The sequence below is a fragment of the Balaenoptera physalus genome, assembly GCF_965194825.1.
Source record: "Balaenoptera physalus genome assembly, chromosome: 8".
Taxonomy (NCBI): domain Eukaryota; kingdom Metazoa; phylum Chordata; class Mammalia; order Artiodactyla; family Balaenopteridae; genus Balaenoptera; species Balaenoptera physalus.
The window spans coordinates 56,644,634-56,788,812 of record NC_138887.1 but is presented as its reverse complement, the minus strand read 5'-3'; the positions used below and the strand labels follow the sequence as shown (position 1 = coordinate 56,788,812).

Genomic DNA, 144,179 nt, shown 5'->3' with positions numbered 1-144,179 from the left:
GGACCAAAAAGGATGGAGCTACATTTCTTTAGGACACTGTCTTCTTCGACATTTTCTTCCCAGCACCTAGAACAATGCCTGGCACATATAAAGGGTTTGATATATATTTTTGAATGAACTAATTAACCATAAAAGTTAGAAAACAAGTCCAAAGAAAACATATTCTCCTGCTAAGTTATTTAGACTACAGGGAGATTTCTTACAGAGAATCTCACCCAATGAAGTAACAACTGATTCCTCCATTTGAACAACTATTACTTCCAAATTCTATTTATGATCAATATAACTTGTCAAAATTCACAGGTAAAAATATTTGTTTTCTATGATTTGTTTTAAATAAAATCAGATACTTTTCTTTAAGGAGGACACATTGTTAGGAAAAGTTTTTTTGTAAACTCAGCTAGTAAAATAATACTTTACTTCCTAAAGAGACCCTTCTTAAGAGAAGAGGGACGGACCAGCAACAAAAGTAAAACATTTCTCAAAGTAGATATGGATGTTGAGATGTTACAAGGGTTACTTGAGCAGTTATTTTGATTTCTTTAGCTTTGGCATATATGCCAGGAGAGTACACTTTACTTATTTTAAGTAAAATTAAAATTAAATTAAAACCAAGGTTAATACTATTAGCTATAACCTGTTTAGATTATTTAGAAGTTTGGATCATAGACATGCTTCAATTCAAAATAATTATTAAAAGCACTAAATCTTTTTCTGGGTGGTGAAAGTTAGGTGAACAATAATTAGATTAGAGCAACAGGAAAACAAGAGGACAGACCATCACCAATACCACCTGTAACTTTCCTCGGTCTAAGCAATTCAGAATACAACTTTATTTTACTTATAATTCCAGCTTGAGTCAAAGCATCTTCTACCCCAAGCTTCAATGCTCTTCAATATCTAATTTCACAGTTTTCTTAACACGTATCTCATGTTATTTATTATAGTCAGGGCCATCCCAACACCTTTGTCTATCCTTGCTACCTTTTAAATGATTTATCTGGCAAACCATCAATCACAAATCATGAAGCATATTTTAGTCCAAGTAAGATCAGTTAAGAAAGAAAACAAGGCTTGTGTGCCCTAATTGGAAACATTACTCACATCAATAAGTGATAAATGCTTGTTCTGGGAAAGATTTTTCCCTCAGATCTGTCTGTAATGTATAATATGGACAAGATTAAAATCTCCAATCACCTTCTAACTTGAGGCCATAAAGATATTGATAAAAACCACCCAAAGTTTTGTGAAAAGTTTCAAAAACTCAAATTAACGTGCAGAAGATTGCTTTTATTAGCAAAAAAGCAACAATACGTACTTTATTTATGACTTACTCTCTGGTTAAAACCAGAGCTGACAAACAACTTAAAAAAAATAAAATGCCCAATCAACATATACAAATGTATTGCTGTGTTACAAAAGCCTTAATAAATCTGCTAACTTGGCTTTACTCTGAATGACATGTGCTGGAAGTTTTCAATCATCTCTTATTTGATACTTAAACTATTCAAAGAACTTGTACTGATAATATTATAAAATATATAATTCAGGATTTATTAACATTATATATAGTATTTTCTATGTCTTATGGAGCATACCTTAAATATATCCTAGTAAACATATTCTCAAAATAGGAAAGGTCCTAATGTTTCTTTCATAAAATTTTAATTTAAAGGACACAGAGCAGCTCGGGCGGCGGGAGGAGCGGCAGCGGCCAGGCAGCCCAGTTTCGCGAAGGCTCTCGGCGCGCCGCGGCCCGCAGGCACCCGGCACGCGCCCGCCCCGCCGCCACGATGCCCAAGAGGAAGGTCAGCTCCGCCGAGGGGGCGGCGAAGTAGGAGCCCAGGAGGAGATCGGCGAGGTTGTCAGCTAAACCCGCTCCTGCAAAAGTGGAAACGAAGCCAAAAAAGGCGGCAGGAAAGGATAAATCTTCCGACAAAAAAGTGCAAACAAAAGGGAAAAGGGGAGCAAAGGGAAAACAGGCTGAAGTGCCTAACCAAGAGACTAAAGAAGACTTACCTGCAGAAAATGGAGAAACTAAAAATGAGGAGAGCCCAGCTTCTGATGAAGCAGGAGAGAAAGCCAAGTCTGATTAATATCACACACCTGGTCCTATCAGTGGTCCCTGTTTCCCTTCTTGTACAATCCAGAGGAATATTTTTATCAACTATTTTGTAAATGCAAGTTTTTTAGTAGCTCTAGAAACATTTTTAAAAAGGAAGGAATCCCACCTCATCCCATTTTTTAAGTGTAAATGCTTTTTTTTAAGAGGTGAAATCATTTGCTGGTTGTTTATTTTTTGGTACAACCAGAAAATAGTGGGATATTGAATATAGGAGGCTTTGATTGTCTTGGGTGTCAGCTTAACATTCCACAGATGGAGGGTAGCTTTTATATCCTATAATACAAAGCATACTAAATGGCAGTTTGGAGTCAGTTGTGCATTTAATGTCTTAAACACTTTAAATTATTTCTCTTCCCACGTTGTTTTTGGTAGAATTGTTTCCTAAAGCAAACCACTCACCCCTTGATCTTGGCTCTCCTGGGCAGAATTTTGTGCACTCTGTAACAACTTTGGTCGTGGTAGTCCAGTTCTTCTAGTAACTGTTAATGTGCTGTGAACGATTGACAATTTGAGTATGTAGTGTATATGATATTAAATTGTGAATTAGTGGGACTTACGATGTAACAGCATATCAATATTTGAAGATATTGGTACTTGATATCCTGCGAAGGAAAATTTGCCCCCAAATTTTAAGCTGGAAAGTCACTGGAATAACTGTTCAGAAAGGAATCACAACTACATGATTTTTTAGGTTTTTGGTACGTATGTTGAGAATTGTGTACAAATTGAAATGTCTGTGTACTGATCCTCAAAACCACCAATAAAATCTCAATTATGAAAGAAAAAAAAAAAAAGACACAGATGTGCTCACTTACTCCATGAGGTCAATTTCACTACCACCACCACTTTACCCAGGTGAAGTTCATTTTCACGTTACAGGTCATTTATTATAACTGCAGCGCTGTCACAGGGATGGTTCACACAAATAATTTAACTTAGGTAAACACCATTTTCCAGTAATGATAGGACAAAACAAACTTTAGGAGCATTTATGAACAGAGTGACATCTTATTCTCAGTACACATTTGCCGAACGATCTCTGTTGTTTGCAAATGAATTAACGATGGCTTGAAAAATCATTACAGCCATCTGCTTTGATGGTAAGGAAGAACTGCCGTGATCATTTTATTATAGGAGCAGAGACTAGGTACTATTGTAGCGTATTTTTAGCATCATTTACCTTAAATTTCCCATGCTATCTCAAAAGTTACCAGGAGTATCCATCCTCTCACTGAGGCTCCTTGTAAATCCATTTACTGAGAAACCTCTTTGCATAGGTAACTGTGCAGTTTTTTAGAGATGTTGAACATGGGAAATATCTATTTTTTCCTCCAGTAAAACTGATCATTATGGCTTTTTCAGTATGTTTTAATCCCTCAAGTAAAAAACTGATGAAATTTAAATCAGCTTAACAAATTAGTTCCTCTGATTGTTTTTGAATATAAATGTGCGTTTGTTCAATATATTTCCCTGTTTAAACAATTTATGTGAATGTTATTTTCAATGCTACCAGAATTTGAATAGCAATCTTTCTCACTTGCTTAAAAAGTATCTATCTTTACTTTCCTATCAATCTTTGATTCGGGAACATGTCTGTAATGTAACTTTCAGTATTTGCTTGTATTTGGAAGGTATAAAAAGGGAGGAAGAGGGGAAAGAAAGTTCACTAGTGTTTATCTTTGACGGAAAATTCCCAATAATCACAGAGCTTAAATAATATTTGATACGTAATATTAAGATGCATGCTTTACCATAAAAATATCATTTTTCTTCTCTTACGGATGGTGGTGGTACAGAGATGACTGTAAAGGAGGACTTGTTCGTTTTTAAGTGCATTGAATTTAGTTGAATTTCAAGAGCTAAGTATATGTTGAACATATATGGAAGAATGGATGGATGGATGGATATATGGATGGATGGATGGATAGAAAGATACATTTAAATGTATTCTATCTAAAGCTAAGTTAAAAGCTAAGAGAGAAAACAAAATCTGCCTATGTACTAAAAAGCAGTCCTCTTTAAACTCAGAAGAGCATCTTTTCTTATCTGGGTTTGCAGCTCACAAGGGAACAAACATATAGTTTTAAGCCATCAGATTAGCTGATTCAAAGTTCTGAATCTGTGGAGTGAGAAATATGCTAAATATATCTTCACTAAAACTGCATACAGAATTGTCTTTACCAATAGGATATAAAAAGGGATAAGCAGGTAGATTTCACACAAGTTTCTCATAATTCTAAATAAAAGTAGCCAAATAGCAGTTACACTTTAGACAGTGAATATAAATGCATATATACTTTACAACTTAGGTTTGTGTATTCAAAATGAAATTTCACAATCTGGTAACTGAGTTTGTTTTTATATTATTGAGAAAAACAGCATTACACTCTAGTGGAGGTTTAAGTCAGTGAAGCCAAGGGCTGGCCATAGGCTGCTAGTAAATACTGGCCACTTCCTCTGGCTGGGCAAGCAATCTGACAGAGAACAAGACAGAGGACCCCTGTCTTTTTGCCACTTAATCTTGAAACTAACACCCCATCACTTCTGTGATATTCTTTAGAAGCAAGTCACTAGGTTCCTGTCCACACTCAAAGGAAGGGAATTACAGAAGGGAGTAAAGATCAGGAAATGGGGATCACCGCCTACTACAGCTCCTTAAACCATGTCAGCCCCTTCTCCATTGCTTTATTCCAGGGTATTGCTCTGCTCTGAATTTCAATAATTTATTTTAAATTCAAACCTGATGACAATTAGCTTACCCATAGGTAAGCCATACTTTCCTTCTTCCCATAGATCTTAGAAAAAAGATCTGTTCTTGCACCGACCCTACAGGGTTACTGAAAATGTTAACCATGATAATGAATACCTAACACCTTCCAGAGCACCTATCATATATAGTAGCCCTTATTGGGCCATCTTTATCACCAACATTGTTGCTCGGTGTTAGTTCCTAAACCTCTACTCTGGATCCCATTTCTGCAAGTTCTTACACCATTAAACACTCTCCTGCCTACTTCAACACCAGTAACAGACAATTTCAAGTCACTACCATTTTATTTATTTATTTATTTGTTTACATTGCAAATATTCCTTCCCATATCCTTCATCTTTAGCAGCAACTGCCTTATCTATCTTCAAAGTCAAGTTTCTTAAAGAATAACAGGAACTGCTGAATGTACTTTCTGACTGCGCTGCAGTCTAGTTCCCCAGGCCCACTATGATTCTCTGCTAAAGACTGACAGGGATCTTCCAACTGCCTAAACCAATGACTCTCAAAATGTGGTACCTCGATCAACAGCATCAGTGCCAACTGGGATCTTGTTGGAAATGCACATTTTGGGGCCCTTCCACAGACCTACTAAAAATCTGGGGCTGAGACCCAATAATCTCTGTTTTAACAAGCCCATTAGGCCATTCTGATGCCTGCTAACGTTTGAGAACCATTGGCTTAGACTACCATAAAAGAACCACTGGCCTAAACTAATGGACTCTCTTCAGTTTTTATCTAACTTTCTTTCTGCAGCATTTAAAATAGACTCCTTTAAAGAAGATGTGGTACATATATACAATGGAATATTACTCAGCCATAAAAAAGAACGAAATAGGGGCTTCCCTGGTGGCGCAGTGGTTGAGAATCTGCCTGCCAATGCAGGGGACGCGGGTTCGAGCCCTGGTCTGGGAAGATCCCACATGCCGCGGAGCAACTAGGCCCATGAGCCACAACTACTGAGCCTGCGCGTCTGGAGCCTGTGCTCCACAACAAGAGAGGCCGTGACAGTGAGAGGCCCGCTCACCGTGATGAAGAGTGGCCCCCGCTTGCCACAACTAGAGAAAGCCCTCGCACAGAAATGAAGACCCAACACAGCCAAAAATAAATAAATAAATAAATAAATAAATAAATGAGGAAAAAAAAGAACGAAATAATATCATTTGCAGTGACATGGATGAACCTAGAGATTGTCATACTGAGTGAAGTAAGTCAGACACAGAAAGACAAATATCATATGATATCGCTTATATGTGGAATCTTAAAAAATGGTACAAATGAACCTATTCACAAAACAGAAAGAGAGTCACAGATGTAGAAAACAAACTTACGGTCAGCAAGGGGGAAAGGGGGGAGGGATAAATTGGGAGACTGGGATTGACATATACACACTACTATATATAAAATAGATAACTAATAAGAACCTACTGTATAGCACAAGGAACTCTACTCAGTACTCTGTAATGACCTATATGGGAACAGAAACTAAAAAAGTGGATATATGTGTAACTGATACACTTTGCTGTACAGCAGAAACATAACATTGTAAATCAACTATACTCCAGTAAAAATTAATTTTCAAAAATAAATTAAATTAAAAAAATAAAAGACTTTGAAAGTCTCATCACAAACATTCATTCATTCTCCTCTCCACACATTGTCTTCTCTTTCGCAGAAACATTCTCTTCTCCTAAACATTTTCTCTTTCTTCCTCTGATAATTCATTCTTAGTGTTCTTTTTGCACTTGCCTCGCCCCACCTGTCCCTAGCAGGATGGACTGCTCCTCAGTCTTCCTCTTGTATCATGATACATGTTTTCCCTAGTTAACTGTGTCCATCCCATTAATTTATACATGGAGCTGCTAACACATATCAAACTCATATCCCCTGCCCAGACAAATCCCTCGGGTACAGACTTGTATTTCCAACGTCCTAATCAAGGTCGTTAAATGTATGTCCTCCGTAAGTTCCAAATCAACATGTCCAAGACTGAAATTACCGTTTCCCCTCCCCCAGTCTCCAAATCTGTTCCTCCTATATTCTTTATCATAATAAAATGTAACATGATTTTCAGAGTCATTACATTGAGAAAACTGGCGTTCAACCCACGGAGCACCCTCTCCCCGTACTTTCATAGAGTCAATCAGGACTTCCTTCAGATTATGTCTCCTCTTTCATGAGACTCCCTCTCGGGATCTTTACTGCCATTCCTGGAACTGGCGGGTTTCTTATTTTATCCTTTAAAAAAGTTTCTCTTCTTTTATAAACATATTTTTATGAAATATAACTATATTTTCCAACACAAACAAACAGAAAAAAACAGTGAGATCAGTGCTGTTGTTTTAAATGTTTATGAATCTCTTTCATGTCTGGCTTACTAAAATATAACTGGATTCTCGTATCTGCTCCTGCATTCAACCTGATATAATATGTTGTACTGACTGAAGTAAATGAAGAAAACCCCGCTTCATATTATTATATAATCGAACAGATGGAGAAGTATTTTAATAACTTTTGCATGTAATTGTGAATATTCCTCTTTGATGTCATAGTAAACTCACCAAGTAGCAGTTTCTTAAAGAACAGTTGCAGTGTGGTATCTGTGGTATCTGAAATCATATCAATAAACTTTCTGTAATGTGTTACATTAAAATCCATTGGTTTATCATGCATTTTGAATGTATCTGTTATCACGTAACATCATGCATTGGCTGTTCGGAAAATCGTAATTTATTGAATTATGCAGATCTTCCAACTATTGACCCCGTTTATCACATAATATTCAAAAAATCACATTCATTAATATCACCATTAATCTCATCAGAAAAATCTCTAGTACTAGAATGTAATGGATATGTTTCCCAGAATTCTAATTATCTCTTGAACACTTAAATTTTTTCACTGACATCAAACATTGTCAGCTGTCTTCCTTGAAGTGATAAGCTCACTTTTTTCATTTTCAAAAAAACGTGTCTACCATCCAAGTCTGAATGGCCACAGTTTTGTCTATGCACCATTCTTTCAAGTGCTCCTGAAAAAGATGGCTAGTTCAGCTTGCACCTGAAACAATCACCCAAGGGCTTTTGAAATAACTGTCCTACCTTAATATTTAGTAGACGTTCTTTGAGTACTTCTCATCTTTTCATACAAAATATTAAATAGACATGAACTCAAACCCTGAGATTGAATAAGATTAATATTTCCATGGCTTGCCCCCCTCGGTGAATGAATGGTGGTAAGGAACGCAATGACTGCTAGTACCATTTGGTGCACCATTTGTGCTAAGATACCAGAAGTTTTGTCCACCATTGCTTTTGTACCATGAATGCAACTGTCAACACAATGAAAATAAGTAAATAACTTCCTACTACTATTATTACAGGATTTTAACCTTGCAAACTCCTTAAAAAGATCTCAGGGACCACCCCAATCACCCTAAGGACACCCCAGACAATGCTTTGAGAACAGCTAATCTAAGCATTCTGCCTCCAGGGCCATGCCCCTAATTTTACACTCACTATCCGCCTCATCTGGAGAGTTATTACAGTAGAGGTCCCAGTTAAATGGTCTCTGAGGTCACAATGCTGAGATTTGAATCTGACTGTGCTATTAGCTGTGTAATTCTAAACTATAAATGTTACCTATAATTATTATTCCAGATAAAGAAATTACAGCTGAGGAAGTTGATAAACTAGGATTTAAATCCAGGTTTGCCAGCTGCTGCCTACATTTAAAATCTTACATCCTTTACGTGCCCTTCAGGACTCCCCATAATCAGGTTCTTGTCTCTAGTCCCCCTCTCTGCCTTCCTCTGGTCTCACTCTACTCCCAGACAGCCAAACCCCAGGAGCCCCAGCACTAAACTGCTTGCAGTCTTGACATTTACAAACATATCGGAAGATGTATTTCACATGTATTGACCTATGAATACTCTCTTGGTGGTCTTTCCATCTCTATTACTAATCCCAGTACTGAGGGCCTACATACTTTTATAAGAACATTAGTGCATTTTACTCCACTTAAATGTTTACATAACTGGTTTCCCTTTCTTGTGGGCAGGCATCTTCGTACAGTGGAATGGGTGAAATAATAATTGTTTTTATAACTTTCAAAGACTTCAAAACACAATGTAGGTTTAATTTAGAAGATATAAAAGAAGGGGATTTATTGCAAAGCACTCTCATAAATATGTTGGCTTTCAAAGGAAATTATGAGAAATTTTCTTGCAAAGGGCTGGAAATTTCCTCTTATCTAGAGATCAGTAAGTAAGTAGTCTTAAATGAAATCTGGCTTAATTACGGTATCTAAAGCTGGCAAAGAGTAAACTAAATTATCATGTATAAAGGAAAAATGTGCTGATGTAGAAGGGGTGGGGAGGTGGAGGGAGGCCTTAATTGAAGGACTAAACTTGTCAAGAACCCATGATGGATATCCTGGAACTGTAAGGGATATACTGTAACATGCGAACAGCGTTTTCTTTGGTTGGTAGAATATGCATCCATGATTTTATCCTCATATTTTTCTTTTTTCCCAAATTTTCTACATTGGAAAGATGACAAATTTATAATTTGAAAAAAATGTTATTTTGAAAACTATGTGAGGAAAAAACAATACAGAGTTGCCCAATCACAGTAGATAAAAGTGCAGTTCAGAAAAAAGAAAATAAAGGTCCAGAAAGGTTACCTGTTTAATCACAGAGCAGCAAAAACTATTTTGTGGAACACCAAAGACAGGAAGGGACATTCAATGACATTTAACATTAACTCTTACCAATCTTCACACACACACACACGCACACACACGCACACACACACGTTTTCAAGCACCCCCAATAATATTCCTTGAGATATTTGATCAAGGCTTGTATGTCACAACCACATCTGGTCTCTGTTAATATTTACTGCAAAATGATCCATGAAGTTGAGGGTAGAAAAAGTTAAAACATATTTATACCTGGATTTTCCCATTAATAACGAGAAAGGGTTACTACTGCATCTATTGTATAGGGTTGCTGAAAAGGGCATACGACTTAATTCACAAAAAGCACCTAAAATAGTTCGGAAGTTCCTTGACCAATAAATGGTAGCACTTATTGTTATGACTATTATTGCTGTTGTTGTCATTGGTTTTTTAATTTGATACAAGCCGAGTTTTACCTGTATTTACAGAATGGGACAACAGTGATAACCACAGAAATACACATATCTTGGATGTTCATATTCAAAAATGTTCACTGATGGGTTTCACAATCAAAATTTTGGAGATCACTGACATACAGAAAAAAAGACCCAACTAAATCTCACCTCAACCCAGAGTTTGCCTAAATTCAGCCAAGGTGACCTGCTGTTTCTATATCCATGTAAATGGAATTTCTCCTGCCTGGAATTCTCCTCCACCTCCTCTTATCCGCTTAGTAAATTCTTCAATCCTCAAGTTAACCAACTGTGAACCGTCCCATTCCTATTCTCCTTTACTTCCCGCTTCGTTTTTCTCCTTGCAATTTTTCTCTTGCTATATACATGTCTGTTTTATGACTCCTATCTTGTACTGTAATTGATTATGAATTTGTTTTTCCTACTTGATTATCAACCCCCTGAGGATAAAAGTCGTCTTAGCGAACTTCATCTCTCTGGTGACTAACACAAAGCTGGCAGTCAACAACTACCTGTGAAATAAACATTGAATGATCTCCCTCTCTATGTTGATGTAGGGATGGGTCAATTTCTTTCCCTATTGAGTGGTACAGGAGAAACAAAACACACAAGAAAAATCTAGAAAGGGTAAATATTTATATATATTTAATGTGTATTTATATTATACTTTATGTATTATATAGAAAATAGTTATATACGTATATTATATATTTACTTACTCTTTAGATTTTTTCGTATTTTGTTTTGTGATATATACGTGCATCTCTCACAGATCGCTTTTTCTTGGATTGTTAAAATCTGGTCAGAGGTTGATTCTGCGATATACATCTCCTTGGAGGTGAAGAACTCAGTTTTCCTTCACTTCTGTCTGCCTTTGACGTTTGATCAATACGCTCAAACTGCTAACCTGGAGAAGGTTCCTAGAAGAGCACCCTGTGGGAGAAGGGACTCACTGTCGAGCCATAAGAAAACCTCAGTTTGTATGTTCGCTCTGCCACTTGGGAACAGGATAACTTTGCGCAAGGTACGTAAGCTGTTCTGTCTGTCCATCATTTTATCAGTAAGTTTAAATTGTAAAGTTTAATTCATGGATTGCTTTTTTTGTTTTTAATAGAATGTAAACTCCTAGACACTATCTGGCATAGGTGGGTTTCCACATACATGGTAGATATCACTACTGACACCCATGTAACACAATCACTCTCTCCTTCTAAAATGGGGCTGGTACTTTAAAATTATTTTTTAATGTTAGATGATTGCCTCATTTCTTTAATATAGTAAGCTCTTTGATGACAGACTCAATCTCTTCCTCTTCTTTACCATCTCTTCAATGCTAAGCCTGGGGCAGAGTGCTTGCTGAAATCGGTATTTGTTTCTTGAATTGAACTGAACTGGTGGTAAGATTTCCCTCCAGTTTTGGTTATTTTCAGTGTGTGCTAATGAAATAGATGATCCAAATACACGGTTCATGTGCCCTTGTTCAGTCTGCCAGGCTCTGCTCACCAGCCAATTTTCAGCTGCAAGCCCACATTTTTTTTTATTCTGGGAAGTTATAAAAATAACAATTCTGCCATCACTTTTAATTCACAAAGTGACTCCTGCTTTCTAATTCCTTTCATTTCTCCTTTATAGGCCTGCCAAAAGCCTTGGCCTTTGCTGGCCTTACATATTTAATCAGAGTTACCAATGCTGATGATTTTTACAGGGAATTAAGTTTGATTTGTTTTGAAACATTTATTTATTCCATATGGCATTTAAAGCGACTGAATTACTTTTGGTTTTGAAATGAGGTTGTGTGAACTAGATTCGAATTTTCTTAAAAAAAAGAAAAAATAAAAAACACAACCAAAAGCCCGGGAGTAATTTTGTTTAAAAAAATCCTGTGTAAAAGGAATTAACATACAACTGAGAGATCAGATCAGATCAGATCAGATCTGGCAAAATCACAAGATAATTGGCTGAAGCTAAGTCTTTAACATCAATTTCCTCAATCTCAGGCCAAGACTTGGTTCCACACTGTAGTAGACCCTGGGTTTTTTCCTCCCTACACGCACCAGGCCAGTGCCATGCTGCAGTACTCTGGTTTGGCTAGCATTGGCAGCGACACCCTGTCTCAGCTCAGGAAATGAGCAGAGAGGGCTAAGTGGCCTCATCCGTTCCATGAAACACCGTCACTCTTGCACAGGTTCAGGGTAGTCAGGGGTCCAGGCCTAAGCCTCAGCATCGGGCACAGTGATTGGTGGTTGGGTCAGAGGTAGGGATGTGACCTAATTCTGTCCAATTAGTAAAGCCTACTCCTTTTTTTCAATAGTTGAGTAAAGATAAATTACTCCAGATCCTGTGGTTAGAGATATACATCCCAACACTTCTGCAGCCATTTTCCTATCATGACTAAACAAACAAACAAGAAACCACCTGAGAAAATTAGAGAAATACAGTCATCAAAAAAGAAATACTGTGCATCAAACATTGCCTAAGTCCTAACTTGGATGTGAACCAAAATATACAAAATATTGCCTTTATAGTTTAAGTCAATATGAGTTGTAGCTTTTTTGCATTCAACCACAAAAGAAAATCCTGATATATAAGCAAAGATGCAGAAAAGCAAGTGTATAATTAGTAAATCCTTGTGCTCGGGTTCTTCTGCTGGGGCAAGTAGAACATGGTATGTATTATTTCACACATTCCCTTACTGAAGTAAGATTGCCCTTCAGCCCTTAACCATGCTCAGGAGGAAAAGATTGTGCTGGGAAGACCACTGCTTCCAATGTATGTTACAAAGTTAGTGCTAATGTGCATTTTAAACCAGCTAAGTGCACCACTGCCGTTTCCCTTCTCTGGTGGTTAGAGGTGTGAGTCATGCTTCCTGTTAAGCCCAGGGATGGTGCCTCTGTTTGAGGTTTTATTATTTGGTAACAAAATGGAAAGCACAGGGGGAGCTGTGTCAGTGAGCTGAAAGCAATCAACATTTACTAGGCTTACACACATGAGAAACGCAAATATGTTTCATTTGCAGGGATATGGGTTGGTGGCTTGACTCAAACAGCTCATATCCCCAGGAAAAAGGAAGTTTAACCACTGGCTTATTCCCTGACTAAATCTTGAGGCATTTAGAACCACAAATTAGAAAATTAAAACCAAAATGTGTTCTGCCTTTCTAAAATCAAAGAGCTAAGCTCTTACTTTAAAGGCTGGTAAATCCCACCACCTTGGCCCATTTCACTTGATTCTTACCCACTGGTTTCCTTTTATGGCCTCCTGCCAGCTCTCTAAGGCAGAGCTATGGAATCCTGACTCTCAGCTATGGAACCAGAGACTGGGTTGCAGTTGGGCTTGAGAGGGCACCAGAAGCTTCCAGTGATAGTTAACTGCTGAATTTCTTGGGATAACCTTGGACTGTCTGGAAAAAAATATTAATCTGAAAACTCACAGCCTTCACAGTTGGTGTAAAAAGTGTGAATTATAAAGTTAAAGGTAGTTTTATTCCCGTAGAGATGATAGCACCAAAAAAGGTAGAGAAGAGGTGCTATCTATGTCATTCAGTATACAAGGTTCTCAGCAAACAGGAGTTGATAGTGAAGATACATTCACTTTAGGAAAGCAAGAAAAATAACAGTTCTTTGAATTCATCTTATATAGGCCTAATTTCATTCCACACACCAGGACAGTCGGGAATTTTTAAGAAAATTGCAACAATCTCTGAGAATTGTTAAGTTGAAATTCTTGATATGAAAAAATAATCCAGAGAACAAAGGTTGTTAATGATTCATTTAAAAAATGAACCATTTGCGAGAGCACAGAAATAAACACATGCAGGTACGGTCAGCTTATGCCTGATAAAGGAGCCAAGAAAACTCACTGGAGAAAAGACAGTCTTTCAATAAACGGCGCTGGGAAAAGTGGATATTCATTTGTAAAAGAATGAAACTAGACCCCTATCTTATACCACTCACGAAACTAACTTGAAATGAATTAAAGACCTAAATGTAAGACCTGAAACCATAAAACTTCTAGAAGAAAACATAGAAAAAAAGCTCTTTGACACAGATATTGGCAATGATTTTTTGGATATGACCTAAAGCACAAGCAACAAAATCAAAAATAAACAAGTGGGACTACATCAAACTAAAAACCTTCTGCACAGCAAAAGAAACAATCAACAAAATGAAAAGACAGTCTACGGAATGGGAAAAAATATTTGCAAACCATATATCCGATAAGGGGTTAATATACAAAAGAACTCATATAACTCAATAGCAAAAAAGCAAACAACCCAATTAAAAAATCGGTAAAGGACCTGAATAGACATTTTTCCAAAGAAGATATACAGATGGCCAACAGGTACACGAAAAGGTGTTCAACCTCACTAATTGTAAGGAAATGCAAATCAAAACCACAATGAGATATCACTTCATACCTGTTAGAATGGCTATCATCAAACAGACAAGAGATAACATGTTGGTAAGGATGTGGAGAAAAGGGAACGTTTGCGCACTGTTGGTAGGATTATAAATTTGTACAGCCACTATGGAATACAGTTTGGAGGTTCCTTAAAAAATTAAAAATACAACTAAGATATAATCCCGGCAATCCCACTCCTGGGTATATATCCAAAGAATTAAAATCAGTATATGGAAGAGATATGTGCACCCCCATGTTCATAGCACCATTATTTACAATAGCCAAGATATGGAAACAACCTAAGTGTACAGTGACATATGAATGGATAAAGAAGATGTGGTACATATATACAATGGAATATTATTCAGCCATAAAAAAGGAAATCCTGCCATTTGCAACAACATGGAAGGAGCTTGAGGGCATTACATTAAATAAGTCAGACAGAGAAAGATAAATATTGTATGATCTCACCTATAAGTGGCATCTAAAAAAAACAAAACCTTACAGTAAAAGAAATCAGATTTGTGATTACCAGGACTGGGTGCGGGGGAAGAGGGGAAGCTGAATGCAGGTCGTCAAAAGGTATAAACTTCCAGTTATAAGATAAATAAGTACTAAGAATGTAATGTACAACACGATGACTATAGTTAACACTGATGTGTAGTAAGTGTGAAAACTGTGAAGAAAGTAAATCCTAAAGAGTTCTTACTTCACGGAAAAAAAACATTTTTTTCTTTTTTTTTTTTTTATATCTATATGAGATGATGGATGTTAACTAAACTTATTGTGGAAATCATTTCACAATATATGTAAGTCAAATCATCATGCTGTACACTTTAAATTTATATAGTGCTGTATGCCAATTATATCTCAATCAAACTGGGAAAAAATGAATGATATGGAAAAATGGGATGGAGAAGTACATAACTAACTTTGAGAACCTACAACATATAAGTCACTTGACAAACTCCAGTATATTTAATGCTCACAATTTAAAAAAGAAAAATCAAAGTTTCTACTAATAAGAATTCCAGAGATGAAGCCATGTTAATCTGTGCTTCTACAATGATCCTGAGGTAAGCTAATAAATGTTGGGAAGAGTTGAAAGCAATACGTATTAATATCTTTCATTAATTCATTCCATAACTATTTAATGAATACTAATATAATTGCAAAATATATAGAGCTATGGGGCTACAAAAGTGAATAAAATAAAATGGAAATTTCTGTCTTCAAAAAGGTCATCACCTAGCAGAAGAAAGGCATGGAGCTGTGTGCTCCTCTTTAGTATTTGGGATGCAAACTGTATCCCAGGTGTCAAGTTTGGAATCTGATTCTATTCCATTTAAAACTGGTAAATTAGCCTATTTATGCTTCATAGACACCGGCAGAAGACAAGAGACTCCTGGTTTAGAAACCAAGGACTTTATTAATCATACATGACACAGCAAGCAGCATGAGCGTCGACATGATTGTGTCGATTCCTACTGCCCCACACCCAAGTCCCGGGGGCCGGGGGGGATGCAGAGGGCTCAGATAGATATCTGCACACTCAGTAGATCGTGTTATAGCAGAGGAACAGTGAACTAGAGAATCTATTACTTTCATAGTAAGCAATAAGCAAGCCTGCTGCTCATCAAAGAGGGAGGCTTTACCTAATCTGTTAAAGCTGCTCTCTGTGAACACAACCCTGAGAAACAGCAGTCAGGGTCTTGCATTCTTGGTATACCAACAAGACATGCAGGAGTGCAAGGACTCTCACAACACCAGGCAAGATCCAGAGTTCAACACCATAAATGCCATGTGTTGGTCAAAGCAGGAAATCCAATCTCTCTCCCTTCAACAAAAGCTACTTTCTGCATTCTAAACGTGAAAGGTTGCAACACAGAAAATCATTGGGAGGATTGGGAGCTAAGGTCAGGGAAACTGCTGTCCTCAATCTCAACCTAAAGCACCGAAGTAGATGGTTCTCAACAACTCTGCAGGAAGCTGATAAAATTCTCAAGAATCTCCCAAATGCTTCCACTCAATATCTCAACTGCTACAGACTGAATTGTGTCCCCTCCCAAATTCACATATTGAAGACTTAACAAACCCAATGTGATGGTATTTGGAGGCGGGGCCTTTGGGAGGTAATTAGGTCTAGATGAAGCTGTGAAGGTGGGGCTCTCGTGATGGGATTAGTGCCCTGATACGAAGAGGAAGGGAGACAGAGCTTACTGTCTACCATGCTCTACAACTCAGACCCACCCCACCCCCCAACACCCACTCCCACTCCACCACCACTGCCACGTGAGGACGCTGTGAAAAGGCTGCTGTCTGCAAGACAGAAGAAATCTTTCACCAGAACCTGATCGTGCTGACTTCTGATCTTGGACTTCCCAGTCTCTAGAACTGTGAGAAATAAATTTCTATTGGTTAAGCCATGTCATCTATGGTATTTTGTTCTAGTAGTCCAAGAATTCTAAGACATCAACCTAGAGCAGCAAGGTGAATCGTGTCTGTCCACAGGTGTGGCTGCTTTTGCCTAAGAAAAACAATAGCTACTCCTATTCACATTTCAAATTGCATGCAAGGGATTCATGTGGAGAAACTCTAACCCAGGGACACGCAGTGAAGTAAATTCTGTGAAATATAGTTCCAGCCTCTTCTCTGTGATAAAGAGAGTAGTAATGATGCTGAGTGTATTAGAAATAATCAACCAAACTGGATTATTAAACTAACAAGCCAATTATGTAAGTGCCACATGGATATTATGAACTAAGTAATGAGTTTGACAGTGATATAGGAGATAAATGTAGTCCTGAACCACCCCAGAGTTGGGGTAAGCTATGACCACCTAGAGCAGAGGACACAATTCAAACTATGATTGACACCACTCACTAGGTTCTTCTCAGAGAAGGACAGCTTCCTGGGAAAAACTGGAGACTTTGCTGCAACCACAAAGATGGGAGAATCTTCCAGAGGACTCCCAGAAATATCAAGGGGCCAAGAGAGGATGAAGATTTCCAGAAATTGTGGGTCCTCTGTTATCAGGTGGTAGCAAGCATCAAAATAGTCTTTCAAAAATAAAACAATCAAGTTATATTTAATAATAGACTTAATGAACTGTATTTCCCAAAGAATAAAATAAAATGGAGTAAGGATATTCCTGTGGATGATGGGGAATTACATTGAAACAATGGTTTGGATGGATTCAGAGAGGCCACTGAAGGCTACGAAAGATGAACTTTGGTCTGTAGGCAGGTAGGGAACAAGTGAAGATTTCTGAACAGAGGAATGATATGAACAAGGTAGTGTGCAAAATGGGTTGAAGAGTAGACAAACCTGAGGCAGAAAATAAGATAAAAATTAGGCCGTTGTATTATTTAAACTGATGATAATCAAATGTCACTATGTATCACTACAGTGATAGCCCTGAGGGATTCCTGGTCAACATTGTGAAGAAAGAATCAAAATAACCTAGTGACTTGGAAAGAATCTTTTCTTTAAAACCTGAGAATGTCCTTCACCTAATCTTAGAGACCTGTATTCACTGAAACCAGTCCAGTGCCTTTTATAGCCACCTCATTGATCTTCAATTTTAAATCCTCTCAACCATGATCTTGGCTTCATTTTTAAGAGGATTCATCTTTAAACACAAGTTGGAAACAGAATAGGCATTTAGCGCTTCTGTCTTCTCACTCATGTTATCTCTGCCTGAATCCTGAGCCTATTCTTGATCTTCTCTAGATCTGAATAGGATTGATAAATTCTTTTGCATCTCCCCTAATATTTTTTTTCTCAAATTACATTTGTTCATCTATTCGTTCTTTAGAGAGTGGCTACTATATGCCAGATACTGTACCAGATGTCAGATATATAAATATTAGTAAGGTGTAGCCATGCCCTCAAGGGGCTCACGTTCTACAGCTAGGCACACAAGTATGCTGCATAACATAATACACAATATTTTTAAAGTGTACCATTGGCACAAAGGAGAGATTAGTGACATGGGCTAAGGGATAGGCAGTTTGCAAAGGCTTCTTAACACAGGAAGTTTTTCTTAAACCGTACCTTAAGGATTGGTCAGGTAGACAAGATCAAAGGAAGGGAAATCCAAGCAGCTACAAGGCAAAGAGAAAAAAAGGACCATGGCTTTGGATGTAAAGCATTTATCTGCACATCTGATACTTCACACGCTTCTTGCATACACCACTCTAATTTTCAGAAGTAGGTTGACCATTTTCAAATTAACTGCAGTAAAAAAAAAACCTACATGTTTTTGAATGAATCTATATTTTTATGAATTGTTTAAAACACCTACATATTAGGATGTGTCTATTACTTGGAACCACATGGAAACACAGTAAATTTGTTTGAGTCTGTTGCAGAGGACGGGCACCCTGATGCTGTATTCCATTACTGGGAAAAGTGAGAGTTCAGCTGAGATGCGAGAGGCAACAATAATAGACTATTTCAATAGAGAGCAATTTTAGCTATTTTTTATCAGGCAATTTATGGTTGTAGATCTAAACTACAGCTCTAGTGTATTTTCTTCTTTGGATGCCATTTACAGAATGCTACATTTGGATGTCATTTTAACTTTGAGAAGTTTACATTAAATCCAATCTGCACTTACTTAGCTTTGGTCTTTAGTTGTTTGTGATTACCTCTTCCCAGGTCACCATCACCAAGCCACCAAGTTTAAACCACCTTGTTAATCACGAACTCACTTATCTGTATAGATTTACTCTGGTTTTACACATCCCTGCTTTCATTCTTCATGGATGTCCTGTTAAAATCAGATGTCATCAGACATCTCACTTTTCAACTTTTTTTTTTTTTTTTTTTTTTTGCTCTCTTCCTCCTTAGAAAGTTGTTTTATTTGGAGTCTCTTGTCCCTCTTCATTGTATTATATTTTGGATTCTCTATTCATGGCATCGTAACATCTTTTTCCTGCGAGTTTCTCCATCTGTATCACAGTATTAGTTTGTTAGGGCTGCCATAAGAAAGTGCCACAAACTGGGTGGCTTAAAACAAAAGAAATTTATTGTCTCACACTTGTGAAGGCCAGAAGTCCAAGATCAAGGTGCTGGCAGGATCGAGTTTCATGTTTTCTCTGAAACCTATAGGGGAATACTTCCTTGCCTTTTCTAGCTTCTCTTGGTTTGCTAGTAATCTTTGGCGCTCCCTGGCTTGCAGCTGTATAAATAAAATCTCTGCCTTCTTTGTCACATAGGGTTCTCCTGGTGTGTCTCTCTCTTTCCACAGCTGTCTTCTTATAAGGACACCAGGCATATCAGATCAGGGGCCCACCCAACTCCAGTATGACCTAACTTAATAAATTACATCTGCCACAACCCTAAATCCAAATAAAGTCACATGCTATAGTTAAGACTTCAACACATCTGTTTTTAAGAGACACAATTCAAACTCATAACAATTACTGATATTGAGAAACAATCACAGTGACGCTCACCAGTAGGGGCTTTGGAATGAAAAAGCTCTGGTTTCAAAACCTTGCCCTACCACTAACTGTGACCTGAGTCAATTTATTTAATCTTCCTAAAAAGACTTAGTTTTCATGTATAAAGTAGGATTAATGGCAATACCTTGGTAGTTTTTGAGGATTAGATAAAATATCAATACATTAAGGTGATTAGCTCAGTACCTGGCTAGGAATAATGACAATGCCTTGGAAGTTTTTGAGGATTAGATAAAATATCAATACATTAAGGTGATTAGCTCAGTACCTGGCTTACAACAAATGCATATAAGTAAATGGCACATAGTAAATATTAGCAATTGATATTATCTTAAAGTATATCAACTATTTCTAAATATATTCAGTTATCCCTATTGTGAATACTATAAAGGGTAAAATAGTAAGGAAGGGCAAAGGAGTCACCAGCTTTAGCCTAAACTGTGTCATCTGTTGGAGTTCAGATATTCTGATAATACCTGTAAAAAGGATGAAGAGGAACTAGAAAGAGAACTATTTGCATGGGGAACTGGGAAGTCTCCAGGGCGTGAACTCATTCCAAGGAAAAAGAGAGCTTTCAAGGACCAACTTGATTACCTACAAGATGTTTGTTTTCAGAAGGGAAAAGTGATTCTCATGTCAGGCTGTCACTGGCCCACCACCATGGATTTCCATCTGGGTCCTAACGGAGAGACAGGACTCCAAGTTTAAAACAAAAGGACAATTTCAGTGAAAACTTTAAAACTGTGGAGCACAATGTGTATTTTTTTGGCATGCCTCTAACAAATTTTAAAGCAAAATGGTGCCACCCTATTCTAAACTGTTACAAATAGCTGTGAAACTTTGGAACTTTGAGGACCTTTGTAATGCCCGGTGGTCACAAATGTATATAGTAAAGGGTCAGCATGGATGACAGAAACTGTAATAATCCCTGGAAGACACCAATAGGGAAGCAATACAATAGCACAGATGGAGTGAAAATCAGGAGCAGTGGTGCTTGTAATGCTTAACATATTTAGTCGGTCCTAGCAACCACCCTAGTAGAGAAGGATTATTATTATACCCATTTTATACACGAGGAAAACTCAAAGTTGAAGAGTGGCAACATCTAGTCCAGGACTACAAGGTTAGTAGTCAGAAGAAAAAGTATTTTAACCCAAGCAGTCAAATTTCCAGAGCTGAGAATCCTCTAAAACATAAGTTAAGTTTGGAGGTTCCTCAAAAAACTAAAAATAGAATTGCCTTATGATCCCGCAATCCCACTCCTGGGCATATATCCAGAGAAAACTCTAATTCGAAAAGAAACATACACCCCAATGTTCACAGCAGCACTATTTACAATAGCCAAGACATGGAAACAACCTAAATGCCCATCGACAGATGAATGGATAAAGAAGATGTGGTACATATATACAATGGAATATTACTCAGTCATAAAAAAGAACAAAATAATGCCATTTGCAGCAACATGGATGGACCCAGAGATTGTCATACGGAGTGAAGTAAGTCAGACAGAGAAAGACAAATACCATATGATATCACTTATATGGGGAATCTAAAATATGACACAAATGAAATTTTATGAAACAGAAACAGACTCACAGACATAGAGAACAGACTTGTGGTTGCCAAGGGGGTGGTGGGAGAGGGTTGGATTATGAGTTTGGAACTAGCAGATGCAAACTATTATATATGGAATGGATAAACAACAAGGTCCTACTGTATAGCACAGGGAACTATAGTCAATATTCTGTGATAAACCATAATGGCAAAGAATATTAAACAAGAATGTATATATAGTATAACTGAATTGCTTTGCTGTACAGCAGAAATTAACAACACTGTAAATCAACTATATTTCAATTAAAAAAATACGTAGGCCAAAAAATGCATTTTAAGCATCCTTTAGTGCAGAGGTCAGAGATCTTTTTCTGTAAAAGGTGAAATAGTATTTTCAGCCTTGGGGGCTTAATGATCTCTGTTGCAACTATTTAACTTGGCCATTGTACTGAAAAAGCAACCGTAGACAATATGTATACAATGGCCATGGCTATGTCCCAATAAACGCTTATTTCCAAATACAGAAGTCAGCCAGATTTGGCCCACAGGCCACAGTTTGCTGACCCCTGCCTCCTTTTAACTGCTGTGGCAAATGATTTGTTCAGTCATGAGAACACGCATATAGAAACAGCATTTAAGCCTACATCACCTCTTCTCCTCCTTTACCCTTAACCCCTTTAAAACTGTTAGATGTGAGTAATCAGCACTGATTAGTTTCACTTAGTGAGAATAGTCCCCTTCGGTAACAGAGCTAGAAACAGACCCTTGATGTGAATTTTCCATAATAAATCATTAATCTTTGCACCTCTCTTGCTGCACCTGTTCATCGCCTAGATGCTGCTTACTTAGATTTTTACACTCCTCTTTTTCTACACCTGTACGAGCCCATCTCCTCTTTTCCTTTTATTTCTCAGCTAGCTTTTACTTATGTTTCTGAAATTTCACTTGGTTTCTGAAGAACTTTTATTATTTCCTTCAAATCTCTGACTTTTTTCCACTTGCTAGCTGGGATTGCAACACATTTACTTACAGCATTTGCGTCTCTGGACACCATGTAAATTCTATGAGCACTTCAAATGATGAGAGGATTAGCAGTGGGTGGGCAACCTCCCTCTTAAAATTCAAGGTTATTCAAAGGTTTAACTATGTTAATACAGCCTAAAAACACTGAGAAAGAGATACAGGATGAAACAAAAAGCATCTAAAGCGAAGGTAAACTTACCACATTCCTTAAGGAGAGGGTTTATTACAGCTGAAACGAACAGAACTACCAATACATCCACCACTTCCTTTCTAAGAAAAAAACCAAAATCGAGAAACTTGGAGAAATTAACCAATCTGGTTATGTAGTTTACTGCAAAGCTGACTCAAATTCAAGACCAGCCACAGGTGTTTCTACCCATGTAAGACCTGAACGGGTGGAAAGAGAAAGAACATTTCTAAAATGTTTTGCCTTCTATAAATCTAACCTATTGCATCATTATTCCTGGTTCTAATCCCTCAGGCAAAATGACAGGGGCTTCTTCCCTCATCTACAAATATAAGGGCCAGAGTTGCTTACATCTTTAAAGAAAGTTCAGTTTTAAATAATCTCAAGTCAAGCAACCTTCTCTTCTTCCTTGCTGACTTCCACCTGCAAAAAATTTCGGGGCCAGCTAAATCTGTCAGTCTTTCTACCTATGATGTGACATGAGTTTTCCTAAAGCACAATTCTGAAAGTGCTGCTGGGCTGCCCGCTCCAGAAATACTGGAGGCTTCTCACTGTCTCCTCAGACGACAAGTATTTCCTGATCTTCAAATTTTGCTATTTTTTCCCCCTGTGTCTACTACCAAAACAAACCAAAAAAATCTCTCTCTCATTATTCTGGTCAAAACCCTTGTGTTAGTTTGCCAGGGCTGCCGTAACAAAGTGCCACAGACTGGGGGACCTAAACGATGGTAAAATATTGTCTCACAGTGTTCTGGAGGCTAAAAGTCCGAAATCAAGCTTAGCAAATTTCTAGGAGTCTATTTGAAAGGGCTGGTTTCCTTCTGAGGGCAGGGAGGGAGAATCTGTTCGAGTCTCTCCCATAGCTCCTGGTGGTTCGCTGACAACCTTTAGCCTTCCTTGGCAACATAAATCCAACCTTCACATGGCGTTCTCCCTGTGTCTCTGTGTCCAAATTTTCCCTTTTTATAAGGACACAAATCAGATTAGGACCCACCTTAATGACCTCATCTGAACTCGGCTACTTCTGCAAAAACCCTGTTTCCAAGTAACATCACGTTGTGAAGTACTGGGAGTTAGGACTTAAAGACATGAATTTGGGGGTAGGGGGCAAAGTTAAACTCCTAACCACCCGATTTGTGTTTCCAGGCCTATGCAAAAGCAATCTCTCTCATTAAACATTCCCCTGACTCCAGGCTCAGGGAGTATTTTCCCCTGCTGAGTCCCTCAGTGACAATTCCCTCTCCCTACTTCATGACAAGATTCTTGAAATCAGGGATTGTATTTTTCTTAGTTTGCTATTTTATCCCCGAAGTCTATCATGCTGTGTAACATGTAGTAGACCTCCCCAAAATGCTTACTGAATTGAAAAGGTTTCTCCCCTTAAGGGGGGGGCAGGGATTTTTCTGCGGTTGGGAGCCAGGCAAGGGCTCACCAGCTTCCAGTCACATTTACACCATCGTACTGAGAGACAGCATAATACTGTGGTTAAGAGGTTGGACGAGGCTCAAATACCGCTTTTGTCACTTACGTATGTATGTAACCTGATGTTTCGTAATTTCTCACAAATTTCTCTCAAATGGCATTTATAAAGCATGACCTATAGCCCATACCTTGAAGAATCTGACTGAAAGTTGATTAAGATAACACGTGCAACGTTCTCAACAATGGTAGCTAATAATACTATGGTACAGGATGGCTTCAAGCTTAAAAGTGCTAACACGATTCTGCAAGACTTGTTAGAAGTTCTGTGGGTTTTTCTCCCAAAACACTTAAGAAGTTTTATTGAAAACAATAAAATACAGAAACACCATATTCTCATTTTAAAGTAAAACAGCATCTTCCACAACTTTCCTAGTACTCCACCATTCTTATCACTATTAAAAAACAAAACCAAATTCCAGATCCAAAATAATTAATGAACCTGCTGATAAACATTTTTCTCATGGGTCTAGCCTCCACTCCACTTATTTTGTAAATTTTACATTTGCACCTTTTCAAGAATGAGTAGCAATTTTTATTTGATTAATATCTGTGAGAACTGGACTTAACTTTCTGCATGTTAATTAAAAAACAAAACAAGGGCTTCCCTGGTGGTGCAGTGGTTAAGAATCCTTCTGCCAATACAGGGGACACGGGTTCGAGCCCTGGTCCGGGAAGATCCCACGTGCTGCGGAGGAACTAAGTGCATGCGCCACAACTACTGAAGCCCACGTGCCTAGAGCCCGTGCTCCGCAACAAGAGAAGCCACCCAATGAGAAGCCCGGGCACCGCAACGAAGAGTAGCCCCCGCTTGCAGCAACTAGAGAAAGCCCGCGCACAGCACCAAAGACCCAGTGCAGCCAAAAATAAATAAATAAATTTATTAAAACAAAACAAAACCACACACACCCTAATCAAACTCAGAGAAAATACACATTTGTTCATTAAAGCTCACCTGCTTTAATTTTTTCTCTTCACACATTAGCATAGTAAGCCAATGTTTGATCCATGCTGCAAAAGCTGTACAAAATGACAAGACCTGTTAATTCCCTCGGGAAACCTTAAGGCAAAAGCAAAAGCCTCACTCTACCAAAGAAAAACAAAGCAGAGGCATGGGGACTATGAAGATGGCTCAGATGCGTAGGCACCACAAGGATGAAGACAATTTTTTTTTTTTTTTGGCTGCGTTGGGTCTTTGTTGCTGCATGGGGGCTTTTCTCTAGTTGCGGCGAGCGGGGGCTACTCTCCGTTGCTGTGCGCGGGCTTCCCATTGGGTGGCTTCTCTTGTTGCAGAGCACGGACTCTAGTCATGCGGGCTCAGTAGTTGTGGCTCGTGGGCTCTAGAGCGCAGGCTCAGTAGTTGTGGCGCACAGGCTTAGTTGCTCCGCGGCATGTGGGATCTTCCCAGACCAGGGCTCGAACCCCTGTCCCCTGCATTGGCAGGCGGATTCTTAACCACTGCGCCACCAGGGAAGCCCCGGATGAAGACAATTTTTGTACAAACATATGCAAGATAAAGTTTAAAAAGGAGCATCGAACATCCGGTTTCCTGCAGAAATAATGATCATGTCAGATAAAATGACTCCTGAAACAAGTTCTGCTTGGATCTTAATTAACAGAATCTTGTTAGTTCTCTCCTACATATACCCGTGGTATCAGAGCCTTGTTTCAGAGCCCTTCTTTCCTCCTGTTCACTGTACAGACCTGGATCCCAGGCCTGCCCAACAATCCCTATAGAAGACAGTGTTAGTGTGTTTGGGTCTTTCTTCGAAAAGCGGTCACCTCTCCTGCACCTGAACACTGGGACTAACTCCAAATTCCAGGCAGTCACTTCATATTTTTGAACTGTAGCAGAACAAACTTTTTAGCATGGAGATTTCTTTAAGGCTACAAACTTTACAAGTTGGTCCCATTAACAATGACCTAGAGGCAGGAGTTCTTTAAACGGCATGAATCAAACACTTAAGATTTGCTAGAAGTTTTTAAAGAATTTAGCGTAGCTAAAGATCACAGAGAGGCCTCCATACACACATAGAAAAACCTTCTGAGCCAGATTCATGGAGAGGTTAAAAAAAAAAAAAAAAGGGATACCTTGCATGACATTAAGGAAACAGTAGTCACTACTGCTCAAGGAGAAGAGACAGCGACTGTACAGAAGTAAGCTCCAGAGCCTACCTTTGACTTTTTAGTCCTGCCACACAATTATCCAGAGGAGATGTTTTCAAATATCAAGGGCAATACACATAGAGTTACCATCATCACTCACTCTTCAAAGCAGTGACCTTTACTTTGGGCTAGTTTCTTTGGCAAGGAAGTTTGGCATGAAACTACTAAAGTAACATTAAACAGCAAAACTCTATTCTTGCAACTCAGCTCTCTTAATGGCAATGGAACAAAACACCTAACTTCGGGCTCCGAGGTAAAACTTCTTACAATAACCCACCTGAGATTCCCAGGCAGCATATTTATCAAAACAAGTTAAAGTCACCTTCTGAGTAATTGCTGTGGAGGTGTTTCAGCACAGCAGACAGGCACATTTTCCGTGGGTTGAGCGATTGTTCACTCAGTTCTAGTAACAAGTGCATCTTGATTCTGGGGCCTTGAAACATGACAGCTTGTAGAAAGACTATTAAAATCGCTTTGCTAACAAAGAAAAATCAATTGTTCTCCACAAGGAGGTGCCCTCAGGCACAATCAATATACAATAGCACGAGGCTGGGCTGTAAAGCCTGGGAACAAACAGATTGAAGCTTTTGATTAGGTAAAAGTAAAAAGAGTAGCCGTTTTTCATCTCTCTGATGGACTAAGAGAGATAAACATGTATTTTGCTGCAAGTTGCATTTGGTTTTCCTTCATGCTAAAGGACAACATGCTAAAGGACAGTTTTTTTCTTTCGAGTGTAATCCTTTCTAAAGTATCATTTTACCTGTGTTCAGTTCAAAGTATGTGGGAGAGAGCCAGAGTTGATAAGGGACCTACTTATGAGACTAGTTGAAGAATCAAAATGGAGAGACACATGGGAGCCGTGACACCATCAACTGTTAAGTGCTCTGGTTGAAAAGTATACAGTATTTGTGATTTCTCTGCTAAATGTAAGAGATATATGAGTGGAGATGTGGGTGAGGTCGGTACTTTTTGTGCATTTTTCTACCAACAAATCAATAATCATCTGTCATTTACAGACATATGTTTCAAGAGTAGAAAAGTGGCATTTTCATGGCATTTACAACCTCCATGTATTTTCATAAAGCTTTACCTGTGTGCCAATAATCTTTGAAGCAGGTACAAAATTCAAAATAAAACTCAATTCAGGCTGTTCAGATGTGTAAAAGGCACACTCTCAGTAACAAAACTTTATGCTGAGAACATGAAATGCTTTTTTACTCAAAGGAATGTTATAGTTGAATAGTGCAGACAAAACCCATTGAACAACTGTCAGTAACTTTTCAGACTTAGCTAGAATGTGTATACATTAACAAATTTGAAATTCAATGTCAAAAAATATTAAATGGTCTTGATTTTATACAATCAGCAACATACATAATTCAGTTTTTCATGGAAAATTAACTATATGAATTGACTGAGCGTAAAACAAAAAGATATTTTGTAATTTACATGGTATTGGGAAGTACACATAAATTAGGAGGTAATTTTTGTTCCACGTAGATCAGCTAGTAAGTATCGTTCAGTAAAACTTCCAGCCTCATGAGTTTGAGTTTAACCAGATTAATCTTGTCCCTGTATGGATGTTTTGGCCATGGAGAAGTCAGGTAGATTGCCCAACAGAACGCAATGTGGTTCGCAGTCTATGTATCCAAAATAAAGATCTGGAAGTTTGACAGTTAGTGTTAGGAACTGCGGCCAAAATTCTAAGACAGAAGAGTGCTGTAGAGTCAAAAACCAGGAAAGGTCTATGAGATTGTTTGCTCTAACAGCCGCCTACATACTACTGCCAACTTTTCAACTGAAATGAATTAGACATAGCTGTAAGTTATCCCCGATCTGCATCTCCAGAAAAGGGCTACGTTCATCTCTGATCAGACACCGTCATTGTCAATATGTTTTACTCAGTGAATTCTAAAGGGAGTTTATCAGGCAGATGAAACTGATAAAAGAGGGAAGCATAAAAGTGAAGAAAAGGTATTTGAAAGAGCAATGTATTTGGAAATCCATAAGCAAACTTAAATAGTTATTGACAGTATAAAAGAAATACAATGTTTTAAGTTTAAAACATATACTGTTCTAAGGTCATTATATTGTCTGGAAAATAGTAAAGGTATTCATTTATATTTGACTTTAATCAGTCAAAAAAGTGTGTTGTAATCTCTAGGGCGGATGTTAATACGTCAAGGAATGTTGTAACAGTAAAAATAGTACAAGAATGTATAACTAACAAGCTAATGGGTATGGAATTTAACAATTAAATACAAACAAAAGAAGACTTAGAGAAAACAAGGTACATAGGACAGATAGAAGAAATAGAAAACAAATAGGATGGTAGATTTAAACACCAATATATAAGTAAAAACATTAAATGTAAATGAACTAAAATTACAAGATGAAGATTTAAATACTTGAAAACAACTAAACTCAAATAAATGCTGCTTGTAAGAGATACTTTAAATTTTAAAATTCAGAAAAGTTAAAAATAAAAGAATGATAAAAGAATTATAGAGTAACATAAAAGGAAGTTTTTAAAACTACACTAGTATTAAACAAAGCAGACTCTAAGGAAAGATACATTATTACAGATCAAAGATACATTTCACAATGATAAAAGGGTAAAACCACTATAAAACTAGAATTCTAAATATGTACACACATATTAGCATAGCCTCAAAATAGTGAAAAATTTCACAGTTCTATAAGAAGAAACAGTCAATTTCACACTTATATTGAAAGACTTTAAAACAACTCTCTCAGTGACTGATAGGACAAGCAGATAAATCAGTAAGGATAAAAGACTTGAACAACGTAATTAACCAATTTGACATAATTGACAAATACAGAATATCCAAACCAACAACTACATACTGTAAACTAGTTTAAGCTAAAACTAAAGGGAATCTGTTGATTTATTATAATTTATTATAACTAGGAAGTCCGTGCTTGGATCTTCAGGTTTCAGGCATCACTGAACCAGGGACTGAAAATACATTATGGATGTTTCTGCATTTTTTTTCCTAGCTCAGTTCTGCTTAATTTTACATGTTTGATCTCATTATTTCCTGCTGCAAATAAGCTGTCTTTTTGGGGCCTAGTAACATTGACCCAAGCAATTCTAAATCTTTATTATTCTAGCATTGAAATTCCAAAGGCAAGAGACAGTCATCCATAGTACTACTTGCTCAAAAAATATGGAGAGTACACTGATTGACCTGGATTTGGTCTCATGCTAATCCCTGAATTAAACACTGAGGGCTGGAAGATGGGTTAAGTATCTAGTTCTGTAGCAGCCCCATTAAAATTCCATGGAGCAGAAGAGGAGTTTGCCAATTAAACATGTTTCATGTGACTGGATAAGAAGTTCTAAACTTCCATCTTCCAGTACTGTGACCCCAAAGACAGTCTTTGATGCTGGATCATAATAGAAAAGTTATAAGAAAAGTTATGATTGGTCCATTTTGAGTTACAAATTCATCCTTGAATAACTAAAGCCATCCTTTAATAACTTCAGGGAATAGAAAGTATTCTTATTTTCTCCTCTTTCAACTTTTTATTTGGAAATAACTTCAAATTTCCATAAAGGTTACAGTAACATTATAATTAACTCCTTTATTTCCTTCACCCAAATTTACTAACTTTTAACATTTGGTCACATTTTAAAATTTATCACAATGTTCATAATGTGTGTGTGCACGCTTATGTTTCTAAGCCATCTCAAAGTATGTTACAAACTTCATGGCCTTCACCCTTCTCAGCACTCATGTTCTAAGTACAAGGACATTCTTTTATACATTATAGCATAATTATCAAAATCAGGAAATGTAATGTCAATAAAATTCTATTACATAATATATAGCCCATATTCAAATTTGATCAATCATCTCAATGTATTTAACCACTTTCCAATGTTGGATATTTAGGTTCCTCTTTTCTATCCAAACTAATTTTGATCCTATACTTTCTGAACCCCTGTATACCATGGTAGATTATCTACCTTCTGTGTCTCCTTTGTCTTGTTGCCTTCTGCTATTTTCTTCTCTCGTTCCTTCTCTGTGTTGCGTCTTTTGAGATCCATACATACAGCTGGTGTTTCCTTCTGTCTCCTGCTATATATAGCTACACCACTGTGTTTATCCCCTTTTGATGTCAACAGCTATGCCTAGGTCTGCATGTACTTTGGGATTCTATGGTTCTATGGCCATATTATTCACTACAAGAAAAAAATTTTTTTCTTCAGAAAGAAAAAGGAGACGATGTTCCTAGGTCTTTACCAATGTTCCTCCTAAGCCCAGAGTATATTTACATCTCCCTGTAGCTAATCAATTACTCTAATATTCAATAAACTACCCTGAACTTCCAGTCACTTATCTTAACTGAAAAAATTTCATTGATTTGTTTTTGCATGGTTACTTTTTATTCAGGAATATGGCTTTATTTTCTCAAAAATGACCTTGACACAGATTTCCTGCTGGTTGATTAAAACTTCAGCAAAAGTTAAAATAATGCTACAACAGCATATCCTGTGATCCAGTGCTTTCACTCCTAAGAAATTTACAACAACAACAACAAAACTCTAAGATAAAAATACGAAGATAAATCTATCTAAAATTTATAACTATACAAAAACCCCCTAGAAGCAACTAAGTGTCCAAATTTGAAAACTGGTTAAATAAATCATAGAACACCTATACATAACTTTAAAAGGTCACAATGTACAGTTATACTCAAGAACACAGAAAGTCATCCAGGTCAATAAATCAGGTTATAAACTGATTATTCTAGAATTATTCCCAGGTTTAGTAGCAAATGTTGAGATTAGATAGAATTCTTACTCTGGAGACAAAAGGAAAACAGAGCCAGAAGCAAAAACTAAAAATGTTCTTGAGGGAAACTGTAGACAAAATACCTGAAACCCAAAAGAGTTTTCTGGGCCAAAATCAGTCTTAATACAGTGTCTTCCATATATACTAATACCCACCAGTAACACTGTACATTTATAAGAAGAGCTCCCTCAAGACCACTTGACTGTCAGATTCAGAGCATCCCCATATTCAGCCTCTGTGCCTGTCACGGAAGGACTCAATCCAGTACCTTACAGAGCTCAGCGGGAGAGCCAGACTCTCTCAGCAGTGTGTACAGTTTGTATTCCTCTTCTCTAACCCATCACTCTCTTAAGCATGTTAGCCCTCTGGCCTAAGTATAGTGGCGAAACAAAAAATATCAATATAACACAACCATTCCTTTCCCTTCCTCCAACCCGTAGGCAAGGTTGGGATATTTCTTATGCCAGAACCAAAATGACTGGGTTCTCCTGAAGCAGGAAACAGTGGACACATTATAGGCTCTGCAAGTCAGGTCTGACACACCCAGTCAACACAGTCCGGGATAATTTCGCACGTGATCTTTATGGCTTTTATCTTCTGCTTCTAGAGGACAGACACAGAGGACAGTGCCCTACTGTGTCACATGCAGGGGTAAAGATCGGCTCTAGACTTCCCAGCTCATTAATATCCCTGGTCATGTTCATGTCTGTGCACATAAGATATTTGGAATTCCATTGCCCCACTGTCCCTGCTGTGTTTATCAAATTAGCAATAGGACACAATTATTCAATGTTTGCTTACTATTTTATTAAAATACATGTCACACAAGGTCAAATTTAAACAACTTATTATTTCAATTAGTTATGAGACACTAATACAAAATACACATAGAATAAGCAAGGAGATACAGTTGGAGGGTGAGTTGTAGAAGACTTTCCAGAGTAAATGCTTACAGGGTGAGGTGTGGGACCAGTGCAGGGAAACAAAGGGCCTGTGAGAGGATAATTGTTGGGTTCGGTTTGGGACACAATACATTTGTGAGTCTTGTGGAATACCCAGATGTCCAGCAGGAAATCTGAAATTGGGATTTGGAGCTGGGGTTAAGAATTAGATTTTTAGAATACGTCAAAATAAGTGGTGATAGGAACCACAGGCTTCAAAGAGATAATCCAGGGAGAATCCATAAAGTGAGACTAGAAAAAGGCCAAGGACGGCCAGCAGAGCAAGAAGAACACACACAGGGGACTGACAAGAGTGACTAAAAAGGCAGGACAGAGCAATATCGGGAAGTCTCTTAAAGACAGAAAAAGCGGCCAAGTGTTACTAAAAGGTTTTATTTGTCTCTAAGTCCCCCACAGATCAACCTAGAACTCAAATTTCTCTTAAGTATTTTCATGATAACCCACCCTCTCCGTGCACAGGAGAAACTGCCCCTTCTGATCAGAAGCATCTAGTGCTCGATAAGAAGGTTCCTTCCGGTTTTCCTTGGTGCAGTCTAGCTATGTGTGTTGACTCTGGCTGTACTCAACTTTCAGGTCCTGTTAAGATCCTTCCTGACGCACTGGCTCCTGCTCACCTTGATGACGGGCCTTGGCCAGATACTCCTTTTGCTTTGCTCCATTCCTTGTCCAGCCCCCATCCACTCCTGTTCATGCTGCGATGCTACCAGACCAGAGTCTACCTCTTACCTGGTTTCTATTGGCATCAAAAGTTTTCAGCTACCCTGTTTCTCAGTGCCAATTATTCTAATAGGCCTAAGTGATGGATGCCTGAACTATATAGGGCTATTTTTGCTCTTTTAACTTTCTGATTTCAATCTTTCACTCTTTAGGACCTATAAAAGGAAGCATCGGTTACAGAAGCCAGGTTGATTCACTAGCCTAAATACATATACGTGTGTGTGTGTGTGTATGTGTGTGTGTGTGTGTGTGTATATATATATATATATACATATATATATATACATATATATATATATATTCAACTACATTCAAAGACACTCTACTCAATAATGCTTTAAAGGCCATCTTCCTCAAGCTGGAAGCCCCAAAACCTCAACCCTGGAATTCCTTTTTTTTATTAGGATGAGTTGATGGATCATGATAGGTAGAGAATAAAGACATACATGCAAACTCCAATCTTCAGGCTCACACAGTATTCTGCAATGAATGCCAAAACTGAATAATTGTTCAAACAGACCTGTTCCTGTAGTCTCTTCTATAATTTATAAATGAGCCACAATGCTACTACTGAGCTGCAATTTGGGGCAGAATTTCAAAGACCCTCCAACCAACTTGTTTCAGGTGCGGGTATTATGCCGGCCTCCTTAGAATCATTGGCAATGTATTTAAAAGCAGTCTCTCCACACCAGGGTACCACTGTTCTTATCCAGACCAAGCCTGCGCTCAGAACCTTCCCACACACCCTTTCTTTCTTGGTTTATTCCTTTCCATCGTTTAGAATGTCAGATTTTAAGCTTCTTGAGAACAGATGTGAAGATGATAGCTTTGTATTCTCCACAATTTCCTTGTGCTTTTAACATGGAAAGCAGACACTACTGTTGGGTAGGGGAAAGGGAGGAGCATAAACCCAGGGTCCTTCCCTTAGGCTCTTCCCAGAGGAAGTCACAATTTCTAGAAAATGAGGCTCCAGGGTCTAATTATGATCCTCATCCATCTCTTGCCGTAACTAATTGCATTCTAATTGATGAGCTTGTCTCCACTCCAGAGCCCCCAATATACCCTTCACACATCTACAAAAGAACATTTTTTTAAACAAAAATATCACTCTTCATACTTATGCTTAATAGACTTTGATGGCTCACCTTGGCCAAAAGCTGAGTTTCTAAAACTTGCTTTATATTAAGAATCAGTTGAGCCATTTTATTTTATGAATTAAATTACATACAGTAAAATTGAATTTTTTCTACTGGTTTGCAATCCTATGAATTTTATGCAATTCTATGCCTGCATGTTGCGGTAGGCAGAATAGTGGATCCCCATATTTACAGGCCGCATGAACCCATTATCTTTTTTTTTTCTGGTTTTAGTTTTTTGTTTTTGTTTTTTTTTTTCAATTTTTATTGGAGTATAGTTGCTTTACAATATTGTGTTAGTTTCTACTGTACAGCATAGTGAATCAGCTGTACATAAACATATATCCCCTCTTTTTCGGATTTCCTTCCCATTTAGGTCACCACAGAGCACTGAGTTCCCTGTGCTGTACAGTAGGTTCTCATTAGTTATCTACTTTATACATAGTATCAGTAGTGTACATGTCAATCCCAATCTCCCAATTCATCCGACCCCCCCTTCACCCCTGGTATCTACACGTTTGTTCTCTATGTCTGTGTCTCTATTTCTGTTTGAACCCCTTATCTTTCCACAGAAGAATTTCAAGCTCTAGTTTCAGCCTCTCCCAATAACCTCAACCCCAGGCACACTTCCTCATATCCTGTATCCCACATAAGTGAGGTTGGGGGATCACTTATAGTAGAATCACATGGGATTAGGATTCCTGGGCCCTATCCCAGGCCTACTGAATCTGAAACTCAGGAATCTTTATTTTAAAACAAAACCCCAAGTGATTCCAATGTGAAAGAACCCAGCTGGGTGGGTTGTTGATCTACTGGAGAGCAGATCAAAGCATGGAGTGGTGGTGGGGATGATATTCGTAAGGGTTGTGCGTGCATCAGAATCACCTTGGAAGTTTTATCAGAACGAGCATGTCTCCTGCTTTTTTCTGTTGTGTCATGGGGAGTTGGGGGATGGGGATGCATAGCTTAAGAAAGGTTCCCAGAAGATTCTGACAATCCCAGATTTTCTCTCTCTCTCTCCTCAGTTGCCAGTCTCTATTATCTACCTGAAATTATCCACCAAATTTATGTGCTTGGGCCCTACATCATTTCATCTATAGAGATGTCTCCATATCCACATTCAAGCAAGATGTACTGCTCGCATAACTGTACTCAGATACTTATTAGATATTTGTAATACGAAATTTCACACATTGAATTACAGACAGTGATCACTGTGTCTTTCTTGCCTCTGACACTGACCTCCTCAAGAGAAGCTGTGTCTTCTTTATTTTTGTCATTTTCAGAGCTTATTCAATAAATATATGTTGAAGTAATTAAGAATTACTTGTTTTATAAACACAACAATACACATATCACAGTAACAGGAGTAAGGGAGTCAGTGAGACAAGTTCTGGTGTGGTAATTTTGACCCTCTCATCTCTAGAAAACTCTGCATGGCCAGATGCAAAGCAGTTCTGTTCCATGTTTCCCTAAAATTTTTACTATGAATATCGGTGTAGCAACCATCACCTTGTTTAAAGGTGTCATTTCCACTATGGGAAATTTTATGATGAATTCCAACGTTATTTTCCTTGAAATTCAAAAAGAATATTAAGAGCCAAAGACAGTTTGTTTACTCATATTAAATGCCCCTCCCAGCAGAAAAGTTGTATATCCGCATTCTCTGGAACTCAAGCATGGGCAAGTGACACTCTTCGGCCAATGAGTATGAACAGAAGTGCTAGTGTAACTTCAGAGCAGAAGCTGGTTACCATGTTATTTTTCCCTATGCCATATCAACCATCAATGTTCTGCCTTAAAACTGCACCATCAAAACCAAGTCTGAGACAGGACTGCAGCTGACCTATGGTGGATATGTAGACAGAAAAATAAACTTTGTTTTTGTAAGCCACTTAGCACAAGCTAATATATCCTGACTGATACAAGGTTCTTGTGACACCAACCCTTGAATTCCCCAAGCAGGTATGACAATAAACCTAAATATGGAAACCTTAATTAATGAGCTTGCTATGGTGAGTGTGCTTAAAACTTTTTTGAACTTTTCTGGGGTAGAGGGTGACATTAGGGGAACTTAGAAATGTGTGTGTGTAAGGGTTTGACTGTTATCGTTGCTGGAGGACCTACTGGCATGTAGTGTCTGGGGGTTGCAGATGCCATACATCCTATAATGCACAGGAGTCTTGCTCAAGAATTGTCTGGCCCAAATGCCCACTGTTCTGGTTGAGAAACAGGGTAGCACACAAACCACTTAAAAACATGCAGGTTAATCATACCAAAAGAGAGAGAGAGGGAGAGAGAGAGAAAGAAAGGGGGGGGGAGAGAGAAAGAGAGAGAGAGGGAGGGAGAGAGGGAGGGAGGAAAAAGAAAAGAAAGAAGGAAGGAAAGAAAGAGAAAGAGGGAAGGAGGGAGGGAGGGTGGAAGGGAGGAAAGAAAGAAAGAATTAAAGAAAGAAAGGAAGGAAGGAAGGAAGAAAGAGAGGGGGAGGGAGGGAGAAAGAAAGGAAGGAAAGGAGGGAGGGAGGGAGGAAGGAAAGAAGGGAGAAAGGGAGATAGGGAGAAGAAGGGAGGGAAGGAAGGAGGGGAGGGAGGGAGGAAGGAAGGAGGGGAGGGAGGAAGGAAGGGAGGGAGGAAGGAAGGGACATGCAGATCCAATAGTTATGGTCATAATGGATACATGAAAAATGTGTATTGGAATTTGAATTTTTATTCAAATAAGTTATTGAATCTCTCAGTTTGTCAAGAAAATTCTTAAGTTCTTGGCAAACCCTTGTTCAGAAAGCCATTGCATTTCTCTACAGTAATCAAAACAGCATGCTATTGGCACAAAAACAGACATATGGATCAATGTAAAAGAATAGAGAGCCCAGAAATACACCCACACACCTACGGTCAATTAAACTTCAACAAAAGAGACAAGAATATACAATGTAGAGAAAACACTGTCTTCAGCAAGTGGTGTTGAGAAAGTTGGACAGCCGCATGTAAATCAATAAAGTTAGAACACTCCCTCTCACCATACACAAAAATTAACTCAAAATGGCTTAAAGACTTATAAGACATGACACCATAATAAGATATGACACCATATAACTCCTAGAAGACAACATAGGCAAAACATACTCTGACATAAATCATACCAATGTTTTCTTAGGTCAGTCTCCCAAGGCAATAGAAATAAAAAAAAACTTTTTTAGCATCTTTATTGGAATATAATTGCTTTACAATGTTGTGTTTCTGCTGTTCTGTGAAGTGAATCAGCTACACGTATACATATATCCCCATATCCCTTCCCTCTTGCGTCTCCCTCCCACCCTCCCTATCCCACCCTTCTAGGTGGTCACAAAGCACAGAGCTGATCTCCCTGTGCTATGCAGCTGCTTCCCACTATTTTACATTTGGTAGTGTATATATGTCCATGCCACTCTGTCACTTTGTCCCAGCTTACCCTTCCCCCTCCCTGTGTCCTCAAGTCCATTCTCTACGTCTGCATCTTTATTCCTGTCCTGCCCCTAGGTTCTTCAGAACCATTTATTTTTTTAGATTCCATATATATGTATTAGCATATGGTATTTATTTTTCTCTTTCTGACTTACTTCACTCTGTATGACAGACTCTAGGTCCATCCACCTCACTACAAATAACTCAATTTCGTTTCTTTTTATGGCTGAGTAATATTCCATTGTATATATGTGCCACATCTTCTTTATCCATTCATCTGTCGATGGACACTTAGGTTGCTTCCATGTCCTGGTTATTGTAAATAGAGCTGCAATGAACACTGTGGTACATGACTCTTTTCGAATTATGGTTTTCTCAGGGTATATGCCCAGTAGTGGGATTGCTGGGTCGTATGGTAGTTCTATTTTTAGTTTTGTAAGGAACCTCCATACTGTTCTCCATAGTGGCTATATCAATTTACATTCCCACCAACAGTGCAAGAGGGTTCCCTTTTCTCCACACCCTCTTCAGCATTTATTGTTTGTAGATTTTTTGGTGATGGCCATTCTGACCCGTGTGAGGTGATACCTCATTGTAGTTTCGATTTGCAAGAAACAAAAATTAAAATAAACAAATGGGACCTAACCAAACTTACAAGCTTTTGCACAGCAAAGGAAACCATACACAAAACGAAAAGACAAACTACAAAATGGGAAAAATATTTGCAAATGATGAGACTGACAAGGACTTAATTTCCAAAATGTACAAACAACTCATACAACTCAACAACAAAAAAACAAACAACCCAATCGAAAAATGGGCAGATCTAAACAGACATTTCTCCAAAGAAATACAAATGGACAATAGGCACATGAAAAAATGGTCAACATCACTAATTATTAGAGAAATGCAAATCAAAACTACCTCACACCAGTCAGAATGGCCATCATTAAAAAGTCTACAAACAATAAAAGCTGGAGAGAGTGTGGAGAAAAGGGAACCCTCTTGCACTGTTGGTGGGAATGTAAATTGATACAGTCACTATGGAGAATAGTATGGAGGTTCCTTAGAAAACTAAAAATAGAGCTACCATGTGACCCAGCAATCCCACTCTTGTGCATATATCCAGACAAAACTCTAATCCAAAAAGATACATGAACCCCTGTGTTCATAGCAGCACTATTCACAATAGCCAAGACATGGAAACAACCTAAATGTCAGTCGGCAGATGAATGGATAAAGAAGATGTGGTACATATATACAATGGAATACTACTCAGCTATAAAAAAAAGAAGGAAATAATGCCATTTGTAGCAACATGGGTGCAACTAGAGATTATTACACTAAGTGAAGTAAGTCAGAAGGACAAATACCATATGATATCACTTATATGTGGAATCTAAAATATAACACAAATGAACCTATCTGTGAAACAGAAACAGAATCAAGGACATAAAGAACAGGCTTGTGATTGTCAAGGGGGAGGGGGTTTGGGAAGGGATGGAGTGGGAGGTTGGGATCAGCAGATGTAAACTATTATATAGTGAATGGATAAATAACAAGGTCCTACTATATAGCACAGAAAACAATATTCAGTATCCTATGATAAACCGTAATGGAAAAGAATATGAAAAAAAGAATGTATGTATATTTATATATGTATAACTGAATCACTCTGCTATACAGCAGAAGTTAACACAACATTGTAAATCAACTATACTTCAACAAAACAAGTTGATAACCAAAAAGAAAGCCATTGAATTTCTAACTTTTTGGCATATTCAAGTCAATTATTTAATCAAAGGGTGAAATTTGAAGACTTTCTCAGATATATAGTGTCTCCCCTTCTCAAGATTTTAATTTTTTATTAATGTGGTTATAAATTTATTCTGTTTTTTCAACTGTTTTCTTGCTCTTTAGAAAATACTGATTCTCTTTCGCTACTCACCTTAACAGATATTATACATCTGCAGATTAACTGTGTAATTCCTTTTCCTTTTACCAATACTACACACATTTTGGTCTTTCACTGTGAGACTATCCTGCCACTTCATAATCATTTTTTGTTGCTATGCTCTGATTTCCCTCTGTACCTTTTTGTTATTCTGGAAAAGGATGTTTCCAAAGGGAATAAACTCAGTCTTCCAGAAGGGACTTTAGCATTATATTAGAAACTGATGAATCTTTTTCAAACTCATCTAATAGATCAAACATTCTGCTACATCTCTTGGGTGATATCTGACATTGTAAACTCACATGCAAGTTACTGTTTCCTGTCGCCTCCAGCATTTCTGCTGAATGTTTTTCTCCTTTCCAAGCGACTCTTGCGCTATGCATTTGACTTACACATCTCTCAGCTGTGCCAGGACACCAGCTGTAATTTTACTGGTCTCACTGCTTTTAGCAGCACCTCCCAATTTAGCTATCAACTGCGAATTTCATTGGAATGCTTCTACTCCTTCCTATTTACTTAATTAGGTATCCTTTTAACTTGCACCTTGAGGGCGGTATCTAACGTGAAGTCCACACACGGTGGCAAGATTTAAGTCTCCTGAACGCTAAAAAGTCGGGCAACCGAGAGAGCTTGTATTATCTTCTTCATTGATCTTTTAGCATAAGGCCAGGCAGACTTATACTAAAGTACAGTATGACTTACCCTACGTGAGAATATGGATGATGTAAAAAACTGGCTCATCTTGAGACACAGAAAAGGGATCAAATAATAGCATCACGACAAAACCTTGGAGCATTAAGTGAATTAAATGATCCAGTGATATAAATAACTATTTTTAAAGGCATCAAAAACGTTTGAGGCTAAGTCTATTTTCTCCTTCCCCCAAATCTGGACTGACTGTACATACGACCTGAAATCCTGGGGTGCATTCTGAATCCTTTATTCCATTTCTTTTTATCAAGGCTGACAAAGCTGTATGAATGTTAATATGGACTGAATAAATCCTGTGATCGCTGTAGTACCTATAATGATGTGTTCCCAGGCTGCCATATCATGGTAGATTATGACTTCTTTCTCTTTGCAATCCTTCATTTAATTTCTATTCCTTACCTCAGTGTTAATATTCCTGACTCTTTGAATTCATTTCAGAGTTCATGAGACGCTGTATCAAATGTTTTGCTAAAATCCAAATGTATTACATCTCCCACTTTGCATTCATCCACTAATCTTGTAATTCAATAAAAAAAGCAATCAGGTTTGTTTGGCATGATTTGTTCTGTGTAAACCCAGGCTGCTTATTGCTCAATGGTGCTTAAATTATAAGTAGTGCTCAACGCAGATTTCCTCATCTAACTTCTCATTTTAGCCTAGAAAAGTTTATAGTGTTTTTGTTCATAGATTTTTCTCCTAGCACATAGCAAGTTTCTAGGTCTTAAAAACCAGAGAACAGAAACAACATACTAATATTTTTAGGGTACCACTTTTTCTTCTTTTGCTTTCGTATTACTTATTTTTCCCATTTATCATCCCTACAGTTTCGGTTTTTTTTTCTTTTTTTTGCCTGCACCTTGCAGCATGTGGGATCTTAAGTTCCCGACCAGGGACCGAACCTGCACCTCCTGCATTGGAAGCACAGAGTCTTAACCACTGGATCGCCAGGGAAGTCCCCCTACAATTTCTTATTAGATTTTCATTTTATTATGTGAGTAATCCCTTTACTTCTATTCTCCTATAACATTTTTTTAAGGAAAAGTGTTCACTGGTAGAGGGACAAGAGGACGATGAAAATAAAATTTATTGAACATCTTCACTGAAAATAAAGGGCAATGCCTTGGTTATATTTATGCAATATTTTTATCCACATTAGTCATGTAATATAAAAAAGATACAGTTGTAATTTCTCTCTTAAGCTTAAAGCTCACATGTAATGGATAATAATTTCATTTTAATGGATTCTTTCACTTTCGCTTGACCATAACTTGCTACGGGTTGAATTGTGTTCTCCCCCAAAAAGAAACGTGAAGTCCTAACTGCAACAGGTCTGAAAGTGACCTTACTTGTAGATGAGGTTGCTACCGAGCCAGGTTCGTCTTACCTGTCAAGTCAAAGCGCTGATACACCGAGGTTTGCAGAGAAGAGAGGGTTTACTCGCAAGGCAGTCCAGCGAGGAGCAGGAGAACGAATCCCAAAGCCGCCTTCCGCCTTCCCTGAAGGCAAGGGGCTCAGGGTGCCGATGGGATAACAAATAAGAAAGCAGGGCGGTTTGAGGCCTGGGGAGCATGGGGAAAGGTGATTGGAGGAAGGTGTGTGGTTCTGCGCAGGCGTAACTAAGCTACCGGCCTCTGCCAGTTCAGGTCACCGAGAGGACGCTAGCGCATGCCCAGTTGGAGGGTTGGCGGTCCTAACCAGTCTTCGATTCAGATTGATTTAGAGGCAGCTGACACCAAGTTCCTAGAAAACAACTCAGGCAAACAACTTATCGTTTAGGCTACCTGCGGCCTGGAGGGCATGCACATCTTAAAATGGCCTTGATTAGTAAAGGCAGGTGAAATGGATTTAACCATGGTTTCAGGGTCTTTACAGAGGTAAGTTAAAGTGAGGTCATTAGGGTGAGCCCTAACCCAATATGACCAGTATCCTGAAAAGGAGAAAGTGAACACAGAGGCAGATGCAGGGGAAAGACGATATGAAGAGAAATGGGAAAAAGAAGAACAGCTAGAAGCCAAGGAGAGGGACCTGCAACAGATTGAGCCCCATAGAAGATACCAACCCTGCCAAAACCTTGATTTTGGAGGTCTAGCCTCAGAACTTGAGATAATACATTTCTGCTGTTCAAACCACCCTGTTGGTGCTACTTTGTTAGGGCAGCCCCAGTGAACTAATATAGTACCTATCCTTTATGCATATTGGTTTGTTCTCATCGTTATTCCTCTTAGATTATACTCTTCTAGAACTTGGTAAATACGTCCATAGTTCTCTAAGCGTGGGTTAGATTCACGTGGGTTAGTCTTATGTAGTTTGAGGGTGGGGATCGCTTTTATAAATCTACTACATCTTCCACAGAGTCTACTTATGGGGTGGGGTAACTTAATTTGGATGCAGTAAGCACACAATCAACTGATTTTATAGCAATGTTTAAGACCAATTTGTAGAAGATTCACAATTGGGGATTTTTGAGGGATGAAATCAATGGATTTCCCAACATGGAACAAATTGAAATGAATAATCCAAAATCTGTCCTAATATGAGTGGATTAATACTCACTCAATGAATAAATTAGTGAGCAATGTATTTCTCCTTTGAGATCTAAATTATCCAAATATTTATTTTCATATTTCTCCTTGTTTTGGAAAACTGCCTCAGGATTTCTACATGATCACAAATTTTTATGAAAATAACTAAACAGTAAATTCTAGGGAAGAATTCTTTTTTCGGTTGATTGTTTCATAACTTTTTAAAAAGATTTATTTATTTTTGGCTGCATCGGGTCTTAGTTGCGGTGCACGGGCTCTTCATTGTGGTGCGTGGGCTTCTCTCTAGTTGTGGCCCGAGGATTTTCTCTTCTCTAGTTGTGGTGCGCAGGCTCCAGGGCACGTGGGCTCTGTAGTTTGCAGCACGTGGGCTCTCGTTGAGGTGTGTGAGTTGTGGTGCATGAGCTTAGTTGCCCCGCAGCATGTGGGATCTAAGTTTTCTGACCAGAGATCGAACCTGGTCCCCTGCATTGTAAGGTGGCTTCTTTACCACCGGACCACCAGGGAAGTCCTTCATAATTTTCGTGATGGTGAGTTTCAAAGGTTGGCATGTGAAATAATTAAAATGGCAATTTTATGGGTTATTTGTTACACCTGCAAAGCAAGCTCTTCATGAAACAAACAAAAATCAACAAACAAATTTGGAATGTTATCACATTTGGGCCTGGTATTATATATCTGAGGAAAAAATAAATAACAGACGCTTATCTCTTCAGATGCTGTGCTTTCAATAATAAACCAAAATTTACTCTATAAGTGAATGATTATAAACAAGTCACCTTGTGATTAAGCACCATATTTCAGGGGACAGATTTTGAAAGGGATATATGAGATTTGAAAAGTCACAGAAAAATATTCAATTTCTGTTTTAATTTAGCAAGTTCTTAGTGTTTGGTGAGGGGGTGGTGGCGTGATGCCCAATGTATCTTGTTAACCTGATTTCACATTAATTCAGTACTTTTATTAAATCTCACATGTTTCTGTTTGGGAATTTTTTCCTAAAAAAAAAGTTACCTGAAATTATCACTGTATTAAAGAGCATAGCTTCAGTATGTTTGTGTCTTTATGATATGTTAATCAAATCTGTCCATTCAAACTAAAGAAACAAGAGTGCAAAAGATCAGTTCTCTGTTTGATGTAGTTTGTTTTAAGGTTCTGGGCTGTTTTTATTTGTTAACACAGATGTAAATAACTGAGTTATTGTCAAAACATCCAGTAAGCTCCTTATCTAAATGAACTTTTTTTCCCTGCAATCATTGGGACTTTGTAGAAATAGTGTTTGTACATAAAGTTCTTTTTTTTTCTTTAATAACGCTATTAAACTACAGTATGAAATCAAGGCCAACCTATTAATAAAGGACCTACAAGTAATGTGAATTATTAGAAAGCATAAGGTTGCATTTTTTACATTTCTAATTCTAATATATAACAAAGTATCTCCTATAGTATTTTTTTAAAATACTTTAAGAATAAAATAATCTAAATGGATTGGAAATACTAGTGGTGATGGTTGCACAACACTGAGAATGTAATTAATGCCACTGAAGCGGACACTTAAAAATGGTTAAAATGGCAAGTTTTATGTTACATATATTTTACTACAACTTTTTAAATAAAAAAAATTTAAAGAATTTAATATTTTAAAATATCAAGTAAAATATTTCTCAAGTATTAAAAGTAGGAGAGCATTTTGCAGTTTAAGATGTAATGTCGGGACTTCCCTGGTGGTCCAGTGGTAAAGAATCCGCCTTCCAATGCAGGGGGACGCAGGTTCGATCCCTGGTCGGGGAACTAAGATCCCACATGCCGTGGGCCAACTAAGCCCATGCCACAACTACTGAGCTCACGCCTCAGCGAGAGAGCCCACATGCTGCAGACTACAGAGCCCACATGCCCTGGAGCCAGCACACCACAGCTAGAGAGAAGCCTGCACGCCACAACAAAAGATCCCACGTGCCGCAGCTAAGACCCGACACAGCCAAAAAAATAAATAATAAATAAAAATTTTTAAAAATGTAATGCCACATGCATTATCTTATTTTCTCCCCATCTTTTTGTACCATATTTGTCTTCTGTCAATTAAATTTTCTATAGGACAAACAGTTTTACTGGCTGTTCAGAAAATTTAAACGTACATAAGATGTCATAGTCCCCTCTAAAACAATGTGATAGTTTTTAAAAATTAAGATTTCTTTGGAAAATAGTTGCTGTGATTTCAGTTCTACTTTCTACGTTAAAAATTCATTTGTTGCTTCTTCTGAGTCACGTGACTTCAAATCTACCATGCTTTAAAAGTTTTCTGGGCAATCTATTACTTTCAGAAGTCATGTCTAATAGCGCAAGTCATGGGGGCAGTGTTTACAACATTCTGAAGAAGTTGATCTGTCTCTCTGGGGATCATTAAGCTGTATCCTTCTCCAGTGGAAAAACCAAAGTGGTACTTCAATCATTTTGATTTCTAAATGCTTAAAGACTCAAAAAAAAATTCATGTCATGATATTGCTATTGTTTAAGTAGTACTTGATTTCTTTTTCAGATTTTTCTATAAAGACTAATCAAAGATGTTTAAAGAAATACATTTTAAATAAGACTGTGTTTCAGCAACATGTGAGTCACTGTTACATACTTTTTTTTTTTTTAGTAGCTAAGTTTTATTTTCTGCAGTAATAAACATTGAAGCATCCCACTTCTCAAGCTGCAGGGAAACAAAACAAGTGAACCAAGAGATACCAAGGGCCAGTAGAGGCAAAAAATTAAACCCAAATAACAAAGTGGCAATTACTCTAAGTTTGAATTCCCTCTGCCTTGCCTAGTAGGGGACACAAGGTTAGGCCTCAGCCCCCTTTTTCTCCGCCTAGCCTTTGGGGAGGCGAGGGCCCAAAGCGCCGAATATTCCGAATCACCAGGGAAAGCTGATCCAGGAAGGAGTTGATGGAAATCAGGAAGAGGACAAGGTCTTCAGCAGTCCATCTAATAGCCAGGGCACTGCCATTCACTGTATATTCCTTATGAATCACGCCTTGGTGGCATTAGGCATCTGGGATCAGAGATCTGCGGGGCATGTCTGCCCCCACCCCCGGGGCGGGCGGGTCGGAAAGGCACTGAGTGTGAACACCAGCAGTCCACTTCCAGGCCCTACAGCCGCGGGTGCTGCATCTCCACCACATCCTAGGGCACGTGGTGCCTGCTCACCCTTGGGACCAGCAGCAGCTGCTTCCATCACTGCTCCTCTGCCAGGCCCACGCCGGCCTTCTGGGCCCCGGTGACCACCCTCGCCTCCAGGGCTACCTGAACTACTCTGGCGATCAGGAGTTCCAGAGGTTCGCTGGCCAACGCCGCCCCCTGCCCCTACAGGGCTGTCCCCTGGGGCGTGCACGGCCGCCGCGTCCCTCTCAGAGCAGAGGAGAGACTTACATACATTTTTAAGTTACTTAAAATTTAAATCAAGAAAGCAGCTAGGTCCAGGTTAAAAAAAAAAAAAAAAAAAAAACAGCGTTTATGAATTTGCCTGTGATCACATGACATTTTGAACACAATGACATTCTGGTTTTGTCTTTAGCCTCAGCTTCTCCGCAAAGCCAATCAGTGATGGAAGCAGTAACATCTGTCAAGCATGCACGCTGGCTGGCACATGGGAGTCACTGAAATAATTTAGATAGTTCCTTTCCCCAGATTTCTTCCTGATATAGTTGCTGAACAGATTAAGTGAAACAATGTATTTAAAGAGATTAGAACACAGTACTAGAAAAATAGTTATCAGGTGTCCTGGGACCTAAATTACCAGAAAAAGAATAACACGTGGGAAGTGACAGGAGGGCAAAACACTACTCAAGTACACTGGTCATAAATTAAGTGATTAAAATGATTCAAAGCAAGTCAACAACTTAGATGATATTTATCAGTTTTACATGTGCCACCTCCCAGAGTGATCACAATAGTGCAATATTTTCAGTTTCTGGGCTTTTATTTTAAATTTTGAGCATATTTATTTGCTATAATCACATAAACTTCATGGAATGTTTTCTCAAACCATAAGTATAATTTTAATACATCCAAGTGAATTAAAAATTTCTTCTCCATAGAAACATAATTTTAGGATGGAACTAAGTAAGAATATTGGAGTCTATATGCAAAAAGAAAAAGAAAAAAAACAACCCTATCTTACATATGAGTTTATAAACCACAGCTATTCTATGTATACTTTTAATGGAACATTCGAAAACCGTCAATATTTTTCAGTAAAGGCATCCACTACTCTGATCAAACTCTCCTCTTAAACTGTATTTTTCCATAAAAATTTTTTTTAATAAATAAATCTTTCTAAAGGAGTCTCATATATTAAAAAAAAGAAAAAAGAAAAAAAGCTAAGTCCTAAAAGTATGTACTAGTTGAGTTCTGAGTAAATTGAGCCAAATTCTTCAGTATCATGTGCAACACTGATATCTTATGGAAACTTGGCTTTTACGTAATTCTTATCACAATTGCTCAATATGTTCGTTTGCCTTCTTTAACTTCCTTCTATTATTTTTACCCATCTTTATTTTTTTCTTACAATTCTATTTTTCCCCTTCCTCATATCAAACTGCAACTGGAAAATAGCTCACTCATTTATTTTCAAATTTCAGTTTTTCTCTTTTAAGATACCAAGTAAGAAACATTCAAATGGTCTTCCCCTCTGTAATGTTTTGTCATTATAGGCTCTGAAAATGCTGCCTGATAGAACATTCATTTTAGAAGCACCTATGATCTGGCCAAATGCTAAAACATCTGGTAATAGATTTCTTTCCTTGTCACATAAACATAAGTTGACTCATATTTTAAAATTGCTCCTTTGAGTAACAAACATATTCTATATATCATTCTTTCTTAAACAGTAATAACTTGTAGATGTTAAGGTTGTATAGTAACAACTCATACTAGCACCAAAAGAAATTTATATTAAAAAAAATAATCTGACTTGGATAACATAATTAACTATGCTATAACTCTGTAATTATCACACTATTTCTTTCTCTCATTACATAATTTTTACATGTGGGGGAATTAAATAATCTAAAAGCTCTATGTGATTATCAGATGCTTTAGTGGAGTAGGTGAACTTTAACACAGAATGCTTTCATTACCTTTTATGCAGAGTAAAGTGAGACCATCTCAATGGTAAACAAAAATGTTCTTCAGTAATTTCTCACCCTAGATCCATCAATAGAACATTTTTGTCCATACGTAAGTCAATCGGTATTTTTAATACACAGTGTCTTCATGTGTGTGGTAAGCTGAATAACAGCCACCCCTTTTCCTCCATTCCCCTTACCTGTGTCCTGATCCCTGTGAATGATAACTTACCTGGCAAAAGGGACGTCAAAGATGTGATTAAGTTAAAGATCTTGAGATGGGGAGATTATCCTGGGTTATCTGGGTAGACCCTAAATGTAATCACAGATATCCTTATAAGAGATAGGCCGAGGAAGATTTGACTACAGTAGAGGAAAAAGAGATGTGACCACAGAAGCAGAGATTGGAGTGAGGAAGCCAGGAGCCAGGAGACAGAAATGACAATAGCTTCTAAAAGTAGAAGGATAGGATTCTTCCCTCCAGAAGGAACCAGCCCTACAGACACCTTGATTTTAGCCCCTTTAGACTCATTTTGGACTTCTGATCTCTAGAACTAAAAGAGGATAAATCTGTGTTGCTTTAAGTTATTAAATGTGTGGTAATTTGTTATAGCATCTACAGGAAACTGATAAAAATCTATAAAAAGGAGTCTCAATTAAGTGACCCCCAAGAACTTTCTATAATTTGAGAAAACTGCTCTGCACTGTCAGCTGTGTGAATTTTTATTTTTAAGCATTTTTATAGGCATAACTTAAAGAAAATCATCTTTCATTAGTTATTGGAGAGGTGACATTCTTTGTTGTAATTAGTCTGTTGGGTATTAGCATCAAAAGGCAGCAAACATGAGGGGAGATAATTCTTTTAGTTTCCTTTACCAAGTTGAAGGAAGATGTTATGTTGTTGATTTCTATGTTTGAATAGCCAATTCAATTAGAAATTCAAAACACAAGAATCTTGCAGAAATCAGCTGCCAGATTTATTAATCTATCTGAAAATAAAAATACAACCAAACAAAAAGTAGAATAAGAACAGAACCCCCCCAAAAAAAATTTAGATACATTTCCCAAGAGTTTATAATGCAATGTCTTGAACCCTTCTGTATGAGAAATATACTTAATGTTGGCCAATTACTTACTTCATTCAGTGAGTTACTACCGTAAACAGCAAAATATATAATTTGTCCTTAAATATTATATAATCAATACCAATTCTTCCTTGATTCCTTAAAATAACTCATAGCCCAATTCTTTCTCACTGTCAAACTAGAACTAGAATTTTTAAAAGAATAAAAGAGAAAGAGAGAAAAAAAAGAATACTCAATATAATTTTCATTTAGATCATATTTTAAGGACCCACTTTCAAATTTCTCCAAATGTGTCAATTCTCTTTCCAGTAAAACTTTAGCTGAATATTTTAAAATCTGTTTTTATTCTAAGTGCTGTCAATGGCCACATGAGCAAAGTGGGGGAAAAAAGTTCTGATTTTTAAGGCATATTTATTAGCCCATAATGGGCCTAATGCTATATAATATAAATGTAGAACAAGCATTGAAATCACAGGTTACATAGATATGTTGAAATTAGAATTTTTTTTTTTTTTGTAGGATTAAATGTGAGTAGTATTGATTATGGTATGTGGGTTTCCCAATAACTGTTCAATTTAAAGACATGAGCTGTGATCCACGTCATGCTGGAAAATGGGTAGACAGGAGATCATCTTTCAACAATTTTTCCTGTGTTCATCATGAAAAGCTTTTATAAGTCGATTTTGGCTTTGTGTTTAGGAGTTGTTTAAAATTTTGCTATTGACTCTTTAAAAATTTTTGTTCCTCTGGGATACTGATGGATTGAACAAAAATTCGTGTTTCTTTCTTGAATCATTTTAGCAAGCTCTTCAGAGATACTGTAACACCATTTACTTATGGTTTCGTTATACCCTGCTTTCAGTATTTTCTCCAAATGCAAAACAAAACCAAAACAAAAACCTTTGAAACTTTAAATCTTTAAATCTTCTTTCAAACAATCCAATCACATTTACTCGAGTGTCCAAAACAAGATGATGGATAGTACCAGTGCCAGCACTATGTCATACAGCAACTTCCTCATATTCTTTGACAGTTTGTAAATAATTTTCCATTTCACCAAAAGTTACAGAAGTTTCCACAGTTTCCCTTAGCAAGCTGAAGCTTACTCTTCATTTTGTCAATGTGCATAAAAGCTGCTTATAGCATAGCATGGCATAAGCTATTTTTTAAGCAATAAATGGTTTGAGTCATCTATTTTGTCCTGAAATACTATCTGTAGTTAACTGCATTGCTTATAAATGGTCATAGTAAATTCAGCATGAAAGAGAATATTACAGAAAAGACAGCAGCAGAAGCATTAGCATTATCTAATATTTATATATGTTTCAACATAACACAGCAGTAAAAGGTTTAAATGCATATCAATGGGTACCATGTCTAAAAATTACTATAGTACCTATTTAGTGTATTGGATATTTTTCTTAAGGAGTGCTTGCTGTATCTAGAACAGCATATTATGTGATTTAGTACAGTTAATTTTTATTGATTAAATAATGTTTTTATGTACTGAAGGAAGCAAAAGGAGACAAGATATTTTTTGCTTCATTGTGATCCCAGATTTAACATTTAAATGAAGATCTCAAAGGACCATGAAAACTATCATTATTTAACTGAAATGAGCTTCAAAATACTTTAACAACAGTATGATTTGTACCTAAAGAGCAAGGTGGCACCAGATACGTATACTGCTACTGGCCTGTGACTCAGTTTGGAGCCAGAGTCCAAAATTGTGCCCCTCATTTACAGTCATGGTGATTACTCAACTTCAGAGAGAATTACCCATTTTATGGTTATCCTCTATGAGTCATATATAAAGCAAAACAAAACAAAAAGCAGCAAATGCAATCTCTAGATACCTTTTTACAAGAGGTGCAAAAACAGTCATTTCTAACAATTAAACTGCCTTTTACAGTAGTTTTTTTTTGTACACCTTGCAGAGACTCAGAAATGATAGGGGAAAATGCCCAAGGCAAATAGTCTCCAAGTGGATATTTACACAATGTGAATTAACTGTGTACTATAGACACCCAGAGGAAATGAACATTTTCTAGGTTGTTATGAAATCAAATCAACATGATATAGCTTCATCATACTTAAAACCTGTAGGACCCCATCCCAAGCCTAAGTAAAAAGTAATCCCCCAATCCCCCCTCCCATTCACCCATTACCTTCCTGTTACACAGAATAAATGTTTAGATTACTCCCACCCACCCTCAAATAAAGTGCACAGTCCATGGCAGACCATAGAATAATGCAACAGGAAAAGCCCCTTTTTGTGTATTATTATTTAAAAATAAAATACAAACAACAAAAATCAGACAAAGATTTAAGAGAATGCGGAGATTCTCTGCATCTTGCAAAAGAGGAGAAGCGCGAGAAGGCCCTTGACTGTCACTTGTGTTAATACACGTAGCCTTCGTTATAGGGGTGAGGGTTGCAGCAGCCCCCTTCTGGCATATAGGCCATGCTCTCGTCAAAGTGGGACAGAGGCACCGTGTCCTCTTCGTTGATATGACGCTCCATGTCTGTCTTCAGCAGTGGGCGCTGATTATCTGGAAAGGCCATGGAGAAGAGGGCTTCTGGATCACATACAAATTTGTAGACGTATCTCTCTCCAGCCACCTAAGGGAAACATGGAAGAGAAATCCCATCCTTATGTGCAGTGCCGGATGGTAATTAGACTCAGTGTGGTGAGCATTTCGCAAGAGATACAAATATCCAATCGTTGTGTTGTACACCTGAAACTAATGTGAGGTTGTTACGTCAACTACATCTCAGCTTAAAAAAAAACCAACAACTCATCTTCACCATCCCAGACTGGAAGGGAAGAGAAAGAAATAAACAAAAACATGATTTAATACTCCAGAAAGGATGAATAACAAAAGAAGAAGCAATTAAGTATTAACAGATAGAAAAATAATCCTCACTTTGTGGGATAAACTACGGTTAAATCGAGGGAAATGCAAAATGTTGATCTTGAGTAATAATTACATTCATTCCAGATATATTCTAGAAAGCTTAGCAGTTTGCTAGTTTTCATGTAAGTGTAAACTTACATTGCTATTTGGGGAAAAAAAAAAATCAATGATTTCATGCAGGCATCTTCACATTACAATTTTTTCCCCTCTGTTTGAAAAGGTAATATCTATAGTACTTATAAAATAACCAGGCCTTTAAAGTGTAGTGCCTCCCTCCTAACATTATATTTCTGAAACTGTAGAAAAACTAAACTTCCAAACCTTAGAAGAAAAATGTATTGTGTTCCTAATAAGACTAGACTAGTGATTCACTGATTCGCAGGGTGAACTGTTCTTTTTTTTATTTATTTATTTTTCTTTTGCACTGTATATTCTCACCTGAAAAAAAAGAAACATAGCCTCATTTAAATGAAAGATGGATCAAGAGGGCAGCATTATCCTGGGTACATCACTTTTAAAAATGAAAGCAAGATGCCTTAGACAGAAGTTAAGGATGTATATAAAGTGTCAAATTGAAGTAAGAGGTGTAAAAAAGTGAAAGGCATTTAAAATACACAATGCATAGGGAGGAAATGAAAAAAAGAAATGTGACAGCTGCCTGAAATAAAGGAGAAGTGGCCTAATTTGTAGGAAATAACATGTCCCAAACTTAAATTTTGAAGAGTAATGCTTCTCTAGGAAATTATAAACAATTGAGTGGAACAAATACGGCCCTGCCGCTGCTGCCATTAATAGACAATGCTGAGCTTCTCAAAAACCCAGGGGGGTTGGGCGGGGCGGGAGTGGATGAATACAGTTCTTTGTATTAAGTTTGGCAGTAACTTTTTGTGTCTATGTAGAGTTCAGTAATTTTAGAAAGGTGAAAATTACTCAACTCCTCTGCTACTTGCTGTGTGACGTGGGGATATGGTGAGTTCATAGTTTATAAACTATCTGTGCATGTTTGGGAAGAAAAAAAAAAAATTACCAAAGAGCACTGCTGTTCTGGACTCAGATTTAGAATGTTTTTTTGCCCTGGATTTTTTTTACCCTGTAAGAGGAATCAATTTAGAGAATTCAAATACTCTGAATATCCTTAGGCTTGAAAATAGCCAAGACTTAAGTTTTTATGAATTTGGACATGTTTCTTAAACTGCCCCCAGTTCCCCTTTTTTTTGTGAAATGGAGTCAGGAATGGCTTCTTGGAAAGCCTGTTGCAAGACTAAGATGGAAGTCTCTAGCACAGGGCATGGCAAACAGAGGAGTCTGGCATAAATTTATTCACTTTAGTCCTTTATAAAAAGGAAATTAAGTTCCTAAAGGTGAAATGGTGAAACTGCCATAAAAGTAAAAATAGACCATATCAGAAACAAAGCTTAACTATACTAAATCCTCGTTTCCCTTTTTTCTTTGCTCAAAGCACTTTGAGAATAAAAATAAAATAAATGGCCTGCATACCTCAGAGCATTTAATAACCTGCTTTGTTTTGTCTGCAGCCGCTGAGAAGGAGGCATTTGCTTTAGGATACTGGAAGATTTTTTGTACAACCTGTTGCTATTGGTTATAATTAGAAATGATTCGATAAATCACTGTGGGGAATTAAAATGTATAATACGCAATCAAGATTATAAAACCTCTTAAAGACTCTGCCTTGACTCACTGTTTTATTTTCCTTACAGTAAACATATTTAGGGCTACTACTATAATTATTGGACTATGTTAAATGCCACAAAGTTTAGAACAAGGGCTGATAACCAACCAAGGGACAGAACGTCTTCTGTTATTCAGTTACAATATGGAAAATGCTATACATTCAGTATACACAAATTGCAATGCTTAGATAGATAAAACATGAATTTTGAAAGACTAGCTATTTAAATTATGTGTTAACTTTTAAAATTTCAGAAGCAATACAGGGATATTGGAAGAAAATTTTAAATTACAGATTAAGCCAAAAGAAATAATAATCTGATTATATCAACCAGAAATAACCAATGCTTAAATGTTTGTATATACTTTTCCCATCATTTCTAAATTTTGAAATTCATACATGTACTGTCTATAAGGTATAATGATCACTACTTCATTTCTTATTTCTTTCATGACTACTAAAATAATCAGGGTTTCTTTGATGTTTAGATCCACTTGGGTTTTATTTTATTCTCTAATCTTTCCATTTAATTTTCTTTTACATACACCACATACACACAGAGTTTTAAGTTCATGAACAACCGTGGTCAGATAAACATTTTCCCCATACATTAAAATATATAATTCTACATCAGAGTTTTTTTTTTTTTTTTAAAGAACTGCATAATTTTCCTCTGAATGACTATACTAGAACTTACTTAACCATTATGTTAACAGGTAAAGATAAGAAGGCAGGACATTCTAAAAAGAGTGAAGCAATGAGAGAGTCACAGGTGTGTCAGAGAGTAGCAAGTAGACCGGCTCAACACGTGGAAGGAAGAATAAGTATGTATGTGTGTAAAAATTGTCAAAAGTCTTGATTGTTGTGCTAGTTATAAGTAGACTTCAACTTTTGCATTTTTCACCTCTAAACGACCTGTTTTTCCTTATATCATATGCAATACCCCAAAAGGCCTGTGAAGTACAACATTTTGCTCTCCTATATTAGCTGACAAATAAATAGTTGCTAATAGTTTCCTTTGGCAATTACAGCCTAATAGAAAAAACGTGAGGAGCCATAACATTTTTCTTTGTTTTTTCAACATCTATGCTGTCATTTGATTATTTGATAGCATCTTGCCTTATTAATTTATTAAAGTAAGAGGTAAGTAAATAGGATATGTGATAACTGGATAAATAAACAGGAACATGGAAGTGATGGTATCAGTAATAAGCGTAAGTTTGAACACCTTTGAGAATATTTAAGACCAGACATGTCATCCTGCAGATACCCCCTCAAACACTGTGTCTAAAACCTGAGGTATGATTAGACATTTTATGATACTTTTTAGATCTCTGTGACTGCTCCATTTAGTAAGGGACTTAACTGGTCAAGACACACAAGCTAAATATGCCTTGGCTTCGGGGTGTGAGATGCATTCACAGCTACCATTTGTTGAAGACTTTTGTGCCAGGTACAATGCAAGTGTCTCAAGTACATTATTTCATTTAATAATCACAGCAGCTACACGAGGTAAGAATACCACTGCTTAGTAGCAGAAGAATCTGTTCAAAAAAGGTGACCTAATGAGAAGATAGCATGCAAACCAAAATCATGACTGCATTTTGTGTAACACTGCCCAGGGGACCTGCAGAGCACCTATTGTGCCATCCCACTTGATGTGCCCAATTAGGAAGATGGTGATGAAAATGAAAAGAATGGGATGTATCTGAAAGGGGTTGGCTGCAAATGGGAGTGGTGGATGAGAGAAAGGGAGGAATTAAAAAAGACTCCAGGGTTGAGATGGAGAAGATAGAGCAGATAGGAACTGGTTTTACATTCTGAAGGTGAGATTCAGGGAAATAGGAAGCAATTAAGAATCTAATTCAGCCTTATCTTTTAAGGATCTTCGAAGTTCTAACTTCCAGGCTGGCCAACTCCAGAGCACAGATTCCCTTTGGTCTAGAAAACTCAGTGATGCCGTTTCCCTGTCTTCTAGTAAGTTTCATGGGCCAACTGGTCTAGTTTTTCTTGGCAGAACCATGGTGACATAAAACTATGCCACAATCTGTAATATTCGTCTGTGTCCCCCCAAATGAACCAAGGACGCATAATAAAACTATAATGTAATATTCACGATGAATAAATCCTAAACGTTGTTCACAGTCAAGACTATTAGACTGAATATGCATGCAAGGCTGAAGGATGTAACAATAACAAATACCCAAATGTTTTATCTTTATTTATTCATTTATTCATTACCTTCTTCAAAAATTTTATATTTTGTTCTAGGTGTAATTCATTTGTTTTATCTCACACCTTTTAAAAAAGCTACCTGGAAATATTAAGAGACACTCATTTGAAATAAAATAAATTTAACTTCATTATACCAATGAAATAAGATCAAATACTTATTTTTAACCCATGGTTTAAGATGTTAAGCTGTCAAGTAATGAAATCAGCCAAGAAAAAATGTTTTTCAGAATGAGAACAAGCAATGTTCTGAATGTTTTAAGAATCAGAACAAGAGGGAAAAGGTAACAATTCAGTTACTATTCAAAATTATATACTTGTGGAGAATGTAGCAAAATATCAACAACTTCTGGGGATATATGCTTGCCATATTAGTACCAAAACAACATTTTTTCTACCAAACACAGGAAAGTGGGGACTTCCAGAAAGTCTACTACTTTGTGTATGATATTATTACACATTTGTCTATAATGCCCATGAATTTATAAACAGAAAGGCTTGTAATAGCAAAACCAACAGCTAAGCATACGTTAAAGTGGGCGAAAACCTTGCTTCAGCAGTGTAATGATACGTGGCTTTAAAGTATGACATGCAGATAAATGTGCAACATTTCAGTGAATTTTAATGCTGTATTAGCTGCTCACCTTTTGCATGATTCCTTTCTCATAATAATAGCGGAGTGAACGGCTAAGTTTATCATAGTTCATAGCTGGCCTGTTTTTCTGAATGCCCCAACGCCGGGCCACCTGCCACCAAAACAGAATTACATTGTAGTGTTAAGTATTAACGTATCAACATATCTCATAAAAATTAGTTAATTCATTAATTACTTCCAAACACTCTAAAACACATCCAAATCAAAAACATAAGTAAAGACACAAAAGCTATCATGATCTGCATATCCTGTGTCCTGGTTTGCTTTTTAAACCAGGCCTTCAGTGATCATTCTGAAGCATCACAATAGAATTCTTTGTCACTACTGTTTTAGATACAAAATTAAATGGAAATAAGGGCATGTATTTACAATGGTAATGGACAGGCTGCAATTCACCAAAATGAGGCATGCTTCGCATTCTGAGGTACCCTGTCTGTTTTTTCCTTCTTATTTTTTCTTTTCAGATAAAAACTATAGATCAAGAGCAGCTTCGCGATCTCTTTGTAAAGGTGTTTTTGAGGTTATGATAAGCCAAAGGAAAACAGATATCCTGCATGACACTGAATAAAAGAGTGAACAAGTGGCACAGTGTGTACAGCAGAGGAAACAGTATACAAGTTAGTAAGCTGAACTGCAAATAATTTTTATTGCCTAAAGCAGCATCAGAATAAAATTGTAGCCAATACTACACTGGGGAATTAAGCATTCATTTAAAGAACAGTAATCAGAGGCTAAAAATAAGAAGGTCACCATGTATATGAGTCCACAGACGAAAATCTCTAAAGCAGAATATCCACTTTTGTTGTTTAGTGAACAATCTCCGAGCTTTTTATAATGTGGCTTTGGAGGAGCAACTTTTCTGGCAAAGAGGGAGAATTCTTCAACAGAGCTTCAGCAAAACTTCCTTCCTCAACATATCTGTATCCCCTACCTCACCACTACCCTGGCTAGCTGTAGCATTATCCAGAACAGGGTGGCCTGCTTCTGTGACCCCAGCTGAAGTCACCTTCGCATTAGTTTCCACTTTTGCTTCATCTGAGCAGAAATTGCAGCTGCCATGCATACCTAGGTAACCCTGAGAGAGCATTTTTAAATAGGGTTAGAGTTTTCCTTCATGTTCACAGAATTCCAAGTTGTTGCTACGTGTAATATACTAAAACAGAATGCTTTGCAAAGAGATCATTCTGTCTCTCTCTACTTCATTAGCAATAACCTTTCTCCAGGGTTTTATTTTTTTCTTCTCTTTTAAAAACACTGATCCTTGCTATTTTCTCTCTCACTAATTTCTACTTCCTGAATGAAGATACAATGTAATTTAGTCACATATATCAGTATAATTTTTTAAGAGCAGAGAGATGTAACCTCACAGCGACATGACTATATATCAAAACAGAGAGTCACTGTGACAGGTACATCTTAATGTTCCAAAGATAAACTTCATTTTAATGTAAATGTTCTAAGCAATAGCAAAATGGACGGATGGCAATAAGAAGTGAAAGCAATAATTTCTAAATAAAATGTCTTTTAAAAAGCTAACAATGGACATCAGTGAACCTTTAATAGACATGACAACTGAACAGCCTGTGAACCTGGAGGGGATGTGAAAATAAATTATTAGTATCTCCTTAAATTGAACAACAATTTCTGAACACTTATGCATTTGTAAATGATACTTTTCTAGAGGCTCACCAGGAGGCACCTAGAAAGTAAAATACCTGCAACAAACTTCAAGACAACACAGTGGAAGCCTTTGGGAGAGAAAGATGTTTTTTTAATACCATAAGCAGAGTTTGACTTTTAGGATGCCAGTTAATTCTCAGCACCATGGGTATCAGTAGACATTTTAAAACAATCAAATTTATTCTTAGAGCTGTTTCAATATCACATTCATTACAAAGTTGAGGGAAATGGGACATACTCATATGCCTGGGATATGCAGACAAGTTGTGCAAGATGAAGGAATAAGATACAGAAATCTGTTGTACAACACTGTTCCTATAGTTAATGATACTGGATTGAATGCGTAAAAATTTGATAAGAAGATAGATCCCATGTTGTGTTCCTATCATGATAAAAATTTTTTAAAAGATTGAAACTTAAAATTAACAGGTAACATAAATAATTTCCAGGATAGGTTAGACCATCCAACAACTAAAAAAGTCCATTCAGCCCTCACATATGACCCATCAATCACCGCTATATCCAGCGCCACTGAAGGCCAAGGTACCAAATGTAAAACAGATAGCTAGTGGGAAGCAGCTGCATAGCACAGGGAGATCAGCTCGGTGCTTTGTGACCACCTAGAGGGGTGGGATGGGGGTGGTGGTGGGAGGGAGACGCAAGAGGAAGGGGATATGGGGATATATGTATATGTATAGCTGATTCACTTTGTTATACAGCAGAAACTAACGCACTATTGTAAAGCAATTATACTCCAATAAAGATGTTAAAAAAAAAAGCCAAGGTACCATCTTCAACATGGAGTAGGTACGATGGTGGCAATACTTCCAGTAACTTCCTTTTAACACTCTTTCAAAAGAAAACTTCGGCTGTTAATGAGGAGAGTGAAAAGATCTCTATAGCACTCTAGCATTTACCCTTATTACCAAATGAATTAAACAGGAAAACGCAATCGTTCAATTATTATTCAATTTATTTTTTAAAATCACGCTTGAATATGCAACAGTAAAGCTAGAAACCACAATCAGGGCCTGGCTATCAGACTTCTCGATAACTCTTCCAGCTCAACAAGCTTGAATATTATCAGAAGACTTCTACTCTGCATCCTACAGATGCTTCGCTATGTCAATAACTGTTCCCTGGAACAATTCCCCAGAACCCATGATTAATTAAAAAATAACATCTCGTTATCTCAAATATCTCAAAAAGAGAGATGTTAAAGATTATGTGCTTGCTAAAGTTATCCAAACACACTGAGCAGATAATCAGCGCAAGACTGCAGTCTCACTCAGTATCATTTTAAACTGCAAGAGGAAATATAAAAAGTGGAACTCATGAGTAATTCCAACAAGGAAGGCTTCAGAGCCACCTTTCATGAGCTGTGCTGTCACAGACCCTCAATTAACTGCTGTGTAGTTGAAAGAAGAGGGTGACCATGGGCCACAGAGACTAAAGAAATTTCACAAACATTTTCCAAAGAAGAAATTTAAACATAAACAGCACAGTCATTGCCTGATGGAAGCAATTGTAGCAGTGAGCAATGCAGCAATCAGAAATGGAATATTTCATTTTGAACAAAGGGCCTTAGGAGACATTGAGACACACAATTGCCAGGGAGTTAGGCTGACTCTGAATTCCCCGGTCCTTTTTTACTTTCTGAGTCTGATACAGAAAAGGTGTCTAAATGTTGGTTTGTTGTATGGAACAGAAGTAATTGTATTCCTTCCCGGCATTTAAAAAAAAAAAATCACAGAAATTCATAATTTGATGTAACTTAATGGTCCCCTGGTCAAGTCTCCTATTCTACTTGTTCAAACATGATCAGCTTAAAAATCAACAATTGCTACATAAAGAACTTAATCACATGCCTAAGTATTTTTACACTTCTGAGTGGATCAATAATCACTGACATAATTCAGTCATTTCCCCTATCTTAACAGATAGATGGCAAAAATAAAAATTCTGTTTCTGCTCGCTTTATTTTAATCACAGATGGACGGAAGTAATTGATATAAATCCCTGTTGAATGTCCTCAGTTCTAGCATGAACCAACTCTTGCAGAGATTATTAACATCTTTCATGAGGTGAAGAGCACACATTCCCATCACGTTAAAGGGCTTTCAAATTACTTTACGTTAAGTGTTTCTAGTCTCAATTTTTAGTGCTTCACATTTTTGCGGTTCTTTCACTTACATCATTTAAGTACACCTACATAAAAAATGAATTTCTTTTGACAGCCAAATTAAGTTTTAGATGCAGTACAAAATTCAAACACCCAAACATTTAGCCTATACTCAATAATGGATACTTTGAATTTCTGATTTAACTTGAGCCCTCGAATGCTACCAGCGTATTGATGTAACCCGGAGTACACTTAATTGTGCTAACCATCTCCTCTGATTTCATACTTTATTTAATACATATTCGAATCGGATAATCTCTTAAATCTTAATAAGTAATGTCACCTTATCTTCTGGATATCAAATTAGGACACGTTATCTGATTATGATTAAATACATGGTCTCATAGAGCAGAAAATGCAAGATGTATAGGTCCATTAGCCTAATCTAGCTTGTAGATGTCTAGTCTACGTGAAACTAATCACTTTGAGTTAAAAAATAGCTGGATATCTCTCTGAATTTTTCGACTTTTCTGAGGTGTTCAGATCCTATAGCCAATATGATCAGTCATAGGCATGTTAGCTAAAAGTCTTCCATTGGTTTCTCAGCTAACGTAAACTGAAGTCAATTTTAACAGTAGCAGAGAAAGCATCTTTAATAAGACACAAACATTTCATATAAAAGTCACCTTTCTTTTGAGGTCCAAAATGCTATTCAGTAGGTTATGTTGTAATAATAATAGTAGGCTTGGGACCTCCCCGGTGGTCCAGTGCTAAGGAATCTGCCTGCCAATGAAGGGGACGCGGGTTTGATCCCTGGTTGGGGAACTAAGATCCCACATGCCGTGGGGCAACTAAGCCCGTGTGCCACAACTACTGAGCTCACGCACCTCAACGAGAGAGAGAAAACCTGCATGCCACAACTAGAGAGAAGCCCGAGCACGGCAACGAAGAGACCGCCCCGTAATGAAAAGATCCTGCATGCCTCAACAAAGATCCCATGGGCCGCAACCAAAAAAAAATAGTAGGCTTAAGCCTAAAGTTAGCCCTGGGAAGAATAAAAGTTGAACTGAGAGGTTTTTCAGGAAAACACTCCATTGGTATGTGCATGGGGGAGCGTTGGAGGAAGTAAGACAGCTGAACAGAATGAAAGGTGTTCCATTTACCTGTATTATCTCTATCCGGTCTTCTTAGGTATTATGGTGACATTTTAAACTTTATTCCTACCTTCCAAAGGAGCGTACACAGCCCAGCTGATTCAAAACAGATGTCACCAATAATCAAAGGAAAACAATGGTCGTACAGGTCTGTGTCTCCTAAGAAACACTTAAGGAGTGAGAATTTCCCACTGTGGCCCTTGTGTGCCTTTATCGCCCACAGCTGTGTCTCCCCTACACCCTCTTACACATGACTTTGTTCTCTAAATGTTCCTCTCTAACCCTCTTGACAAAAATCAAGATTGTCCAAATAATAACTGCTAATTCTCAAGAACAATTCCTCCATACCCAAAACTAGTTGAACTTTGATAGACATCTCCTCTCTTCCTCAAAGACCATCAAACATGCCCAACTTAGATGCACCTTTAGAGACTTTCCAAGCCCTGCTCTCTTGAATAAAGGATTATGCTAATAATCTGGTTGATCTCCTTCAATTCCTGTAGGATGGTATTCAACTGGAAAAAGCCTGCAACATATTCATGTCTTATTTTAAATATATCCCTGCTTATTTTTTTTTTTTTGGCCCACCTTTTAATTCAAAATGTTTCCCTATAGTTTTAAAATTAAAAAATACTTTTTTGGCATATTAATCAAGTATATGTTTCTTTATATTAGAACATATCTGATCTTCCTAACTAGAATCTACTAAACTCACCTCTTCAGGCTCAATCAATTTAAATTCCATGCCTCTCCCAGTCCAGGCAATGAAATGGGAATTTGAAGGGTCGTCCAGAAGAGCTACCAAAAACTGCCAGAGCTGAAGTGATCCCCGCCGCTGGTACGTGGGTCCTTCCCGATACATTCCTGGCTCTTGTTTTATATCTCCTAAATTAAAAACATTTTAAGTTTCTATGATTAGCAATGATATTTACATAAAATTTATATTAAACCAATCACTAAAATGGTTACACCACAACCAATTTAAGGGTTTCTATGAAATATACTGTTACCATTAAATAGGGATTTAAAATAGGTAAAAGCGTGAATATAACCCAGGAATCTACAAATTTACACACAACTGTATATATAAAGGTTACTATAAATGCACAAAGGGCAGAATAAATCCATGGATGTCATTTACTTATAAAAATGCTGTACAACTTTTTTTTCTTTAGATACTATTTTAAAAACTATAGTATCCGATCATACTTCTTTCCTTCATTGTTAATGACATTACTTACTGCTCTAAGTAACAATGCAGAGGGAGTAATCAATTTTAAGCTCTGTGCATTTTATTTGCACAAGTTAAATTTTGCAATTTGTAAATACCTCATTGACCTGCACATGACAAACTAGTGAAAATTTTAATGCAAATACTTTAAAGCAAAGTTAACAGCATCTTAGACTCTGTGAGTTACGTAAAAACTAGGACAATGTCATGGGTAATTCAGGGCATACTGGATTACTGGTATACCATCTTTCTTCCACACCTTCACTGGCACTCTGCTTTCTCAACTGGCAGCAAATGAAAATTCTCTCATTTTTCCTTTTCTCTTGTTTGTATTGCACTTATTTGAGTTTAGCTTGCTATTCTTTTTCTAAAAGTCCAATTTTATAATGTATATACACACACAAAAAAGAATACACCAGAGTTTTCTGTTATCTATATTTTTAAACAAGAAAGGTTTGTTTGTGCTACATTTATTTGTTATTCATACAAAGTGTAAAAAACTCTATTAAATAGATTACAGTAGCAAAGGTGTTAGTTTCCAATTCTTTGGAATATCTGGCCAGATATTTTGATTTTACCAAAAAACAAACAAACCAAAAAAAAAACCACAACTCAGTTTCATGACTACTGATTATTTACTTCTATCTCCAGCAAACTGTCTCAAAAATATGTGGAATTAGTCACATTGGGGATTGAATGTCTAGGGCTCTACAAGCATATCACTTAATATTAATGCATGAATTTCTCTCCTTCACTAAAGAAACAATTCAGACGGAATATATTCGAGCCGATCTTCTGACATTAAGTGTGAATTACAAACCAGACCAAATCACAAGCTTTTTAAAAATTTCCTTTGGTCAAGAGACAGAAATACACCTCTTAAAATAATTACAGAAAGAACACTTTAAAAACCTAAACCAAAATAAAATTATTCACTCAACAGCTGCTAAAAATCGTTATGTTGTTTTGGTCTAAGCTATAAAATATAGAAGTGTCTCTTCATACTGATTTCAGTGACAGGTTTATTTATCTCAGTTTTTCCTTCTGAGATTTAGAAATTTTCATGGGGGTAACTGAGCAATTATGCAGATAGAGTGAAACACTGTCAGATTTTCTAACCTTTAGATTGCTTCTGCCTATAAATGTGACTGATCATACTGGCCTTGTACAATGAAAAAATAACCCTTTGTTCTTCTTTCTTCTTGTTCTCTATTCCTTATAAAATGTAAGCCCAATACTATCTTCCCAAAAATATTTTCTTAGTATAAAATTGAGGAGTATTTAAAAGCCAAAGGGAAAAAATAACCAAGACAGTCAGCTTCCTCAAACATGTAAGTGACTTCAACTTTGCCCCGTTAGATTATATCATAATCCTGTCTACAGTTTTGAGCTATTTTCCTTCCTTACATGCCCATACTAATTATCGAGATTTCTTAAAATGTTAAGCTCACTAAGAATGAAAGAAACTGATGAAGGTCATGCCAAAAAGTAGACTTTATGCTTTATCTCAAGAGAAAAAGCTGGATTTTAAGGATTTTGATGCTCTGCGAATGATGCTGAATAAAATAACATAGATCACACCTCTGAAACTCAAAGGTTAAAACTAACATCTATTATAGAGTAAGGCTGAAAAAGTGATCTGTATTGGAGTTTAACCCTGTGACCTTGGCATGAATTTAGCAATTTAAAGGGAGGCTAAGGAAACAGATCTTCCCAAGACTTATACCACCCCTTCTGAAAAGTCTACCTGTAGCGAAAGCCTGGGGAACACAGTAGACTTCAAGCAACTAATTAGAGACTGAGGAGCAATCTGCACATACACTTTGCTGTTTAAATAATGACAATTAAAAACTCCTGAGAGCTACCAGGTCATTACAGCCATGATCCCCAAAGTTTGTGCAATCAGCTAATCAGAGGGCCCCTGCTCGTTTCCTGTTAAACAATCAAAGCAGGAAATATGGAGACCACTCTGAAGAACCACTAAGTCAATCAACTGTTCACTTTTTACCCAAGCCTCTGTGTAGATGCTGACTGCTGCCACGTTTGTTAAGAAAAGAAGATTCTAACTTGACACCCCTTTCTAACGTGTTGGGGGGGGGGGTGATATTTTCATTTTCATTGCCACAGCAAGTGATATTAAAAGGGTGATGCTTTCCTAACTCCATCTGAAGCAAAGTAATGTCACATTAGTAATGAACATCTTCCCAGGGAAAAAACAAAAAAGGACGACTCACAGTCACTAACTAAATGGGCAGCTGTATTGTTCCTGTGTTCCATAATGCATCTTTTCATGAACAATAAAAGGCAAGAGCCTGCATTAGTCATCCATGCATCCACAGTAGCATGCCTTCTCCTCTGCTTTGTTAATTACAGGATCAGCTTTCAATAAATCTCGAGCAACAAGCTGCATGTTCTCAGCCGGGCAATGGAAAGGGCCCTCATTCTACATAAAGCTCAGCAAGAATGATACTCTGTCTAACTCTAAAAATGGGATCTCTCATAGGACAAAAGAAAAAAGCTTCTTAATGGGCAAAGGAAAGGGAATTTATAAGAGGCAAAGTTTAGCGAGACTTGAGTGCATCGTAAGTGATGGGCATAAAAATCGTTAAGTAGCGATGTTGACTGCTTTCAGGAGAGGCGAAGGTGATCTCTCCACGCCCTCTTACAGAAATCAAAACTTGATACACAATGAAAAACCTACCATCGAATTTCTCTGGGACAACACAGGTGTCATCATAAAACTGCCTGGGGCCCTTTTCAAACATGCAGCCTGTGGGGGGTAAATGAAATACGTTTATTCATGACAGAAATAACACTCACAAATAAATCAAAATATAACCATTAATGCAAAAATGGAGGTAGAAAAGGACTCTTCTACTTTTCCACTCCGTGACCTTGGACACATTACTTAACCTCTGTGCCTCAGTCTCCTCATCTATAAAATGGGAATGATAATAAAGCATCTACCTTATAGGGTTGTTGTGAGGATTAAATGATTTAATATATGCAACTTTAGAACACTGCCTAGCACATGGTAATACATGAGAGTTAGCAATTTATATTATTACTAACAGAATCATAGAGCTTACGTAAACACTGGCAAACCTGGGATGTATAATGAATCATTTCCTTTTCCATTTTCTTCCAAATTTTGTTATTCAACCAGATGAGAGGGAATCAGAGTGAATTACTGCCATGTACCTTGCATTATGACCCTGATGAACTGAAACAGGTACAGTTTACCCCCTTACTTCTTTGGAGAAATATTTAGCCAGGTTAACCTTCTCAAGTTTTCATCTTCAATAGCCAAGGCAGTAAAAAAAAAACTTTCCTTTTTTGCTGTAACATAACTAAGTCCATAGGAAAAATGCAAAATAAATTGACAGTTTTTCACAATCATTTTCTCCCCCAAATATCCTTGACTGTGGGACCTTCATTTAATTGCTGTTATCTTTCATCACCAGGAAAAAATTTCCCATAGTTTAGTCACAGTTCTTTTTCTCGAAAGTATTGGTCTCTGTGGTAGGTACATAATACTAAAAATAGCAAAAATAATTACATTGCATTTGTGCAAAATTTTTGGTCTCCTATTTTCTGGATTTACCATCCCATAATACTATCCTTTAAACATGGGGATTTACTTCTATTAATGTTATTTAAACAAAACAACCAATATTGGACTCAACCTAGAAGGATGGATGTAAGTCATTCACTGAAGATACACAGTGTTGACATCAAGGACCATGCACATAATTCCGGAAATACTTTAAAGGGGAGTCTACCGAGATAAAATCATTTTCATTCATTACTTTGCAGGTATCATGCCCATTAGAACAAAACTTTCCCCCCACGGTTACCATAATACATCCACAACAGAAACTCCTTTTCTAAGTCTCTTATGTGAAAGTCCATTCTTAACAATTACTTGTCCCAAAATGTAAAATCTAGGATATTTAAAGGTGAATGTATTTAAATCAACGGTGCTTTATTTCAAAACAATGACTTAGGTCTCTAAAGCAAAACTGAAAATTCATCAAAGATACATTTCAGTAGAAAGCAGTAAGGTAAGGTGATCTTATAAAAGCACGTTCTCTTTCAAAAGGATGTAGCTCTTGGCAAAAAAGAACAGAGAAGTCCACTTTTCAGCTGTTTATATGCACATGACTCATGCTAACAACCAAATATAAGAGATCATGACGTGAAAAATCTTCCTTTTACTTTAAAAAGAAAAGTTTTAAAATAATGGTTTAGTGGACATAAGTGATTTTTCCCATGTAATATAATGATAATCTGACAGCATCCTTAGGATGTCCAATTCTGTTGACAGGTATTTACAAGAATTTCAATAGTGGAAAACTTAACTTCTGTTCTGCTGGGATGAGCCAGGAAGCCTTCTTGCCTCATATAAATGGAGTGGCAGCTAGGCACTTCTGCAAGAGGAAACAACATCGGTCAAAGATGTCTGGAGCTGAAAATGTGCTGTTATCAGTGGACAGAGTGCAGAAAGGAAAGTAACAGAAACTGACACGAGTCTCTTGAGGGGAACTTGTCAACACATAGTTAACATTTCAGGCAGGGCCCACACAAGAAACGTAAGGATGAGAAGCATATCATGGTGAATACTGTTTCTCCTGAACAGGCAGGTGAATTCAAAGTTTTACCCACACCAACCTTACTAAAGTAAAGGTGGCTCTACCAGCAACCCTGCATAAATGTGACTGTGTCCTCAAACAGTGTCATGAGTTAAAAAATATTTCAGGACATGTATGGAATAACTTTGTATACTCAATGTCCTCCAAAGCAAAGATCAATAAAAGACTCATTCATAGTTTATTTCATGAACACTGGCTAGAAATTATTATGAGAAGACGAAATTGTTATATCTCTTAAAATTACTCCAGCCTATTAAGGTGACTGCTATTTTTTCTTCAGATAGAAACATGACTGGCTTTTCATTTTGTTAAGCCCACAGGTCAGATTCAAAACCACTGAGGCTATAAAAGAGAAAGCCAACAACTTCATAGCAAACACCATTGTTACCTTAAGAGTGAGGCCTTGCCTGTGTGACCAAGTTAACTCATCCCTGAGGAAATAAACTTGGTTAATGGTTAAACTTGAGTCATAGTGATGGCTGTGTATCTAATGTGTTTAGTAGCTTTAGATATGGAGAAAAGGAAAGATATATAGATTAAGAGACAAAAGATTAAAATTCAAGTCCTTCATTTACTACTAATAAAGCTACATGACTTTAGATAAGCCATTTTGTGTCTAAGTTTATATAAAACAAAGGGTTGGGTGAGATGTTATCTGAGTCTATTATCGTCCCTAGTTATTTAACTCTGAATATAGAAGTTCACTCCCATAATCAGAGGTCTATTCATGGTGAAGACAGTGAAGTTTCAACCTCAAGACCCTCTACTTGCAAGAGCCCTACTGAAATCCTATGCCTAATTTTGTATATGCCATTTCATTTTCTTTTTCTTTCAGAGGGTTCCCCAAATTTTATAAGTTTTAGGTACCAAAAACCTGGGCCCAACCCTACATACAACATATATAGGTTCCACAGGAATATATACACATGTGACTAAGTTGATGCTATCTTCTGTATGTATTACTTAAGTTTTTAAAACAACGTGTACAAAAATAAATGTATAAAATATATATGACAAGTGTGCTATTTAATATAAGAATATATCTTCCTTTCCACCACTTGTAGTAAGCACTTAACTTCTGAACAAGTAATAACATTTAAATGAATGGGAATCCAAAGGCCCTTATCTCTCTTTAACTATCCATCTATAGACTTTCATGCTGTAATAGATAATGAGCACTATTTAGCCCAGATGTCATTCTTTCTTGGTCTGGAATGTTCCATGTTTGAAGTCTACCTGATGTTCTAAAATTTTTTCTAGTGATAAATATCAACCAAAATATGAGATATTATTTCATAGAAAAAAGCTTATCTTATGTGGTTTTAGTCAAAAATAGCTTAATGGCGATCCCTAATAGCAGTTATATTGAAAAGTATGTAGCAATCAATAGCTTACAAGCCGAAAATAGTGTAAAACTCACTTTCAAAAACTTTATTACACTGCGCCTTCTTTATATAAAGTATTATGTAGTATATAATTCTGACCCTACAGGGTTAAACCTTGCTTTCTGATATCAGTGCTTACAATAGGGTTGCAGTGGAGTTGATCTTCTGGGTTACCAAATGATTAGCAATGCATTTTATCCCAACTCTTTAACCAATGGTACTTCAAGTTAATTTTTAATGTTATTTTGATTTATTACCAAGGCTTAAGTTCCCTCATGCAGCTGGGCCTGGAAGGGAGAGTGTTAATGACTCTGCCATCAGCTCCCCAGCTGCTTAGAGGCAAGCATTTTGTTGTACCAATGTTGACACCCTGCCACAAAATACTTTTACTGACTGCTGCCCAGCTGGAGTGTGGCTGTAAAAACAGCTGGCTGGCTCTGGAGGCAGCTAGGAAATGTATAGGTTAAACTCTATTATATATTAAGTGTGACTAAATGTAGTTTCCTCCCCAAAGGGGGAGAAAAAGCGGAAGAAAGAAAATGCAAGCGTTTCTGAGAAACCCACTATTCAAAGTTGAAGGGTCGGCTTATAAAAGTGCCCTAACATCATACGAAATAATCATAATCCTGGAAAACTAGACATTTGACATCAAAGATAGGATTCGATGGATAATTTCACTAATACTCATCTATTGAACTAGCTGATTTATTGGTTTTTGTTGTACTTACTCTGTAATGTTCTTCATAAATTCTACTTATTATTCTATGATATTTAAAGTATCCTGATTTAAAATTCATCATAAATTCATAACATAAAATATGGCTAATGCCGGAACCTCCATTACATTTCCAAAGGCTCAACTTGTGGTCTAAGTTCTAAACAAAAAAGCACTGAACAGCAATTTAGAAAAAAATGCATACATGAGAATATATTTGTGATTATGCCAGTTCTTAATACTATTTATTACACCCAGAGTAAATAAAATTAACATCTAGCTCTTGAAATTGAGACACTTGGCCAGCACTGTTTAAGTCCAGTCTATCTTTAAAATCGGTGTCCTCTATATGGTCCAGAGAAGCCTGAAAAAAATATGGCTAGGAGAAGTTTATTCCCCTAAAGTAACTAAAGTCATGTTATCCTAAAGCGATATCAGTTAATTTATGACCATCAGAGTGGGTCAGACTCTAATCAAATTGTAGAAACATTTCCAAAGTGATTATTCAATCAAATGACTAACATGGTTAATTAGGAGCCATAAACATTGCTCTGAAGTTCATCAAAGTAATGACTTGCCCAGAAAAATTACTGCTAATTAAATTGCCTGCTGCTTTCATTTCTACCTTATCTAATAAAAAATCCAACCAATGAAGTTTGGCATTACATTTTAACTTTTGCTAAATGCTCAACTCAGATCCAAACTAGCTAAGTGGCGACTTCAAAGGGAAATGTTTTGTAGCAGGGAACGGAGGCATTTCATACGTATTCGTTTATGTTTATCCATGAAATAAAACTTACATAATTCAGTGACAATAATAAGCTGCAGTTTATCCTATTCACAAACGTTAAGATGACAGCATATTTACACTGTCTTAATATGCATCCATAATTATAAGCTTAGGATCATTAGTACAGCAGTGATTACAAACATTCACCTTGTCATCTAAGAGGCCTGGTTTTGAATCTCAGTTCTGATATTTTATGGGAGTATAACATTTTGTTAGTTATTTAACACCTCTTAACTCTCAACTCTCTTAAAATGGAAATAACAGTGATTTCCTTCAAAGGGTTTTTGGAAGACCGTATGGAGTAAGCCACGGGCAACATTCTGCCCACTTTCTGCTAACACTAAGGATTCAATATAAGCTACTTATTATTAACAGAATCTATTTTTAAGTGAACCTCACAAGTATTTAAACTGTGTTAGTCACCGTACTTAAAACTAGAAATAATTACATATCAAAATTATTTTTGTAACTTAATTTGCTATTCTTAAATCATGTATCTATTGAGATGGTTGACATTGCTTATTCGTGTACTTATTCAGTAGTATTCTTCATAAATCTATTAACCTATGATATTTCAAATAAATTGATTTTAAATTCATTATAAATTTATGATTTATAAGGTTTAAGTGAGAAGCTCCATTATATTTTCAAAATATTTGGAGGTACCTCTTTTGAGCTTCTTTTTACAGTATTACTCCCTGATATTTGATGCTAAATGGCTTTAGTCTAAAAAGTTTTAAATTCAATCTGTAAATTGAATTATGTATATTTAATTTAGGGTAAAGGATTTTTTTTATTATTTGGAAACTTATGGATCAAAGAGCTCTTAAGCATGACCTTAGGACGGGGCCAAATCAGCTTGCAGAAACTAAACTGCCTATAATTTGTCACAGATGAGTTCATGGTGATGAAAGCTGATCTAATATGCTGCAAAAATTCAAAGCAGCAAAACACTGTTGTCATTTTAATGCGCTAGCCATAGTCACTGTGGCGGAAGTTAAGAAGAAGTAAACTAACACACTAAACTACCTGATTTGATTAGTCTTCACCTTTAGTAACGCAGTTAAAATTTCCTTTAAATTAAGATAAGCAAGTATGAAACTAAAAAGCTGTTTCTTGACTTGCATTTTAAAACTGTATTGGGAAACATAATACTGATTTGGGAAGCTTTACCAAAGGCCTGCCCACAAAGTGCAGTTTTGAATTTGCTAGGCACCTTTCTGATTTGCGTATGCGTTACCCCATAGTACAGGATGAAGTTTTTTCTTCAAGGCATGGTCTGCCTAAAGTTTCTAGGAGCTGTAACAGGCCGGATCAGAGAGAAACTATTTGCCACAGTTGTATGAGACATCCCTATAATCTGCTGAAATTGTTTGTTATCAAATAGTGTACAAAGCTGAAAACACTTCAGATTGTAAACTCTAAATAAGAGGGAAAAAGCACCTTGCTTTCATTTGATGCTTCTAGTTAAATTCCTGGAGAAACAATCAGTGTGATAACTTAATTAAGCATTCAAATCTCTGAGAGTAAATGAGAAATCCCAGTAAAATAGAAATAAGTTCGATGTTGTATTTTAATGTGATTTTGCTTTCATGTGAGTGTGCACTGCAGAGATGGATTGATTACACACTTAACTAACTCCTTGAGGAGGTGATGTAACAAGATCAAGTCTACCTAAACTTGTTTATGGTATAATGATGATGCTGGAAATTAAAACTCCAGGGCCAAAATGTGTGTGTCAACATACATCTGAAATTAACAGGTACTTGGTGAGAAATGTGTTTGTGTGTGTGTGTGTGTGTATTTCAATGTAAACACAGGAGTTTAAACAAGTTTTCAAAGACATTTATTTATCATCTAAACAAATATTGAGCTGTACCAAGAACTAAAGGAATCAATCTCATTCAAGAAAGAAGAGCATTATGACAGATCTTGCCTAAGTTTTGTCTTTCTTAAACTTAAGTTTTTTGTTTCTTCTCATTTCCTGGCAAACTCAGTTTAATGTTTAAAATCCAAAGGTTTTCCAGAGTGCATAAATAAATGAGCTTCATAAAGATGCATTTAAATGCACAGGTCTTCACATACATACTAGTGTAGCATCCTTGTACTCTGCATTTCCACTTGCCACGTGAAGAGATTTCGTGTAGCTAATCAAGAAAATATATTTTTATAAAGTGTTCTAAAAAGGATGCTAACCTGAGGATTTATTTTTACACCCAAATCTATTTATAGAACAAACCTGAAAGTAATTAACTCTAAAAAATAAGGCCCGGTATTAATATGTCTGAATTCAAGTGTGACGGCTTTAAGTCAAGTTTTATAAGATCTACCCGTTGTCAGTCACAAAAGCTCTATGCGAATATAACAACTTAGTCACTGAAACTCATGTGAAGAAGGCAGAGAGGTTGGAGGTGGCTGAAATCTTAAGAGAGTGATGCATTTGGTATTACTTCATTCACACATAGATGGGAGCTCTGTCATTAGGATTTTTAGTGAACTGTGAATATAAGTAATGTAAAATCTGCAGAGATATTTCTTTTGCCACAGATCAGATGTACTGAATCTACTGTTGACAGACTTTGAGGACAGAAAGAGAACTATGTCAGTCTTTGTATGCCTAGAATAGTGCTTGCAAAACCTTAAAAAAGAAAAAAAAAAGTAACACAGTTATCTGCATTCAGATGCTTTTAAAACTTAAAGGCTACATAACCTAAAATAACAGCATAGAATTTTACCTAAGAAACCACAAACTTCTCTTGTAAGCATCTGGGCTTTTTTGCTTTTTTTTTTTTTTGCAGGGGACAGTATCCTACACAAATAACCACCACATTCAAAGAGGATTAGCTTATTATGATCTAGCTGGCTCACAGTTTTACAAGTTTTACAAGCCTGTGAAGGTTTCCGTAAGCTAGAGTTGAAAATAAAGTTGAAATGATAGGAAACACAATTGCACAAAATAAGCACAATTTTAACTTTGACTACTTATTAGATATTATTGCACTCTGACAATTAACGGAAGTTTAAAAAAATATATGAGAAAAGATGCCATTAGTTGCCAAAACAGGCCACAAAAAAAATTCTGAAGTGGGGGAATTTTTCATGATGAGCTTCAAAACTGAATTGTTCCCTTTCTGGAACCTACACAATTTGAAACAAATACATCACGAATTGCTTTGTCCTCTCACTCATTTCTCCTTGGATCACCTCAGTATTCAGATGATTTAGTCTACTTGCTTTGAACATGAATAACACTAGCAGTAAGTTCAGTATGATTGTTTCACTACGTCAGAAACAGCATAATTGTACACTATCTTGTTGGCCATGCACAATATGATTGTTTTAACATAAGAATATCTCTCTTGTTTTGTCTTATCCTTTAGCACCAAAGTGCATTTATAAATATTAGAAATAATAGTGGCACCTCATTCAAGAACTAGCAACAGTCTGAGGAAATCTCTAGAAGTTAAGATAAAATCATATCAACAGAAATCCTTATTCTAATTGCCTGGACCCCTAACACTATATTAGCAATTTTACAAACATAGTCATATTTAATCCTTACAAAAACACAAAAGGTATAGGAATTATTTTCCCCTTTCCATGAATGAGGAAACTGAGGACAAAAGAGGTAACAAAACATGCTCAAAATGACATTAGTAGTAAAGAGGTAACAGGTCCAGGATTCAGTATAATGTTTCCAGTGTCATACCAAGTGGGTGGTTTTATTTTTTAATGCTAAGAATAACAAAAACATGTGGATGAAAACAGTGAACTGTGAGGGCCCACACACTGAAAAGAAGGGTTAGCAGAATGGAATGTTCAAAGATACTTTTCTAAACTTAAGAGAATAGTAAATAAATCATAATGACTTACGCGTGTCATTCTTTCAGTTTTGCCTTGTTTTGTTTTTCACGTGTTTTTGAGTAGCTATCTTTGTAAAATTTTCAAGAGTGTATTAGAAGCAATTAAATAGAAAATTTACACACATGTACACACATGATAAAAACAATAATCTATTTAATCTGAAAAAAATTCCTTGAAAAGATTTCAATTAAGTTATGCCTATGTTAGGTAAAAATATTTTATGAAATAAAAAGTCTCCCTTTTCTCTAAACTATTAAATAGTTGTCACTTAAGTATAGAGATCCTTTAAGTGTAAAATATTCTATAACAATATTCTAAACCTAAACATATATACTCAGATATATACTTGTAAAAAATAAATATTTATCTTCCCTCTCTTGTTCACATTTATGAAACACACACACAGAGGGAGAAATCCAAATGCGCATCCTTAAACTGTCTCATTTAATTGCAAATCTTAGTTGCACATATGAAAACACTTGTATGCTCATCTCACCCACTCACAATAAGCAGTTCTGGGCCTAAGCATCCTGGTTGTTTTCTTTAAAAAGAAACTAAAAATCCCACACTAAAAAAGTACACCCCCCTCCCTGTTCTAATTCCCTTTTTTCATGCTCGTTCAACTCACAAGCAGATTATCCCTCCCTTCCCCCTTTCCTGCCTGTAAAATCCAAGTTAGACAAACACTGCGTGGCTGAAATGACATATTTGAATGGAATTCAGACCCACCAGTTCCTGTTTATGTTTCTGATTTGAGAATGTTGTCTTCTCATTCACTATACATTAGGAACACTGCAAGGCCATAAATAGTGTCAGGTTACATGCAGGCAGGACCAATGAGCATTAATCATTACTTCCAGTCAACCGGCAAAAGCAGCAGCTGATGGAACACTATACCCTTCAGCTCTGTATAAATGGACATTCCAGAGAGTAAGAGTGTGTGTGTGAGTGTGTGTGTGTGTGTGTGTGTGTGTGTGTGTGTGTTTCCTTTCAGTCTCCATTTTATGAATGAAACTCCAGGCTCTACAGAGTCCATTCATGTAAGAGAAATGCTTACAGGGCTCTGCCCCTAGGGATCAATCAGTCATGGGTAAAACTGATATGATTGGTTTAAGACAGCCTTCAGCCTTCCATTACTGACTTAAAATACAGTCCCTGTCCGTTTGACCTGTGTTAATGCATAAAGAGTACATCCAGACCATAGTCTCAATTCTCAAATCAAATCACTAGCCAATGCCACTTACTGTAACTGTAGATTTAGAGCATACTGAAGTATTTCTTAGAAAAACCGATATAGTGGACCAAAGTACTGTTTGGGGAGATTTGCTATTTTAGCCCAGAACTGAATGAGGAAAACTCATATGAGATCTGCTAAGCAATAAAAAGCAAAGTCAAATTGTGAGCTCTATTATAATAACAAAATCAATTAGGAAGGCATCACCGTCACTTTTCACAATTTAAGCACCTAAAAATCAGAGATTAAGTGATCTACTAGCCCACAAATCACACACTGAGAAAAAGAAAATTATATTTGGATGCTAGAGAAACAGGTAAGATGTTAATTTTTTCTGAAGGATCAATAGCTCATTCCTTTAAATTCCCAAGTGATTCTCCACTTGAAATTCTTGGAGCAATGGTTTCAAAGTAAGGAGGGAAAAAAATCAGCTGCCATGTTTTTAGGAGAAAATGTGGCCATAAGCAAATGACGCTTAGTAATGGAGTAGGGCCAAGGCTTTGCCTTTGGGAGTGTTAAATATCAGGTACAAAAAGCCAAAGTTCATGGAACCATAATCATCGCTGTGCTGGAAATTACTAAAGATGGTAATGCTTAAAAATATCTAGAGTTTTTAGGAGGGAAGAAAACTATTTTTTGAGCAATTATAGGAATGATTTGTAAAGAGTCAGTTCAATACCAAACACTGTTAAAACATATAATGGGTTTTATCAGCCATCTGTAACTTGGTCCCTGACTCCAGAGGGAAGAAAATACTTTTCTCTTCCAGTGACCTGAAGCCATATTGGGAAATGGTTGCAGTCAACAATCCCTGAATATATCTCTAACTGATTTCTCATAGGATCTTTGCTATGCCTATAGAAGAAGGAATGAGGAGAAACATGAAAAATTCATGGTCTTCGGTTTTAAATGTGTGCAAGATTTTCTACTATGGTGTTATAATTTAATATTTATTTTCCAATTTCTAATATCTGGCTAATAAAATGACAGAGAATAAATCAAGTTACCACCATATTTAACTTTAAACTAAAATTAAACTAAAATTAAAATACTTGACACAGCCAGGAGGGGAGATGATAAGGAATCCTATTATCTATCATCCAGAGAAAACATGGAACAGAGAAAGACCACTGAAGAGTCAACGTACATTCAATTATTAATTCTTAAATAACATTCTCTTTTTTTGGCTTTAAAAAATTTCAGTATTCTTTTAAGAATTAGTTTTTAAGGTGGTTCAAAGATACGTAAGTAAAAGTGATGAAGTAAAGCTTAATATTTCTAAATGTTTTTATTTCATATTTTTAAAAATTAAAGTTACAATTATCAATCATGGGGCCTTCCATTTCAGAAATGAAGAAGCTAGTTTATAGCAAGCCTGGAAGTTCAAAATAAATATCAGTAGCCTTTACTTCTATTCTCTCTGTTCCATCCAACTTTAATGAGCATTTTTCAACAGTTTCCTTTTGTCATCACTGCATTCCTTGTACTTCTTGAACAATATTTTTGGTTGTTTACTTATGTATAACTCAATTGTTCAGAAAACATGTAAGAACATTTATTATAAAATATATATGAGGTTAGTTTCCCTAAAATATATATCTCCTCTTAAAAAGTAAATAATAAGAAATCATTAAAAAATAATATATCCTGATGACAGAATTGATGAGATATTACTACAGTAGTAGTAGTAACAATCATAATAGTAACAGTTTAGAAATAAACTACTGAGTACATTTTGCCTTCTGAATTTTGGTGTCTTTTGGTTTTTGTTTTTTGGTTTTTTGTAATTTTGTGCAAGTTGAGCCAGTTGATTGAGGCCCTGACAAATCATCTCCAAACACATAAAGCACTATTTACTCATATTTCTATGTGGCTGCAGAAAACAATTATGTTTTTCTTGCTCTATTATCTACTGATTTCATCCTATAACTTTAACCTTAAAACCATATTCTAAATTCTGCAAGGGGAATCCCAAGCAATGCTCACTAAGAGCAGCATTAGGAATTACTTCGCTATTTTCTCTGCTATTTAAGATGAGTACCCATCAACACAGCAAAATACAGAATAACATTTACAACATAAAAATCTTCTCTCGCCATTTCAGAAACGCAAAACTATTTAACTCTTATGACTACAGTGCCAGCTTGGACCTATGTGAGTACCAGATATATTTGTCAGCTCTCACAGATGAAAGTTAAATGTATTCCTAATTTTAACATATTCAACATGAGCTAAGTATTGTGCATTTATTTTATCATTTCTCTGCCTACATATAATTTTTCTGCATGCTAAGTACAGATAATTACTCTCTAAATTTGAAGGTTTGTCTATTGGCCTTCATCCAAGTCCTAAGGTGATGAAGTATATGGAGAACTTGGGAAGGGTTGCTAGGATTTAAAAATGAAAGATAGAAAAAGCCCGTCTTATTTTTCCAAATGTAAGCTTTCCTTATATGTTCTTTTGTTTGTTTTGTTTTCTAATTTTTTGGCCATGCCACACAGTATGTGGGATCTTAGTTCCCCAACCAGGGATCGAACCCTCGCCCTCTGCAGTGGAAGCATGGAGTTCCAACCACTGGACCGCCAGGGAAGTCCCGAATCTGTTTTAGATACCACAGTCCTTCATAAGCTTTCTGCTGAAAAACAGATTCAGCTGACAAAAGTTTGAAAATGACTCTTACAGTTAAATTTTAAGCCATCAAGCTATCAAGTGTTTTAACAAAGAGTGAAGTCCAATAAGAAAGAAGGCTCAGACAAACTCCAAGTTTATATAATCAATCAAAGAATTTTAGAGCTGGCTAGGCCATCAATTTGCTACTTTTCCTTCTAATTATTGTTCAGCCTTTTCCAGAAGAACTATTAGGAAAAGTTACTTCTCTGACAATCTCAATTTTTGATAATGTTTATGGTGTATTTTTAAAAAGGAAATAAAACGCATTTTAATCTGAAATATCATTTGAAGTATTATATTTTCCTATCTTACAGCAGTGAGCACCTAACAGTTAGAATAAAATCTGGGGACTGTCTAATGTGAAACAAATACCCCCACATTAGGAGAAGCACACCTTAAATTTTAATGCAAATACTTTCTTTGCCCTGGGTCACATAGAGCTTTTAAAAAACATAGGCAAATACTCATTCTAAAAATTAGAGAAAAGGATAAATAATATATTGTTAGATATATTGTACTTTATTTTGGACAATTATATAGAAAGATAGGCTGTGGACTGTGCACTAAACTAAGAATAAGAAAACCTTGGTTCTGGTTTTGGCTGTTTCACACAACACCTGTGTAACTGATGTTAAGTTAACTTGAATGAGCCTCGGACATTTTATCTGTACAATAGGGCATAAAGAAGGAATGTGAATTAGGTGATACCCCAGAGCTTTCATGAGTTTAAGGATTTATGATTCTATGAAACAGCTATTTGCGTCAATTTCCCAATTGAAAATAATGCTAACATTTACTACCACATAAATGCGACATGCCTCCAAACTGAAAGAAGGCCTCATCAGTACCAGGACTCATGGCCCTGAAAAACACAATTAAAAAACAGAAACTTTTTCTTCAGAAAACATGATGTCAGCTTTCTCCCTTACCCTCTACAACTACTTCCTCCTCTCCCGAAGCTCCAAGCACACGCTTTCCCCCTTTTTCTTATTTCAGAAACCTTATTCTGTCTCTTAAAGTTCTCTTTCCCCTCTTCCTTCCCAGCTCCTAGCTTAAATTGCTCCACCACAGGGCTGGGAGGTATCTTTTAAACTAATTAAAGTAACAGAATAGGCGCTGAGTGTTAAAAACACCTTATTAATGTATCACCCCCTCCAATCAACTCCTAGGTTAAGATTTTTAAGACACTCCAAAAATGCAAAGGAACATAATAGCATTAAATGATGGGACTGCAAGGACAGTGCAGGGATGAACCTGAAACCCACCAAGTAGCACATTCATTCTCTTCCCTCTCTAAGGCAGTCCTGGAAACAAACGAATAGAAAGTCAGGTTTGCAATGAATGCAACTATGTCATCCTTAACTTAGCATCCTTTTCACTTATAGGACTGATGTGATTAATTTGGACACTTTTTTTCTTCAACTCTAAATTGGTTGATACTTTAAAATATAATACGTACTCTGTCTGATTAGGAAAGCAGTACGTAAGCACTATTGAAAGACAAAGCACTTTACAGACAAAATAAATATTGCCTATAATAGCACCACGCATATATGACCACATTATTTCTGTCCTGAGTCTTATTTTGCATGAGTCGGGCTTTACACGTATAATTTTTTTTATTCAATAGTCTGATTTCACTAAATATTTTTTAAAAACCCGACTTCTAATGGCTGCATAATATTTGTTATTGATAGCCATAACTTACATTACCATTCAATTACTCTGTAATATTCCTCCCCCCACTAAACATTCATCCTGCGTCTCCCCTTCCTTAAGATAATTTTCTGAGAGTGAAAATACCTACTAATCAAAGCACGTGAACATTATGTGCTGATATTTTCTTGAGTCAAACTTTAGTTTCATGTGCTCACCACCTTCCTAAAAATACTACCCAAAGCTATGCAAAACCAAAACCAAAACAAAAGACGAATCAACGAACACATACAACTCTAATAAAATATGTTGTTGTGAGTATCTAAAACATTTACCTCATTGGGCATTTTGAATCTGCAAAACCTCACATGCGAGCATGAAAATGGGAAAATAGCCACGATTTTATGAAAATGGAGCACTGCATCCATATGAAGCGCACAATGCTTATTCAACGCTTTTTACGTAGTCACTTGGCCATGGGGCAAAAGAGAGGAATCAGGTTGGATTCAAGAAAAAACAACCAACCAACAAAAAACCTGTGTCCTGCTTTATGCAGCACCATTAGGCTAGAGAAAGAGGAGGAAAACAACAATAATAGATGCAATCGGACTGTTGAGAACTTAGTATCATATAATCATGATCACACTGTACTGGTTCACCAAATTGGCCCTAAATATCAATTTTTTTTATCTCCTCAGTGTCTTCTGATCCAAGATGGGTCCCTTTTCCTGAATAAAAATGTCTACTCTACTAACATAATATTTTGCAATTTTTTAGCTTAAATACTCAGCAGTTGAAATTGCATTCCTGTAATTATAATTATAACTAATAGACCTTCCATTTCCCATATCGTAATTAATGTCAGGCTTTATTAGAGCATAATCATGCTACCTTTTCACTTACAAAGCTTCTTTTATTTTCACAACATTTATGTTATATTGAATTAAGCAAGAACGAGCTCTAGAGGCCTTCTTAAAGGACAGCCTTTGGATCACAGATGCTGAGCAAATGGACTATGAAATGTTTTTTGCATTGTCTTTAAATCACATAAAGTACTTTCTAATGTGCTACTTGTTCAACTTCAATAAGTGAACAAAGAACTTAATGATTCAGTGATAAATACATTAGATTTCCTAAAAAGGTTATTTAATATTCTGTCAGCAAGGATGAAAGAACTAATGACAACAAAACAAAACATCTGGAGATCGTACTTGTTGACGGCAATGTAGGACGTATACAGATGCATCAACTTAATTGCAGCAATTTGGTGGCCAGTAAAACATATTTTGAAATACACAGGTTAATTTTTCATCTGCCCTGGTTACACAGTAACTACAGTTCTTTAGACCACATCCATCCAGAAGATACAACTTTACTATTTAACTATCCAAGCGAAACTGAAGTGTATCTTATTGGCAATATTGAAATTAGAATTCAAAGGTGTTGTCCAACTTTAGCAATTTGAAATATAATTTACAGGGGAGAAAGTAACATAAATTAACAGCTTCTCAAATATTAAACAAAACAAAACAAAAAAATTAAACAAATATTCCACAAGTCATTTGCAAGGTTTATGGCAACTTACAAAACAGATGTCCTATGTACCTTTAAAATAGGATACTGGACTGTTATAGACTGAATGATCGTGTCCCCCATAATTCATTGTGAAGCCCTAATGCCAAAAGTGATGGTATTTGGAGGGGGGCGGGGGCTTTGAGAGGTAATTAGAATAAGACTAGGTCATGAGGGTAGGGCCCCCATGGTGGAATTAGTGTCCTTATAACAGAAGAGGAAGAGAGACCAGAGCCCTCTCTCTGCTGCATGGGGACACAGTGAGTAAGTAGCTATCTGCAAAGCCAGGAAGAGAGGCCTCACCAGGAAATGAATCTTCTGGCACCTTGATCTTGAACTTCCCAGCCTGCAGAACTGTGAAAGTTAAATGTCTGTTACTTCAGCTTTCCCACTGATGGTATTTTATTATAGCAGATTGAGCTAAGGAATGGACTATCCTTCTTTAGGTTAGAAGTGACTGAATCTGTGCTTTTGAGGGTCAGACCGTGGCTGACTCTGAAATTCATATTATATATGGTCCACAAATAATGCAATTGAACCTCACAGCCCCAGTTCCTATTTTTTTTGCCCTCAATGGATTATTTAAATCTTTTTCTTGTTTGGCTCGCATCTTCTTAAGAAAAGTTACACGTCTTCAACATCATGTTATATATAATTGTATATACAATATAAATATAAGGAAAATATATATATATACGTGTGTATATGTATATATATATATATATGTATGGAAAACCACAGAATCAAGAAAATGATTTCAATGATAATCTTTCTGAGATTATACATATAAAAGCATTTCTAAAAAACACCAAGAAATTTCTAAAAATGCTATGCCCTACAAGTCCTTTTGAACCAATTATTTGGGCTATTTTAACTGATTTCCATGTAAAGTTTCTTGAAATCACGATGAATTCAAAAAACTGTGCAGCAAATTAAAATTTGGTTTGGAGAGTAAGGATAACATCAGTTAACAGGACTAGAAACTTGGAGAGAAAAATGAATCGTATCTATAATAAAGCCCATTGTAGTGCAAGGTTCTTAATTATGCCCGTAAAATCATGGACAAACATAAAAGGTTCTAAAGTGTAAACACTATGGTACATTCTAGGACCGCCTCCAAATTACAGGGCCTGGGACAAGCACTCAAGTACAGTCCCTCACACCATATGTTTAAATTTGTAAACTATAAACCAGCCAAACAAACCGATAAATAAATATGTTCTCTCCTCCTATTCCTTGAACCTATAACAAAATAACAACTTGGAAGGCCAGGCCAAACCTAGAATTTGGGAAAATCTCTAGGATGAATGCTGAACGAGGATGATTATGGAGCCAGTTTTCAGTCTTCAGACCCCAAGCCCACCCCACCCCCTTCCTGCCTCTCTTCCTATCCCTCAACCCCACATTGTTCCACACCATGGGGGCCTCACACACCAAACATATGGGCACAACCAAGCTTCATCCGCATCCTCCCACAAACAGCTGTCCCTTGGCCACCTCCTTGGACCTAGAGGTACACACAGGAACAGTGTGATCTGCCTTCAGAAGACTAGGCCTGGGATAAACTTGCTCAGGCCCTGGACGTGGACTCAAGGCTGGCTGGGCAGGGAATTCATGGGTCCTGGGTAGCTGGGGTACCTTCCAGAAGTAGAGGTATAGCCTCTCAGTGGGCAATTCCCCTTAGTCCTTTTCAACTTCTTGCCCAATGAGGAAGGGTGGCCAGAGGGAGACTCTCAGTGGTAGGGCTTCTTCTTGCTGAGCTTTAAGACCAGTTTATAATAAAACAGGTAACTTTACGCAAGTTGGAAACTTAAGACTAGGAGACAATTTTCTTTCGTCAAGTAGAACCGATAGAAAAACTCAGCAGAGTTATGCCTAGAGAAGCAAGAGTTCCTTCATAAAGAACATCCATAACTTTGCATCCAGATGAAAGGAGGTCACATTGTTTTCAAATATTTTTAAGTCCACAACCATCTATTGACCATGCTTACAATAACATTAGTAATATTTTGCCTGGTGCCCTTCTTAGAAGCATTAGCTTTTATTTCATACATTTTCCCCAAATTCCTGAGATTTCTGAAAGGCAGGTGTCCTGATTTTGAGATTATAACAAGAGAAATGAGCACAGAATAGTTAAGTAATTTTTCTGAGTTCTTAAGGTCAAATATTGGCAAAGTTGGTGGTAACATTAACAATAGACATAAGTGCTTTTTACTTTCGGGAAACCCCAATTCTCCATCTTGATGTACTACTTAGTGAGATCTTTCAGGCTCAGTGAGACTAGAGCTAAGTTTATTATTGCTATTTTTGCTATTCCTCTCCCAATATGGAAGAATCCTTACTTCTGGACCCTTGGAATCTTGCCACAAGAATAAAGAAACAAACAAACAGTTATAAGCAATAAGTTACTCAGTACAGAAGAATATTGCTTTCTGTAAATATTGCTATTAAACAGTGCAGCAGGAGCAAATGGAAAGAAAGCCCAGAATCAAGAAAAGAATGATCATGTTACTCTCTTGGGCTGAGAGTGTGAGTAATTTTACAAATTGTACTCTTCTTTGGACAGGTTTCATTTCTAGACACTATTTCACCCATTGGCTCATACCAAAATGATTTGACAGTCCAACCCTTCACATAGAGAGAAAGATTCAAAGAAGGAATAAATCAGAAAGATTCCACCAAAAAATGGTCAGGAGCCACCCAATCTGTGGCCAACACTAATGAAACTGACAAGCAAGTGAAAAGATATCTTAAACATAACTCAAAGCACAGGCCTACCTGAATCATATGCAAAATCTCTGGGCTCCTGTTTGATCATCAGAGGAGGGGGGAAGCTTTGGCTGGCCGCACCACCAACCATGGTATTGTGTTCATACACTGGGTCGTGGTACTCCTGCTTAAAGCCTTGAGGTGGGAAGGGAATGTTTGGCTCAGACATCTGCCGTTGGTACATGGGACGTCCTTCCCTTGGCATTGTCGGCAAAGGAGGAAAGGAATTACAGGGTTCAGAAAGTTGGCGGCGAAATCTGGGAAATAAGAGAGCATGTTTCAAATAAAATAGTAACAAGGAATACCCTTTAAAAATACTGGCACGATTTTTAACTGCTTAGTTAATGAACATGACACCAGCTGACCCGAAGTGTAAATCTTTAACAAAGACTAGATATCTCCTTCCTGGGTCAGTAGCACTGTGCTTTCTAATCATAATACACCTTGTGTTCCCCTTCTAATTAGTTCCATTCAGCACCATTTCAGTACACGACAGAAAGTTAAAGATGTGCTTCGAGGAAGGCTAGGAGAGCACTGTAGTGTTTGCAAGAAATACACACTCTAACAGTTAAAATGCCCAACTAGAAATCAACTGGATCATTTACCAGATTTCCTTATTAAGAGGGTCTCAAATTAATTATAGACAAGAAAAACAAAACAAAACAAAACAGGGGAACCAGAAAGAATCTGATTTCAAACTGCAGCCTCCAACTTTTAATTCTGTTATCAAACTAACCAACCAACAAACAAACAAAATCAACCAAATAAAAACTTCCTTATTGGTTTTCCTTCCCTTACCATCAGTTATCAAGGGAGCAAGAAGGGAATGACTTTCTTCTCAAATGTGCAGGACTCTTACCTCTTCAACAATGTCCTAAATAACACTGTATTCTAGTGAGAAATTAAACTGGGAAATATTATAGAGACCGAAATCCAAGCTAGTTTTAAAAGACTACTTCTTTACTGTCAAACAGCAACACAGAACTCACTGGCTTCCAAGAGCTTCAAACAAAATATCAGGTTGATAAAAATAAGCATAAAATATTACAGCAGACCTCCAATGATGGAAGGAACACGCATGCATCACATCGCTTTGGGACTGGTCGTGCTGTTAGGTCATAAGGAAGTTCTGAGGCCTTGGCAGAAGGCTGAGAGTGAGTCTCTACGCTCCTTCCTTCTTGGTTATCCTGTGTACTGATTGGCTAATTACTTCCTCGTTCAGTTCTGTGTTTCTCATCCTAATACCATTGACCCACCGCAAAGATGTGGATTAATTAAAGATTTAACAGCTCTAAAAATGCCCAGGAGTGCTTAAAAATAACCTACCCAACATCTCTATGAGCAAATGTAAGCCTATTAACTCCCCTGCACCCGCCCCCAAAAGCATTCCTCAGACTTTAATTTGGAAAGTTAACATTTAATTTTGGTAACGTTAAATGAAAACAAGGTAAAAGCGAAAGAATGGCAAGGCAATTGCTTTAGCATTTCTAAGAACGCTCCACCCTGTGATTTAACTCTAGCCTCTCCGGCTGCCATGGAAAGCACTGAAATTCCACCTACACCTGCAGAAAATAAACTTAGAAACTCAGATCTAGCAAAATGGGCTGACTGGCACTGCATTCACTTCCCTTCTCTTGCTTATTTCATTAGCCGAAAAAAGAAACAAATTATCATTAAGAACTGTCAAGGAATGAATCCGAAAATTGTAAGTTGAAGTTAAAAAAAGAAACCAGCTCGCTTGGGAAGCCTTCAAAGGAAGATAATAATACTTCTACTAAAAGCTTTGTTGAAAAATCAAGCCATTTGTTTTCACAAGTCAACATGATTCCAGTTGGTACTCACTGAGGACCACGAATATATCAAACACACGTGCTTCATAAGAAACTACAAGTTTGTGGTATCATTCTTATGACCAATTGTAAAGAGAAAGCGACTCCGGAAGCTTTCTGGAGAGAGTTCATGGGTAAGGAGAGCGTGCTGATGAACTCCTGGGTAAAGAAAAACAGTGTCTTGGAAACATTGAGAAAAAGAGACAGGGCTCCTGCACAGTGGGTTCAGGAAAAAGTGCCAAAGGGCTGGCCCAAAGAGCAGAACGAGGCTGAGGAAAGGAAGCGGGGTGCAGCCCATGACGCATTCCCAGAGTGAGGTGGGGCGCCTCGGCTGGATGGGGCTATTTGGGGGAAAGGATCTGTTCCCAGAGCAAATTTGCCAATTATAACTGAGGGACTGTCATTTGTTGGCTAGAGCTCTCCAAGAAATCCTCCTCAGAAGCATTCGGCTTCAGATTTTCCCGGGATCGGCCAGCTGGTGCTGTCCTCAACACTCAGTGGGGGGCAGTGGGAAAAGACCCTGAGCTTCCCTCTCCTGGTTCCGGGCCGGCTGTTCTCAGTCTCAAATATTTGACTTCAAGTAGAGGAACTAAAATGGATTTGGCTACAGCATTTCAAGCTAGGTCACCTAAAAACAGCCACACTGCTTGTTCAGCAGTCACCTTCCATAGGAAAGAACTATTCTGCACAGAGCACCCGACTATGCAATCTCTAATTCTGGCCCTCATCTGAGGTGTGAGACGAGCGATCGAGAACTCTGGGAAGTCACCAGAAGTAGACAAGACAAAACTTGCTTTTCTTTGACGTCCTCTTTTTCCCTTTCAGCCCTGCACAATGTGCATCTGTTGAATGGCCCACCCGGCAATAAGATGTCTTTCATCTGTATTTACAAAACTGTTTACACAGATGCACATACCATTACACTCGGACAAAGTCTCAAGTCCACAGGGTGAGAAGGGAAAGATAATGGGAAGCATTTCATAACTAAAGCACAAGAGGACTCAGGGATGGAAACCAAGGTAGGAAAGTTATTACTTGGTCTCACACTGGAAAGAATGCTTTCATCTTACCTTCATATCAAAAGAGTTACTGAACTTGAGACTGAGTCCCATTAAATAACCTATAAAAAGCAGATGTGAGTATTCCCTTATTTTCAGAAAGTTGCCAGTGGCACATCTTCTGGTTTCCTCTGCTGATCTGGGAGATTCCTCTGGCTGAGCTATTTTTATAATGGTGTGTCAGAGCCAGTTTGCACGGGCTTATTCTTAAATTTTCAGGAATTCTGGGAGCCAACTCTTAAACACAGCCATTGTTAAGAATTAAATTATGTAAATTTATAATTATTAAAAAATTATATTTAAAACAAAGGCAGAAAACACTCAAAACTCATCACTTCCTAATTCTTTTACTACATTTTACTACTAATTATACTAATTATGCTCTAGAGGTTATGTCTATTGTATCTGTTTGGTAGAAATACTGTTTCATGGCATGTTACTACACATCTCTTTGCAATTCCACATTCAGGGTTATCACAGTGATAGCCTGGAGTCTGCCATGGGGGCAATATTTACATCCAGACTCATCAAATGCTATAGGTCAAGGTCTTTGGGTTTTCTCTCATAGAGAGAATGCTATAGATCAAGGTCTTTGGGTTTTCTCTCATAGAGAGAATGCTATAGATCAAGGTCTTTGGGTTTTCTCTCATAGAGAGAATGCTATAGATCAAGGTCCTTGGGTTTTCTCCCAGAGAGCCCGTTGTTAACCATTTACCAGCACACCACTCACTCTATATAAGTACAAGGTAGAAGGGGAAGAAAGGATGCTATACATAATTGACTTGTGTTTTAAGTTGTATTATTAAGGCCTCTAAAGGTCCTCCAATATTTTATTTCAATACGAATTTTTTTCATCTCTAGGAGTCGAGAATTACCCACCGTAACATTCTCTCTAGCTCTATGTTGTGTCTTGCCTTGTTCCTTTCTAAGTAATACTAGTTCAGTCTCTACCTCTTTATATTCTCAGCGTTCAGGGTCATGCCTCTACTGACATTAAATATTCATCACTTGGAAAGGAGGAAAGATAGTTCTATCAAATAAGTTTTCTTCTGCAAAACTATGTACAGCTAAACCACTCATCTAAGGTAAAGAACCTAATTCTGTAAGCCACCTACTAAAATTAGTCTCCTAACTTTATAGAAAAAGTACACACATATGCTCATAAAAATGGGATGATCTGATTTAAAGTTTAAGTGAAGCAATTTAATTCAAGCAAAGCGAAAGGGAAATGTTCAAATGTCAGTATATAGATTAATTTTCCATTTTAGCAACCAATTTAAATGTTTATAAAGGAATGTTTATAAATGACCTTCTCCACAAATTATTTATAGCTAAAGATAGAGCAAGCTCTTCCTAAAAATATTTTGCACAGATGTGCAAAATTAATACACTCCCCTTGAATTTACTATAGGTCTTAGAAATTGGTAGTAATAGGAATTTCTTCCAAGAATGCTAAAAACAGTTGTTTTTTTGGTTTGTTTTTTGCTTTTTTAAATGGTACTTGCATTTACCAGAGGGTAAGGGTGGGAGAAGGGATAAACTGGGAGACTGGGATTAACACATACACACTACTACATATAAAATAGATAACTGATAAGGACCTACTGTATAACACAGGGAACTCTACCCAGTACTCTGTAATGGCCTATATGGGAAAAGAATCTAAAAAAACAGTGGATATATGTATATGTATAACTTAACCACTTTGCTGTACAGCAGAAACTAACACAACATTGTAAATCAACTATACTCCAACCAAAATTTTTTTTTAAATGGTACTTGCAGTTACCTGTGGTCCATGGGGTAGCTGCTGTCTTGAATGGGCTGCGACGGAGGGAGGTGAGCTGGGAAGGCGCGGTCAGGTTTCGAAGTGTGAGCTGAGTTGGGAGACGCATGGTGCAGGGGGGACACTGGGGTGCTGGATGGTGTTGGGGGGTTGGAGGGCCTCATTCCCACTTGTGGCTTCTGATCATAGGCACTACCCAAGGAATGAAAGAAAAGAGAACATGTGCTTCTTGGGAGCAATTAAAACTTTTTTTTCCCCCAACCCAAGGGAAGAAAAAATATTTTTGGCTGAAGTCTTAAGGAAGTTGGAATTTCGTATTTTTTGGTTTCCATAGCTCTAGAACATGTAATCTTTGAAACTGTCACACACTTAAAAAGAAAATAGGATAATGAATGTATAACTCGGCAACAGCATAAATATAAAACATCTATTTTTAATACACATACAAACAACACAGTATAAGGAACATCTCTGTCAATGAAAGCAGTAGCATATTATTTCCATCTATTCTTTTTTTTAATTATTATTATTTTTTATACAGCAGGTTCTTATTAGTCATCAGTTTTATACACATCAGTGTATACATATCAATCCCAATCGCCCAATTCAGCATCCATCTATTCTTGATATGTCTCCTTAAGCAAGTTTCATAGATCTTTTCTAGATCATTAAATATTTCTGATATTATAATCCTTCTATATATATATTTTTTAAGTATTTGCTTATTTATTTATGGCTGCGTTGGGTCTTCGTTTCTGTGCGAGGGCTTTCTCTAGTTGTGGCAAGCGGGGGCCACTCTTCATCGCGGTGCGCGGGCCTCTCACTATCGTGGCCTCTCTTGTTGCGGAGCACAGGCTCCAGACGCGCAGGCTCAGTAGTTGTGGCTCACGGGCCCAGTTGCTCCGCGGCATGTGGGATCTTCCCAGACCAGGGCTCGAACCCGTGTCCCCTGCATTAGCAGGCAGATTCTCAACCACTGCGCCACCAGGGAAGCCCAGTCCTTCTATATTACATAAGATTTTAGAATAAGAACTAACATCAGTTTAACGAGATGCGGATCATACCTGGCTCGCCTTTATTTGTGGTAGAACTCTAAGAAGGCCATGCTTCTGCCTTACTGTCATTTTTTTAATGTAAAATAAATGACGCCTGGCATTAATTTCCTCACATAGGATAATAAAGGTTTATGAGGCAAATTAATAAAGATTTATGTCTCTGATATCTTTAAACTTTCTTGGAGTATAAGAATAGGTACAGGGGGCTTCCCTGGTGGTGCAGTGGTTGAGAATCTGCCTGCCAATGGAGGGGACACGGGTTCGAGCCCTGGTCTGGGAAGATCCCACATGCCGCGGAGCAACTGGGCCCGTGAGCCACAACTACTGAGCCTGCGCGTCTGGAGCCTGTGCTCCGCAACAAGAGAGGCCACGATAGTGAGAGGCCCGCGCACCGCGATGAAGAGTGGCCCCCGCTTGCCGCAACTAGAGAAAGCCCTCGCGCAGAAACGAAGACCCAACACAGCCAAAAATAAATAAATAAATTAATTAATTAATTAAAAAAAAAAAGAATAGGTGCAAAATAATGTTCTTAAGAGTAAAATCCTGTTATCATCGTCTAACTTCTGAACACAATTACAAAATAATAAAATGAGTAAGCTTGTTTTTATATACATTATGAATTTAAGTTGCTTTCTTTAGCGTAGCTCTCAGGAATATGATTTAACTAATTTTTGTAATCTAAAAAATACTTTATTGAAAACAAATTTTACTTAAATTTCTGAACAAAAAAAGATGTTCTAGATTTAAATACTGTATTTCATTTTAAAATAAAAAGCATTCATTAATATGTATTTTTCTTTAAAAAAGAAACTTTAAAAAAAAACTGACTTAACGGAATAATTTACCCTGTTGCACCATCTATACAACAGAACAACATCCAAGTGCAAAAATACTTTATAGAAGTGAAGGAGTATGTGCTGCATAAGTCTTGCTTGCTTTAAAGCAAAGTCAGTGGAACTCATCGTATGTTTGGTTCTACCTATTTCCCTTACCAATATTTCTGAATGTGAACCCACTTCTTTTATAAACTGGTTCACCTGTCTCATTCCCACATAAAAAGAACAAAATGATACATCTCCTGTCCTAGAATATTACTTTTTTCCCTTATGAAATGCTGTATTGAGTTACACTGTTTGTATAGAAATGGAAATAACAAAACTTAATCCATATATCACCGTGGGAATTATTGGTCCCCACGAAGAACCTCAAAATATTCAGGTAATTCTTCTACCGTTAATTTATGAAAGTCAGATGTGTCTTTCTTCTTCATACGTCCATAAAGCAGCAGTTATTTCATAGTCACACTTCCGATCAATGCTAAAATGCAATGGCAATTCTATACCTATTTGGTTTATTAATTAAAAATTCCTCCACGTGTTAAATAATTACTCTGAGAATACACAGTACTCTTAAGGAGAAAATGCAAAAATTAAAAACACGATAAAAATAAAACTCAGATTGATCAATATTGTTTTATCTGAACTCAGTATGTTTTAATAGTTGGCTTCTACAAGAGATCTGTTTTATAAAGGCTTTGCAGTTCAATTGAACTGCCTCACCATTTCAGGCTCTGGTGAACCTCCTAGAAAAGCAGATATAAAAGACAAGTTTGCAAGAACAAATAGTGATAGAATATCCAAGCACTGGTCAGGTACTGTGAGACTGCACAAATTGAAGTTTCTCAAATCTTAAATATCTTGGACAACAAACTAGTGAATGTAACAAAAAGGAAGCAGACTCACAGATATAAAGAACAAACAAGTGGTTACCAGTGGGGAGAGTGAAGTTGAGAGGGGCAACATAGGGGTAGGAGATTAAGAGGTACAAACTACTAGGCATAAAACATGCTACAAGGACATACTGTACAACACAGGGAATATAGCCAATATTTTATAATAACTATAAATGGAGTATAACCTTTAAATGTTGTGAATCACTATCTTGTACACCTCTATCTTATATAATATTGTACATCAACTATACTTCAATTTAAAAAAAAAGGAAAAAAAATTATTCCACAAAAAGAAAAGAGAATATATGTAAAAAAAATCTGAGGAAATAGAAGACTCCTTTGGATTATAATGTATTATGAACTTGAATCAACATAATTTATAAGACCACAAATATTTGCAATCATTTTTATAAGTTTCTAAACTAACTCCTTTAAAGGACTACGTACGTCTCTACTATAATTGAGAGTAATAACATACAATATACAGAGCCAACTTTTTCCGTACGCAATTAGAGACCGATATGAAAAGCAATAGAATGCAATTTACTATGAAGGGTTTTTAATGAACATACATGTTATCAAATTTTCCAACAAATGAGCAATGCACTTCTACTGCTCCACCCTTTATTATCATCCGAAGGAACAACTGGCTTTTTAATAGATAATAGCCTCTGCTAAGCCTTATAAAGTTCTAACTTTACTGCAATTGTCCATGAATGCATCTTATAGATCATCTGCAAAACCTGTCAGATAACTAATGTACTGCTTAGACCTGCCAAATGGTTCATTTTTTCCTACACACTCTATCTAAAGTGCATAATGCTTTCTTTCTAATGAGAACTTTCAGTAGCTATTCATGCATGCAAAGTAAGAACCTCTCTCTCTCTTTTTTTTTTTTTTTTTAAGTGAAGAGAGACACAGGAAGCACCTTTCTCTTTTACCTGTTTATTTATTTATTTATTTGGGCACACCGCACAGCATGTAGGATCTTAGTTCTCCTACCAGGGATTGAACCAGTGCCCCCTGCAGTGGAAGTACGGATTCTTAATCACTGGATGGCCAGGGAAGTCCCCAGACCCTCTTTTCAATCCCATAGTGCATCACTACAGTAGAAAAGCAACTCATGATTTGGATAAAAATGACTGCTTTAAAGTGATTCTGGGGGCTTCCCTGATGGCGTGGTGGTTAAGAATCCGCCTGCCAATGTAGGGGACATGGATTCGAGCTCTGGTCCGGGAAGATCCCACATGCCGCAGAGCAACTAAGCCCGTGTGCCACAACTACTGAACCTGCGCTCTAGAGTCCGTGAGCCACAACTACTGAGCCCGCATGCCACAACTACTGAAGCCTGCGCGCCTACAGCCCGTGCTCCGCAACAAGAGAAGCCACTGCAATGAGAAGCCTGCACAACCCAACGAAGAGTAGCCCCCACTCGCAGCAACTAGAGAAAGCCCGCACACAGCAACAAAGACCCAAAAAAAAAAAAAAAGATAGGTCTCTGACTTGACCTTTAATTAAAATGATTCTGAAAGTATGTAATCAGACAGTAAATGGTCCTTCCGAGTTCTGCTAAACACATAACCTAATTAGCTTGCTATATGCTGAAGATGTCACTCATAATATATGACTTGAGATTTTATATTATGCTGGAATTGTGTTTCAATAAGAACCATCAGGCCTTCTCTATACACCTGATTGCTTTACCTGACATTGTACAGGCACTTTTCTCCATAGCTGAATTTAAAGGGCTGTTCTTGACTGCAGGCAGAGCCAAGTTCTGAACATGGACTGTGGGGTTCTTTCTTGATTTTCAGTGGGAGGCCGTGAAAAGCCACTAGAAAACAAAACACAAATACCCACAAAAATGAAATACAGTTAGGAATTAAGTACACTAATCTGTTCTACTCCTCTTGGTTAAAATGTCACTAACATTTCATATTAACTTTCATACATAAGAAGAATCACATTGGATGAATTTCATGCAAGAAAGGATTCTGGAGAATCTCCATATACTCATTGTTTGCTTTTATTGCATAACGAAATGCATGCTTCAACTCTCTCTCATTACTTAAAGTCAAATGAACTACTTGTAATCGGCTTAGCTGATATTGACAATACTAGAAGCTCAGTTTTCAGAAAGTAAGCTTGAAAACGTTTCAGAAAGGTTTCCAATGACTAAAGCAGAAAAAATACAACTGATTATCCAAGAATTAACTGAAGACAGGAACATAATTTTAAGTATTATTGAAAGGAAAATATCTCAAATGCACCAATAGTAATGGTTTAATGGAATAACAACTGGACTATGGGAAAGAAAATCCAGATGCATGCAGTTCTCAGGGTAACTAATGATACTTTGGACAAAAGGACAAAAAACTCGACCTCTTTTTAGGCCAGCGCTCATATATAAAAATACAGATAAAACTATTTGCCTAACTACTTACCAGAAGTGTGAAGATACATTGTGAGAAATACGTTAAAGTTATTTTTCATATATAATCTACCATAAAACAATTATTCTATATGAAATGATGTTTCCTCCTTTTTCATATGACTTAGTGTCATATGTCATTACTGTTCAATATAAAGACAATATCATAAAATATGAAGAAATATGTATATTTGGGGTGGAATCATAGCTTTCAAACCAATAAATAAGTAAGATTATATATTTTTATTCTTCTATATGAAACTGAAAAAATGCATATTAGAGATCCTCAGAATAACTGAAGTTTTAGTATAAATGGAAAATGAATAGAAAGATAAGGGGGAAATAGACATGAGAATGAATTTTATTTTCATACAATTTGCACAGGTATGAATTATCAAGGATAAACACAAGGACACACTGTGAATAGCTACTCCAAGTCCTATAAAACCAGAGATTAAAACAAAATATTAAGTGTATATACTATAAAGGAAGATACTACAAGAGAAACTTTGTGGCTTATGATGCCATTCAATCTTGATTATGATATTGCAGCATTATGAACTTGTACTAACTTGAATGTCATATATAATTTTAGTATAAGAAATTGATATCAAGAGCTACCAAGCTCCAGGAAAATGAATGCTATTTGTTTATATAAGCACATAATTTTGACAAAAATGTTCACTGGTACTCAAGAGACATCTGTAACACTGTAGAAAACAGAAGTAAACAAATTTCACCTAAATTAGTTGCCTAAGGAACAGTTAATAAATAATAATACAATTATTTCGCTGAGTGGTCTATTTCAAAGTATTTTTTTCTAATTGAATGTGTGTTTAATATACCTACTCAAAGTAGAGAGTTAGAGGAATAGAAACAAAGGGGAAATTACATGTCTCTTCATATGCAAAGGGTACATATGTTCATTAACTTTACCAAGTCAGAAAGTTATAATTTATAAAACGTTAAGATAGAAGAGGCTTAAGAACCTCAAGAATCAATTGTAACATGAGGACTTGTTTGGATTTTGACTTGAACAAACCAACTGAAAGAGACACCTTTCCAACAAATAAGATATATTTCAATGTGGACTAGGTATTAGATGTTTAAGAAATTATTGTTAATTTTGTTGGATGTGATAATGAAATGGCAGTTGTACCAAAAAGAAAGGTTTAAAGCTAAAGCTTCATAAAATATTTACAGATAAAAAATAAGCTCTGGGATTTTCTTTAAAATACTCTAGAAAAAAATGTATGAGGGAAGAATCAAATAGAAAAATGTTGATAAATGTTAAAAGCTGACTGATGGATAGGTGGGAGTTCATTACATTATTTTCTTTACTTTTACCTGAATTTGCAAGATGAAATGTTTTTAAAATGTGGGGGAAAAAAATCACAAAAGATTTAAAGTAGTATTCTACAAGAAAATTCTCTCCCTCTGTGTGTGTGTGTGTGTGTGCTACTTCTTAGAATGACAAATACTGCATCATGCAATCTTGTAATATCTTAACCATGCATTTGTTGCTTTCTTAACAAATAGTTTTCCACTGTTTATTACTTACTTGAACATATACAACAAAATGTGTATACCCTAGTTCAGCACTTTAAGTAGTAGGTTTTATATTTTCCTAAGAAAAAGCAGTAGCAACATCAAAGGAACTCACTTTGCCATTCAACTAAGCAACAAAGCATTATACCTGAGAGATGAGATCTAAATTATATGAATGAAAATGGATAAGAACTTAAAAGCTAATAAATTGCCAGTATGATGCAAAGTTTATCATATTTATCAAAATATCAAACATACCAGAGACTGCCATATTCAACATTACTATATTTTAAAAGTCTTTGGGACCATAGAGTAGGAAAAGATTAGTAAACAGGATGCAAAAGGCATTAACCATAAAAGAAAATAATCTACGGATTAGGCTTCATTGAAATTAAGAACTTCTCTTCATCAAGACACTAAGCTACAGACACCAAGAGGATACTTGCTATAGAAAGATCTGACAAAGAAATCATATTCAACATAATAAGAATTGCTACAAATAAGAGAAAACAAGAGACCCAATTAAAAACGGGCAAAAGACTCAAACAGGCAGTTCATAAAAGAAGATACCCAAATGACAAAACAAACAAATGAGCAACAAAGCAAGCATATATGAAAAAGTATTCAGCATCTTTACTCATCAGGAAACTGCAAATAAAATCACATGAGGTTTTCACTATACACCCACTAGAATGGCTAAACTGAAAAAGACTGGCATTACCAAGATATGAAGAAGACCTAAAGCAATAAGAACTGCTTATATATGCTGCTAAGAATATAAGCTGACAAAAACACTTTGGAAAACTTTTTGAAGTATCTACCAAGTCTCCATATAAATCTCCCCTATGATCCAGTAACTATACTCAGAGGTAGATATCAAAGAGAAAGGATTGAATATGTTTACCAAAGTACATGTTCATAGCAGCTTTATTCATAATACCAAAAACTGGAAATATTCCTACGTTCATTAGCAGAAAAATGGATAAGTAAATTGTGGCTTATTCATACAATGGAATACTCCACAAGAATTAACAAGGAACACATTGATGACACACGCAGAAACGTGGATGGTCTCACAGATGGTAAGTTGAGTAAAAGAAGACAAACACAAAACAGTATACAAAGAGTACACAGTATATGAATTTCAAGTACAGACCAAACTAATGGATAGTGAACGAATCTCCTTCTGTTGGTGGATGGGAGTGTTAATGACTGAGAAAGGGCACTAGTAACCTACTACAGAGCTGTAATTATTTTATATCTTGCTCTTGGCGGTGTATATATGAGTATATACCTATGTAAAATTCATCAAGTTATACACTTAAGATTTTTGCATTGTAATGAATGTGTATCTCCATAAAAAGATTTAAAAGTATGAGAAGCATCAAGCAATGCTATACAAATTAAGATGTTTGAAAATGTCTGGTGGCCTCCTCTTCCAGCACAGACATCTGATAATGTGCTTCAACTTCACATAATAAATAATTCCAGATGACTCACGGGAGGAATGACAAGTCTGGGGTACCATTGGGAATGGTTGCTAGCAGGACAGTAGCCTCCTATCAAAATGTCCATTAATATCAACCTAGAAGCAAAAGGCATGACCCATCCTTGTAGATACACCATCTGGAGCTCTAGTGCTTTCAGACTGGCCCCATGAGTTTCCCGAAGTGACTTTAGAAGAAAGAACATAAGGATTCCCAAAGTGCTATCAGAGGCAAGTAGATCCCTAAACAGGGGACCCCCAAATTTGGCCAATCATCAGATTACCGAGGGAAATTTTGAAAAAAACCCCAAAAAACAGGCATTCCCATACTCCATATGTTACAGGTTCAGTTGTGTCCCCTCCAAATTTTATCTTGAAGTCCTAACCCCACCTCAGAATGTGACCTTATTTGGAAAATTAGTTAAGATGGGGTCATTAGGGTGGGATCTAATCTAGTATTACTGGTGTCCTCGTACAAAAGGGGAGTTAGGACACTGAGACACACAGAACGCCATGTGAAGATTAAGGCAGAGATTAGAGTGATGCTTCTACAAGCCAACAATCGCCAAAAATCACCTGCAAACCATCACAATCTAGGGGAGAGTCATAGAATAGATTCTCTCTCACAGCCCTCAGAACCCTGCCAACACTTTCATCTCAGACTTCTAGCCTCCAGCTGTGAGACAATAAATTTCCATTTTTTAAGCCACCCAGTTTGTGGTACCTCGTTATGGCAGCCCTAGCAAACTCATACCCTGTTCCCAGAAACTGATTCACTAAAGCTGGTATATAGATCAGGATTCTGTATCTTATAAAATTTTCTAGGTGATTCTCATAACCGGGCAAATTTCAAATCCACTATGATGCTTGGCAACACCTGGATCCAGTGTGTGCTGCACTGAAACAGGTCCAGTACTTGAAAAGACGTTTTCAAAAAAACTAACAATGACTTCCTTTTTCTTAGATACCAACACTCAAGGATTCTCACAGGTTCTCCAAGAAGTTTAGGGCTCCCCTACTCTCTCCGTGTGTGGGCCTCTTAATCACTGTGTGCCCTTAGAATCATGACTTTTTTTTTCTAATCGTAAGCCAAATGCTAGGATTTTTTTTTTAATTGCTGTGTTGAGGGGAAAAAAGAAGCCAACCTAAGATTGTCAATCTTTTGCACAAGAACCAGAGCTACTTTATTTTCCTCATTTTCACTTTTCTGCTTCCTCGAGATTTTAGACCACAAAAATGACTTCTCTTATTTATTATTCGTCAGTAAGGGTAGTACAGAGACTCCCACCAGAGAGGGCTGAGCTGAGACCGTGTTGGGTATTTCATCACAGGGCTGAGAGCCTGAGCGTCTGTGAACAGGCAGTTTTCCAGCTCACTGGCACAGTCACAAGTGGAAGCAGCACATTCATTTTGTGCAATTTGCTTTACCTTCCCACATGGAGTTGGTGCATGTAAAAGGCTGTTAAGTACTAAATTATTCCTTATCAAATCACCATCATCTGGAGTCATGATCAACACTAATTAAATTACTTTCGCTGAACATGGCTCCAGCCTGCTGCCGAGGCTGCTTAGGTACATTTCATCTCGCTTACTGTACCGTCCTGGCTGGCTCTGGAACCAGGGCTACAGGCATCGGCATTGTTTGTAGTTTTAATTAAAGTGAATCTTTCCTTCTTCAAGTGTATCAAATCAAGTGAGTTAACTCCTTCATTTCATTTACAAAGAAGTGATGGTTCCCAGTGATATTATAATATATCCTTATCCCTGACTTCAGACAGTTCACATCATTTATCTATGAAATCTGCCGTCTTCCTCAAACACGTTGTTACCATGCAAACTTTTATGACCTGCAACTCCTCTGGACAATCAGATTTTTAGGAGGAGAAGCCAAGAGAACTCTCAAGAGATGCATCTTGCATTTTTTCTTTGATGGAGGCTTGACCTTTAAAACCACATCTTAAGGCTGACTCACAATGACTGAGTTCCTCTAATGGTTAAATGTAAGCGCTCCAAAGTACCAGGACATTAAAAAATGCACTTCCAAAATAAACTTAACCACTTCTTAATTCACACAGTTTACTTGGGGTTATGGTATTCATCGTAAAGTATCTGTTAGATTAGTGACTGTTTTCATTTTAGAACTATGAGGCATCATCTTGGCTTCCATTTTTTTCTGCCCACATTTTTGACCAGAGGCCCACTCTTGTCATCATTCCCCTGGAGCACAGCAATGCCCTTGGCTTTACAAATGCAACAATGCTGGTATACAACCAAGTCTCTGGCTCAGGGTAGACATATAAGTCATATGTGAACACCTACAATATTAGAGACGGAGAATAATCAATTTAAAAATTTGCTCATAGGAGAATAATTTCCTAAACAATCATGACCCTGGAGTATTTTTTGGTACCACTAAATTGAAAACAGACCATGTTATGACTTACTGGTTCATGTTAGTCCAGAGAATAAACAATGAAACTTATGAACTGAGTTTCTGTTTATATTTCTATAGTGAACATGATATAAATTTAAGAAAGATAATATGCTAAACTGTAGGTGTTAACATACTGAACTCTGGTTGAGTTTGGAATTAGTGCTAGAAAACACCAGCTATAATGCTTTTTTTAAAAAAAGACTCACATTTACATAGTATTATAAAGTTTTCAAAGAATCTTCACCAACTCTCGATTCTCCTCATTCAAGATAAGGACATTAGCATTCCAATTTTGCAAAAAAATTTTTTAAAGGCATGTAGAAGCTAAGCTTCATGTCCAACTAAAGACCTAGGACTAACTTATAACAGGCTAGGAGTTAAAGCCATGGGCTTTGGGCAGCAACTCTTGAACCCTTGAGCATACAATTCAAATGTATTTTTGAATAAGCACACTTAAGATCTCCTTCATGCATGAGCACCACTACAACATTATATCAGATGTTTCTTTATCCGTTTACTTCTTCATTAATTCATTCATTTACTACAGCGCAGACATTATGCCAGTTGCTAAGGGGCAGGGAATGTGGAGCTATAGAAGAAGCTGAACAGTAAGGCACAGTCCTAACCATCAAGAGCTCACAGAAGTCCAATTAGAGCTTTATTTCATTGTTTTTTTAAGAAAAGTTCTAATAAATATATTAGCCAGTCTTCTTTCAGTTTGATCAATTCATGTGTATGCTATGCATATTTCTGTATACATGGCCTTAATAATATATTCTTGCACTTGTATCTAAATGAAAACAGAGCATTCATGCTTGCTTTTAGGCATTCTGCCTTCTTTCAATTTATTGCTGGGGCCAAAGGCATTTAAAAATTCACACCACTCATATTCCACTGAAGGAAAAACATTGCTATCCAACATCTAAAGCTTCCCCTTGATTCTGATAACCAAAATGTCACAAGCGATGGGTCCCCTTCTCTATGTGGACCGTGAACGTAAAAAACAGTGATAAGTTGTCTTAGCTCTGACCTTTCACTCTGCTTTCTTCCCAAGTCTTATCCTAAGAGTGAAATAGAGCAGTAATTTCTGTGCGTACAAAACAATTACCCTGCAAAGAGAAGCACATCACATTTTTAACCACTTCTTCTGTAAACAAAACTATGTCTTTGAATCACATCTGTAGTTTTTGAATCAATATTAGCTGGGAATTTACAGCCTTGATGAGAGTCTCCTGGGTTTGATGTTGCGATTTCTAGTCTGCTCAAAAAGTCTGTTTTAGCATAGTCTACTGTACAGTATTCTAGAACAAGGGTTAGCAAATTGCAGCCCATGGGTCAAATCCAGCTTCCCACCTGTTTGGAAAATAAAGTTTTATTGGAACACCGTTCTACCCATTCATTTAGGTAGAGTCTAGGACTACTTTGAGTAACAATGGGATATTTGTGACAGAAACACTTTGACCCACAAAGCCTAAAATATTTACTATATGACCCTTCACAGAAAAAAATGTCTGCTGATCCCTAGTCTAGATTATGGTCTGCAATGAGAAAGGAGAAAGATCTGGCACAGTGACCCCTGCTAGTGATAGGGAACAGCTAAACTAGTTAACAACGGATATTTAATTTTGCTTCACTAACCCTGTGTTTACTCTGACTGCCAGGATCAAGCGTACAGCCCTGTGTAGCCAATTTAAAGGGATATACACAAAAAAGATGGTGAAAAAAATGACATGATATTGAGGCTCTAAAACACTAGAAATTTATGTGTTTTGAGGTATTTCAAGGCATTTACTTAGACCATGGTTATGTATAATGCAGAGAGTTTTTTACACTTGTCTACAAAATATAGCTGAGGAAGTCAAAACAAATCATTCTGTGGACACAAAACTGTTTGTAAAATAATTTCACTTGGCTATAGCAGCAAATTAAAAAAAACTCTGTAAAAAGGGGAAAAAGTAAATGGTATACATAAATTAGGTTATTTAAGACCAGATACAAGTATGGCATGAAAAATGCATGTAGCCTTTTATACAAATATATATAGTTGGGAATACACTCACTAGATGAAAAGCATTCACTTTAAGTTAACATCACTTCAATTTCAGGTGATAAATGGGTGGCAATGACCTCAATTAGTACCAGGTTAAATTCCAGAAGCAAAGGGGAAGGCTTGTGTACAAATAAAGACAATAGTGTCACATGCTCCGTAAATCCATCTTCCAAGTCTTACAGAAAATCGGCAGGCACTTCTGCTGTATCTGAGCCTCTCAAAGATTCTTTTCCAGTACATTTACTTCTTCCAAGCCCTCCCCACCCCCACTGTGTACACATACCACTCACACATACACACACCGACATCCATTACTAAAGGGCCTAATCTCAGCTATCAGCAGAGTGCCTTTATGGGGCCATTAAACCATTTCTCTTGTTTACAGTGCCCGAAGAAAGATGTGAATTATGTCTGTGACAAAACAAGCGATAACATTTCTAAACTGCTATCAAAATGCAAACTGAAACACATTTAAGGACAGAGACCCTGATTCCACTTTCCATGATTTTCCATTATTTGCAGCATCTGGAAATAGATTCACCTATAATATTTCCGAGACAAAAATTTAGACCACTGCACAGCAAGTTGATATATATTTTTTCTGAAAGAATATTCTATGAGTAGAGCAGTTATCAAAAAAGATGATACAATGTTTTTTAAAGGAATATTATCAGTGGGGATAGATCCCATACCTAGCTGGTCCTTTGATGTTATTTTGGCAACACATAGAATGCTGCTCCGCAGTAATCACAAAGGTAAAGTAAGGGAGACTCTCACCTCTTGTTATCAATCTCAGAATTTTTAAATTGAAAACATTAGATATGATCAAGTTTTAGGGATTGAGCCGGTGTCTGTACTCAGAAACCTCTGTGCTAAAGGAATCATAAGTGGATGCGCTATGGGTAAAAATATAAACAAGAGGAGCTACTTTAATTGGAGGAAGGCAAACAGTCATCAAACTGCCCCTGCATTGCTCCCAGAAGTAAATGCTCAGCACATGCAAGGAACTTCCTGGGCAGTTTGGAAACCAGAAATGAATCTCAGAGAAGCCACACTTTTCTCAGAAGGGCATATCAAACTTTTTTTCCTAATACCAAACTCCTCCTGTCAGTAACAGGGACTGCACGCTCCATTGCAGGGATTCCTGAATGGTCCTGCCAGGGGTGTACATACCAGAACAAAAGAGGGGATGGAGCTTGAAAAAGTCCCGGAGGTCATCCTGCACCTCACAGCCCCATCCAGAATCTGGTGTGGTGTCTATAGACGTGGAAACCAGTGCTGAGGACAGAGCCAAAATCAGAAGCCAGGAATCCTCACAGTCTACAGAGTAAAAAGCCTCACGCAAGACGGTTATTTCTTAAAAGTACACTTCATAATTCAACTTCCTCTACATCGCAGACTACCATTATGCCATCTTAATAGACAGAATAGAATGGACAAGTATTCTGGATTTGGAACCCTCCCTCTTCAAAAACCAGTGGTGATAGCGAGATGCAACCAACTCTCATTCATCTGAAGGTCACTTATCTAGCAGTCCTGATGGTCTAAACCAGAGGTTGCCAACGTTTCTGTTTGATTCACATAGTGGCTTCAAATAATTTCAATTAGTTGTGATCATTTAAAAAGCAGCTGAAAAATCTTTTTCTGGTTTAAAAATACAAAATTCTGGCTTCTCTAGAAAAAAACCACAATATCCAGCAACACTGAATCCACTTTCCAGCCTGAAAAATAGGACAGCAGTTGACTGAGCCCTATATCAGCTTCCCCTTTGGCCACAACCCGTGTTTTCCTATTTGTCACAGTTCCCACCATCGCTACCACTCCACACCCCATTATCTCTGGCACTAAATTCACTTCCCTCATTTCTATGCTTGGCATGAGAGTTTTCTACACCTCATCAAACACATAGCTAAGAAATCATTAGTCAGTGTGTTTCCACATGTGGATGTGGATGTGCATGTGTCCAGACACACACACACACACACACACACACACACACACACACATTACCTCTAATCAGCAAAAATAACTATTACAAAACTCATAACACGCTCTGGCTTAGGTACTCAAGTACTCGTTCTCAGGCAATAGGGCAGAGCAGTGAAGGTAATAAGTACTTAAATCTGCCTGGCTTCAAATTTTGCCACTGTTACTTACCAGTTGTAAGACTGGGCAAGCCTCTGTGTACTTCACTTTCCTCTTCTATAAAATGGGCATGATAATAGCACCTGCCTCGTGGAGTTGCTGTTAAGATTAAATGGGACGCTACGTGTAAAGTATGTAAGTGCTCAATAATATTAGCTATTGGCATTGTTATGATTCAAACCCAGAATACTTAGACATGACAGCTAAAAGAGAACACGTAGATCACCCAGAAACATAACAGCAGTGGCTAAGAGTGTGGAGATGAAATTTGGCTTTGCTACTTACTAGCTTAAGGACTTCTGGTCAACTAGGTAGCTGCTACAGGATTCAGTTTCTCCCTGTGTAATATGGGGCTTATCACAGACCTTCCTCATGGGGTTTGTGTGAGAATTAAATGAGGTAATGCACAGGAGAACTTTGAATAGTACCTGGCATGTGGTAAGAACTCAGGAAACGTTAGTTATTACCATTATTACTCCAAGCACTTCCTTTCACAGAAGATAAACTGAAACTCAAGAAAGTAAAGTGACCAATGATAGGAACGGGACTTCAACCATTAGAGTGTTACCATACTAAGTTTTCTATTTCATCCTGTTTCAATTTCACATGGAAACTTCACACATACTACACATACTACTTCACAGTAGTATGTCAAGTCAACTACTCACTCAAGAACAAAAAATGTACACACGGAGAAGAATCTATAAGGAAGGTACCTTGACACAAGGAAAAAGCAAACAGTGTGGCCTGGCAGAATGAGCATTGGATAAGGAGTCAAGTAATCTGTACCTAGTTCCTACCCCACTGCTAACTAGCTGCGTGACCTCAGGCATAGTGTGCAACCTCTCTGGGCTTCTGTTCCTCATCTGCAAAACGAAAGCATCAGATTAAGCAATCTTGTAGTTCTAAAATGGAACTCTGGGTGTAAGTACCTGCTTACTGATGTCAAAGAAAAATGTAAAAATCTGATGCAAGAATTCAGAGGGCATAACATTCTGAGGCCACACAGCTCTAAGCACCTCAATAATCCCTGAGGGCATTACTGCATTTTAGCAAATGGTGGTCACTGAAATTCATAATGAGACTTAATCACCAAGAAAAGGCAAAATTGGGTGTAATCTACTATATTCAAGAAAGGAGGGTGCAAAATGCACATTAGAAAGGTGTACATATGGTTAACATTTTAAAACACTTGATGCTTTAAAAGGCATTTCATGGACCACCTTCTTTCCAGCTGATGATGAAAAGTAATGTTATTACGTTGACAAAATAAAAAGCAGAATCAAAAGACAAAAAGTTATATTCCTAGTTTAAAAGCATCACAAGCACCACTAATTTAAAAATAGAGAGACCTCGGACAGTGTTGATTCATTCCTCTAAATTTTAAAGCCTAATCCTACTATAACAGTACTTCAGCAGTAGTGGTGCTAAATGATCCTCACCTTCACAATTTAACTGCCAGGAGAAAGTGTCCTGGTGGAAAACTGGTTCTTCCATCTGGAAAAGGGTAAGAACAGGGAAAAGAAGACCTAATGTAAAAACAATCCAAATCTAATCAGTTTTGCATTCTGCACTGGCTTCAAATCAGATCTTCCTTCCCCTACTGGTCCAGTAGATGGAAAGCAGCACGACACTATTTTTTTGGAAAGAGATTCTGTACAGCGAGCCCAAACAGAGAGTACTTCATATCCAGCTGGCAGGAATCAAACCTGAACAAGCTGCAGCTATTTGAGAAACAGATCTAATAAACTGAAATGAAGTTCTGAATCAAGATGCCCACCCAAACCCACACCCCTCAAAAACTGCCCTACTTCATCAATTGCCTACTTACGACCTTTTATAAATACAGAAGATACCTCTTCTGCAGAAATTGTTCCATTGTGTTTTGATATGGATACTCGTTAAGACCTATACAGTTACAAAAATTAATATTACTTCTCTACCTTGTAATTCTGTAATTTCTTTCAAATAATGGACAATACTGTCTTGGAAAAGGCTGACCAGTATCTATTATTATTCCTAGCTGACTTGGAAGATGCCAACAATACCTGGTGTTTCTCAGTCTAGCATGAAGAAGTTCTGAAGAAGGCCATGACAGATGGGCCCTGCAGAATACCCAGACACCAAGAGTGCTCTGTCCTCGATACTGTGTGACCATGAAGACAGGTCCTTCCCATAGGAAGGACATGTAAAAGGTGGGCTTCTTCTATCCTGCACCCCCCTGCCTCGTCCAGCTCTCCAGAACAAACCTCAGAGTACCACCCTCTGCAAACTATCTGTATAGATCTCTAACAAGTGGTTCAGAAAAAAGGTGGTAAATATATTCTTTGAAATCTATTGATAAAAAAAAAAACAAAGTAGACAACAGACAGTAGAGAAGAACCAAGGCAGATAGTAGCATCTAAGGATATTTTTACTTAGAAGTAGCAAACGATAAATGTAATCTTTAATTTTCCTTTTTTATTAAATCACAAATATGAAGCTCCAACCTAAAATTCTACATTAATTACTCTATAGACCATAGTAACATAAAAAACAAAATTAAGATGATATTTCATTGCCAAAGAAGACTGCCAATTACTAACATGCCTGTCATCACTTTGGAATAATAATTAGTAAAAAGACCAGCAGTTTTCTATGATTTGTAAGTCTTACTCACTAAGAACAAGTAGTCAAATAAATAAGTTTTTATGAAATAAAGTATAACCACTTTCTCCAGTATTATTTTCAAAGCAATGAAATAAGTAATTAGTGATGCAAAGACTTGCTTAAATGAATTTGGTGGTCTTCAGAACTAGAGCAGTATAATTCTAAATTTAGAATTCAGCTCACATGTAATGGCTTGAACTAGAAAAGTCTTTAAATAAGCCCAGAGGTAAGAGAAATGGTACATGGGCGACAGAGTGAATACCACCACCAAGACAACTGAAATTCCAAACGTATATGTCACACTCCCAAGTCTAACAAACTTCTATTATAGCACCATTTCTTCAATGTTTGGGCTTAACTTCTCTTAATATTCACCTCTTGAAAAGAATCTTTCAATTCTGATTTGGTGACCCGGTACTGCTTGAAAGATTCTATTTTCTTTCAAAATAGTGAATCCTCACTTTCGATTCATAATTTCAACATACCTTTCCTCCAGGCTGTATGTGAAAGAGGCTGTAATTTGCCAGGTCTTAAATTGACCACTTTAGTACCAAAATGATACACCGGATAAGTAGGATACAACACTCAAATGGCTGAAGTACACCTGCAGTATTCTGATGTCACTCTCCTGAAGACATGATTGAGAACAATTCAGACATTATTAGCCACTTGGCTCCTTGTTCAAAAAGACACCATCGGTAGACAAAGTTGAAAATATGTTGTGAATACCAGAGCTAGAAAAGTTTACCCCAAAAAGAAAGGCAGCTGGCTAGAGCCAAAAAAAGTACCTTTCAGTAAATGCCAATAAAACTTTACAGGCTGCCAAAATAACAAAGAGTAATTACAAAGGAAACTTTGTAATTTTCCTGACAATAAACACCTTCTTAAAAAAGAAATTATCTGTCACTTGGCCTCAATTGTTACAGCTGTTAATACTAATGAGGATAAATCCCACAAACACATCTTACTTAAACCAACTACTAATTTGGTACAAAATTTTTAGAATTTCTTCCCCACGATAAATTTAGGGATTTTCTTTAAATATGCCCTGTAATATTTAATTCAATGTACACTAGAGCATTTTCCATGAGAAATTACCATTCTTAAAGAAAAGCTTTTATCCAAACTATCTTGCCCATCTTGAAAAATGGTTATTTAACTGTACCAGATTAAGAACTCTCTCCAAGAAAAGGGAGATTCATGAAATACAAAAGTAAATACTATGACTTGGGAGCCACATTTTTAACCCCAAAATAGCCTTTATGAAGAAAAAAATGTTTCATTATTATGTAGAAACGTTTAGAAAAGTGCAGGTTATTTTTCATACAGCAGATAATATTGCTGACCAAACTTCCTTATGAAAAACCATAAGATTTTCTTAAAAAATGAGACTCATAGCTAAGTAGAGTGTTTGCTTCCTAAACTGTGACAATACCATCAGCACCTCCAGACGCCAATCAAGCCCTTTTGTCATTTCTTAACAATAAATATTAACTTAAAAAATCTATAGCACGAGTGATATCAGTATAACTATAAAAAGTCTCTACTGACACAGGCCCAGCCTTCATAAATAAAATAAGCAAACAAGCCAAAGGATGATAAAGAAAACCAACCAAGAGAGCTTTGGATAGGCTTAACCATGGCCATGAAATAAACAGTCAAGAGATACCACATAAGCTACAGTATATAAGGAGCTGATTTTACTTTGCAAATGTTTCAGAAAGCAAATGTAAACAATCAGTGTATACACAGATCGCATTTCCACAGCTAAAGGATATCATCCCAAGAAAACTGTTATTGGGATGAAGAGTTTCAGAATTACACTAGCATTGTGTTAAGTGGTTTCTGTGATTTCTTAACATACTTATTTTTAATAGATTGCCTCCAGGGCTTCCCTGGTGGCGCAGTGGTTAAGAATCCGCCTGCCAGTGCAGGGGACATGGGCTTGAGCCCCGGTCTGGGAAGATCCCACATGCCGTGGAGCAACTAAACCCGTGCGCCACAACTACTGAGCCTGTGCTCTAGGGCCCACAAGCCACAACTATTGAGCCCACGTGCCACAACTATTGAGCCCACGTGCCACAACTACTGAAGCCCGCGCGCCTAGAGCCCTTGTTCCGCAACAAGAGAAGCCACCGCAATGAGAAGCCCGCTCGCTGCAACTAGAGAAAGCCCGCGCACAGCAACGAAGACCGAACGCAGCCAAAAATAAATAAATAAATAAATTTATTTAAAAATAGATTGCTTCCTTTGAATATAAGTTTTTTTAAAAAATGTATTATAGATTAAATTAATTTTTTTCTACAGGAAGACAACTCTAATTTTTAATTGGCATAACAGTTGAGAGTTATGAATCACAAATGAACCAAGTCAGTTTATGGTATTACATAGAGTTTAAGAGACTACTCTTGTCCACTTTCCCAACCTTCACAATGAACAGTTGTTGAGAAAGACTTTAACCATGGATATACAACTTTTTTAATATGATTTTTATACCCTGCAGCCCAATTTATCTCAAGACATATTTATATAAATTTACAATTATATGTGACTTAGTTGCTATGATCTAGGGATATATAATCATGAGAATAGCTGAAAATATGAAATCAAGTATTATACAACTATTCACTAATTACACACACTGATAACCTTAGAAATTTCCTTAATTTTCACCCTATTCACAGTATTGCAGAAGGGCTTCTTAAATGTGTAGAAAATTATCCGAAAATTTTTATTACACTTCATAGAGTTGTTGATGTAACTTCGCAGCTGCTAGTTCAAAGGAAGTCTGTTCCTTTTTTCCCCTACTCTAGAGCCTTCCTACTGCATGATCTCACAAGTGCATCCTTGAGGTTACATTACAGGGGAAAACGCCATGTAATAAGATCATTCTGCTTGGTCCTTCAGGAACCAGCCCTGTCTGATAGGAACCAAGACTTCTCACCAGTTACTAAATTTGGCTCCAGAGCAATAGTGTCATGGCAACTTTCCAATGTACATTTTTTACTTTGACTTGCTAATTGCAAATAAGGGGAAATTAGATTACCACATTAAACATAAAATGTAGAGAATAAGTAGGTAGCAGTATTGTACAGGTGTTTTTGGAAATAGAAAATCACAGCACGGAGGCAATAATATTTGTATATTACAAATCTTTTTACTTCTACTTTGGACAAAGCGTTTTGTGGTAACATCAAGATACATATCAAATCATACTAATCTTTGCACAATGCAAGTCTTTATGTTATTCATAATATATAGATGCACTAACTGGGAAATAAATTCTGCACTAGATTATATTTTCACATAAATTTCACTTAAATAAATATTAGTTACTAATAATCCTTGTGGATTTTAAAAATTAAAGATGTAAGGTATATATAAATGGATCTCCATGCTCAAATGAGGTGGTATATCCAAACAATCAATGTATTCTCATGTTTAGCTGCTTTCTTTTAAAACTGTCAAAACTATATTTACTGCTGTGTCAACCTAAAGCACCTATTTAAAATTTGCCTCTTGAGATGCTTAGATGTTAACAGCAAGCCCATGTGAATAAACGGATATTATAATGCCTACTGTAGATCACAAATTATACAGGAGTAATCATTTTTCTACAACTTAGTGATCAAAGAGGATGACAGACAATGAAAACAAACAGCGTTTTTTCAAGCCGCTTAATGTTTTACCGACGTAACACAATGTAGGAAACTCATGAGTAGAGTGGACTTTTTTATATTTCTTTTTTATGTTGTATTCTGAAATATAATCTCATTCTTTAGAACACAGAGCTCTACCAATGCATCTGCTATAACTGCAGGTGTAAAGTCAGTATTAAGTGTGTCAAATACTGTAGCCAGCCAGCTGATACGTTCGGCAGCTTATATTAGCACTTAAACCACACAAAGGAGATTTATACAGCCCTCCTTTGTAATTGACATTTCCAAGAAACTAGAAAAATATGAAAATGAAAGAGGACTCGGCTCTCCTTCCGTGTGTGCAAATGGAAAAGATGAACTTTGGAGAAACACATGGATACCACCCGCAAAACAAGTGTATGATCACAAACAAAACAGGCCTGGTTTGCATTCTCCACCTCGCTCCTTTGAAGTTAACAGAAGCTTTGTAAATTGAGGGTGTGCATAGGGATAAATATTAAGTCAGATAAAGCTTGATTCCCCTCTCCCTTTATAATTGCATGCATATAAATTCTTAGCCACTGCACATTTCTTCAATTTACCACATTAGATTCCATTGACATAATTGTAACATTTCTGATACAGGTGCATTACTTAGTATGTATCTCTTTTAAATATGGTTAACTACAGTGTGCTTATATGCTGAAATATATGTACAAAAAATATATATATTATGCGCCTTTGTTTTTTTCTCTCCGCTTTCTCTTCCTCAATAACATGACATCTGATTTCATGTTTAGACATTTCCAGGCTGGCCTGTTTGTCCTCAGGAATAAATCCCAAATGTACCTGATTGACTTTTGCTGACTCACAAATGTTGACTGTGACCTATCAAACTTCATCTTCCCACTATCCAAGGCCCACCTGATCTCCAAATTCTGCTGCCTTTCTCCCCAAAGGACAGAAAATGCTCAGGCCTTCTTCAGAGAAATTAACACCTGGCCTTCATCTCACCTAACGGGCCCTCCCATCATGACTGGGGAAATCACACAAGTCATGAAGAGTCAGTTGAGGTGGCGGATGCACAGAAGTATTGCAAATTAGGCGCTAAGAAGGATTAAGTGCCTAACTTCTTGGGCACTAAGTACTAGTCACCTTGAGCAAATTGTTTTCCCCCACCAACCTTAGTTTTGGCACAAAACTCTATCTGGAACAGCATAGGATAGTGGTTATGGGTGTAAACTCTAGAGTCAGACCTGCAACTTGGTCGCTGTGTGATCAGAAACAATCCACTCAACCACTCTGTGCCTCAATCTTTCCACCTGAAAAAAAGGAACTAATCGTTTGCAGTACACAAGGTTGTTGTCAAGATTGGATGATTCATGAAGATATATATAAAATGCTTAGAAAAGTACCCAGCACACAGGGAGCACTAAGCAAGTATTCACTACTACTGCCCATGAAGGGTGGATAATCTCTAGGTTCATTTCATTTCATGGATCCTTTCATTCCATGAATCTGGGTTTCTAGTTCCAGGTCATGTTTCATGTGCTTCATGAAGCCATTCTCAACTACTCCAATTTACATTAATCTCTTAAAAAAGCTACAGAACTTATGTAACATTTATTTAATTTGTTAGTCATGCAGGACTTTTATTATTAATTTTATAATAGTAATGGTGTCAATAATTATGAATGCCCTGATTAGTTGCATGCTTGTTCCCTTATTCCACGTCTATAGCATCCTTACCATTGAGAGCCTTTTTGTAAGCTGAGGAAATGGAAGTATTGGGAGATTAAGTGACTTACAAAGATCACTGAACTTGAAAGTAGTAGATCAAGGCATGAGCCTAACTAGTAGGACCCCAGAACCTGTACTCTTAGCTGCTATGTTAACTCCTCTCTCTACTGTATCTTAACTATCCCAGGCATATTTCACCTTCTTCTTCCAAACTTCCCACTATGTTATTTGAATTCAAGGATCATGGTTTTGGTTTTTAACATATTTTTATGCACAAGAACTGTATTCCATGTAAATAAAGACTTAAATATTTGTCTATCTTTATCTTGGCACTACATCTATGCAAATAATTCACACAATTTCTAAAATGGAATGACTCTTAACCATGGTTTAAAAATGGCTGGGTCTCAGAATTCTAAATTGTTGATATACTTTTTTTCCTCCACTAGAAATAAACTGAGGGAAAAAGATATTCCACGCAAATGGAAATCAAAAGAAAGCTGGAGTAGCAATACCCACATCAGATAAAATAGACTTTAAAATAAAGAATGTTACAAGAGACAAGGAAGGACACTACATAATGATCAAGGGATCAATCTAAGAAGATATCACAATTATAAATAGATGTGCACCCAATATAGGAGCACCTCAATACGTAAGGTAACTGCTAACAGCTATAAAAGAGGAAATCGACAGTAACACAATAATAGTCAGGGACTTTAACACCTCACTTACACCAATGGACAGATCATCCAGACAGAAAATTAATAAGGAAACACAAGCTTTAAATGACACAATAGACCAGATAGATTTAATTGATATTTATAGGACATTCCATCCAAAACCAGCAGATTACACTTTCTTCTCAAGTGTTCATGGAACATTCTCCAGGATAGATCACATCTTGGATCACAAATCAAGTTTCAGTAAATTTAAGAAAATTGAAATCATATCAAGCATCTTTTCTGACCACAACACTGTGAGATTAGAATTACACAGGGAAAAAAACGTAAAAAACACACAAACACATGGAGGCTAAACAATACGTTACTAAATAACCAAGAGATCACTGAAGAAATCAAAGAGGAAATCAAAAAATACCTAGAGACAAATGACAATGAAAACACAACGATCCAAAACCTATGGGATGCAGCAAAAGCAGTTCTAAGAGGGAACTTTATAGCAATACAAGCCTACCTCAAGAAACAAGAAAAATCTCAAATAAACAATCTAACCTTACACCTAAAGGAACTAGAGAAAGAAGAACAAACAAAACTCAAAGTTAGCAGAAGGAAAGAAATCATAAAGATCAGAGCAGAAATAAATGAAATAAAAACAAAGAAAACAATAGCAAAGATCAATAAAACTAAAAGCTGGTTCTTTGAGAAGATAAATAAAATTGATAAACCATTAGCCAGACTCATCAAGAAAAAGAGGGAGAGGACTCAAATCAATAAAGTTAGAAATGAAAAAGAAGTTACAACAGACACCTCAGAAATACAAAGCATCCTAAGAGACTACTACAAGCAACTCTATGCCAATAAAATGGACAACCTGGAAGAAATGGACAAATCCTTAGAAAGGTATAACCTGCCAAGACTGAACCAGGAAGAAATAGAAAATATGAACAGACCAATCACAAGTAATGAAATTCAAACTATGATTAAAAATCTTCCAACAAACAAAAGTCCAGGAACAGATGGCTTCACAGGTGAATTCTATCAAACATTTAGAGAAGAGCTAACACCCATCCTTCTCAAACTCTTCCAAAAAATTGCAGAGGAAGGAACACTCCCAAACTCATTCTATGAGGCCACCATCACCCTGATACCAAAATCAGACAAAGATACTACAAAAAAAGAAAATTACAGACCAATACCACTGATGAATATAGATGCAAAAATCCTCAACAAAATACTAGAAAACAGAATCCAACAGAACATTAAAAGGATCATACACCATGATCAAGTGGGATTTATCCCGGGGATGCAAGGATTCTTCAATATATGCAAATCAATCAATGTGATACACCATATTAACAAACGGAAGAAGAAAAACCATATGATCATCTCAATAGATGCAGAAAAAGCTTTTGACAAAATTCAACACTGATTTATAATAAAAACTCTCCAGAAAGTGGGCATAGAGGGAACCTACCTCAACATAATAAAGGCCATATATGACAAACCCACAGCAAACGTCATTCTCAATAGTGAAAAACTGAAAGCATTTCCTCTAAGAACAGGAACAAGACAAGGATGTCCACTCTCACCACTATTATTCAATATAGTTTTGGAAGTCCTAGCCACGGCAGTCAGAGAAGAAAAAGAAATAAAAGGAATACAAACTGGAAAAGAAGAAGTAAAACTGTCACTGTTTGCAATGACACGATACTATACATAGAAAATCCTAAAGATGCCACCAGAAAACTACTAGAGCTAATCAATGAATTTGGTAAAGTTGCAGGATACAAAATTAACTCACAGAAATCTCTTGCATTCCTATACACTAATGATGAAAAATCTGAAAGAGAAATTAAGGAAACACTCCCAATTACTACTGCAACAGAAAGAATAAAATACATAGGAATAAACCTGCCTAGGGAGGCAAAAGATCTGTATGCAGAAAACTATAAGACACTGATGAAAGAAATTAAAGATGATAAAAACAGATGGAGAGATATACCATGTTCTTGGATTGGAAGAATCAATATCGTGAAAATGACTATGCTACCCAAAGCAATCTACAGATTCAATGCAATCCCTATCAAATTACCAATGGCATTTTTTTACAGAACTAGAACAAAACATTCTTAAAATTTGTATGGAAACACAGAAGACCCCGAATAGCCAAAGCAGGCTTCAGGGAAAAAAACGGAGCTACAGGAATCAGACTCCCTGACTTCAGACTATACTACAAAGCTACAGTAATTAAGACAGTATAGTACTGGCACAAAAACAGAAATATAGATCAATGGAACAGGATAGAAAGCCCAGAGATAAACCCACGCACCTATGGTCAACTAATCTATGACAAAGGAGGCAAGGATATAAAATGGAGAAAAGACAGTCTCTTCAATAAGTGGTGCTGGGAAAACTGGACAGCTACATGTAAAAGAATGAAATTAGAACACTCCCTAACACCGTACACAAAAATAAACTCAAGATGGATTAAAGACCTAAATGTAAGACCAGGCACTATAAAACTCTTAGAGGAAAACAGAGGAAGAACACTCTCTGACATAAATCACAGCAAAATCTTTTTTGACTCACCTCCTAGAGTAATGGAAATAAAAACAAAAATAAACAAATGGGACCTAATGAAACTTAAAAGCTTTTGCACAGCAAAGGAAACTACAAACAAGATGAAAAGACAACCCTCAGAATGGGAAAAAATATTTGCAAACGAATCAATGGACAAAGGATTAATCTCCAAAATATATAAACAGCTCATGCAGCTCAATATTAAAAAAACAAACAACCCAATCCAAAAATGGGCAGAAGACCTAAATAGACATTTCTCCAAAGAAGACATACAGATGGCCAAGAAGCACATGAAAAGCTGCTCAACATCACTAATTATTAGAGAAATGCAAATCAAAACTACAATGAGGTATCACCTCACACCAGGTAAAATGGGCATCATCAGAAAATCTACAAACAACAAATGCTGGAGAAGGTGTGGAGAAAAGGGAACCCTCTTGCACTGTTGGTGGGAATGTAAATTGATACAGCCACTATGGAGAACAGTATGGAGGTTCCTTAAAAAACTAAAAATAGAATTACCATATGACCCAGCAATCCCACTACTGGGCATATACCCAGAGAAAACCATAATTCAAAAAGACACATGCACCCCAATGTTCATTGCAGCACTATTTACAATAGCCAGGTCATGGAAGCAACCTAAATGCCCATTGACAGACGAATGGATAAAGAAGATGCGGTACATATATACAATGGAATATTACTCAACCATGAAAAGGAACAAAATTGGGTCATTTGTAGAGACGTGGATGAATCTAGAGACTGTCATACAGAGTGAAGTAAGTCAGAAAGAGAAAAACAACTATGGTATATTAATGCATATATGTGGAACCTAGAAAAATGGTACAGATGAACTGGTTTGCAGGGCAGAAATTGAGACCCAGATGTAGAGAACAAACGTATGGACACCAAAGGGGGAAGCAGCGGGGGATGGTGGTGGTGGTGTGATGAACTGAGAGATTGGGATTGACATATATACACTAATCTGTATTAAATGGATAACTAATAAGAACCTGCTGTATAAAAAAATAAATAAAATTCAAAAATTCAAAAAAAACAATAAATAAACTGAGTTCCTCATGGGAATGAAATAGAGAATTAAGAAATGTAAAGTACTTTAAAATACACTATTGTGCCATGAACTGTATTTTGTCACTGAGATTCTTCTGTCATTGTGTGATTTTGGAGAGGGTTGGGTTCTTTTTACATGCATTGTTTTCCCCCGTTCTCCAGGGAGCTTGTAGTACTTAAAACTGTGCTGAATAATAGATAGTATAATCACTGTAAATTAAATGTGCCTCTGCCAAAAAAAATAAAATAAAATAAATAAAAATGGTTGGGTCTGTCAAACCACCTTTTTTTTTTTTTTTCCAATTGTGAGTCACGAATACAGTGTTTATCTTTCCTACAGGAAAAACTTCAAGCACTGGGCAGAGACAACCTACCACACCAACTAGAGAAAGAGCAGGATCTTCCACAATTTTGTAATGTATACGCTGCTACAGCTGTAGTGTTTCTTCCTTATGGGTTGGTAATGGAGCATAATGGAAAGGAGGGTGAGGTCTACTCTTTAAAGAACAATCTATTCATTATCTCTATCTAGAGTAGGTATATTACCAACAGGTGGTTAGGTAGCAGGAATGACAACACAAACCAAACTTCTTCACCGCTAGGTCAATCAAATGCAGTCATTTTCCATTGTTTTTAACTGTATTATTAGCATTACTATTCTGAAACTGTCACTGTAGCTTATGAAATCCTCTGGCCTCAAAAGAGTATAGACATCGATAATGTCTTACTTCTATAGAGTTACTGAGTTATCAAATACTAACCTGCATGCCAAAATCCTGACATAAAATATCTCATTTAATCATTACACCAATCCATTTACTTCCTCCTCTTACTTACAAGGGTTAAAGAAGTTAAGTAATTAGCCCAAGATCACAAATATGGTAAATTGTGGAACTTAAGATTTGAACCTAAAGCCAACGTGTTGCCTTGTGAGATTATAGCTACTTTAAGATCTTTATTTACTTCAGTGCTGAACAAGCATCCAACGTTAGTAATTCCAGTTCTGTTTTAGGTACAGCTAGAATCAACTTTTCTTAAATTTAGCATGCAGAGTCCAATTCTTAGGTCGAACACAACTGGTCTGGTAGAAGCCCAGCCACTGCCTAACTAATTCATTCATCCTATTTGATAAGGATGATCTTCGGTCATTCACAACTTAAGCAACCAATTACTTTTAAATGGGCTTCCAGAGGCCACATCTAAAGCTGAATACCCTTTCATTGCACGTAGTGTTACAGCAAAGGTCCTGGGGATTAATTTTTATTATTTAAATAAGACAGGATCATAAAATTAGCACCCTTCTAATATAGTTCTCATCTTGATTATTGCTATTTAACTGGTGAAATTTTTTCTTCAGGCTGAGTGAACACTATAATTATTATCGCTTTGCATTGTAAAGGTTGCGTCTTAATTGAAAAGTCAACACTTTTTTTCCCTTTCAATGAATACATCAACTTCAAAATCAACAAAAAACATTGAAGATGCAGGCAATTTTGCTAGACCCACAAATCAGGGTGTCCTTGATCAACCAGAATGCATAACCCATAATCTTAAACGTAAGATGTTAACTGATCCTATAACCAGGTCTGTTTTTCAAGTACCGAATGTTTCCAGGTCTGTTTATGAATCCTTAGAGTCAAAATGACAGTAGGTCTGAACAAACAACACTTCTGAGTGTCTTCTGACAGTATCACTGTGGATATGCACTGAACTGCTTAGTGTGACCAACAGTAAAAGGTCAAATTGTTCTTATACTATTTTACAATATGTGTAGATAAGCCTGTAAGTTGGGAGGTATAGATAATTTCTGAATATGGCAAAAGCAAACAAATAAACAAACAAAAACAACACAGAAAAGTAAGTTGATCAAAATAAATGCATTTGTGAAATATAATATGAATTATATATTTTGTGTATTTCACATATATTTGTGTATATATAGAATCAAAGCTTATATGGTGTTTTCTATGTGCCAGACATATACAGTTGTTGCCTAGGCATCCTCAGGGTATTAGTTCTAGGATCTGTTCCCACCCATGGATACCAAAATCCCAATGCTCAACTCCTTATTTAAAATGGCATAGTGGTTTATTACTCACTGCTTATTACTTACATATTTTATATAAACATACACAAGTGACCCTAAGGGATGGGAACATTATTATTCAGGTTTTAAACAGGAGGAAACTGAGGCACAATGATCTTAAGTTGCTTATACAAAGCCACACACCTAGTAAATAGAGATTTCAGCTCAAGCATCCTAGGTCCAATGCCTTGCTCTTATGTAGTACACTGCCCTTGGTCCCCTGAAAGGATCGCATGTTTATATTACATGGCTTTAGCATTAATACTATGAAACAGCATGAATAGACATTAAAAAGTTGTACCAGACAAAATGTCAAATATAATGTTCAATTAATTTCTGCACAATATTAGGAAATATTTCTGGCCAAATTATACAATGCCCAAAGAGAAATAGTGTTCCAAACCAAAATTTAAAAATTCTCTTTTGAGAGCTTCATTATTTTGTTAATCAAACATTCAGGATTCCTGAAGCTGAAGCCTTATGTATACACAGGACTTAACCATACCTCTACAATTCAAAGTATGAGCATGATTTTCATAGAGTAATAGGGAACTTAAAGGGCTGTCTACTCCACCCGTGCTTTCCATATATGCTATTTTGTACACTGTTATAAATTAGAAGAAATCTATAAACAGTAAGAAACTTTTGGATGTTTTCCATTTTTCCTTTAATTTATTATATTATACAAACATAAATTTATATATGTACACATGCAAATGGAAAAAATACTTATGTTTTTTATTCACTTGTCTAGTCTTAGCATTTCAAGGAATGACGGGTTAACACATTCTGCTCAGATGCGTATAAGAGAAAATGCTACAAGATGAGTCTTGGTTCTGACATTCACTATCTATGAGACTTTGGAAATCTCACTAAACCTGTATGACGTTGTCTGCTCTGCCTACATCCCAGGACCACTGCGAGGTACAAATGAGACGTGGGTGTGAAAATGATCTATGAATTCTAAATTGCTAAACAAATAGAGGTTAGTATTATCACAAATATTGTTTTTAAATTTCATTCTATAGCACCTAGCATAATGCCTGGCACTATGAATATTTGTTGGCAAAACTTAACTTTTCATTATGGGAAAAAAAAAGCAATGGTAGGAACTCAACCAAAAGAGCAAGCTTCGATTTACCAAAATAAAGAAGCGAAATCTTAAGATTCTTAAACTATTATCTATTTAACTACATAATTAATATGAAAATAAGAGTATTCTTTTTCTGATTTCACAATCACAGCATTTGAACCTTTTTCTACTATGTGTGCAATTATTGAAAATTCACTTTAGGGGTTTAGAAGACATCTTAATACCAGTCTTAACAAAAATAGGTTTTATATATTTAGAGAGATAGGGAGAGACTTACTGATCAAAATTTGAAAAAAAAAATTTAAGAAAAGTGAGAACAATATTTTAAATAAAATACAGTTAAAGACATTTTTATATGTGGATCTGCTTCTGTGTACATCACACACACATAAACTCATATGACTACCTCTCAATATACATACGAGGATTGGGCTATACATTCCATAAGCACATTCTTCAAACCTTCAGAAACTGCCATTTAAAGGCTAAGGGCCTAAATTTCCACTTTGATCAATGAAACAGTTTTATCACAAGATGGGATGACTGAAGTTTATTGATTAGCTGATAACCTTCTAATGCACCAGCCTTTAATCTGCAATAAAACAGTGAATGAACGTAGAGCTTTCAGAAAGGAAAATAAGGTTCGATTACCCTAGAAGAAAACAAGAATGTGGAGAGACTGAGGAAGGCAAAAACATTCAGAAAAAAGGGAGCAATGACATCCAGTTACTTGGCTTTCCCTGCAGCCCTGTCAGTTGAGACAACTGAGTCACCTGACATTCTAGCCCCAGTGCCATGGACTAGAGAATCAAATCAAATCAACATAATAAGGCTGTTGTGTCCATGAGGATGCAGGAAAACAACCTCAAACAGCATTAAGAGCTCACTTCACAGCATGACCTCCATTTCAAAGGAAAAGCTAACACTATTGAAGGGTCTGCTTCAATATTATCCATACATCTTGATAGGAAAGAGCCACTTTTAACCGAGTCCAGTTGCCTTGAGAGTATTTGACACAACTTTTCCAGCAGCTCTATAGCTGCAAAACAATCTAAGAAGAGCATATTATGGTTTAAGATTAAATGTCAGTGTTGAAAAGTTCAGAGGGAAAAGTGGACAGAGCAGGGTATATATTTCTTTCTGATCAAAATGTACCCAGAATTTTATAGCAGTTTATAGATTTTGATCATACTTAATGTGAAAAACCTAAATAATAGTAAACTAAGAATTATGTACAGACACACTAAAATTGGTAAAGCAGATAAACAAAAGCCTACCATAAAGATGTCTTGAATTAAATTCATTCCTCTATCTGAAAAATACACATTTGTGCTAATAAGGTTGCAGAGTTTAAAAGTACCTTCTTTAATGAGAAAATGGTTGAGAAAATGGTTGAGAAAAATATTTTTTATTCCAGGGTTACAAACCGAAAATTTGATACAGAAAAGGTCACATATAAGTGAAAGCGTCTAGGTTCATATAATTTTTATTTGCTGTTCTACCTACACACAAGTGAGAGCATATACTCTTTTTAAAATCAGAGACAGCCCAATAATATTTCTGGATTTCAGTTTTTCATCTTTAAAATAAGACTGTTGATATCACTAATCTATAATGTCTCTTTAAGCTGCAGCTTCGGGTTTTTCATGAATATTTACTACTAGTTTGGCAATTCCATGAACACTACTACTGTCATAATTATCCAAACCATTCTTCTCCCTCCACCTCCTGTGAGGAAAATATGCGAGGTCTGAAACATTTCTGAAGTCAAAACCTGCACATAAACATTAAAATATATAGTGTTGTCATAAACCTCTCAAATGCTGGAAAAGTAAGATAAAATATTTGAGGAAGAGGAAAAAAAGCACTGTAGCCTAGATAAGAATAGGCAATAGTCCCCGAATACCAAGTCCTCCCATCTTGCTTTCCTGTAGGTAATTAGCTCATATCAGTTCACAGAATATCTTTCTTGGGACAAACACCTGGCTCTCTTGGTCTCTGTAAATTTATCACACCTTGATAAGAAGAATTTTCAAACAATTTTGATGTCCCATATGAAGAACATTCTTTTTTAGCAATGTAGGTTTTTTCCCAAGGGTAATAACAGTTTTGAAATCTTTACAAGTGGGCTAAGGAAGGGCTCGCAGGGAAGGAAGATTTGCACAGAGAAAGCAAGTAGGAGTTGGGGTCTGACCTCTGTCATATCAGTCATCACATGCTTTACCTACTGAATTATTTTACATCCTAGGTTTCCCTCTGTATAAAATTGGAATACCAAGCTACTTCAGAGTATTCGTGCTAAATAGAGATTACTGAGAAATGTGAGATATGAGTCTTAAATAATACTTATCAGAGAGCCCTAATCTGATAACTGAGACTTAGCTCTAATGTTACACAAATGCAAACAGCTTTCCATTATCCTTCAAATAAAAATGAAACATGGAAAATGAAAGAAGATATCTGCGTTAGATTTCAAACAACTTAAGCCACCTGTGCATGAATATGTTTTTAAAAAGAGTCTAAGCACCCAAGAAGCTATTCATTCAATTCAATACTCATTCAATCCCCACAACATGTGAATCATACAAGGATGAGTAGGATATGATCCATCCTCTACAAGCCAATTGAAATAGTGTTTAAATTGAGGTGCACACAAAGCATTTATGGGCACACAGAAGTCATTAATCCTAAGATAATTAAGGAATAAATGACATATGAACTGAATTTTAAAGAACGAGTATGATCTCAAAATGTAGAGGTTAATACACTGTATATAGTAATATACAACATATAGTATTGGAAACGTATAGAAAAAATGTGTATTTTTCAGATAGAGGAATGAATTTAATTCAAGAAAGTTCGTTCGGCTTTTTCCGTACGATGTTACACGAACTTCCTGGCCAACCCAATATTAACATGAGAGTACATAATTTTTAAAAAGCTGTAAAATATTCTTCTTAGTCAACCATCACAGGAATTTAGGCTTAGGCTAAAGAGGTATGAACACAGAGAGTCATCCACTGGGAAATCCAGTGGCTACACCTTTAAGCAGAGTGCTTTCTGTGGAAATAAACATAAAATTTGAAAAAAACACCTAAGTACATTTTCTTCAGAACATAATAGATCAGAGTCTGAACAGACAATGACTATGAATACACACTGACCCCGATACAATTTCACATCCCTCAACAAGGGATGAATAAGACTTTATCAGTTACATGCAATAAGAACAAAAGCTTCATGAGAGCAGAGGTATTTTTCTGGTTTGCCCACCACTGTATCAGCAATGCCTAGAACAAAGCATGGCATATAATAGGCTCAAAACACATTTGCTGAATGAATAAACTTTTAGTGTCTTATAAAACTTACTTAGCATCCTTAATATACAACCGTATAGACATATGTATCAGTAAATAAGTTAAATTAAAATCTCATAAGTAAAATAAAAATGTTTATACTACTAAGATTTATTATTCATATTTTAAATAATAAAAGTGAAGATAATGGATATGGCTCACATTTGTAAGCATACATAGCACTCCAATTTTGCAAACAGAAATATGAATATAATATTTCCCTATAAAACACAAAGGAACAATCACAATTCAAACCTCTTCCATGGGATCTAAAAATCGCTCTTAAAAGCACTGTAAACTCAACAACTAGGAGTGATTATGAAACAAACCTGAACGGTTTAACAATGTAGCATCCATGGCAAAATGAACTCTGCTAACCTTAGATTTAAATAAGATTTAAAGATGGCATACAAAATCATTAGCACACAAAAGTAGTTTTTCTTAAATTTTAATCAGACATTATATAAGTAGAATTTTTAATCTAGCCACTCCTGATAAATTGTCGATAAATACGTTTTTGAGTTAACAAAAGCCTCAGCTAATGCCAAAGCAAAGTAGTGCTTGTTGGGGCACAATTCATTAGATTTAAAAATCAACCACATCAAACCAACCATTTTTACTTAGTGAGACACAGCACAAACTCTCATTGGGAGAAAATTCATTAACAGACAGAAGCAAATAAGCACTATGCATATTAAGTAGACGTTTAATGTTATAAAAGGGAAAAAATGGAAAAAAAGAATGATATAAATAAAACCCCATAAGAACACTAAACATACAATTATAACATAAAGATTCTCATGTACTAGTTTAGCTCAGATTATCGCTTCATCTGTCCTTTATATCTGATTTCATGAATTTACATAAATTTGGTGGCCCCAAAATGTACTCATTTTCATGACTGCTTTGGCTTTATTTGCAAATACTAATAAATGTTGTTTTTGCTTTTTTTATTCATCAATATATATATGTATCTGTGTATATATTAAAAATACTAGAACAAAGAACATAACTTTGGTTCTGCAAATACTTTTCCACCTTCATCCCTTACCTAAATTTTCCAGTAAATACTGATTGGCTTTCAGACTAATAAATCCAGTTACTGCATAATGATATACTTATTTAATATTGAGTAACGTTCAACCAAAGAAGGCACAGATCACTTTTCATTATTTCATTTTTGTTAATAATTATATTAACAAAAATAATTTGTACTAATTATAGGCAGGCTAAGTGGAAAGCATTTGTTGACGTACTCCCTTTGAGCATGTTTCTGAAGTTAATTTCTAGGATAATTTGTTATACTAAAGGCAAAATCAAAGAACGATAAATAAAATAGGAAACAAAAAGCTAAAATCTTGGGTTGAGATACATAATTTTAGCTTTCAGCTATAAGGAAACAACAAACTCCAATTTTTTTGGGAAGGTGGGGTTGTTTTCCTTTGTCTTTTGGTTTTCACTTTGGCACTGAGTCTGAACTATCTACCTTATAAAGAATAAACCGGTAGAACCAAAATTTGTGAAAGGGATCTATCTCCTAGAGCAGATCTTAATAAAACTGATCCAACTGTTTACTTATAAGTACATAGTAATTTATTGTCATTTCTATTTATACATTTCCCCATTAATTATGTTTTTTCTAAAGTCCACTTTCAAATTCAAGCAAGCATTTACCATATTTAGATGTTACCCTTCCTTTTTTCCCTTGAGCGTGGAAAAAGAGTCACAATCACAACGTGGCCTGGGTCTGAGAGATTTTTTCTTTGTCATTTTACGGATAAGTAAATACAGATTAAGAAAACAGGCCCAAGGTGTATAATTTAGATTTTCTTTCTTCTCTAAAACTTCGTGGATTCCTGGGAGGTTATCTAAAATGAAAATTATTGCAAGATGCAGCTTATTTTTCACTGGGTTTCTATTTTGGTTTGAAAACTACGTTCCTTGTGAAACAATCAAGCACCAAATTAAATTTTTTTTGCTGAAAATGTGGCTGCTGGACTCAAAACTGGCATAGATAGGGCAGATGTGCACTACCAATGGAAGAGTAGACTATCTAATAATAAGAATCCCTAATGAATGTACATGGAAAAGGATGGGGCCCCCAATGCTTGGTTCTCTCTAACCAGATTGGGAAAATTCACAATTTACTAGGTAGCCTTCTAAAGTAGAATTGATTCAAGGATGACAGGGATCTACAATCAGCCATGACTTTCTTATAGCTAAAGGTAAGAGAAAATAAGTAGAAAATAGTCTTTGCAACTGGAAAACACAAATAACTCAAGTAAAAATGATAAAAATGAAGAAACCACTTCAACAGTATCATTTTTATATAGATTTAATTCCCTAGTATATTTCAATAAGATGGCAATATATTACTTAATAACATCTTCAGAAACTGTATCTATTACATAATGAATTGTGTATGAATAGCCAAGTCCATCTTACAACTTAATTGCAAAAAATTGATGCTGCTATCTTTATTCTACAAATAAGTAAATAACAGGATAGTAAAATGTCTAACGTTGTGTTCCTTGGAAGGCCTGCATCAGAATCACCTAACAGCTCGTTAGAAATTACAGGGCCCAATTCCAGACCTAAATGGTCAAACTCTCACAGATAGGGACCATAAAGCTGCATTTGAATAAGCTTCCCAAATAATTCATATTCAGACTCAAGTGTGAATAAGATTACTGGATTCATGTAAAATTACATAGCTGGTGACTTTCAGGAAAATAATTTAAACTTACCCAAAATGATTATCTATCTGAACAGGACAACAAAAAAAACCTAAAACTGATAAATCAATAAGTTGCAGTACAATTACATTATTTAGTACAACTACAAAGGAAAAAAAAATGGTTGCCTCTAGAGAAGAGAACTGTGAAAAATGGGGAATGATCTTACTTGTGTTTTCCTACTCTATCAATATATTGCTTTGATAAAATATTTAAACTGTAAAAAAAAAAAAAGAAAAAGAAAAAACAAAGCAACAAACAGACCAAAAACAACCAAAACCACAACAAAAACCATACACAAAGGAATCAACCTTCAAGGGCTGGCAATGGCTGAGATCCTAGACATACGTATGATCCCAGGTGAGAAAGGCAGAAGACACTTCATCCCTGAAATGGATAGTTTAAGTCTGATGACAGTGACATGCTTAAATTTACCTCCAAAAATGTTTAAAAAGAAGACAAAACACAGTAACAAACTCATTTCCTCAAATCTCAGAAACGGAATTCCTCTGTGAATGTGTGCTCACCTTCTGGTAAAAGCAGTTAGAGAAATAAAAGACAAAATCTTCCTGACCAGTCACATCCAAAACATGAATCAGGTAAGAAAAGTTTCAAAATTAGTAACAAAAAGTAAATTTTATAAAGTACTCACTGTCTGTGTAGAAAGGAACAGAATGCAGGAAGGTAGCTTAGTAGAAAGAAAGAAAATTAAGAAACACAAACCCTAAGTGGAACTTTCCAACCCAGGACAAACACACGTTAATATAAAAGGAATTATTCAGTCAGGGTCTGCATAGACCTAACTTCAGCTTTTTTCAGAAGCAGATTTGTAACATGAATCTGTTAAGGTATTTTTTTTTTTCTCCACTTCACTGCAAAAAGCACCCCAAGTGCTATTCTTTTTAAAAAAAATTCCTAAGAAGATGAAGTGCAGCTATGACTTTGATTTACATAGACAACGTACCACCCGTGTAATAATGGCTTTAAACAGTTCGAGTCCGCACACACTGGTTTGTCTTGATTATTTTCAGAATGGGTCACTAGTATTGTGTTACAAACTTCAGTTAAAGTAGAGAAATTTGCAAACTTTTTATATTTACTTTCAAAAATATATCAGAGAAGAGTCAAGGTTATTATTCCTTTAATGACATCATTCTAATTGATTTGCCTTCCAGTGTTCTTTCTCGGGTGTGAAAGAAACGTGTAGAGTTACAAGGATCTATCCTACTGGGAATTTTGCATAACCCTGGCTAAACCCCTGGGAATGTTCTGGGAGAATGTAAAATGTAAATGTGAATATCATCTATCATGTGAATCACTGTAGAGGAAACATGGAAAGGAACTAATGTAATCAAATGGAAACGAACAAGTTAGAAAAACAGTAACACACAACTTTGTAAATGAAGAAAATGAGGGATGGTAGATTTTAAAAGACTAGTGGTATAACTAAATTTAAAGTATATGATTTAAAATATAAGATTATTGATGTATTGAATTTAAAACACATGATTTACAAAAACTCAGTCTATATACAAATTTGTATCTACTTTAGAAAAATAAGGCTCATCTATTATTCTAAATACTCTTTTAATTCTCTTTTCTGAAGAGATATAATTCTACTTCCTCTGGACTAAAGCGTATCCTAAAGTTATTCTATTTTTTTCCACAGTGTCTGAATTCTGAAAAGATTCATTTCTAAGAAACAGTTTGTTTGAGCCACATAATTGTTTTCCTAGCCTCCATTCAATTCCTAGGATGTGCTTGTATGATGTTTTTGTTTGTTTTCATTTGTTTTTAATGTCTATACATGCTTCAAACGTCAGCATCCTTCAAAGGTTACCAAACTATAGCATGACATCATTAAGATTCCAGGTTTCCAACATAAAATCTTTATAAATAAAAATAAGAAATGCTCAGGAAAATTTTTAGGAAATACCCCAGTGTTATGGTTTAATTTCATTTTTCAGATTTTTTGAATGCTCTGTTCACTACTCTTCTACGTATGTTTATACACGTTACAGTCGAATGTATGTTCTGTAATACAGTGCTGGGCAGAAACTTGCCATTCATTCTCCTAACCTACATTTACCAAAGGGCTAAAGCAATAAAAGCAAAAACAGAAGCATTTTATTTGATTGAGGTATGTAAGGAAATCTGATTATTCCCATTGGAAAAAAATAGCCCCATAGAAGTTATAGACGGGCCACACAGAGGGGATGGAGTTTCTTTCTATTCCTAGAGATAGGATCCCTATGCCCCACTAAGCTTTTCCAGACAGACAAGTAACAAACATTTGTAAAGGGCATTTAGGAGACAAGATAGCCTTTCAATTCCAATATTTGATAACCTTCTCCATCCAGAAATGCTCTTTAGACTCTAATCCATATGCCCTATTCCTCTTTTTAAATTATTTCCCTCTTGTTCCATCCTCAGTGAAGATTGAAATTAGCTGGTCACCATCATCTGAACAATAGTCCTTTAAGTCAGTGAAACTTAAAATAAATCACACCTCCACTTTCTTCTTATTAGACTATTTCAGATTTATTTTTACGTGTGTTCATAGGTTTCCCTTTATAATTAGGTGTTTTATTCACAAGTCCCAGAGCCATATTTGTTAAACTGTAAATATTACCTAATTGAAGTAAAATAAAATTTCAGCATTCTTAAAGTGCTTGGCTAAACATTCATGGTTTTAGGATGTTTTTCCAGAAGGACACTATATATAATGCTTTAAGGCATGATCAGACGTTTCTACCTTAAGAAGGGAATTAGGACTTCAAAAATACTTAGGGGAAAATCAGCACTAAGAAGCTGATCACGGTTATGACAACAACTTTACTTATTGTGCTTCTGAAACATGCCAGGCATACTGACTATGACATGCTCCTAATCCTCAAGAAGTTCACAGCCTTACTGACATGTATCTAAAATATTATAATAAACAGAAGATACAAGATGCTATAGAGTCTAACTCTGCAGGGTAAGGATGCAAAGAAAGGTCAAGAAAGACCTCAGTGTGGTGAACTCGCTGCTGAGTCTGGAGTTGGAGGTACACCAGACTGCAAAGCAAAATTTAAAAAAATTTTAAAGCAAAATGAACACGTGCAAAGGTAAAGAGGCATAAGAGAGCTCACTCTGTTTGGCGAACTGAAAAATTAGAAAGGCTCAAGTTTAGAGAACGGAGAGACACAGGGTGCTGGGATAGCAAGAGTTAAAACTGAAAAGACAGCCAAGGCCCAGGCTATAGAACACTGTCCTTACAGCTAAAGAATTAGGACTTTGTCCTGAAAGAAGTTTAAAGAGAAAATTAACAAGGTCACACGGCTGTGTGTTAGTATCATTGCAGAGAGCAGACTGGAAGGAGGGAAACCTGAAGGCAAGAACACCAACAGCAAGGCTGATTCACAAGTTCCGTGGAGGCAGAACGTGGGTGTGAACTAAGGCAGTGAAATATTAGAAATGGAGTCGAAGCCATGAAATTAAGATACTTTTGAGACGTAGAATTAACAACTTGGTAGGCAAAGGGAGGTTAATGGTAAAGAACTGGGACGGACTGAAGATAAATTAAAGGTTTTCAGCTTGGATTGGTGATGCCATCAACTTAGAAAGTCAACAGAAGTTGAAGAGAGATGCTGGGCAGAAAAAAAGTAAAGATTTCACCATTGGCCTCGCTGAGAGTGAACTGTCAGTGGAGCATCACATTGAAAACGGGGGGGGGGGGGGCTTCCCTGGTGGCGCAGTGGTTGAGAATCTGCCTGCCAATGCAGGGAACACGGGTTCGAGCCCTGGTCTGGGAAGATCCCACATGCCGCGGAGCAACTAGACCCGTGAGCCACAACTACTGAGCCTGCGCATCTGGAGCCTGTGCTCCGCAACAAGAGAGGCCGCGATAGTGAGAGGCCCATGCACCGTGATGAAGAGTGGCCCCCGCTCGCCGCAACTAGAGAAAGCCCTTGCACAGAAACGAAGACCCAACACAGCCATAAATAAATTAATTAATTAATTAATTAATTTTTAAAAAAAAGCTTCTTTCCTTCTGCCCCATTAAAAAAAAAAAAGAAAACTGGGGGTGCTATGTACATGGTATTTTATGCTGATGCTCAGCTGAGGGCGGGGGGGCGAGTCCCGAGGGGCTGCGTTTTTCTAATTTGCACAAGGACCCCAGTGGTGGATCAGGGGCACCAGATGTTCAGTAGACAGGGACAGACTGGAGACCCGCACGAGAGAAAACGACGTAGGAGACATAGCTCGACAGATGCATGCTGACCACAGTAGCCGATAGCCACATGTGTTCACATAAATTTAAAGTCATAAAAATGAAATAAATTAAAAATTAATTTCTTCCGTCCCATTAGCCACAGTTCAAGTGCTCAATGAGGAATGTGGTTAGTGGCTCCTATGCTGAACGGTACAGACATAGATTATTCCCATCATCGCAGAAAGTTCTGTGGGACTGTGCTGGCATGGCACAAGAAAAAGAAGAGGAAAGGTCTGGGGACAGAACCCTGGGAAAGAGAGGGAAAGTAGATGAGTGACTTGAGAAGCGGAGTAATCAAAGGAATAAAAAAAGAAAGAAAAAATCACAGGCTGTGAACCTACAGAAGTGAGTTCAAGGAGACGAATTCATCAAGAATACGAAAAACCAAAAAGAGGGCAAATAAGAAAAGGAGTAAAAAAATACCTTTAGGCATTTGGTAGAGTATTAAAATCATTACCAATTTCTTCAGATATAAAATGACTCCATGAGACTAACTCTCCCACTCAGATGACAGGTTTAGTTTTTAGAAGGAACTCCAGTGCCTCACAGGAAGGGACATGTGGAAATGTGACCATTCTCTTCCCACACTTTACCGAAGAAAGGGAGACCTTGCCCAGCTGTCATCCTTAGCCATCATCCTTCCGGGAATTTCTAAGAGTCTCTAATTAAGGTCTAAACCTTAGCTGAACAGGTTTCTTGAAATCCTATGTCTAATAAATATATCAAACAGTACAGAAAATTCTCTTCTCAGATCAAAAATCAAGCTGATACAACAGCAGTTACCAGGTGCTGGGGGCAGGGTAAGTGGGGAGTTATTTTTTAGTAAGTATAGACTTTCAGTAGGGATGATAAGAAAGTTCTGGAAATGGATGGTGTTGATGTTTGCACAACAATGTGACTGCCATCGAACTGCACACTTAAAAATGATTCAAATTTTCTGTAATATATATTTTACCACAAATGAAAAAAACTTTTTAATGACGCCGAACTAAAATATGTAACACGGGAGAGAATCTGGAAGAAACCTCTTACAACCCTTGACACCTGGGAAATGTAAGATACCAAACATAAAATTTGAAAACATTGCACACGAACATCTGTTACTCAAAGTAACGTAGGTATTTGTGTTAGATTTATGATATTAGGTGTGAAAATATGGGTTTGATAAGTTGTAAGGTATTAAGCATCTGTTGTTGCTGTTGCTACCGCCTCCTGTGAAACCCTCAATAGCCTGGAAAAATGAAACAAGTTAGAGCTTTAATTGGTGCTAAAAGAACAAAAATGTATTAGGTCAGTTTGATAATCAGGATGGCATTTATACCCTTTTCTTTACTATTCACACCTCAGGTCAATAGCTGCAGTTTGCTGATAGAGGCAAACCATAAATATGGGAAGTAAACCCCGAAGCAACCATGTTGATACAGGCAAAATGCTCATTCTGCGATTAGAGGAGGGGAGAACCCCTGAATCACTCCTCTCGCATGCTATGACAGGCCCTGGAGCAAGGCTCCGGGAAAGAAACACAGAAGGGATCCTAAGAGAAGCCAATGGCTACTTGCATTTGTGTGACTGCAACCAGGAAGCAGATAATGAGGCTAAAAATTAAATCCAAGCAGGTGAAAGTTCATGAGTGTAAAATAATACAATAAGCCAGAGGATGTGTGGTCTAAGATTTTTATGTTATACAATAAATCTCATAAGGATTTGAACTACTGACCGTCTCCCATCAGCACACACACTTTTTCCTGCTGAACATACTGAAAAGCTGGAAGTAAACACTTGCACGTTCATGGATCACACCCTGTTTCTTCTGCAAGGATATCAACGAAATAGAGAACAGAACCCTCTTTCAATCCAATCAGTTTTCCTAAGCTCTGCTCAGATCCTACACGGTTGCTACTGATGTCACAACCTGACAAATACAATCACCTCATGACTGTAAGCTAAAAAGGCACGGACACAATGCAAGAAAAGACACTGGAAGTGGAGACCAACCAAAGAGAAAGGATAAAAGCAGGAAACAAAGACAAGTTCAAGAGATGAGTCATACTATACTTACAACTTTCAGCCTGATAGTCTGGCACAAACTGCTCGTCATTGTCAGGTACCTGAGCTGAAGAAAAAAAGAAATGAAAACAAAATTAAGAGAGAAACTGCCAAGGCATAAAGAATGTCAAGTAAGATCTCTCATGGAAGAGCTTTTTAGACTGAGACCAAACCTATGATTATTTGCCAATGAGCTCCTATTTAAAATGGCATTGACAGCAATATTTGGGAGGAGAAATAGAAGCCACCATCAATGTCAAGCAGAAAACACATATGTCAGAAATAAAATGGTGGCAGTTGTAATCCCTGTGAATTTCACCTGCCACATGGAAATAAAAGAAACATGCAAAATAAAAGAAGCTATAGGAATTCCATTAGATGCAGTGGGGTTTTTTTTTGGTTTTTGTTTTTTGTTTTTGCAAGAATGGAGTAAGAAGTATTTCAATTCACCTACTGCCGGTGCTTAAGCGGCCCATTTAAATTAACCACACAATTCTTTCAAATGATGTGTAATTACTACACATATCCCTCTGCTTTTTAGAAACATCTGCTTTTGATATGTTCGGTCTACTGCCAGTTAGACTACCATAATTAAAAACGTTTGCCCTAAATTTGGCCAAAATATGTGACAAAGTTTTTTACATGAAAAGATTATCATTGATTTTGGTCGTATATAATAAAATGTTATATCTCAATGATTATGGTCACAATAATAAAAATAATACATAATAAAAACAAACTCCATCTTTTCATGCAAAATATTTTCCAGCTGACTATTTAGCACTAACAAAAGAATATCACTATTTCATCAGTCCCAATGTCAAATGACTACCCTATTTTTAGGAGAGGAAAAAAATTCTGAAGAGCAAGTACTTAATGTATTCGGCAATCGAAACACAAGTATATTTTTCACTTCTAGAATATTTTCATCACAGTTAATTTAGACGTCAAAATAACCTATTCCAAATTGACATATTACAAAAATGAGCTTTCATCTGCACACACAAATATGCACACTTACACACATACAAACTACATAAAAGCTGGGTTTATAATGAGTTATCATCCTAATTAACTTTAGCTATAACCTGATTAGCTAGTATTACTTTACTAGTACTATCTAATAGTGAAACTTTTTATCCAATCAAGTCATACTAAAACAGATGTCAATTAATTTTTTTAAAAGTGCCTATTCTGTATGGGGAATTCTTATTAACATAATCAGTCTTTGTTGAAAAAGTTTTGTGTTGGTAATTGAGTTAGGAAAAAAAAATTCATATAAAAAGAAATTCTACATTTTAAAAATTCTATATAAAAAAGGGACACAACATACATAGAATTAAAATGTCTGTTGTATCAGCTTATTTAATAGGATTTAAAAAAACAAATATTTGGTTGAATAAAATTTATGTTATATTATTAAGAGCGGAACAAATGATAATCTTGCCTATTACCAAGACATATGCAGTTTGACATTCAATTATTTTCTAACAACTTTCTTCTGTACACCAATACTTAAGTTTACTGAAGACAAATTCCATCCTCTGCCACTTAAGGAAACCAAACAAATTAAGCACTTTTTTCCAAATTAGAACTGATACCTATTTGATCAGCCTGTACTGGAGGAAGAGGTGCTTTTTTCTTCCGATTCCACTAATACCTGATACCAAGGTTAACTAAAGGCCAACAAACTTCAAATCATTGTTCTATGTTATGCTGTGTAAACTGCGTAACATTATTTAACCTCTTTGAACTCCATTTTACTCATCAGTTTAATAGTGATAATATAGGTTTTTCATGAGGATTAAATGGAATAGTCTAAACACAACGCCAGACACAATATCAGATACTCAAGAAACGTTACCTATATTCTTCTTTCCAAACCTCCACCACCCATCCCTTTTTTTCAATTCACACACGAAGTACTACTCAAATCATTACAATGCAAGTTTATTATCATTACTTCTAATGAATTATATTGGAGACGGATCAAAATCGCAGCTAAAATTTGTACATTAGCATTCTCTTAGCTCTAAACATTTTTTTGACAGTACAGTAAACCCGATTTTTCTCAAAGACTCACAAATTATAAGTGGAGGAGTATCCATTAAAATAAGTCTTTTCACCAAAAAAATTATAAAAATGTTTTTAATATCTATTTAATAAATAACAGCGGGCAGACAGAATCAAATCTTACAGATTTTTCCCACCATATCCACAGGTTTTGGTTTTCCTTTGAAATTAACAGCTAAACCCAGATAACTACTGAGATGCAAAATTATCAACCACAGCAATTACTATGCTTTTAAAAAGCCAACATTTACAAGAATCTAATAAAAACGTAATATCCCTTTACAGGAATAGTTAAAAATAGCGGGTGAGTAACAAAAATGTATTTGTAACAGAATATGCTGGTATGACTGTCCCAAAGGCCAGACTTTTTTTTTCTTACTATCATAAGACAAAGTTGCAATTCAGTGATATATATCACTGCAAGAAAGGCGTAAAAATCGATGATGGATAAGCAGTGTATGTTGGGAGATGGGAGTTGGGGAGGCAAAACTTCAGGAGGAGAAGAAACCAGAAGTTATACCTCACAAATACAGAAAATAGCTACATACCAACAATTTTGTAAAAAAGAATAAGAACTGCTATTTCTGTTCTAACTCCTTAACATACTGAATAAATACTTCACACTTATGCCTGAACATATTCCAGAATTTTAACAAAAAACATATGACTCACATTTTCACAGAAGCTAATCTTAAGAAACTGAATAGACCAAATGAAGCAGCATGCTACTTAAATAGACAAAAGCTGAAGTCTACCTCTAACTTCAAGTTAGAGTCAAAGGAAAGCAGCTAACGAAAAACACAAGTTGGATCTGGGCAAGGAAAATATGACAAAGTATTGCCACACTCGTATCGTACATTTCCTTTTTTTTCCTCCATTCACGGGGAATTCTGTGAAGTAGCAAACTACAGCTTCCTGAAAATTTGCGGCAAGCCACACCAACTCCAAAGTGGAAAATTAACAATAGAGGCCAACCTAAAAATAAATTAGTTTTTTCACTGCTATCTATAATAAACTCTGCTTGGAATAATCACCTTTGGGGAATGAAAATGTTTCCCCACACTCTGTAATTAAAGAGGAAGGGGAAGGAGTACGAAAGGAGAAGAGAAAGTATATACCAAAAGACCAATAAAAGGCTTTCAAGAAGATGAAGCATGTGGATTTTACTGGTAATAGCTGGAGCGCTTCTATCAGTTCATCACACATTAATAGACAAGTTGCCATCAAGTCTCAGGACTTCGCCTTTAAAAGGGAAGTATTTGCACTCTCAGCTATTTACCTAGATTATTATCCAAAGTTGTTTCTCCTCTCTCTCTCTCTCTCTCTCTCTCTCTCTCTCGTTCTACTACATCGCAATACATATTATGAGAAAGAAACCCATGAAAATATTAATCACAATCTTGATGTCACAGAATCATTAACCCTTATTTTGAATGTTAATATACTTTCTTAAGTAACATTTCTTGGGCGGGGCTGGGGTGGGGAGTGGACAATTTTTAAACAAGAGTTTGTCTGTCTTCTGTGCTTATTTTAAACCTTCAAATAAAGTAATAATCATTACTTAAGGAAAGGTGAGTGTTGAAATATTTTCTAAGTTTGGCTGCAAACAAGTAAAAACCCCCTTTTTCTTACAAACCAGGCGCCTGTCAGGTTTTCTTTTAAAGCTAGGGGAAAAGTGGAAAAATTACAACTGAAACAAATGTCAAGTTGAAAAGGGGTTAATATTTAATTAAAACCAGTTCTATCCACTGTAACAATGACCTGGAGCCAAACAAGGCGGAAGATGTATGAGTCATTCTTTCTGCCCGTGAATGAGACAGCTGATCTCCTCAGCAATTCCTCCAGACGAGCAGGCAGAGCTGGAGTTCCGCCTCCATTCACAAAAACACAGTCCAGCATGAGCCATGGGGCCCAACCGCAATCTTTTCATGTCACACCCTTCCAGAGAGCTAAAGCAAGTCAACTTGAACTTGCAGTATAAACATACCAGTTTTATTGCTCTGTCTCAAATACAGCTCAAATCCATTAAGGTACACGTTTAAATAAATGACAAAGTTAAATCCATATATGTATTTACATATGTTTAACCCATCCTGCTTTATAGGGTAATTTGTCACAGAAACTTGAATGTATAAAACTAAGAAGGAAAAAAGAAAAGAGGTAAAGATAGACGGATGGATGGATGGATGGATGGACGGATGGATGGAAGGAAGGAAGGAAAGAAGGAAGGGGGAAAAAAAGCCAAACCATTAAAGAAATACCTTATTTTTCTTGCTTATTATTCAAATGCTCTTTTTATCTTAAGATTATAATAGTTTATTGCTGAACTTAGTAGCATTTCACTCTCACAGGGTTAACAAACAAGTTTCTCTAAAGAAATTTAAATTTTCTTTTAAATAAAAGTAAAACAACAAGAAAATCAACCTTCACACAGTCGTATTTTGTTTAATCCTAAAATGAAGCTTCAGGCCATGGAAGAAAATAATCATGAGGCCACTAAGCCTGGTTTTATACCACATCGCTTTTAACATTAAAATGATTGTACCAATGTATAAGCATTAATTAATGCAGAAGTATAAATACATTTAAACAGATGAAAAAAGGGGGCATTTTCCCCATGACAAAAACATCTTTAATATTGATAAAAGGCATTCTTTCTGTATGCTCTAAAAGAAAGAAAACAGTTAAGTTTTAGTTGTCTTTAGTCTCAAATCAACTTCAATTTCCTAACTCTAACCTATAGAGAGGCTTGAAAACTTAAGTGTAGCTCAGAGCTGTTGTTATTACCCATATATTTTCTCTAATGCTACTGAGGTCTGACTTCTATTACTATTATCATTATTATTATTATTATTTTAATTACAATGTTGTGCACAGATCAAAGGAAATAAAGTTATATTATGAAATTCAAGAAATTATACATTTTCTGTAACTGAATTAGAAAAGCTCAGCAATATTTCATTAACATGTATTAGGACCCTCTGGAAAACCGATATCTAGGTTACACCAAATCCGAATTCTATTTTTAACAAATTTTTCTATTTTGCAAATAGACCCTAGATGAAAATGCATTTATATCCTTCCAATAAATGTTGAGAAATAGAATACATCTACTCTACCTGCTATCCTTTAATCAAGTCCAAACAAGAAGTCTTTGTTTCATAGTTTAGAGTATTTCCTGGTACAAGAAAAAGATAGATAGTAGCTCCCCCCTCCCCCCATACAATGACTCTTGCTCAAGTCTAAGAAATAGTATGAACTTCTGTAATTTAATGCCTAATTCTCAATTCCTTTTTTATTTAAACCACACAAAATAATGTAGTTTTTAAAGCCTTTTCTCCTTACTGCCTCACATTTAAAAAAAAAAATCATGAGTACATACCCAATTTATGTTCCGTTTCAAAAAGAAACAGTCTAGTTTTTAAAAAATAAAAATGAGTACATTATGACTACTGTGTACTATGGGTGGCATTATGTATACTGAGTAACAAGAGCACATATTATTTGAGGAAATTCATAATAAATGATTTTGATTATAAATTTAGTGTCAGCCACTAAAGTGAACTGAGGAGATAGAATGACATCTCTACTTTTCAGCAAACCTGACTATTAATAGAAGGTCACATATAACAAAAGGAAAAAAGCTTATCGGCATGAGGGCATGAGGTAAGAATAATCTTTAGTGCAGAAAGGTTATTCTTGGAGGCACAACTTTGACTCAAGTGTCCTGGCAGCATGAAACTTGACTTACAACACAACTGAAAAACATTCTACCCTGATGGCAGCGAACCACTGTCGACAATTTTCCTTAATATTGCTGATGAAAAGAAACCTCAAGGACATCTAGACCAACATCAAAAATAACACTCAAAAGTTGCTATGTATTTATATTAGATACATATGAAATGTATTATTTTTCTTTAAGTTGTGTTAAAGGTAAACTTTAACAAGCAACTTTAAAAGAATGTGATCCTCTTTTAACTCAATTTTACATCCTTCTATTTCTGTCCCCCCCCCACACACAAAAGGTTCCATTTTAACTATGAATTTCTAGGACGCCCTTCCTTAAAGCACCACTTAAAAAAACAGGACGTTACCAGGATGTTGATAGAATTGATATTTGAACTCATTATTTCATGGGATCAAATAATTGGAATTGCCTTTCTGTCAGTGGCAATCTAATTCAAAAGTCAAAGAATCAATAAAGAGTTGTACACAGTAAAATGACAATATACAGTGGCTATGGCAAAATTTAAAATAAGCACATTCTTCACTTTTTTAACTGCTACTGTGGTCACTGAAAACATTACATTTTCAATTTTTTTCAGAATATGATGTGATTATTTTAAATCGTGGCGTATATGTTAAAAAACCTTAAAATTGCAGTGTTAGTACTTCAAAAGTGATACTAATATAAAGTTATATTCTTCAAAAACATATTTTTGATCCCTGTTTAGAAATTTGGTGGAAGAATGGAAGCATATTTTTTGGAGAGGACTTTAGTGAATTGAAAATACTGGTTCCAACCCCACCCTCAAATAAGTCCTGCCTTATCTATCCAAATTTTTCCTTGGACATAAAACACATTTCATAATCCATAATAATTTACCTATGAGCAATCCATGTTACACTTCGGGTCTACCTTATAAAAATTTTTACAGGAAAAAAATAAATTAAACCTGAAACAATATATTATTTCCCAAGTATTTAGGGACTTTGATAATTTTTTAAAAATTCATATGACACATTACGACTACCTCGACTCTCCTGCCTAGTAACATTTTTAGACCTGTTTAACTTCCCAGTGGGATTCTTATGGGAGAAACTTGGTTAATTGCCAATGGTCTTTTTAAAAAGGGTCAAGATGGCTTAAAATTCCATGGTCCCTTTCTTGGCGATAAAGAATTATGAAAAGAAATATGTAAACCGTTTATAGTCTGCCAGTTTGGCAATGTTTTAATTTCTGGATGACCAGAAGAACATAAATGAACAGATCTAGCTACAAATAAACTAGTATAATTTTGAGATCTCTTCTTAGCTAATATTGTTCAAGATGTGGGATAAGTTAAAATGCTAATGCAAATAGCATAATTATATAAAATTGCTAAAAATAAATGTGCAGTCCATTAACAGACAATTTTAAAAACTCACCTCTCTTCTTACTCTTAGATTTTTAAAAATAAAATTAATGTTATGCTTATATTATGATAGGATAAATTAATGTAAAGTATTCTGGAAAAATGTTTAAATTATCCTAAAATGCAATCTTACTCATGGTTTGTAAATAGGAGCCCACCTGGGTATTCAATAAAACACTCCGAGGATTAATTCCTGAACTTACTTAAGCTTATAAATTCTTTTCTAAGTAAAAGTCCATGTTCTTTCAAATACATCAATCATTTTCTAGGTTTATTTTATATAAAGCTAAATCTTCAGATCTGATTTACAGGTTAAGTTAATTATCATGGGTAAGAATATTCAGTGCAGAGTTTTAAAATAAACTTGGATGAATTACCAAATCACTTATCTGAGGGACAAAGAAACAAAACAAGTCAAAAGTAAAACACTGCACTGAAACTGATTATAAAATGGTAAGAGTCTGTCACAGATTCCACATTTTTAAATTCCAGGAACAGAGTTGCTGTGCACATTCAAAATCTGCCAGCAAGTGCACTGACTTGGAATCAATGAGACTTCAACATCTTAAGAACCAACAAACCTTCCAGAACAATTAAAATAGATATCTGAAGGTATTCTGGATAAGCGAATAAATTCCCTCATAAACATAATGTTCTCACAACATTTAACTTTGCAAAAGTGACAGATAAAATTCATGCAAGATCCTCTGTGCAGATTTTTCTTGAGAAAGTTACATTGAATATATGGCTTATGTTGCAATAATAAGTAATCTACTGCAATAAGTTTCATTTACAGTGACAAGCAAAATGACCTTTAAATGTAACTAAAACTTTCATTAATACTTACCTTTCATTAACATACAAATACAATCACCCTTGCAAAGGGATACTGGAAAAGCTATTTAACTTAAAAGCTTTATAAAGATTGCAGAAGCCCTTTGGAAGAACTAGAATATCAGCAAAACAAAGAAACTTATTTTACATGCTAACAGCAACTTGATCAACTGCAAGCAAGACCACTAGAAAAAACACAGCAGTCTGCCTCAAAGTAGCAACAGCAATGCTTGGGTTCCATTTAAAGAGACCCTCTCTCTTCTTTGAACCATCTTAAAAATCTGTTCCAAAAATTGCATGTTTCCCATGTAATGCAAAGACAGAAATAACACAACTATACTCAATACCTAAATATCTATAATTTTCTCTTTGTATTTCCCACAAAACACATCGTAGGATAAAATTATTATTTCACATTTAGTATAACAAATCCAAAAGAAAAATTTCAAATTATAGACGCCAACAAAAGTCCCTCAACATTAGACATTTCTCAAGTTGTATAAAGCTGTACTGAAGCAATATCTCCTTGTTCCTATAAAATAAAGTTTCACAATAAAAGATACAATAGACTGCAACACAAAATTTTATCAAAAAGCAATCAAAAATAAAAGTAATGTCTTTAAATATCTCCTTGCTATATTAAATAAATCTTAATAAAAGTGTTATAATAGCAAAGGTCAATTTCAACAAACATCACATCATAGTAACAAACAGAAAACATTTTTAAAATCCTCCAATCCCAAGATTTATTTTAAAGCCATGGATTTCCTTAGCATTGGATACACACCTAACGTTCTGTGTTGTGAACAAGGTGGAAAGAAGACACTTGCACTTAAATCTTGAAGCATCCCGTCCTGATGAACCCAGAGAAACTAATTTCTGCCATCAGAAAAGTCCTCCACCAGAACACCAAATAATGATATGCGCTGTTCTAAAGGAAACAGCAAGCCGAGTTCTGGCTCTAGGAGGTCTCTCGAGGTACAATAATATAAACCTGATCAATTGCAATTAAAATCTGAACAGAGGCTTAGAACTTGAAGTCTTGGTGCATTAGTTCTTGCCAAAAGCAGATGTGATTGTGAGCTGGAAGCAATTTCTCCTGGTAATTTGTGATGACACTGGGTAGTGCAGTCCCAGATTCCCCGAAGACAAACTCATCAGAGGCTCTAATGTATGCATGACACATGAGGTGGCTCTTTTAGAGCTCAATTAATTGGGCTGAACATTAAGACAGCAAGTTCAGGACTTTTTTTTTTTTCCCCTTCTAGAGTTGCTTTTCCCCTCCTTTGAAAGCAATTTTTTGCCTTACCTTCTGCAAGCCATGTTTCCTGTAATTGACTTAGATCTTGAAAGAGTTCTAAAAAAACAAGTCAAAGACATAAACAAAAAGATTGGCAAACCTTTAGCCTACATTAAATGGAAATGTTTGTCATGAAATTAGTACTATAGATCAATTTAATTTGAGGAGGGACGTCAATATAAAAAGAAATCAGGATTTATAACTTAATTATATCAATAATCCTGCCCATTTTGATGCCTATTAAGCAATACTTCTCAATATCTTTTTTTTCCCCCTTTTTAACAGTTAGCTTAATAAATAAGCTTAGGGACCTCAAACAACACGCATACACTAGAACTCAAAAAGGCTGAGGTAAAAGGCATGTCCATCCACAGAAACCTTTCTTAAATATATTCAACGATTGCTAAAACAGTAGTAGGGGAAAAATCAGAACGACTGAAAAACGTTTTATTTCTATCTTCCGAATCTTATATAAAATATGTAGCAGTACATTGTATAATTCTCAAAGTTCTATATGTTTTGAAGTTCAATGCCTCAAAACTAAAAGGGACAACTTTTAAATACAAGATTTTAGAAGAAAATTTCTACAGTAATAGGTTTACAAAAGTCAGAGAGATAATTCTCTGGTACCTGTTTATTATCAAGTCCAAAACTGTGTATTCTGTCATAGTGGGGAGGGAGAGGCATGTGTAACTTATTTATACTTATATGAAGATTTGAGGATGTTTCAGAATTCAATATACCTAATCTAAATGGCAAACTGAACTTTGGTAATTAAATCTAAGTATGGTAAGTTTATTATGAATGCCTGCATAGGGCTGGAATAATTTATAATATATTGACCTCCTACCAACAGTTCATAAAAAGAATCTGTAATCCAATTTCCCAAATAGGTATTATAATTACTAATTAGGCCTTGATTATGATTCATTGAACATTTTAAGGCCTCACCATGTGGTCATCAAAATCATCAATGAAAAGTTTGATAACAGTATATGGTTTTAGTGTAAGGGGATGGGAAATCAAACAATCACTTATATTGCTCAACTTCTAATAGAGGAGAAAAGAGAAGTTAAGCAGTGTGCACAGCTGCCTAATTTGCCCCACTGTGTTGGATATTTCAAAATTGTTACCTTAGTGTATGGGATTACTTGTATGCCATATGGACAAAGGTATTTAAACACAAAAGAATGATTAAAAGGATGTCACTGTTAAGTTTTTATTTCCTTCTTGCATTAGTCTGTGACAGAGCCATAAAATATCCCTCAATGCAAACTGTCACATCATGTTAATTGCTCCAAATAAGTCTTGGTTAAACGCAGTAATTTGAAAGTGTATTATTCTTAAGGTAAGACTGAAGTGCTTCTCTTCTTTATGAGGGTGGGAAGTATAGGTTAAGAGGGGGGATTCAGCCCAAAATCAAACCTCACCTTCTGAATCATGAGCCAGATCTCTGTTAATGAATTTTCTTTTCCTGACATTTGTTGGTTTCTCGTTACAATTTCTCCCACGCTGATTCTACAAAGGGAAAGATAAAATCCTTTAAAAGAATGTAAACCTCACATGTCACACACACATAGAAATACACATGCATACAAAAGTCTACTGGATCTTCTCCCTAAATAGCAAAATAAAAGTCCATCGTATCAATTCCAATAATCATTTTCTGTGTTCATTTGACAGTGAAAGCTTATGCTGAGAACTCAACAGCCAGGGAGAGTTGCTTCCCTGTGCCGATGGTAATACACTATTTATCAGTCATATATTCATGGTATCTCAACATCAAAACAACATTAAGCAATTACACTTAAAGTCGTTTTAGGCTGGATCAAAGCTAGATTAAAACACAGTGAATTTTATTCTCTCTGATACCCCCCTAAAAAAAGAACAAAAACAGAGTGGTGAAATGAAAAATATAAAAGAGACAATGAAAAAAAAAAAAACCCCATATAAACAAAAAGTGTCAGCATTTGTCTCAACTTCATTCTTTTCAATGTGGCAGACAAACCCAGCCAAAAACTTTGAGAGCAGCAGCTGCTGCTGCCCTCCATCTCCTCTTCCACTCATCTTGAGCACTTTAATCAGAAAAAGGAGTCTTAAAAACAAAACTATGCCTTATCCAAATCACTGAAAGGTAAGCTCATTTTGAAGACTGGGCTTCTAGAAGCAGAGTCGCCCTACAGTGGCAACAAAGCAGATAAAGTATCTGCAATCCCAGCCCCCTTGCCCCCTCCCTTCTCATTCTCTCCCTCCTCCCCACCCCACCCCCTCCGTCGGAGTCAAGTTTATAAACAGCAACTTTCGAACTGATCACTCACATTGGTGACCATGTAAGGCACTTGCTGGTCATAAAATCCATCCATTCTGCTGCTCTTCGCAAATCTCGGCTCAGTGTTTTATATTTTGAGCATTTAGCTGGAGATTTCCTCGGGATCTGGACTTCTATCAACCTAGAGGGGAACAAGATGGCTTTTAGGCTAAAAAAAAAAAAAAAAAAAAAAAAATCATGAATGAAGCTCTTGAATTTGCATAGCTAATTACCCTCCGACAGTCCCATTCACAGAAATAACCCTCCCTACACCGCCTCCTTCACCTGGATCCAAAGAGAGCCAAGAGAGTTCACAATTTACATATTTTCGGCAGTAGCAAAAATCCGAACCAGAGGCGATGTATTTATTTACACTCTCGATGTTTCCCTGCGCGGTCGGTGTACCCCGGGCAGCTCTGATTCGCAAACGTGTGCAAAACTAGCAATGGCGATCAACGAGACTTGCTTTGCACCTAACGGGACTAAAGAGACGGAGACACCTCTTTCATAAGGATAGTTTTTGCAACCCACAACCATGCAATTATCTGGAGAGACATAAAAAGTTGTTGGATAGACCCACCTGAAGGCCACGCTAGGCGAACGGCTGCAAAAAATTCCCTCCAATTTTAATAAAAACATTAATTATTGCCCAGCACTTCCCCCTTGGAAGCCGAAAGCGCCTCTGACAGAGCTCAATTCGGTGGTTTTTCCTCTACTTCTCCTCCAGGGGCCTCCAATCCAAACTGATGGATCGCTGCCTCCCATTGGCTCCGCGTCTCTTTCACAAGATCGGATTTCGGGCTGTCAATCAGGAGGCTTGCTGCCCCTGCTCGTGAATCTCCCGCGCCCCTCTGCCCGTACCCGTGCTCCGCCGGCTGGCGCGGTGACCACTGCCTGGAAACGCCACAGAGCAAATCGACTGCCGTCCTAACCAGCTGCTTATTGTTAAGGCGCTCGGGGACACCGAAGCCATGTGTTTCGAGTCGCCAGTTCTCCTTACTGGTGTGTTTGGTCCACTAATTGGGCTGATTTCCTAAAGCACATTCGTTCGGGTCAGATATATACTCCGAAGCGCGATCCACCAAGACCGTGCCTCCTTAGTCTCCCACCACCCCTCCCTCAAGATCTCCAGCCCCTCTACTTTGAACCTGATAAGGAGCCCACCTCACACTATAGCCTCGTTCCCACTAAGTTTTTGGCCCAGGTTCTCTTCCCATTTTTCAACACCCACCATAACCAT

General features: G+C 36.6%; 1 protein-coding gene and 1 pseudogene across 12 annotated transcripts; one reads left to right on the top strand and one right to left on the bottom strand.

The window, feature by feature from the left end:
• The first annotated feature begins 1,680 nt into the window (after nt 1–1,680).
• LOC309665922 (non-histone chromosomal protein HMG-14 pseudogene) lies at nt 1,681–2,470 on the top strand (annotated as a pseudogene). The gene has a single exon. The product of its transcript is annotated as a non-histone chromosomal protein HMG-14 pseudogene (transcript).
• A 46,203-nt stretch (nt 2,471–48,673) lies between these two features.
• ETV1 (ETS variant transcription factor 1) lies at nt 48,674–143,938 on the bottom strand. 11 transcript variants are annotated; one of them, XM_082472747.1, is made up of 14 exons: nt 143,520–143,938; nt 143,225–143,421; nt 142,950–143,108; nt 142,062–142,149; nt 140,641–140,688; nt 131,300–131,353; nt 92,959–93,088; nt 88,471–88,659; nt 83,804–84,051; nt 66,851–66,917; nt 65,189–65,259; nt 61,972–62,141; nt 56,290–56,391; nt 48,674–51,427 (listed from the first exon to the last, which is right to left on the bottom strand). In XM_082472747.1, exons 3-14 carry the CDS (start codon nt 142,992–142,994, stop codon nt 51,206–51,208), a joined length of 1,434 nt encoding a protein of 477 aa, XP_082328873.1. In that variant the 5' UTR covers nt 142,995–143,108; nt 143,225–143,421; nt 143,520–143,938; the 3' UTR covers nt 48,674–51,205. The 11 variants fall into 11 exon arrangements, with proteins under 11 accessions (XP_082328873.1, XP_082328874.1, XP_082328875.1 ...); XM_082472748.1 differs by having other exon boundaries at nt 142,950–143,081; XM_082472749.1 differs by lacking the exon at nt 143,225–143,421.
• Between the last annotated feature and the right edge of the window lie 241 nt (nt 143,939–144,179).

Bases quoted from the DNA above. Each gene is read 5' to 3' on its own strand.
- ETV1 (XM_082472743.1), bottom strand. From the start codon at position 142,698: ATGAGTGGAAGAGGAGATGGAGGGCAGCAGCAGCTGCTGCTCTCAAAG. The intron at 140,689-142,061 runs GTGAGGTTTGAT...TTGTTTTTTTAG, and splicing joins TCTGGCTCATGATTCAGAAG to AACTCTTTCAAGATCTAAGT. The intron at 65,260-66,850 runs AGTTAAGTTTTC...TTTACCCCCCAC, and splicing joins GCTCATCCCAGCAGAACAGA to AGGCTGCATGTTTGAAAAGG.